Source organism: Chenopodium album, chromosome 6, assembly GCF_948465745.1.
Source record: "Chenopodium album chromosome 6, dcCheAlbu1.1, whole genome shotgun sequence".
In the NCBI taxonomy this organism is placed as follows: domain Eukaryota; kingdom Viridiplantae; phylum Streptophyta; class Magnoliopsida; order Caryophyllales; family Amaranthaceae; genus Chenopodium; species Chenopodium album.
The window spans coordinates 71,225,698-71,369,790 of record NC_137839.1 but is presented as its reverse complement, the minus strand read 5'-3'; the positions used below and the strand labels follow the sequence as shown (position 1 = coordinate 71,369,790).

The following is a 144,093-nucleotide window of genomic DNA, read 5'->3' as shown; positions in this document are numbered from 1 at the left end:
ATAATTTTAAAATGATTTTTAATTAAAGTTACTAATTAAAAATCATCAATCAAAAAACATATAATCTCACCCGTCCATTTTAAAAAATTATGATAGTAAAAAATCATAAGGCTACATTAGAATTTTCACAATTTTGTATTAAAATTATGTGGGGCTCAATTTTCTTTTATATTGTAAGAAAGTGTGTCTTACAAATATTTTTTTTTTTTTTTTTGAAACAATGTGTGTCTTACAAATATTAACGAAGGAAGAAAATACATTTTTGTTGCTAATATATAAAGTATATGCCATATTCATAATATTTTAATTTATTACATTTTTGTTGCTTAAAAAATACTCCGTACGACTAAAGACCTAATCACATTTACTGAAATGAGTTGAAATGAAATGAACTGAACTGATTGGAGCTGAGCTGAACTGATTGGAGCTGAGCTGAACTGATTAGAGCTGAACTGAACTGAATAGAACTTAAATGAATATTTTATTAGGAGCTGAATTGAACTAAATTGAGATGAAATGAACTGAACTGAACTAAAATTAAGCTAAAGAGAACAGGCTCTAAGTAATAAGTAATGAGTATATTTGGGACAATAACATAATGTACATTCTTGTCTCAATTAAATCCTAGTTTTCCACCTCGATTGATCACTAATTACCTTTTTGTATGTTCAAGATAGATAAAACCTCAGCTCATTAAAAGGCCACCACTAGTGCCGTATCACCCAAGAAGAAATCTTAACACAATTACATTTTTCATTTCTATATTGTAAAAGTTATTATTAAATTTTGACTAGAACTAAAAATAAAAATAAAGCTACATCACCCAAGATCTAAATAAAGTGGGTGTAGATCAATAGAATAGTTAGTAACTTACGTTCCTTTTTTGATAGGATGACGAAGGTACCTAACTTATGGCTGCATGCGATATTAGATCGTATAGTTTGATAGGTTATCTTAAACTTAGAAGATAATAAACATAATTATGATGACATGAAAATATGAATATAATTGGATGTTTAATTTGGCCATTAGGATAATAAAATCTATCAAATGAAATGATGTACGTGAAAGTACTTTATCAGTAAAAATGGAGTCTTAGGTGTAAAGCTTTAAAAAATCCGGTCATGATTTATGATTATAAATAATAATTATAAAATCTATTTAACTACTCCCTCCGTTTTTAAATACTTGCTCCATTTCTCTTGGACACGCATGTCAATGCTAATCTTTGATCACTAATATCTTTAATTATCAATAAGTATAAACTCTAACAATTGAAAATTAATAATCTATTCATTGAGATGATTCCAACAAGTACCCACAAGAATATATTTTTTTTATGTATAAATCACAAATATTAATCAAAGTAAGACAAATGAATAGTGCAAAAAATAGAAATGGAGCAAGTATTTAAAACGAATGGAGTATTACTAAAAACAGAAGTTGCTGACATCATCATTGCCCACGCGTCGCTTTAATTTTCCTGGCTAAATGTAATGATGATGTCATTTTTTTTTGGGAAAAGCTATCATATTTAATATTTTTGAAATTTAATTAAATATTGGAAGCTTCTACATTATAACTAAAATCTATCAATTTATCGTAAGAAATTGAAACAATTTTAAATAGCACACTAATAAATGATCTCCTACATTAAACTATGAATTAGACAACGTTGAATAGATACTATATCATAATTTTGATTAAAATTAAAAAAAAAAAATTATACGTAATTCTTATTTATATTCATGTATAATAGCTAAAATGTACAAATTTAATATAGGTTCTATATAAACCGTGCATCGCACGGTTTCTAACCTAGTACGTAAATAAATAAGTAAAAACCAATATAGGCCTTTGTAACGTATATAGTCTCCAGTGACAGCAATATGCAATCCTACTACCCATATCCTACCCGGCTTGTTTTGTATGTGGCTGATTAAACCATGTGGTCGCTTGTAAAATAATACTCGTGAAGTAATCCTTACAACATTGATCGAATAACCCCTACCTGTAATAATATTGATCGATTAACTCCTATGGTACTAACCAAATAACTAACCCTTATAACGTTAACAAAGTAACCCTTGTAATATTGACCAATAACTCTTATGGCACTAAAAAGCAAATTTAATTAGGACTTTTGTGAAGAATTTAACAAAAATAAATTAGATTTTTTAGTCTAAATGTCGCCTAAGGTTTTTTTTTTTTTAAAAAAAATAAATAAAATAAAAACAAAACAAACTGTCTTATCAAGGTTAGCTTTTTTTTTTTTTTTTTTTATCAAAATTGTGGCCAGAGTAATACTACCTCCGTTTTTTATTAGTTGACACGTTTTGAATTTAGCATTATTCACACACCTCCTTTGACCGTATTTTGTGATTTATATGTGAAGAAAAATATAGTCACGTGGAATATTGTTAGATTCACTACAATGTATATTTTCAAAATATTAACAATTTTTGCTTATCGGTAATTAAAGATATTAACGATTGAATTTGTGATTGACAAACGTGATTAAAGAAACGTGTCAACTAAAAAGAAATGGAGGAAGTATATTTTTAACAAATTATAGCTAGGAGACTTTATTTTTTTACCACTCTTATCAATAGACCTATTTTGAGGAAAAAAAACTTGTGTGGATCTATCTAGTCATACATTATTGTGGACCTGAGGTTTATACGCATGCAACTATTGTCATATTGTACATAGTAATGACCCTAATTTTAATGTAGTCACCTTATTTTCATCATATACTAATCTTTATTAAAACTTGTGTGACTTTTAAGTCGTTATGTTGAATATAGTGACCCAAATTTTAACATAGTGACCTTTATTATTAATATAGACTAGTATATAAAAAGTTTTGTTTAAAATAATTAGCCTCTTATAGCCTTTATAATGCCACAATGACTTTTTTTTAGGAAAAGATTAGCAGGCATTAGTATTGCAAATTAAAGTCTGCCAAAGAGAGAATACTCTGAGGGATGCTACAATAACTTTTATTTCAATATAATAGTCTTTAATTATGATATCGTGACTTTTTTTTTTATTAATAAAACAATCATAATGTCTCTAATTAGTGGTTCACAATAAACTAGTGTGAATCAGATCTATTTAAATTTTTTTTACCGTTTGGATATTTTATATTCCTTGCTCACAATCAAACTCTTGTAAAATCTTGTGTAAATACTAGTGATACAATTATTGAACGGTACGGTGCATACTATTTCAATATAGAAATTTAGGAAATTGTAAGTGTTAATTTCTTGTTAGAAGTCTTGAATTCGACTTTTTGGTAGTGGACCTTAGAGTTTATGATTTAGTACCCTATCTTCGCTTAGTTGTAGAGCAACATGTACCCTGCACTTCTAGATAGTGTTATTTATTAGGTTTACGTGATCTTGCACTACTATATAACTATATAAGAAGCATCAAATACATGTAATTTCCTAAACTTGCATATCCTAAACAATTCCCTATTTATACAACATGCATAATTAATCCTCATTACAAATAAATACATCTCATTAATTACATACTAATCTAGCTCGATCAATTGATCCATTCATCCAATCATCCCTACATACATACATATACTAAAAACTAAAATATGAATTCGAAATTAGGTGCTAATGAACTAGGCATAGAAGTTGTAATGGATGATACATCTATGAGTAATAACGACCATAAGATGGTGGTTATAGGTTTTTACGATCACTTCGTGTCTTCTATACTAGCAAATTTCCATGCAGGCTATTTTAGAATAAGTCTTGCTTTATGTGCTCAAGTGTTGTTATGGAAAAACCTAGTCCAAATTACCAAACACAACCATGCTCCTCAATTCCACCCTATGCTCTTGGCCCTCCCATCGACGGCCACTACTCTCTTATGGTCGACGGCCTTAGTCGTTTTGATCTCATTATCCATTCTCTACACATTAAGGTGTTTCCATCACTTTGATAAGGTAAAGGACGAGTTTTTGCACCATGTTGGGGTGAACTATTTGTTTGCTCCTTGGATGTCAAGCCTGTTATTGCTTCAAACTTCACCTATACTTGTCGTTTTTGACGGTAGTATTTGCCAACAACTAACATGGTGGATGTTCGTCGTACCCATCATTATGCTCGATATAAAGTTATACGGGCAATGGTTTATTAAGGGGAAACGAGTTCTAACGAAGGTGGCTAACCCGGCTTGCCAGCTATCCGTCATAGCAAATTTGGTAGCAACAAAGGAAGCTATGTTTATGGGATGGTCGGAGATGGCGTTGTGCTTCTTTGCATTAAGCATGGCTCACTACTTGGTGTTGTTTGTCACCCTTTATCAAAGACATCCAGGGAGCAATGGTGTTTCGCCGTCATTAAGGCCGGTTTTCTTCTTGTTCATTGCGACTCCTAGCATGGCTAGCATAGCATGGTGCTCAATAGCCGGGACTTTTGATGTTGCATCAAAAATGCTCTTCTTTCTCTCCATGTTTCTCTTCATGTCCTTGGTAAGTACCCAAACTAACTATTTTAACTATCTTTTCTATTTTAAAATTTTCCTTTGAGTCACCTTACACCTACTTATTTCACCACTAAGTGGTATTAACAATAGATTTCTTTTTCTCTGACAAAAAACGTGTTTAGCAAGAAACTACTCCCTCCGTTTTTAAATACTTGCTCCATTTCTTCATGCGCGGAGTTTTAGGAGAAATTGGATAAAGTAATAAAATATGGAGGTAGTGGGGTTGGTGGAAGAATAAAAAATTATAAAAGGCAAAAGTAGTGGAGAGAATTGGAAGAGAGAGAATCTATGTTGGGTCCACTAAATGAGAGAAATTAATTAAATATTATAGAAGCTTTCCAAATAAGGAAATGAAGCAAGTATTTAAAAACGGACGAAAAAGGAAAGTGAAGCAAGTATTTAAAAACGGAGGGAGTATAACCCAACAACCTTTTACATATTACAGTAACATTTATTTTATTTAAGAATTCATGACAAATACACACGCATATCAATGTAATAGATGAATATATTTTATTAATACTTTCCTCTTTTAACTTCTTATACATAGCTTTAGGATTGTATATAACATTTTCCTTTTATTTATTCAGTATTAATTACTCTGTAGTTAAAAAAAAATATATGAGTAACTTTCATTTGATCAATTTTATCATAAAACTTTACAATTTCTATGGAATTAATAGATGTTGCATGGAAATTGAGAATCTGACTCCATGTTACACATTGTTCAATCCGTACATAAGATTCTATGTAGATCAGACATGTTCGTAGTTGATTTTTTTACCTGTGTTTGCTAATGTTGCAGGTATGTAGGCCAACACTATTCAAGAAATCACTAAGAAAGTTTAGTATAGCATGGTGGTCTTTTTCACTTCCTTTGACAACACTGGCTTTGGCATCCGTCAAGTACGCTCAAGAGGTGAAAGATGGCGTAGCACAAACACTAGCACTTGCCTTATCAGTTGTTTCTATGATTGTTATCCTTGCTCTAATGGTCATCTCCACTATCAAGATTAACACCTTGTTCCTTGCTACTCATCAAGTACAAAATTCAAACACCAATAATTTAACTAATAAGTAATAATGTAATTAAATTAATAATTAATGTACTAATTAATATTATATATTCACTTTCCTTAATTCCTTTTATTAGGTAAGAAGAAATTATTGTAAGATTGAGAGGGATGTATCAATATTAATGTTATAATGTACATAGTATGTAAGGGGTGTACACAAACTGGCTTGAACATGAAAATCGACCTGAATCAAACCTGTTTAGACTGGACCAAAACCGGACCTGGTCCTTAAAAAACCATGATTCCGGGTTTTAGGTGTAGTCCGAGTAAAGCCATATTTTCAAGTCCAGACCTAAAATCGATAAAGCTACTTTTTTTAAGAACAAATAGTTTTCTATCTTTTCATTTGCAAACCCCACTCTCCTCAGTAAGCCTGACCATCACTCCCCACACGACCATAGCCGACCGTATAGACGCCGACCTGCCAGCAGCTTGGCAGGTCGACAACAACAACTCCATGTCTCCCCCCCCCCCCCCCCTCAGTAGGGGTGTTCAAAAATTGGTCCAGACCCAAAAAATGGATCGGACCAAATTTATCGGTCCAGTCTTTGAATCGAGATTTTTATTTTTTCGATCTTTGGTCCGGTCCAGTCCAAAACCCTATAAAATAAAATAGGTTTTGGACCAGATTAGTTTTTTGCTTAAATTATACCTAAAACCTTTAATAATAGTTAAGATTATCCTTAACAAGCATGAAAAACTTTAGTCGTATAAGCTTGTTTGTACTAAACATACAAAAAAAATAAGACGTTAAATTATTGTTTTCTCTTTATTTTTTTTCGAGTTTTACATTAATTACTTAAAATTTGGATTTTTTTTAATAAAAATTCTAAAATCGGTCCAAACCGGTCCGGTCTGGGTTTTGGACCGATTTTTCAGTACGGTTCAGTTTCGATCCTAACTTAATCATTCCGGTTTTCAGTTCTTGAAATTTAATTTTTTGATCTCATCTTGGACTGATGATGAACAACCCTACCCCTCAGTGTCATACACCTCCTCCTTCCCTCAGCCTCAAGCGATCACTCCCATCACCGTCGCGCCAACCATCCCGCACCCAGCCACCAGCACACGAAAACCTGGCCATCCTGCACCCAGCCACCGGCAATTGACAATCCTATAAACAAGTTTCTTATTTTTTTTTTTTTTTTTAAAAAGTCAATAATTAGGTTTATTCAGGTCCAAACTCGGACCAACCCTAATTTCAGGTTTGTACCAGAACCTTACCTGTTGAATCAGGTTCGGTCTCCGGTCCTTAAAAATCAATGATTCAGGTTTCTATCCATTTAACACACTAGCTATATTTATGTGTGCGATATGCAAATCTCAACTATGAAAATCCAATATTAATAATTGTCTTAAATCAACTCTAATAATTAGTGTTTTGACAATTATACCCTCTTACTGATTATTTACTTATTTGCCCTCATCAATGTTATTTGTTCCTTTTTTTTTAACAAAATCTTAAGAATAATGTACAGACACTAATACCCCCTAAGAGCATGTTTGGTAAGAGTGTTTTTTGTGTTGGAAATGGATTCAATTGAAGCATTAGCGTTACTAAGTGTTTGGTCGAAAGACTTGAATTACAATTACCATTACCTAAAGGTTAAGGGTGAGCATAATAGGGTACCCCGTTGAAATTTCGAGAACCGGAATCGGAACCTGTTAACAGGTTCCTCAAAATAAGAATCGAAATTGGAACCTGTTGAACAAGTTCCTGGAAAGTACAACTGATTCCGCGTACCCTATCTTTCAATATATTTCGTAGGTCATAAATTTACAACTCTTACAACTTGCAAGTACATCAAACCAAATATAGTTATTTACCAAACATAATACATATATTTATGACTATTAATTATTTATTAATTTATAAAATTTTGGACTTTACTTAATATATGATTAGGGTTAAAATAATACTTTTAATAGGTTACAGGGTACCCTATAGGTTCCGATTCCAAAAAAACGAGAACATGAACTAAAACCTGTTGCAACAGGTTCCCCATTTTACTACCCGGAACTAGAACCTCTTATAAAAGTTCATAAACTGATTTAGGGTACCTTGATTTTTTGCTCACCCCTACTAAGGATAATGATTTTACCTATTTGTTACGGAGTATCTCTTTAAAACCTAAGGCAACAATTACCCTTAATCTCATCAAACAAAAATAAAAGGAGATAGTTTTAAATGATTCATTTTCATAACTAAACCAAACAAATAGAAAGGTAATTAAGAGTTAAATAATTCATTATCTCCCTCTTATTTGTTTCCTTTCCACTTTATTAGCATTATTCATATCAAACGCCCCCTAAAATATTTATTTACATATTTTTCTCTCATTAATATTGTCAACCATTGAAAGGGCTCCCTAAACATGGCTAGTTATGGCGTGCATGTTAGCCACTCTACCAAAATCAATATGAATATTCTATAGTAAAAATGACTATAATAACTTTCAAAATTGGATGGGAGTGATTTAATGATTTTTGAATTATATTTTAATGCTGAAATGAATTAAAAATCATTTCTCTTTTTTTAGGGATTCATTTTATATTTTTGAAAATTAATATTCTAATATTTGAATTTTTTTTCAAATTAATTTATGAAAACGGTTTCATTTATCAATAAAATTAAAAATATTAAGTTTCTTTATCAAGAAATAATTAAAATGATTTTTAATTAATATTAACAATTGAAAATAATTCAAAAATCAATAAATAATAACAGTTCACTTTTAAAAATTATGGTTGTCATTTTCAAACGACAACCACACAATCATCCAAAAGAACCAACTTATTCCCAAAAAAATACTCAAAACATTTTTTTTTTGGTGAAGAATAAAATACTCAAACTTAAATCTTAATAACCAGACACATATTTGACCCAACAATCAATGTTTTTACTCTTTTATGATAAAATAAATTAAAATTTTAAAAGAAAGTTGTCATGAAAAACAAGTAATAAGTCAAAAGCCACCACTACCATGAAAATTGAAAACCATCACATTTTTTTTCCAATGAAAATGAAGGAACCATCACTTTTATCTACCTCCCACTTTCACATCATATTTCTGAAAACACTAGAAAAAGGCAAAGTTATGTCCCAATATTAGAATTTAAATACAACCAAAAAGAAGAAAAGAGCACTAACATAAAAGTGGCCTACAAAAAATAATGCAAGTGATAATAAAATTATTAATAAATAAATAAAAATTTGGCAATAGTACAGTACAGAATTGTATCACGCTCCTCATTCAAAAACTGACACCCAATAATATCACATAGCAGTTGAAATATGACAAAATGCCCACCCACTGAAATACAACTAAACATTCTTAGCCAAAAAAACTTCCAATTTAGACAGCATTTCTTGCTTGTTTAATATGCAAGAAACTACAAAACTTTAGTTTCTTCTACCAAAATTTCTTATCTTTGAAAGATGGTGCAAAGAAAGGTGATAAACAATAAGCTTGGAATTCAAGCTAATATCCTCAAAACAGATAGAAAGCAAGCCATCATAAATCCCTCCATCCAAAACCATGATGGCAAGACCAAAGGAGCCGATTTGAAGGCCGTGAAGATGAAGAAATCGCGGTCTGTTAAAAGGTCCAACGTCGATATTAGTCATCACACAACACCGGAAATCCATGAAGTGGCTCGGCAGCTAGGAAAGCCACCTCAATTTGTCACACCGGTGAAGACTCCGAGCCCCAAGAAGCCTTTACCATGTAAGTCTCCTTACATGTCTCCGAATTATATGAAGAGTACAAGCAGTTCTGAGGCAAGAAAAGAGAGAAAAACAGCTAAGGAAAGTAGCAATGCTAGCATTTCTAAGCTTCATAAAGTTGCAAAAACATTAAACAAGTTATCTAGTTTGAAAAAAATGAGGGCCTTAACAAAGTCACCTAGCTTTAAACACACAAGATCAGGATCCTGTAAAAAGGTTGTTTTATGTCAGAATGATGATCTTGATGTGCAAAGAGCTACTTGCTCATCAACCTTAAAAGATTCTAAGTTTCCCCATTACCTTAAACTCAAACCCGGGGCAACTGAAGCCGAAGGAAACTCGGTGTTTAAGGTCTGCCCTTATACCTATTGTTCCCTTAATGGCCATCACCATGTCTCTGCACCTCCCTTGAAGCGCTTCTTGGCTTCAAGGCGGCGGCTGCTGAAGACCCTGAAAGTTAAACCAGAAGTCCTTTCCCCTCGTAAAGCTAAGGCGACTGAGAATAACAAGGCCATAGAAGAAAGGGATCGTAACGAAGATTTCTTTGTCGAAGTCTATGTCCCAGATAAAGAGGTCTCTGAAAGCATGTCTGATGGGCCATGCTCTGAAATTGACTTACAGGATGATCTTGATCAAACTGAAGACACTAATTTATCAGGCATAAATTTCAGTCTTGAAGATGTAGATTTTCCACCAACTCCTCTTCAGACACAAACATCATTTGAGAGCCAGAGCTCTCCTAGTGAGTTCTTTGGCGAGAACTCGGATATGGAGTGGGAAGAGGGGCAAAGTCCTGCCACCCATGACAAATATGAGGATTATGTTCAGACAGAATACAGTAAAGTTCAAGATGAACCAGAGTTTGAGTTAAACAATGGTGCAAGCGAGTATTTGGAGTTCCTAGCTGATGCATACACACCATGTTTTCATGATGAAATTGCGGAGTGCCTGAGTTTCAGTGATACAGACTCTTTGCCAGATAACGAGTCTACCCAGACAGGTACTTTCTTCGCACTAATAAAAACATATGTTCAGTATTTACTTCCTAGATCACAGTTAAGCTACATTTGATCATTATTAATGATACTCTATAAATATGGAACTTAAGGATCATAAATCTAGAATTTTATATAAGATAATTTCTATTATGATTTCACTGGTATATCAAAAGTAAAAACTATGGGTAAAAGTACATTCCCATAGATCATAGATATATTAATTTGGACAATTATGAGACATCGTATTGCAACCGAGCCCTACTTCATACAGTGTTCACTGATTAGATCATAAAATATACACAAATATTACAATATACTACTACTAGATAGAATTATGGTCAAAATCTGTTCCAATGATCATACATATATAAATTTGGACAATTATGTAGACATCGAGTCACATTCAAGCCCCACCTCAGATAGTGTTAAGTACTGATTAGATCAATTTTACAAAATGTTGTTGGATATCATATATAATTGCAACCTGACTGTGACATCTGGTGCAGATGATAAGTACGTAAAAGAGCTAAACATGGTCATAGATGATATGAATTTTGAACCAAAGAATGAAATTACTGAAGAGTCTCACCTAAGTGATGAAGCAACTGTCCATGCTGTGAAGCTAGAAGATGAGTCCATGAACGAACAGGGCACATCTTTGTTTGACCTTATTGAGGAATTTACTGAGGCCCAAAATGAAGAACTTGAATCTTATGAGTTTGAAGTTGAAACAGATGCTGATGAATCAAATGAAGGAAACTACACAGTAGGAGATATCAGAGAAGAAGATGTTGCTGACTTTGTCTTGGAAGATTCTTCTTGTACTAAGGAAGATTCTGAAACTGATCAGAGTGATTCAGGGAATGAAGCTGATGCTAGCCATAGCATTACCAATAACGGAAATGTCTTTCCAGACAAAGATTTTACAGAATGGGAAAGGACTGAAGCTGACAATTGCACCAGTAAAAGAGCAGCAAATTCCGAGGAAGAAGAGAAATATTCAAACAACGTAGAGCTTCGCTCAGATGAGAATACTGATGTTGAAGTCAAAGAATCAGAAACACAAGATCACAAGACAGAAGCAGCAGATGCATCTCTTAACATCAGAAACAATATACAAGAAGCCAGAAAACGCATTTCCAACAAAAGAGAATCTGATTGCAACTTAGAGCTCCTGGATAGCTGCAGCAAATTAAAGAGGTTTTTGAGATGCAGGAAAGCAGATGAGGACATTGAGGAAGAGAAAGAATTTAACCCAAGAGGACCGAACTTTCTTACAATTGAACCTGAACCGGAATCAGAGAAGGTAGATCTCAGGCACCAGGAGATGGATGAGAGAAGAAATGCAGACGAGTGGATGCTCGACTATGCACTTCAGAAGACAGTCAACCAACTTGCTCCTGCTCGAAAAAGGAAGGTGGCATTACTAGTCGAAGCTTTTGAATCAGTTCTGCCAATACCAAAGTTTGAGTCGCATGTGAGGAAAAATACATCAGGCTTCCCAAATGCAAGACCCATTCAAGCTTGCAGATAATATATTTTCTTTATAAAGGTAATCTTAAACAGCCTACTTTAATCAATCTACAGCTTGGTTCTTAAATTATTTCCCCAGTTAGATTATGATACATTTGTTTTTCCATCCAGTAAGAAAATGTGCACCTTAGCAGTTCTTTCACAATGCATAAAAATGGTAAGGAAATGCAGGTTACAAGCAACTATGCAGCTAATAGATGTACTGAAAATGAACTACTGCTCAGATGTGTGCAAATAGAGTAATAGACAATCAGAACTCCAAGTACAAACTTTTGTGTTCCGAACAGTATATCTGAGTAGGACGCGGTAGTAAGTTTAAGTTAGCTATTGATAACTTAAGTTGTAGTGAATTTGTGTGACAGACTGATAGATGTTCTTGCTTCTGTTTTCTAGGCTTGTTCTGTAGAAGTGTGCCGTTTGCTTCAAATCTTATAATTTAGTTGTATGGTACTCTGGTGGTTTAAGTTATGTGCTTCAGTCACACAACTTTTGGTTCATTCTGTTTCATTGTAACTTGTAACCATACTTTAACAGCACTACTAGAAAATCGAAATCCTCAATACCTTCATCAAAGTAACGCTACCCCAATTCAGATCCAACCGAATTTCAGTTGATACATCATCAGTTTGGAGATATGCAGTAGATTTTTATAATGCTTAGTCAATAGAGGTTTAAATACTTTTAAATGTGTCCTAACATGGTACGGAGTAAAAGGTTATCATCCTATTAAGCCATTAAGGTATATATGGATAACTATTATTCATTGTCCGTCCTTAAAGCCACAAACTAGTCTAATGCAAATACAAGTCTACAACCTTAAGCCACTTTGTTTATATTCAATTCCAACTGCACATTGTGACATTGACCAACAAAAGATTCATTCAAGAGTAACTCAAACTTCTCAAAAAAAAGCTTCCAAATCACTATATCCTAAACCACTTGATCATTGAGAGAAGAATCAAACTCAACATTAATTCCTTTTTTTCTTTTTTTTTTTGGCCTAAAAAGATTAAAGGTGCTACTAGGTATACCTGGGTACATTATAGAAGTGTTGCTATTTACAAATTCTTAGTTGTTGTTGGGTGCAACTACTTCTAAGTGTACCACTGTACCCAAGAATGAATTTTCGCTCATATTATCAGTTCGCTCAATAAAAACTTTCCAAATGAGCAAACAGATATATAAGCAATTTAAGACTCCGGAACAAGATAGAGGTGTTGATTTGCTTAGCCAATTCCCCATATCCAAACCATTACAGTATCCACAAAAGTATAAAACCCTGATGGAAAAAAACATCTTATGCAGTACCAATTCGAGGCTGTCTAAATGCCAACCTTTAAATCACATGCTGGTACCATCATATGAGGCCTATCGGTACTTTTGGATCTTATGTTGGTACAATATTTATATTTTAACACGAGGTTTAAAAATACATATGGACAATTATTAATTTATTATTATCATTAACGACTAGAGTAATTGATGGCGACCTTAGCGTGGGCTAATGGGCTTCGTTGCATCAAACATCCTGTCTAAAGAACGTCCAAGAAAATGCAAGTGAGACATAAAGAAGCAAAATTGATCAAAAAATGCTACTCCGTAACAATTTTCTCATACAATACATTATAGAATTCGTCATGTCTCCTTCTCCCTTCTCATTGGCATCCTACCCACGAGTTAAGGTTTATTCCATCGATTAAATTTCGAAACAACATAAAATGGGTCTGGGCAACCCGAACAAGGAAGAGGAGAGTTTGGTCCGCAAACTAGGCGGAGGTAATAGGCCAATAGTACCACCTCTCCTCTTTCTCCAATGTAGGACACTCACAACCGGCTACAATGGGTTTCAACACCATCGTTATATAAGCTACGAGTAATATAATTCTACTCACAAGTGTCTCGCCCGCAAATATTGGGCCATTTAAACAGTGAGGGTTGAGGTCTAGTCTAGTTGTCTTTCAATTTACCAAAAAAAAAATTACGGAGTATGTTCTAACTTTTCTAAGATGCTTTCAAATGACCTTAAACAAGTATGTAAATCTAATCCAGACTGTAATGAATGCAATTCTAACCTTTAAAATTTAGAGTAAAATGTGTAATTAAACAGAAATAGCAAAGAAGATACCATTGGTGCAATGGTGCTGATGGCTAACCGTTGAGGAAGAACGATGGACTGCACAACACTGCAATGAACGTTTGTCGGGACTGAGAATGCGAGGTTTTGCTTTTGTTGCTGGTAACGGAACAAATTCTCTAAATTAATTTTGCTTTCCTTTGAAACTACTTGTGTAGGAATTATAGAATTGTCTGGTTTTTCTTTGTTTTTGTCTAGGCTGGTTAGGAGAAGGGCTCTATCGGGCCGAAACTTCTCACACGTCCTCTCAGTCTGTATTAGCAAGTTAGGCAATTTGAGAGTTGGGTGGAAGGGTAAGGGAATCTCTACCCCAAAGTGTCTCTTGTGGGGTTTGATCCTACAAGTTTATACTCTATTACCTGATAGTTGTGAGATACAAACCATAACACATAACTTGGTATTATAAAATTGTCAATTGAAATGTTGGGTTCAAGTTATGTCATTACTCATTATATCAGCTATAGCTAGAACAATTCTGATTCTGACTAGGTCAATAACGACCTTTTAGGTTGGGATGACTAGGTCAATAACGGCCTTTTAGGTTAGGAATGGTTTAATATTCGTACAGTGTTAGGACCTGTTCTCATTGACTGAACTCAGCTTGAACTGAACTGAACTGAGCTTAACTGAACTGAACTGAACTGAGCTTAACTGAACTGAACTGAATTGAGCTGAACTGAACTGAACTGAACTGAACTAAAATGAATATTTTATAAGAGAAGGAAATTAGGAGCTGAGCTGAACTGAACTGAACCGAACTGAGCTGAACTGAATTTCAACGTAAGAGAACATGCCCTTAGTTTGTATTGTGTTTGGTTATATCAAAGCATACCAATTTTTTGTCTAGTTAATATATGCTTGATTTGGGTTTGTTTCGATCATCTATATTTATTTTATTTTTTGTTAAGTTAGTTTGGTTTAGACCAACTCATTTTGGATTTGTATAAATTCATTTCAAGAAATTGTCATCAAGTTTTTTAGGTTCGAGTTAAATCAACTTTTAATTTAAGTAGGTAATAAATCAACCTACTTATGCAACCCAATTTGTTGCACAATTAGATTGCCAAATATTTGCCTTGGTCTCTTGGATGAATCATTTACTTAGGTGTAGTTTATGAGAAAAATTAATTAATACCCTAATGTATGTTTACTCTTCTAGCAGTCTAGCTACTATAGATTTTACACTTTGCACTTCAATTTGACCATTTTATAGTTTTTTTATCTTTAATAACACTACAAGTCTACAACAGAACTATCATCAGAGGATTCAGAGGGATGGATTTCCACTTATTAATGTTTGGTGTAAAAAAAGTGGACAACTGTATATTAGATAATCTCGTATGGGTTTTGTTATAACTTTAATACGTTGAATTACACACGTAGGCCTTGTTCAATTCACCTTGAAAAAATAACATTCAGCAAAAATTATTCAAGTTCATTAAAAATAATTTCAATTTAATAAAAATAAGTTCAGTTCAATAAAATTAATTTCAGTTCAGTAAAAATAATTTCACTTCAACAAAAATCAGTAACTCTAAAGAAGAAATATAATAGAGAAACAGTAAAAATAATTTATGTTCAGCAAAATTAATTTCATTTTAGTAAAATTAATTTCAGTTTAACAAAAATAAGGTGAAGTGAACGGGACCGTAACACTATATAATCTCCGGGAGTAATGTCAAGGTCCTCAAGGAAATAACTAGTTTGTTTGTAAAAACCAAAATACAAAAATTATCCCCCACAAATGCACAATTATGAAATACATTTTATATATTACGGAGTACTTATATATCCATTACTACTTTTATCTCTTTAAAATTGCGCTTTTTTTTTTTTTTTTTTATTTGTATGTATCTTTGAGTTTGTCCTCATTTTTTTTTATTTGTATGTATCTTTGAGTTTGTCCTCATTCCTTTTTCATTTAACTTGTTCCCCGTAATCTCTGGTTAACAATATTTTCTATCTCACATGTTAAATGATAATAATACCTACAAATACAACACAACTTTTTGAAAGCGATCGATTAGTTTTGAGACAATTAATAAGGACAAAAAGAGTATTAATTAGTTTGTCCCGGACTTTAGGATTTAAAATAAAAGAAGACATATTTAGTAGTAGTATATTGTACGAATATAAGACAATAACATTATCTACATTGCTTAGTAATATTGTGGATTTGTGGTCCTTGTGAAGTTGTGAGCTCCCAAGATCAGTATCCTAGATAAAAACTCACCTTGAAAGTTTGAAATGGTTAAATACATGACTTGCTTCCTTTTCAATGAAATTCAGTTGTCCTTCTATAAGGTGCATGTAAACAATCCAATCACCATTTCCGGTGCTACTAACCATTGGCATAACATACCCTGCATTACCATCCCATGGAAAATGATATGATCCGAACATTGGCTTACCCCAACCAAAATCGACCTTTGATAAAGGAAATTGCTGACCGGATGACATTACAAATGCCGGTCCATCATCCGTCCCACTACTATAGATCTTCGCTAGACATGGTTCAGGACGATGGACTTCTACCCAATCGATCAGGTCTGGAAAATGCATGTTGTTCACCGCCTTCTCTACAATTTTGTGGACTTCTTGAGCCACCCAATCTAATGGTTTAGAATTTAAATCACATATCCTGTTCTCACTAAAGGGAATTGAGAGCACATTTCCAAAATAACTACTAATTAGTCCTTTTTGCTTGTTACAATTTCCCTTATTACCTAGTCTTGTTCTACCATCCACTACAATGCCCATTTTACACATCTTGGAAGCTCCAATACTCGGGTTACCTTCCTTTATGCTAGCATGTTTCGATATTAACTTCCACATAAATGCGCTAAAGGATTCGAGTTTAGTCCCTTTTGCTTGAGATTGAATATAATCGACATCTTTAGCATGGACATGGTATATACGGCTAACAAGTGGTTCATGTATGCTTGATAATAGTTCATTTTTCCTAGGAGTTAAAGACGAAATAGGTACATACATTTCATCCAATGAGGGACCATACGAACAAGGATATCGAGCATTGAGGAATGATCTTGTAAAAGAGGGCACCATTGAGATTGGCTTTGAGTTAGCTATCTCAGCCCAAGATACTAAGAACATGTTAGTTGAGTAAGCATCAGCTACACGATGATCAAATGTGCAACCAACTACTATTCCTCCACATTTCAGCTCCGTAGCCTGCATGGTTAATTTGTGGCAAGCAAGGAAAGTTTGTCAATTGCTATTTTTTGATATTGCATATGTAATCTATAATTAAGTGCAATTTTAAAAATTACTACTCCGTAATATTTAAAAATAATAGGGAAATTCTCTTTGGTGACTCCTCCAAGTTTTTAATTTTCTAAGTGGTAAACATTCTTAAAATTTATTATTAATGGTAAACCTAAATTTTTTATTACCATTGATTAGTGTTATTTTAATAAAAATCCTTAACTATAGTTAGTTTTTTTTTTTTTATTTTTTTTAATAATTAAATTATTATTAAAATATATTTCAAAAAAAAAAAACCCTTCCCCACCCAACTTAGCCACCAGCACAGGCAGCGCCACCCGTCCACTTCCCCCCACCAACGCCGGCGCCACCATCCACTTCCTCCCCCCCCCCCCCCCACCAACGCTGGTGCCGCCAAGATGCACCTTCGCCGGTGCGTTGGCCATGGATCCCCCACCTCCTCTCTTTCTCTCAATCTCGATCCCCTACGGCCCTACCTGTTGTTGCTCCTCTCTTTCTCTTTCACCGCCTCACTACCTACCACGGTCCCACCCCAAACCACCCCGAAAACCAGCGAACCTCCCTGTCAACCCTCTTCCCTAGTTCGCAATCCCTTAAAACCATCCCAAAACACCAAGAAATACCCAAACCCGTTTAGGATTTCGATTCCTGGTGGTTTTTGGTGGGTTTCTGGTGGTTAAAACCCAAATTTGACCCTAGGTTATTGCGGCTTGCGGTGTTGGCAGAAGTGGTGTGTGCGGTTTGGTGGTTGTGCGGGGCGAGTGCAGCAGGTAGGTTGTGGGTGTGAAGGTGTTGTGATTAATTGAGGTTGATGGTGGTCGGAGATGCGAGGTCACGGAGGTGGTCGATGGTGTTAATTGGTGGTGTGTTGTGAGAAGGTGGTGCGGTGGCTTTGGTTGTGGCCGGCGCCGGGGAAAGGGGGATCGAGGCTGCCTGGTGCCGAAGGGTCTGGGCATGTTGGCTGACTGTGGTCGTGGCTGGGGGTGTGTTTTTTGATTTTTTAAAAAATAATTTATTTTTTTCAAATGGTTATTTTAAAAGCTAACCATGGTTAAGGAATCAATTAATTATATCATTAGTGTTATCAATGAATTTTTAAAGATAACTAGGATTTACCATTGAAAATAAATTTTAAGAATGTTTACCACTTAGAAAATTAAAAACTTAGAGTTCACCAAAGAGAATTTCCCAAAATAATAAAATTTAAAAAATAAAAATAAAAAATTACTAGTAAGATTTATTGACTTTTAACATCTTTATAAAATAAAATAAACACGCTGATTTTGGATTTGATTCACTTTTTTTTGTTTTAGTATTTTACCAAATTATCACCTTAAAAAAAATAAAATAAAAACTTTTTAGAATTACTTATGCCACCAAATAATAGGTTTCGTACTTGAATAGTTGAATCTATTAATTGGTGGCAAACTTTTTCTAAAAAAGGTGGTAATTACAAAATTGATATCTTAAATTGATCTTGTAATTACAAATGCACAAAATTGATATGGGGTTACTTGTATTTTTTTTTTCAGGGGTTACTTGTATTTTTTTTCAGGGGTTACTTGTATGGATTATTTATTCAGGGGGGTTACTTGTATTTTTTTTTCAGGGGTTACTTGTTTTTTTTTTTTTTTGTTTTTCCAGATGTTAGTTGTTTTTTTTTTTTCAGGGGTTACTTGTATGGATTACTTATTCAGGGATTACTTGTATTTTTTTTTTCAGGGGTTACTTGTATTTTTACTCAGGGGTTACTTGTATGGATTACTTATTCAGGGGTTACTTGTATTTTTTTTCAAGAGTTACTTGTATTTTTTTTTTCAGGGTTACTTGTATTTTTTTTTTCAAGATTTAGTTGTAGGGGTTACTTGTATTTTTTTTTTTTTTAGGGGTTACTTGTATGGGTTAATTCAAGGGTTACTTGTATGAGTTACTTATTCAGGGGTTACTTGTATGAGTTATTTATTCAAGGGTTACTTGAATGAGTTACTTATTCAGGGGTTACTTATATGAGTTACTTCAAAGGTTACTTGTATGAATTAATTATTCAAGAGTTACTTGTTACTTATTCAAAGGTTACTTGTAAACCCCATACCAAACCAGTAACACCCTACAAGTAACCCTTGAGCAAAACTAGTAACACCCTACCAGTAATTCCTAACCAAACCAGTAACACCCTACAAGTAACTCTTGAGCAAAACTAGTAACACCCTACAAGTAACCCCTAACCAAACCAGTAACACCCTACAAGTAACCCCTGACCAAAACCAGTAACACCCTACAAGTAACCTGACCAAACTAGTAACACCCTCACCAAACCAGTAACACCCTACAAGTAACCCCTGACCAAACCAGTAACACCCTACATGTAAATCCTGACCAAACCAGTAACACCTACAAGTACCCATAACCAAACTAGTAACACCCTACAATTTTTGACGTAGAATGTTCGATCTAAGATTCCACGAAGAAAACAAGCTCACATTTCTTTGGTTCTCATCAATTTCACTACTTCAAATGTTGTTGATGATTTTAAGGATAATTAATCACAATTTTTCATGACAATTTAACACCCAATTTCTACAATTTCGGACTTTAATTGCAGCAATTTGGCAAAGAGGAGAGAAAAAATGGGTGGAGTAGAGATATGGTTGTTGGTGATGTGTGGTTTGGCTTGAAGAAGAAGCTAAGAAAAGAGGAGAGAGAAAATAGGTATAGTAGAGATATGGTTGTTGGTGATGTATGATTTGGAGAAGAAGATAAGAAAAGAAGAGAGAGAAGAGTTGTTTTTTTTAAAAAAAAAATAATAAAAATTGTGGCTGGCCACACGGTGTGGCCAGCCACATACAAAAATTTGTATTAGTTTTTTGTTTTTTAAAACCATATCATATAGTGAATAAAAAAATAGTTAAACCTATTAAAATCATGATAATTTTGAAAACTGACAACAGAAAAAGGGAAATATCTTTTTCTTGTTTCCTGTTTTTGATTTTTTGTTACTGAAAACTGAAAACTAAAAATGATGCCAAAAAAAATTTTAGTACAGTAGTTGAATTTAATGCAAAACTCAGTATTTTAAAGGTTAAAAAAAAAAAATCACACACACAAGAATGTACTACCTCTGTTTTTCTTCTACTCACTTATTTTATTTCATTTTGGACAAATCATTATATAATTTTGCTTCTCTCTTGCTTCAAAATATTACTCCGTCATTGTTTTCACTCTTTTTCTTTATCTACTTTTTTTTTTTTAATTTCATCTACTACGTTTCTTTTATTTCTATATGATTCTACCTTTCTTATTTGTTCATCTTTTTCTTATGCACACTCATTTTTTTCAAAATTTTCTATGATTACATTTCTAGTTTTTTCATGTTCAGAAGAGAATGAGTAAAATTGAAATGCATAGGGAAAATATCTAGAGGATTATTTTCTCAGTATACTAGGGAGTGATGATCAAAGTACAATTACGCATTACTCCCTCCGTTTTCTAAGTGGCACACTAGATTATGTGTAGAATATATAAAGTAGGTTAAATAATAAATATATAAGTGGATTAGAGCTCGTTGGGAAAATAAATATTGTTAGAAAGTCATTTTTTTTTACAAATAGAAAGTCATATTATATGTGTTACATATAATCATTAATTCAAAACCAAAAAATGTGTGGAAAATAATGATTTAAAATATACGAAGTACAAGATAGTACAGACCGAATAGAAGTCAATCCATTATATTTAAATTTACCTGTACAGAGAACACACTACGTTGCTTATTATTCTTGGGCAATAACTTGCCTTCAACACTTTCATCCGGATTATATAGGTTTAGATCATAAAGATCAACATCGGCATAGGCCTCGGTGAACTCAACTCCTTGGTTACTGCCCATTAACTCAATTTCACCCTTAGAATTATGTACAACTTCACTAGAAAACACAGAGAAATGAACCAAAGCTTGAGCCAAGGCTGTTTCGAGGGTGCTAACCAATTGATCAAAAGGCGAAAATCGGCTACCATAACTTGGACATTTATAGCAAAAGAACACACCCACGTCTACAGGAGGCAATAACAAGTCTAAATTTGAGAGTGGTAATCTATGTTCGATTATATGGTGTATTGGTACTACTTTCTTCTTTCTTTTAACCCTCACTTGGAATTCTTCTAGGGTTTTCTCCCCTTCGTACACTAATAAGCTACGACTCATTTTGGAGGACACAATTTTTGTTAGTATACATCCCCTTAAATATCACATAATTAAATCAACATGTTGTACAAAAGTGATATGGTCAACTGGTCAAGGTATGTATCTTGTGGTTAGGAAACGTTGTAGGACAAACACATACACTTTTGATTTAATTGAGAACGTGACATAGTGGTCCATAACTAAAATTACTCCCTCTAAAGTTTTTAAATGCTTAACCGACTTACAGTTTTAGGAAAGTGAGTTGAATGAAATAAAATAGTATACAAGTGAGATTTAATGATAAAAAGTAATGCATTAGCAAAATATGTATAATAAAAACAAGAAGAAGATGAAGAAACATAGGAAGTAATTTATTCTTGCATATAATAGGCTCTCATAACCTTAGAGCAAAGAAAAATGGATTTATTTATATATGTATATGTATGTCTTGCTTAATTGGGATTTATTATAACTTTAGTAAGTTAAAATTTAAAGCAATCGCGCTCAATCTTATACTCTTATTCTAAAAACTTGAGCAGTATACTAAACCTAAACCCATTTTACAATACATTAATTAGGGCTTGTTTGACATCATTTTTTGTTTTTAGTTTCCTGTTTTTTTGAAAACTAAAAACCAAAAACAGGAAACAAGAAAAAGGTGTTTCCACTTTTTTGTTGTCAGTTTTCAAAATTATCATGATTTTAATAAGTCTAAATAATTTTTGATTCATTATGTGACATATATAATATACTTTTAAAAAACAAAAAACTAAAAAACAGAAAAGCACAACAATGCCAAACGAACCCTAAATTTAACGTTTTTTCATAACTACCTAAAAGATCATTAACATGATGGTAAATTTTGCTAGAAATTAAAATAGTGTAAACATAGTTCACATGTCCGATCAGTTAACCTACTTAGCTAGGCTACTATAATCGAAATTGTGATTAGTGGCCAAAAGGTTGTCAACTCGGGCCCAAAATTACCCAACTTGAAAATTGGTTTGACTATTCAAGTTTACAAATTAAATAAATGAATAAGCTTGTAGTGTCCTAAAATAAAGGTAGTGACTAAATAATTTACTTTAGTTGTTAATATGTTGTGCAAGGAATTTCATCATATACTTAGAGGTCGCTTCCCGATTCTAGGAAATCATGGGATCGATTCTCACCCCTGCCCTTGTGGCTCTCTAAACACCAAAAAAAAAAAAAAAAAAAAAAAAAAGAGGTTGCTTAAGCAGTTATTCCTTGTTTGGTGTTTGCGTATTCCTAGCTATTTAACTTTGAGGCTCGTGGCAAAATATGAGTTCCTCGCATTGTCTTATAGTCGCGTCGTATTTAATAATGGTACTTTCCAGGAAGCATTGTTGGCCCCTGCGGCCCTGCCTAGCAACATACGGAGTAGTGACTAATTTTGGAGGGCTGTGAAAGCAACTTAGCAACATGTGATTTTTTGCAGAATTGGTTGTCAAGCAACATGTGAAGTTCTTTCTTCTGTCGTTAAAAATCAACATTGGTCAATGGTAGAGAACTCACTAGTACTATCAATAATTGGGGGTTTTTTTTTTTTTCTTTAGGAAATCAAAAATAGCTTCAAAATAATGTATTTGGTATGGATTAATATGAATATTAATAGCTTTAGAATACTTGTACTTAAGTTTTCTTACTTTTCCACTAACATGTTCTCTTCACCCTACAAAAATATTATAAGTAAGAATAAATTCAGTTTGGTAAAAATAATTGATGTTCAATAAAAACAAGTTTAAATCAATAAAATTTTGTAGTTTTAAAGAAATATAATAATAGAAAATTATATATATATATATATATATATATATATATATATATATATATATATATATATATATATATATATATATATATATATATGTGTTTTAATAAGTTAAAAAAAATCAATTCATTAATTTTAGTTTAGTAAAAATTATTTAAATTTCAGTTCAGTCTAAATAAGATGAAGTGAACAAGACATAAGCCAACAACATTCTTTTGTAAAACAAGCAACCTAAATACCTAATATATTTGAGGACGAATATCCTTTATTGGGAACCAAAAGCTATAAGCTAAAAGTTACTCAATTTTTATTTTACCTTTAAGGCAATTTCTTTTCAACTTAAAAGAATAATATTAAGTAAAATTGATAATTTTAGTTCTATAAATTTAAGTTCAATTTCGTAAAAGTAATTTTTAGTTCAGTAAATATAAGTTTAATTTAGTAAAAATTATTTTACTCCTGTAAAAATCAATAATTTCTAATTTCAGTTTAGTTAAACAATTTAAGTTCGCAAAAAATAATTTAACTTTACAAAAAAATAATTTAAGTTTAGCAAAATAATTTATATTTAGTAAAAATAATTTCAATTTAACAAACATAAGGTGAAAAGAACATAATCTAAGTCAACAATATTTCTTCCGTAAAGCAGGCAATCTAATACATACCTAATTTTAAGACCCAAAATTTTTAGATTTATTAATGTGTGGTGACCCTAGGGGCACCGCCCTAGTGCTGCTCTTAGACATGTATTCTTTACGTACCTTTGCCTCACACACAATGACTCCCTTTATAAAGAGGATCATGCTAACCTCATTGGTACAGCCAGATAAATTAATACGATTAAAATTTTTATGATTTACAAATGTAGACAATAAAATTTTTATTTGTACATGATGGCCTTCAACTTTCGTAAATATCTTAAAATCTCTATATTGACTTAAAGGGTGTGTTCTATTCATCTGATTTTTACTTATCTAAACTTATCTGAACTTATTAACCCTTATTAGAACTTATTTTAGTTATAAATTAAACTTGGGTAGCCCTAATTAACCCTTATCACAACTTATCTGAATTTATCTTATATGAACTTATTAACCCCTATCTGAACTTATCAACCTTGAAATACGTGGAAATAAGGTGAATAGAACAAGGCCTTATTTCGATTATTGTATGAGAGATGGGCCTTTTGGGATTTGTTCCACTAAACCTCTTGAAATATCTAAGACGTGTTGTTTTGATAAGAAACTTAGTCCCAAAAAGTTATTGTAAAATTTGAAAGCAAACTTCTTAACAAGCCCCTTTTGGACTTAGAGAGTGGAGTTGAAGAGCAAAAGCTAATGCATCCCACTAAGTGTTTTAATTTTTTTTTTTTTTAATTAATATTACTTCATTCTTCTTCAGACCTCTTCTTCCTTTCTCAACAATAACGACAAATTCTTCGCCAACACCTCATACAATGCCTCGGCACCACCATTTTTGGTGGAGGAGTTGCTGAATTAAACGGAAAATTTTTAAAAATATGGAGAAATAAGGGCATGGTTAATCCCAAAGGTAGGGTTGTTTAGAGTTGCGGTTTGGTTTTCTAAAGTGACCAAACTGCACTTTTGCGGTTTGGTGAGGTTTCCAAACATTTTAGACCAAATCGCACCGAAAACCACACTTTGATGCGGTTTGCAATTTAGGCCGTCAAACCGCAAACCGTTATACTAATTTTTTACTACTTCTATAAAAAAGTAAAAATAGTTTAATAATTAATAATAAAAAATTAAAATAATAAGTCTTTTTTTAAAAAAAATATGCACCAAACCGCATTTGTGGTGCGGTTTGAAAAAGTAGTGTGGTGTGGTTTGAAAAAGTGCAAACCGCAATTTTGCGGTTTGGGATCTAAACCACACCAAACCGCACCGGTCTTCCTCCTCAATTGAAGCTCTATCATGAAGCTGTTGATTTCTACATTTAAGGTATTTTAAATTCGAACGATGGAGGATAGAGAACTGATGAGGGGGAAAGAATGGAAGGAGACCTACAAATTACAATTTTACCCCCTAACTTATAGCTCAAAAAGACGAATATTACCCTTAGATAAACATCTTGATAAACTCGTATTTTCCCTTTGATCGACCTACCCAACTCAACCCAAGACAAATCTATATACTTTTACAATTTTATTACAAAAAATTTCAAGTTCTCAACTTCAAATTTATTTCGCAAATGACAAAGTCGTAATCAAATGTAATTTTTTTCACCATTCATCGATATAACTGCTCCACTATTTTAGGTTAGATTGGCATCACTGTAGTTTTTTGGTTTTTTATTTTTCAAAATCATATGATATATGTCATATAATGAATAAAAAATTAGTCAAACTTATTAAGATCATGATAATTTTAAAAACCGACAGAAGAAAAGTGGAAAAACCTTTTTCTCGTTTTCCATTTTTGATTTTTTGTTTTCAAAAAAACTGAAAAGTGAAAAAAAAAAAAAAAAAAAGCCAAATAAGGGCCTGTTCTCATAGACTGAACTCAGCTGAACTGAACTGAACTGAACTGAGTTGAGCTGAGCTGAGCTTAACTGAGTTGAGTTGAGCTGAAATGAATACTTCGTATTTTATAAAAGAAGGAAATTAGGAGCTGAACTGAACTAAAAATAAACGTATGAAAAACATGCCCAAGTCCTAAAAGTAGCGATTTTCTGCCTAAATTGTTACTTCTAATGACTAGTGAATCCTACGCGCGCGATACAACTAGTCATCGTAGGGGAGTTATAAATTCGAACCTCAAAGTTTACGTACTTTGAGTTGCTGTTGAATTATATTTGTCTTAGGTCGATCAATAAGAGATTATATCTTAATTTATTTAATTGTGGAAACATGTTTTGTGTTATGATCTGATTATTTATTTTGAAAATGATCATATATATTATAACTCGCCAATGTACGTATTACTGTATAAAAAGGCAATCAAAGCTATTGCATCATTGTATAACTACAATAGAAGTGTTATGGAGAGGACAAAACTCTCATTGAACACCCTGGCGCACACCCTGTCGCAAAGGCTATGTGAATTAATATATTTTCCTGCAATTAGATAGTCTTTGGACCATATAATGGAGGAGATAGCATTTATGAGCTACGAGAATTAATTGATGATGTATGAGTACATCTTAACTCTTTCCTATAATCATAAACTATAAGCTTTTCCTAGGATAAAAATCGAGAAAATGACACAGTAACTAAAGCAAAATACATCTTCAAACAACCTCTTAATCAAAAGCATAAGACTATAGTACCTCATATGTAAGACATAACTGATACATTCCGTAGAAGACTCATCAAATGAGTTGCTTCGTTTGACTCCCCTATAAACACAGCTAAAAGAGATTACATCAAAAGTATTACTCTTATGTGTGTGTGGGTGGGTTTTTTTTTTAATCATTTTAATGGTAACCAAGCAATTACACTTTACACTCCACCACTACGAAGGTACCACTATTGCATTCATTCGTCAACTCCACCAAACTTGAGATTTCCCCAACTCTAACCGGATTCGGGCGTCTCTGAATAGTATGCTTATCCACCTCTTCGTATAACATAAACAAATAGATTGCACAAACTTTACATTTTCTTTAGTATAAAAAAACAACCACCAGGGTCATCATCCTTATAGATTATCGCGGCGGTGGGTGGTGACCGGAGGAATGGAAATTGACATGTTAGCAGTATTTTCCAGCAATCAGAAAAGGAGTTCGTGAGAAAAGAGGAAATTGAGAAATGAGGATTTTTGGCCTTTTCGATGGAATGATAAGAAGGAAGATAAACAAAAGAAATAAAGGACCAAAATATGAAAGGTTAATACTTAAATGCATCAAAATTAATTTTAATTGGTGATAAATATGTCAATTAACTTTTTTAAGGGTATAATAGTCTTGACACTATTCATAAGAGTATTTTCCCACTTTTTAAAGGTAGGGAAGGTAGGAATTTTAAGGATATAATAATCTTGACACTATTAATAAGAGTATTTTCCCACTTTTTATAAGGTAGTTTTATAAGGTAGGGATACGGAGTACAATTTTACCCCTTTTAAAAACAAACTTTCATCTCGATCAAAATGGGGCGGCCTGTTTTGTTACTCCAGCAGTCCAGCATATAACCAAAACTGTAAAACTCAAAAGCGCAACAACAATGGCGAAGTTCTGGAAGCCTGGAACCGAGAAACCTCGACTGGTAGAAGACGAAGATGGCGGCGTTCTCTTCTTCCATTCTTCCTCTTCATCTTCCAGCTTCGGATACGCCAACAACATCCAGCAGCAGCGCCAGCGCCTGCCGGTGCATAAGCGCAGAGACGCCATTCTCTTTCTAGTTGAAAATCATGCTACTACCATCGTTGTCGGCGAAACTGGCAGCGGAAAAACTACTCAAATTCCTCAGGTTCTCTCATTTTCTTCAATTTTATGCTCAATTTATTGTTTCAATTGTTTATCAATTTTGATGAATTTTGCTTGTTTTTGTTGGAATTTCTAGTATTTGAATGAAGGAGGATGGGCTGATTCTGGTCATGTTATTGCTTGCACTCAGCCTCGCCGTCTCGCTGTTCAGGTATTGTGCTCTTAATTTTTCTAATGTTTTGTACTTCTGTTTTGTGCTTCTTTGTATATTACTGTAATAAGTTCTCCAGTTGATGATTTCGTTGGCGAATATCGATAATGTGGTGTTATTGATGATTGCTTGTTGACTAAATGTACTCCTTATGTGTTAAATAGCATATAATTTGGTTTGTTAGGTTGAATTATTAAGAAAATGTATGTATTCAACGAGTGTAATTTAACTAGGTTACATTTTTTTATGTAGGCTATTACGAATTTGGAAGAAGTAATATTAGTTTTTTTTGCCTGCTTAATAAACCTAATTCAGAATTTATTTTAGGTTAATATATCAATTTGAAGGGAGAGAAAAGAGAGCCTGGTTTGTAAGTTGAGAGTCCGGCTGCATTTTTGTGTTTTCCTGTAATTTAGAAGTATAGTTGTCTATGCTTACAGTAGCTATTGATCTTCGTAATTTAATCTTCGATTTGGTCTTTGGACTATGTACTGTGATTTTAATACATGTGCTTCAAAGGTGCCTTTTGCTTTCAATTTGCACTGCAGTGTTTATGATGGTGAGCTCTAGCATATGTAAGGCATTTTTTCATACTTTGGTAGTTTGGTGTCATTTTTTTCTTCTTCTTTTTTGATAACACCATAGTTTGGTGTCTTGATAAGCTATATCTTTTTATTTTTTTCGGAAATAAAATATAGATGTGCATGCTTCAAAGTTGTGTTTGAAAGAGTGTATCACTCTCATTTTTGCGCTACAATAAATTTGGAGTGGGGAACTCTGGCATGAATATATTAGGAATGTTAGCTAGACCAATAGTTTCTTGGTTTTCTGGAATTTCTGCTAATTGTATCATATACACTGAACTCTTTACTGCTCGTCCATTTTGACGAATGAAATTTCAGTCAGTTGCTTCAAGGGTTGCTGAAGAAATGGGTGTTAAACTTGGCGAGGAGGTTGGATATGTAATCAGATTTGAAGATGTAACAACTCCGGTAAAGACCCTTTCACTGGCCAATTACTATTCCTTACTCTCATTATGTGCATAATTTTCAACTTGCATTATATGCAATTTGTGCAGTGTGTTTTACTTATATGTTACCGATGTGGAATGATATTGTGTTGCCAGCACAGGGTGTTACCAGAATTAAGTTTCTTACTGATGGAGTGTTGCTGAGGGAAATGATGGATGATCCTCTTCTGTCCAAGTACAGGTATTTAATTAAACAATTCTGTAACATATCCGAATTTATGCAATAAAAAAAGAAAATGGGAAAAGGAAAGGTGAACAGATTAACAAGCCTATTCATTGGAATTATGTATTAAACTCTTGACTGTTTTGTACATTACAGTCAGCTGTAGATTGTACCTGTAATGACATAGAATTCAGCCTAACTAATTAAGAGATTAAAATCTGACGAAGCATAATTTATAGGAGGAATCATTAAGGAGGTATATTTTTAGCTTTCAAAGTTTGGCATCAATTCCAGAGTAAAGATCAAAGCTTTATTTATATATATATTCTCTTTAAGCCTTCCTAGATTGGCAAGCTTGAACCAATAGAGCAACACTATTGATAACACCCACTTGAATGGACCACTACACCAACCACCTCATAAACCCTACCCCCACATTGTAAGCCACCATTAAGTTTTAATTAATTAATTAAGGAATAATTGGCTATAACAACACCAACTATGACAAAGGTGCGTGTAGCAGCACAACCTTTTAAGGGTGCACTCAACATCACAAACTACTTTTGAGGGTGCACTCAACATCACAAACTATGCACTTGGGTGCACATAACAACATAAAATGACATTGGCAAAATTTAGCTTTCTTCTGAAAGTGAAATCTTAAATATTTTTAATCTTTTTTGTTTAAAAATAGTTTTGATTAATTCCATTGTACTTAATTTTTCATTTTCCATCTCATGTAATTAAGTAAACATTAAATTGAATTATTTCAAAAGGTTTTCGCCATTATTTTCTATCGTTTGTTTCTTCAATTACTTTTTTACATCTCATGTGATGATTGACTTCGTTTCCTCTTCCATTATAATTAAATTTTTCCCTTTAAATTATTCTCTCTTAACCTCCACAATTTAAGTGTTGTACATTAAAAAAAAAAAATAATAAAATAAATAAAAATAAATTTGACATATCCTAAAATCCAATTCTAAAATTATTTGTTGAATTAAGTATTTAAAATCATTTTGTGGGATTTGGTATTAGAAAGTTACCTATGTATGCTAAAGTCTTGTAGAATAAAGGTATTCAAATGATATTTTTTTGGGTTTTTCTATATAGTAACCTTGTTTTTTTTTTTTTTCACTTTTTTACGTTGTGCCCTAACATATATCACTTTCTACACTGTAACCCCAATATATTTTTTGTTTCCATACGGTAACCTTGCTGTTATCCTGCCGTTAAAAAATTCCGTTAGTGGGGCCCACTCTCCATTATTAGTATTTTTTTATCGATTTGCTCGTTGAAAAATACTCCGTCAACGATTTCGGGGGCTATTTTGGTTCTTAAGGAACCAAATTGAGCTCAGATTTGGAAAAAAAATAACGTAAATGCCTCGTTTTGCTTATTAAGAAATGTCTCGATTTACGTGTTTACATTTTAACACACAAAACGAGGTATTTACATTTATTTTTTGCCAAATCTGGGCTCAATTTGTGTCGTAAGGGCCAAAATAGCCCTTTAAACCTTTGACGGAATATTTTTCAACGCGCAAATCGATAAAAAAATATTAATAATGGAGAGTGGGCCCCACTAACGGAATTTTTTAACGGCAAGGTTACCGTATGGAAACAAAAAATGTATTGGGGTTAAAGTGTAGAAAGTGATATATGTTGGGGCACAACGTAGAAAAGTGAAAAAAACAGGGTTATTATATAGAAAAACCCTATTTTTTTTTTTGTTATTTATCAATTTAGTATTTAACTAAGTGGGAAGGGAAAGGAAACTAAATCAATCATGTGAGATCGATATTAGAAAAAGTAATTGGAGAAGCAAACAAAGAAAAATAATAGCACCATTTTTTTTTTTTGGAAGGAATCCGCTTAATATAATGGTGGAGGTTAAGAAATGCTTAAATGAAAAAAATAAATAAAAGGTAAGGCTAATTTAATCACGCCCGATGGAAAATCATATAGCTTAAATAATGTTTATACAATTATATTAAAATAATTAATATTCCACTTTTTTTCATGAAACCTTAGTTCATTAGTGTCATTTATGCTAATATGTGCACCCAATTACATAGTTTGTGCTGTAGACCGCATCTTTTAAAATTTGTGCTGCTATACGCACCTTTATCATAGTTGGTGTTGTTGCGGCCAATTTTTCCATTAATTAATTACTGATGTGTGATAAACCTTCTCAGGTAGGCAAAATCAATTCCTTGGTTGTTGAATTGACTGTGAAAGTTTTTGGTCTGAAATCTATGGGCAATGTTGACCACCACAGACTTGAATTTAACCCAACTTGTTGATGTTTGTGGTAGGCTCATCAGAATTTGAAATTAGATGGTGGTGGAAGGAAGCGTTGGAGTTGGTGGTGGAATGAAATAGGAGAAAGAGGAGAGAGAAAATGGGGAGAGAGAGGTGGAAGTCATGAAGTGTTTGATAAAGGGGATAGTTTTTTTTTTGGGGAAGCCTGGGTAATAGTTACACCATTTTCAGGGGAATATCTTAAATATTTTTATTTCCAATCTAGGCAAACAAAAATATCAGGTTTTTACAACCTTTTTATCCCCCCTGTACTGGCAATCTAGGCATGCCCTTAGGTTTATAAGTTGGAGCTGTTTGTTGTGTGCTTGTAAAACTACATAATATTTTGTATGGCACTTTTTTTATTCTTCATTGATGCTATATTGATCTATCTCATTGGACATTGGCTAAGTTAGGGTCTAAAAATGTGGTCTAAATTGAAAGCAAAGACCTGTATTGAAACAGTTTTTTTTAGAAACTATTTAACATTTGAACTTGCCAGTATAAACTCTTCCATAGTCTTTACTCATTACTCAGTAGAACTGAACTATCTTTATAAAAAATTGGTAGCTTATTGGCAGATGTACAACACTATTTAGTGTTCAGTGTTCGTAGACCTTTAGTTTCTTGTATGGACCTTGTATTTATTATTTTATTTGTTGTTTCTATTAATCAACTAATTTGTTCAAAAGTCAACTTTGATATCTTCTTTGGGTTTAGCTTCCTATATAAACATGAATAGCTTTCATGCCTTTTGTGAACTTTTGTTGAGAATAATTTTTGAATCTCTCCATTTTTTGCTTCTTGGCTTCTCAGTGTTGTCATGGTAGATGAAGCACATGAAAGGTCTATTTCAACTGATGTTGTACTTGGTCTCTTGAAAAAGGTATTTCTTAAATTGCAGTTTATATTGACATTGAAATGTTGCCATGCCGACATCGTTTTCTTGTGCTTAACATGTTGCCCTTGTAACCAAATTTCAGATTCAAAGGCGTAGGCCTGAACTGCGTTTGATTATATCATCTGCTACTATTGAAGCAAAATCCATAGCTTCTTTCTTCAGAGTTAGGTATTATATATCAAATTCTCTCTTTATTACCTTGTTTTTTCTGTTTCAAGGAGTTTAAGAAAGCCTATTGCATTCATTTCATCAATAGTATGCAATTTTGTGCTATTTTGATCGACAAAATAACAGGCGTTTTGTTATGGCATTTTGGCATGATTGTAACCAATGTATGTATAAAAAGGCTCAAGGTGCACTGACCCAATGAGGCTTTGGGGATCTTCAACAACATTTTTTGCTATTGAGTGTGCCATATTGAAATTGCCTTGCCTAGACAAAAAAAGTCCTTGGATGCACCTTTTACACACATCATAACAAACATTACTTCGACTTCATTTCACCTAGAATTTTTGTCTGATACTCATGATGTTGGTATGTCCCTTGGACAAAATTATGTACAAATTTATAAAATGATTTTATTTGTCACCTGGAGTCCTTGACACATAGGTTGTGGTGGTTCATGGCATGACTCATGGTTCTAGCTAGTATTCAAATTTTATTGTGTAGAAGGTTTTTTTTTTTTTTTTTTTTTAAAAGAGACTAGATCCTACTAGTGAACTTATGCTAATAGTTGGGGAAAAGCATATGGGGGATGTGGTTTTTATTTTATTTAATTTATTTTGTTTATTTTTTTAAAAATATATAAACAAAAACATCAACCTCAAATAATTAATCTAGGAGAATGAAATCAAGGAATTGTTCCTACTTAGATTTAGAAACTCATTTGAAGTTGTTGGATTAATCATTTAGAGGAGACAATTTTAGGATGTCTACCAATGGAACTAAAGGAAGATAAATACCACCTCCGTTCTTATTCAGTTGACACCTTTCTCTTTTCACGCTTGCCAACACACTATTTTAACAATTAATATCTCTTATTCTCGACATTGTAAAATTCTATGTTAATCGGACACGGCTAATATTGCGAAGTGTCCGTGTCGACACGACACTTCACGAACACGGACATGGGACACGTGTTTGATGCTTCACTGTGCACTCGGAAGTGGCACTCGGACACTTCCTCGGACACTTCCGTAAAGAGAGAAGAGGAAAAAAGAGTGGAAACATGAAAGAAAAATATATCTTATTCGAAAACCACCATTAATATAGAGAAGATGAAGAGAAGAAGATTGTCATTTATTAGGAGAATTTACCGAGGAAAAAATTACAATAAAAAAATAGGGGTGGACATAATGAAAAATGTAAACCTTTTGTAATATATAATTTGTTTATATAAATTTAAGTGACGTATTGACGTGTCCCTGTATCCATGTCCAAATATCGGACCGAGTCCCCTTGTCCTAAAATTTTGGAACTTGCCAGATTGGACACTTGGACATGTGTCCGTGTCTGACACCCGTTCTTGAGTCCATGTAACATAGGTAAAATTATAAAAAGTGAATATTAATAAAATATACATTGAGTTTGTTTAAACAAAATCCCACTTGACTATGTATTATTGTAGCTACTAATCACAAAATAAGTCAAAGTGTAGTTTGTGAATTGTGTAAAAGTCAAATGTTGTCAACTAAAAAAACGAGGTAGTATAAAAGAACTCCAGTTTGGCCTTTTGCCTCAAAAGAAAAATAAAACAATGAGTTTTGAATTCTAATATTCATGAAAAGACAGAAATATAATAAACTAAGGGTCTATTCGACACGGCTTCTGGAAAACAAGTGAAGTTATGTTGAGTATAGAGTGGAATTCAAATTAGAAGATTTAGTACTGGTTTAGTCTATATGTTTATCTTATTCATTAACCATTGAAAATGGCATATTGTAGTTGAATAGAAGAATTTTACCATTATAATGCTGAGAATAACTAGTCTATTAGTCAAATTAATGCATACTTACCTTTATACCCATTGTTAATCTAGTAAGAAGCAGCGAGGAGGAGCTGGTGACGAACTTGGGCCAAAGACAGAACCTGCCATTATCTCAGTTGAGGTACATTAAGCTGGTTTGGGATCCTGTGCTGGTCAAATATTGCTACTTTATTTACTTAAGATATATTGAAGACATGCACAATAAACTGCAGGGAAGAGGCTTTACTGTTGAAATAAATTATGTTCAGGAGCCGGTTGCAGACTATCTTCGAGCTGCTGTATCAACTGTTATGTTGATACACAAACAGGTAGAAGTGAGCTTTATAGCATGTTAAGAAGCTATTAAATCTTTATGTCAGTGGGTGATATGTGTAGCAGTGTAGGTGCTAGCTGTCCAATAAAATGTCTTGCTTGAAATTTAGCTCAATCACTTGCTGTTGAAAGAAATTTCCTAGTGTTAGTTATCACATTATTACAGTAATTTTACACTAAATATCAACAATTTACAGGAAATATAAGATGTTATACAATTGTCTACTAAAAATAAAGATGGAGAAATATTGTTGTTTGCCATTAAACTACTCTTAACTTAATAATCCTTCTGTCCCCAAACTAAGTTTCCTTTTTTCTTGGGCACAAGTACCTATGAGGTTAGGAGAGAAATTGAATAGGGACCTTGTTGTTTAAAGGTGAATAAAAAAGAAGTTAGTGGGTATAGTTTAATATTTTGTATTATGCGGTGAGTGAAATTGGGGTTTTGTTGATTAAAGCTTCGTTTGCTTACAACTACCTATGAGGCTAGGAGAGAAATTGTATTGGGGCCTTGTTGTTCAAAGGTGAATAAAAAAGAAGTTTGTGGGTATAGTTAAATATTTTGTATTATGCGGTGATTAAAGCTCCGTATGCTTCATTTTATTTTGTCTGAACTTATATTATTTTATGTAGAACCTGTATTATTTTCTGGACTGAACTTTATCTAAACTTATTTGGTCTAAAGTTATTTAACAATTGTTTGATATAATCTGAAATTGTCTGAAATTAACGTGTTTTGTCTACAATTGTTTGAAATAAAATTATAAATTTTCCAAGTAAATTTTATTTGTGCTATTAGCTGACTAACTTTAATAATGAGAACCAGTTTTTACTTCAATAAAATGAACAAGTTGATCATTACTTTAATAGTTGTAACTTGACGTTGCAAGTATATATTTATGTAGTGAAGTAGGTGAAGTGGGATTCTGATAACATGGAACATACTTGTATAATTAATGTTCAAGTATCTAATTTGTGTAATGTATAGGTTTTTGATAACAATTGGAGGAGACTTAGTTGTGTGAATGAAATTTTACTACTTTTGTGAAAATTGATCTGTTCCAACAAAATTTGTTTGTTTCCATTCTAAATTATTGATATGAAACCCCAATAATATTAACATTATTAAAAAGAATTTTTTGACATTTACCATCTTGAAAATTCCTGTTTTTGGGTTTAACCAACTTAAATATTTTTATTTATTATTATTATTTTTTTATTTTATTTTTTATTTTTTTTTTTTTTTTTGTAATTTACATCCTTAACAAACTTTTTATTGTTGACTTTGCCAAGACTTAACTGTCTTCCTCCATGAATTAGTTAAGTGGTGGTATAATCAAAATAGATTATATTTAAGGTGGTAGAATTCAAAAAATATTTAAGGTATTTAAACCCAAAACTTGATTTTTTTTTTTGAAGGTGGTTAAGTAAAAACAATCCTTGTTAAAATGAAAATCATAATAAAAATGAAAGAAACTATAATTTTTTTTTAAAAAAAAAAAAAAAAAACTATAATGTAAAAATTAAAATAAAATTTCAACAAAATCTACTCCTATTCCTTTAAGTTCTTTCCTATTTCCCTTTTACACGTTTACCGATACACATTTTTAATCGTTAATATTCCTAATTAGGTGATTGTATAAATTATAAAAGTTTGATATTCTAAAAGTACTCATTGAGATGAGTCAAACAAAATCCCTCGTCTATGTTTTTTCTTATATATTGGAATAATTTAGAAAGTTCTCTTTAGATGTGCTTTGTTTAGATTCCAAATGAGAAGAATTTTCAGCATTCAAATGAAAATTATAATATTTCCTCCGTTCCACTAAGTTCTTCCCATTTATTGTAGATACACATACACATACACATATCAAGGAAAACAAATAAAGTAATGTAGATTGGGCATTTGACTCTTTTATATTGTGAATGGACTTCCTCTCAACTTGCTTGATTTTCCAGTAACTTTTATGTCTCACTTTCTTTATGCTTTTACTTCTGTTTTATAGCAAACAGTGGGTGATATCCTTGTATTCCTTACGGGTCAAGATGATATTGATGCAGCTGTTCAGCTGCTTAACGAAGAAGCTCAGAGTTCTGATAGAAGCTCAGGAGGTAAGTCATTAGCATACTTCCTAAGTTCTTAGGAAGTTAGTTTTCCATATTTCATATACTAGTTTGTTGGAAAGAGTGTGCTTTCCTTGGCATCATAGATCATACAATTAGTTCTGCTTATTCTTGGAAGATGCTAGATTGCTGGTATTTTCAATTCTCTGATGAATCTTCACTATTTTTCAACCTTGAGCATTACTCCCTCCATTCCAAGTGACTTTTGAGGTTCTGCATATATATTATGAAGTTGGTAATTATTACATAGGTATTTAACACTGAGACTTAGTACTGAATTTTAAGTTCACAAGTAGTATTGCATAATTGCATTGATATGTTAAGGGACATGAAATAAGAAGTATTAGGTAAGTCGACAGAAGATATGGAAAGGAGGGAAGTATTGTTGTTATTGAACATGGTGATTTAAATGTCTGCTGATCTGTGGCAGGCGATCTCGCAGAGAGTGGCTGTTGCTGGTATTTTTTATATTTTCTGGAAAATGCACCAGAATAAAAATAATTAACAATGTTGAAAGTTTGAAGCTAGATGAGTAATGGATGAGCAATTTCACTATATTGCCACTGAGTACATGCTATGTCTCTCCAAGTAGTACCCAGAAAATGTTTGTGAAAATAGTATTTTATAAAACTGAAGTGGATTCTGATGCAAGGACCCTGTTATGTTAGGCACAACAATTCATCAAGTTGCCATAGCTGGAAACTGGAGCACAGGAATTTCTTTTAGACATAGTAGCATCACTCTATATATTTTTGGAGAGGGTGGTGTGATTGTTAGAGTTAATGTAAGTCATTGAGTGGACGAGTGGTATAATGTGGTGAGCCCAAAGCTCTACCTGAATGATGTTGGAATAATCTAAAAGGGACATGATTGCGGTCTTGAATGGGAGACCATGGTTTACAAAAGTTCAAAAACCGCCAATTCTCAAGTTTTGGATCGCAGGCATGATTTGTGAATCAACCTTGGACATTTAGATCTTTAAATTTGGTCCTTTCTTAGTTGAGTCTTATACTCCCTCCATCCCCAATTAAACTTCCCATTTTACCTAAAACTTTTGTTCCTAAATGGAAGTCTCAACTCAAATTTATCTAGTTTTTTATTCACATTTCTATAATCAAACTCCACTAACTTCTTTTTCTATTTGCTCTTAATCAACCAAATCCCACAATCTCATTTTTATATTTACCTTTTATCAACGAAATGTTATCGGTCTGTATTCTGTAGAAGAGTTATCCCACTAGTAAAAATCTGAAAGAATTATGTCCAAAAAAAAAACTTTAATTGAGAAATCAGAGGGCTCTGCTGTGCTTACTCACAGTGTATATGCTTGCTTTAACCTGACCCCTTTGCTCCCTGGCTGGAGCCTCATAGAAGTGCTGGGCTAATGGTATGGTATGAGGTGGGATTATAGGAGTGGGATTTAGGTTGACGTTGTAGCTCAAAGAACAGAGTACCTTTCCTATTGTAGCTTGTAAATTAAGATGTATGCATGTTTTGAGCTAGACATTATGCTAGAATTACTGTGTTATTAAGGGCTTATATAACTTTGTTGGTGTTGGTTTCTGTTTCAAAGTATTTTTACTTCTACTTTGTTTGTGGAAACTGGAAATGTAAAATCACTTATTTGATTTTTATATTGTGCTTTGCCAGAATTGCTCGCTCTGCCGTTATACTCCGGACTTTCACGTGCTGAGCAGGTAAGAACTGTAGGCTCTGGTTTATGACGCCTAATCCTGTCTCAATGCTGTGTTTATTCTGACAAGCATCTGATTTTATGGGCTACTTTGTAGGACTTGATCTTTTCTCCTACTCCTAGAGGGAAAAGGAAGGTTATAATATCGACAAATATTGCAGAGACATCATTGACTTTGGAGGTAATAGTGTGTATCAATGTAATATGAGAAATTGCTGCTGCTTTGTAATGCCTTAACTTAAACATGTATCTTGCAGGGCATAGTCTATGTTGTTGATAGTGGCTTCTCAAAACAGCGTTTTTATGATCCGGTACTTTTCAATATTATCTTCTTCCTAAGTTTCATTCTTTATCATGGAGTGCTTTGTTTGCCAAGTATGAGAATTGAGTGATTTCGTACTTTCTTTGATGAATATTTCTCATGTGATGTTTGGGTATCTGTTATCGGCTATCTTATTAAAGGAAGTTAAAGTTGGTTATTTTTTTTTTTAAGCTTAGTTTTCTTTTGCTATTTTGTCTAAGATGGTTTTATGTGATATAGCTGTCAGATATTGAGAATTTGGTGGTGGCACCCATATCAAAGGCTTCTGCAAGACAAAGGACAGGTAGGGCTGGAAGAGTGAGACCAGGGAAATGTTACAGGTACTTTCTCTTCTTTATTTATACTAATTCCTTTCTCCTGACTTTATCAGCATGTAAAATCTCTATCATACGTGATTTAGTTATTTACCATGACTACTGCTTTCTATCGGGAGATTCAGCTCCCCTGCATAATTGTTTGCTTAAGGACTTCACATTTTGGTTTCCTTGAGTTACTTCATTTCTTTTTCCTTGCTCGCCATGGGGAATGCATTCTGAATAAGAAGCATTTAACCTTTCTAAGTTTTTATTGTTAAAACCACATAGTATGATTTTCTGCGTAGTGCTTATTTCTTGAAAAATTTACAGTCATCTTCAGAAAAAGCTAACTACTTCCAATTTCGAGAATATTGTAATGGAAGTAAGTAAAAGTGATGGACTAATCTTAGGAATTTGGGAAAAATTTAATTGCAATAGATTTGTTTTCAAACCCACTTCTAAATGCTGAATTCTTGTATATCAATCAAGTAACCAGCCGACTTTCCCAGCAAAATCTACCTCTCTCTTAAGGCCAAATCCTTTGCATCAACCACATTGTCCAAAGCCAAAACTGGCTCTTAATTCAATCCACATGTGTTTGATAATTCATATAAATAAAAAGATGCAGTCTTCGAGGAATCAAGAGTTGATTTTTCTGGAGCATGTTTGGGACTAAATTGGTCCAATTCAGTGACTGAATCTTTCTGCAGTATAGGGATAGATAATACTCCCTCTGTTTTCTTTTGATGTATGCGTGTTGTATTTCAAGAAGAGTCGAGTGGATGTAAGAAAAAAGGTGGATATAGTAATAAGGTGGGTTAGTGTAATAAAAAGGAAAATAAGGTAAAAGAAGGTAAGGGTTAGATAGTTAAATTTGTTTGATAGAATAGCATAGAAGTCGCTACGCCAAATAAAATACCTTAAAATGGAAAGTAAGTACATCATAAAAAGGTAGGTGTATGTTAGGAGCTCATTTAACAAAGGGGAATATTTGTTTTCATGGTAGAAAGAAAAAGTAGTGATTTATTATTTGAATGTCATTGCAAATTGTTAAATTGCTCTACAGTTTAGCTACTTACTACTGAAGGCATCAAACACTAGATTTTTTTTTATAACCATTCACTAAGTTATGCTGTTGCTTAACAGAGATCAAGAATCTTACAATAGTATTATCCCTTTTCTCTTCTTCAACTCAGGTTATATACCGAGGAATATTATGTTAATGAAATGCCAGCTGAGGGGATTCCTGAGATGCAGAGATCAAACCTTGTCTCCTGCGTTATACAGGCAAGTCATCGTCTTTAAATGTTTTGCAAAAAGCTTTTTGCTGCTAAGATGCTGGAATTTTTTGAGGTCCTATTTTTGCTTGTCTTGCTAGATAAAATGAATTGAAATTTAGTTCTATCAGGTTTTTACAAATGCTAGAAGCTTAGAACTCTTAAATGATGTACTTTCCTGCCCAAATTAAAAATCATCGCTTGACTGTTGTGGTTCTTAAAAAAAGATGACCATAATTATCTCGAAATTTATTAGTTAGTTATGTAATAAAATTCCCATGACAGTCCCCCTGCATCAGATCATAATCCACAATGTTGGAGTTGGGAGGTCAAATGCTCTCAATCAATCCATTTCAATAATGGATGATAGGCGTGTCGCGTACCTGACAAAAATAACCTAACAAGACCACTACTATGTGGATAGGCTAGTAAGGATCGAATCCTAAGAGACTATGGTTTGACTAGTTAAACAGACTCAAATAAATGCTAAGCAAGTAATCAAAATAATAATGAGAATTAATAACTAAAGAACTCATTAAAACGATTAAATCTAAGTAATATAATTTATCAAATGTTGAAAACATCTTTGATCAAGCATCACCACGAATACAATTAACACAACAGTTGTTCTACCCTTAACATATAATTCAATTGATTAACGAGGAAAATTAATCCCTAAATAGTACCAATGATCTCTCCCTAGTTATCGATGGCTTCCCTAAATACAATCAAGCTTACTTTTCTGGAATCATGTAAATAAAAGACTATGAGCACATTACTCTAACTTCCTAATCATCCATTCAACTACGCCCGTGATGAACTTCTAACCCTTAATTGATTTATTCAAACCCGTCAAAACCCAACTCGCATTACGATTAAAACAATGGATTAATAACAATACTAATTATCCCTAATCTAGTATTGGTATGAGCACAATCAATTAAGCATATCAATTGCAATTATCATTAGAGAATTTAAAGAATTAAATCATGCATTAATCGTATTTGGGTTCCTCAGATCCTGGAATAAGGAAACCACTCACACATAGTAAGGAAATCAAGAATGATATTCAATAAAGATAACATAATTAACAATAATAAAATAAGAGAATTGGGAGAAGAAATCAATACTTGGAATCAATTATGAAATCTTCAAAGCAAAACCCTAGAAAATAATGTAGAAGAACGTAATACCAAACTCTAAAATAATGTATGTAAGTGCTAAATAGAAGACTATCTAAAACCTATTTATATGCTAGGAAAATAGTAGTCGACTTTACTTACGATTAGGACTCCTAAAATCCCAAAAATTGAGCTAATTCGTCACTTAATCAAGAGGCCGCAACTAGGCTGCAGTTAAAAGTCGCGAGCCGCGGGTAGGCCGTAGAGAAGTGGTACATGCCGCAACTAGGTTGTGGAGTAGGCTGCCTTTGAAGGCATTTCTTTCTCTTTGTCACATAATAACATCTCTGATTCATGGCTCAACTCGAGCAACAACTTATTCCTACAAAACAAAGAAAAAGAATCCAAGGAGAGCAATATTGAAATATATAATAAAATGTCACTTAAATAGTTAAATGTAGGAGGAAAGCACGACAAATATCATATAAATATGGCATGTAAAACGAGTATATTATCGTGTTATCAATGGACATGAAAGTAAGTTAGGTCTAGAAGGTGTGGAGAACGGTTCAAGGCATAGCTTCGGATGGATGGCAAAGCTTTGACTTCAAATGATTTTGAGATGATTCAAGTTGGAGGTGATAGCTTGTTTAAAGTGCTTTCCAACGACTCATCATAAGCTCGATTTGGACAAAAAAGTTATGGCGATTTTATGAAGAGCTATCTGCCTGAAAGTTTGCCTTAACATGTGGGATGTTCGCCCGAACTCAAAGGGAAAAGTGACTCTAAGTCACCGGGAAAAGGTTCGCCCGAGCCTGCTTGGTGGTTGGCTCGAACCAAGCAAGGTTCGCCCTAACCAAGCCTGCTTGTTTTCTACGACCTTGCGATTTAAATGGTGTGGCTTATTTATGATCGTAGGAATGTTTATTATGCCTTGCACTATATATACTCATATTTAGTCACTGTATTAGAGTAATAATGAGAATGAAATGAAGTGTAAGATGTAGAGCGAGAGGGCCTCAGATATAAAAGCCCTAACACTTGGGGTTTGAGTGTGGGAAGGGGTGTATTTGGGGTGGGAGCTTTTTTGGTGCTTTGAAAGCTTGTAAACTACATTGTTCTTAATCAAAGATTACTCTATAGTGCAGTGGTTTCACGTTTCCACGGTAAATGCTTTTTTGTCTTCGTTGCTTGTTTTCATTCTTTTATTATTATTGATTGTCATTAATCTCATTCAAGCTAGCACAAACGTTGATTCTTTCAAGTAAAATTGGAAGGAGAGCAGTGTTATGTGACTTATGTCCCTCCTTCGCTGCCTAGTGCCTTCTTATCTTGACCAAGTAGTACGTCTATTCATCTAATGGTGGTTTGAACCTTAAAGTGAGGGATTCCAATTAAATGACCAGTAAATATCCTAATGTGTCCCTTTCTGACGTTTGGCAAGTTTTTCTTTTTTGTTTTCCCTTGATGGTGGATTCCTGGTCCCCATATTCTGTTCTTCTGTATCAATTATTTTTCTGCTGAATGAATTGTGTTTTTTTTTTTTTTTTTTTTTTTTAATACTAATAACATTGCTGTTTTCTTAACTGCTATGCTATATACATTATTATTTTTATCCTTTTTAACGCACAATATATTTACTAGCATTTATGTTTTCACTATATGCGCAGTTGAAGGCTCTAGGAATTGATAATATCTTGAATTTTGGGTGGCCCGCATCACCATCACCAGAAGCTATGATTAGAGCTCTTGAAGTATTGTACTCTCTAGGTGTGCTTGATGATGATGCCAAGCTCACTTCACCTACTGGATTCCAAGTTGCTGAAATTCCACTGGTACTTTCATGCCAAGGCTTTATAATTTTTGTGACAGTTCCTCTCAATAGGATATCAGTTCCTGTCAAAGCATAATAGTTCGCAACTTTTATATGCTTCAAAGTGACTATTGAACTTGATTTCACACTCATAAAATCGGACCTACAAGACAGTTTTCTGGAAATTCAGTGATTGGTAAATGAAGTATTATTAGAGAATTGTGCATTCATTGACGATGTATCATATTCATTGTTGGCCTGATGGAAAATCTTTTTTGTTCTGTATTATGTTGAATATAACGTACAAATGAAAGTGATTATAGAAGTAGTAGATTTGGATAATTGACACAACCCGGACAACCGGATATTGCCCTGTTTGGAAATATAGAGAAGAATAAAAGGATTAATTTGATGAGAAAATATGTGGCTGGTGTTTCCAAGATGATGGTTCTTGCTACTTGTGTACCTGTTAGTTATCACAAGAATAAGGTTGCTTTGCCCAGGGGGGAGCCTTGTTGGACATTGGTTGTTGTAACTCTAGCTAATATTGTTGCGTGTAACTTTGGCTATAGCTTTTTCCCATTATTCGCCTTACATAAAGTGTAGTTTGGTATGTGGATACATGTTGCTAATGGTAGGTGAATGAATGCTGAAGTCTGCAATATTTCTATATTGGTTAGGTTTTCCAAAGCCTTGCAGACCTACTGTAATTAGGACTTTAGTATTTAAAAATGTTGGGGGAGTCAAATTACAGACTAGCTATAAGATCATATTACATATAATAAAGCATACATCATTATACTGTAGTCATGTGCAATGGATGATCCATGAGAAGAAAAAGGCTATCGAAGGCTCATTTTCCTAATGGGTCAGGAGCCTATGTGAATATGGTTCTCAGCGTGCTGAATTTCTGTTAACAATAAGATTCACAATTACATTTAGTTATTTTCGTGTTGTAAGTCTTGTGGACTTGTGGTTGGACTTTGTGATATCGCGTTCTTGTGTTCTTTTCCTCATTCCTCCAAGAACTCTCGGTAAGGGTTGGAATAAAAAGGACATGTTGGATAACATCACCCCTTTTTATTATTTAAATATTTCATTATCATGGCTTAATGATAAAAGTGACTTCTTTTTGTTATTTTACTATTTCACATTTTGGTTTGGCATGTAGATTAACAGTATTTGTTAAATGCAAATAGTAAATTGGTTGTGATAGAGAGAGAATAATTAAGAGAAAGTGCTAATATGGAGACAATATAAAATGTGATGGAGAGAGATAACGGACCAGTACAGTTGGAAACGGCATAAAGTATTTCTATTTAGGACATCTCAGAAAGGAATATTTGAAACCTTGTTAGGTATGAAGAGTGTATGCTTCAACACTAACATTATAGTGTGTTTTTACATTATCTGCAGCTCATGATGACAAGTCATAATTGTTTATGCTTGTCTTTTGATGTTGAATGACCATGAATTAGATAAGCTCTTCTATATTTTATCAGCTTATCTCTTTGTGCATGATTTTCTGAATCCTATATTACAGGATCCCATGCTTTCAAAGGCTTTGCTTGTGTCTAATGAACTAGGGTGTTCAGAGGAAATGCTTACTATTGCATCAGTTCTTTCTGTACAGGTTTAATCCTTCCCCCTTCTTAACCTTAGAATTCTTTTGTTATGCAATTTATATGTTATTTATAATGAAGTAGTTGTATGCTTATTATTTTTTCTCTCTGGATTGGCTGTTGCTGCACATGGAATTATAGCCACAGAATTAATCCTTGAAGGGAACAAATAAGTATGTTTGACTAGGCAGTGTCTGTTTGCCAGTTTAAAGTCTATCTTTTGAAAATATTTTCCTTCTGAGAATGATGGGGATAGGAGTCATAGGACAATGCGTGGGAGGATTAGGGTATAGGGATACATTTGTGTATTATTAATTGGTCTGTAATCTGAAGCCTATGTTACAAGGTTCTTGCAAGTTGCAATGCTTGGATTTGGAAGGTCAGATGTACAGATATTACCTTACACTTGCTACAGAGTGATATTTCCATGCCATCACATGTTTTCTAATGTGCTTTGAAAAAAAAAAATTGACTGAATTTCTGGGAGGTTTAGGGTATAAGGATAGGATAATTCTCCTTTTAGATTACCTTACACTTGCTACAGAGTGATATTTTCCTTTTGAGAATGATGGGGTGGGAAGGTATAAGGATTACATTTATGTAATATAAATTGGTCTGTAATCTGAAGCCTACTTTACAAGGTTCTTGCAAGTTGCAGTACTTGGATTTGGAAGGTCAGAATGTCAGATGTACTATTATAGATTACCTTACACTTGCTAAAGAGTGATCTTTCCATGTCATTACATGTTTTCAAAAGTGCTTTGAAAAGGATATTGACCGAATTTGATTTTTAAAGCAATGGTAAGATTAAGAACACTTTATAGGAATGTGCTTTTGACGGCATTTAGTCTTAAAAGATCACATAACACACTCTTTCTTATGGTTTTATGACAACTTTAAGAACAAGTCAGTGTATGATGTTGAAAGTATAGCATCAATTTTTATTTTATTTTGTGAAAGATTTACTGAAATTTAAGAATATGTGCAGTCAATCTGGATCTCTGTAAGGGGAGCACAGAAGCAGCTAGATGAAGCCAAGCTCCGATTTGCTGCTGCTGAGGTGTGTTATGAATTCCTATGGCTAATTTACTCTGGTCCATAGCTTAGTATATATGAATTACAATTTTCAGAATACTTCACTCTGATCCATAACTTAGGCCTTAGTAAAGTGATAGATACTTTCTTTCCACAATCCCAATCCCAGCCCTTGTCAAGTTGCCATTTAACAAAATAGGTTAGATAAGTTCTGTTATACCTGTATATGCAGACACCCTTCATTCTCCTTGTATCCCCCCTTGTGTAATTGTCATTATTTTATAATGTTTCTTTTTCTTGGCAATGACGTTTGGGGTGAATAATACATCGGTCATACTGATTTGGGATAGAATTGGTCTTCGGTCTCTATTCTTATAAGGTGGATTAAGAAAATAAATTTTACCCACCATTTCAAAGAGTCCTATAAGATCGAGTGCCTAGTATTCAAATTTTCTTGAACAAGTGTCTCACTTTTTGGACGGGTATAGTTTCTTCTGTATAATCATACCCACCATCAAACATCCCATTTGACAACATTCAAGGATTGAGATGTAGAAAATTCCAGTTGCCATGTTAATTTTTAATATGATGCTTATGCAGGGTGACCATGTGACTTTCCTAAATGTGTACAAAGGATTTCTGCAGTCCGGCAAATCATCAAAATGGTGTCACAAGAACTTTATTAACTATCATGCTATGGTTAGTACATTGTATTTATCTTTGTTGCCTTTTACGATCCTTGTCATTTTCATAGCAGAGCTATAGATTATATTATTGATTATGTTAATACTACTTCAGTATGTATGAAAATCATATCCTGGTTCTGGCACTTCTTGGTTTCTGTTGAACATATAGTTCAAAGATAATGATTAATGAACATAGAGTTCATAAAATCCAAAAACTATGCACCTATAGTTCAGCAATTCTGAACAAATGAAAGATATTTGTAATCTTTGAACTTTATGTTCATTCGGGGCAACAAATTGCATCATGATAACTTGGGTCCACAATATAATAAATGTCATGTCATCCTTGTTCTCTCTCGTTTTCCCTTGCCTTTTTATTGTGCATTATTGTTATGTTTGTTTTTTCCTGTTATCATTGGTGAACAATTATTTTAAAAGCTCTCCTTAAGTTTAGATTTTTGTTAAGAAAGTAATTTTATTATTTTAAAAAATTGAGTTGATTGTCTTATTTCTGGGGAATTTTGTCTTTGTCAGAAAAAAGTTCTGGAGACCAGAGAACAACTCAAAAGAACGGCACAGCGGCTGGGTATAGTCTTGAAATCTTGTGACAGAGATATACAGGTAGATATAATATTTTCTTTTCCTGTAAAACAAAACCTCTTGATGGTTTGTAGTTTTCTGGCATCTGGAGTTTTTAGTTTTAGTTAATTCGATTTACTTGTGATGGTAATCATCACACGTTAGTGCTTCACTTCAAACTTGCAAATTCAGATGCAGTAAAGCACTATAATTATTTATCATGGAGCATGGACTTCATCAAGACCTTTTATTGGCTACATAAAATACACTAGATTACTAAAAATAAGCACCGCAACTTATACCCATGAATAATATGCATAAACTGATCATGTTCCTAATATCAAGAATCACTAATTTACTAACTTTGAGCATTATTTTCAACAATGTGTACAATTGTACATCAAGTAGAGCTATTTACCAACTAACATTTCCTTAGCTGGTTTCATATCTACCTCTGTTTCTTTTTTAGTAAACATTAAATTTGGCCTATGCCTATTTACATAATTTCATATAGGAAAGCAGCTCACAAGCCTAGCTTCCCTCATTTGTATTTGCATCTACTTCCTTTATCTTTCTTTTGATTGCCAAGGCATACATCAAGTGGGGTCATTTTAAGCCATACCCAGTTACTCACTATCAAGTAGAGCAGTTATGTAGGGTTCGTTCGGTAAGATTGGAGGAAATGGGCTATAATGAAATTGAATGAGAGAAGGGTAGGGTAATGATATTATCCTTTTTAATGGATCTTTTGGTATTACTGTGAATTGGATTTGAATTAAATGAGAGAATGGGAGGGAGATTGAGGAGGGTAACAGATGGATGAGATCTACTACCCTCAAGTTAGGGGGACTATTAGTATACCCATCAAACTAAATCTATAGCTTAAATACTTTTGTGATTCCATATTTAGCCATGAAAACCGACATACCACTCATGCATTAAGCCTCACTTCTCTTTAACTTGTTCGCATCTGCCACTTTATCACTCCTTTCAACTGCCAAACCCAACATCAAGTTGGGGCATACTATTCCAATAATCCAATGAAGTTTGGTTTCAGTAAATAGATCCTTGGTTGCTTTGTTATGAGCAAACTGCTTTTTGAAGAAAATATGATTGGTTGACACTAACAAAATTTATCCAGCTGAGTAACCGATATAAGATTATGCTGAAACAGCAAGACTTTGTGAAATCTAAGTGTCGGGCAAAAATCCTGAGCTGCTAATATCTTTCTTTACCTTTTTTTTATGGTTTCTGTAATACATTCACGTGCATGTGCAAACTATTTCCATGTGGCTGTCACCTTTTTATCTTTGTTGGATTTCCTGCTTAATTTGATCTTAATGCCATCTGCTCGTCACATGAACATACATCCTTTATGATTATCCTCATTTCCTCATATTTGCAACCTCTGACTTGGAACACCTTTGCTTTTTCTAAGCTATATGTGGCTTTTAGTAATTCACACTATACTGTAGCTTGAAATCTGATCATAACTCTTGATATTACTTGCAGGTTGTAAGAAAGGCAATAACTGCTGGATTTTTTGCTAATGCTTGTCATTTGGAAGTGAGTGTAACTATATTTTTTGAAAAGCCTTTGGAAAAGTTTTTGCTGTTGCTCTGTAATTTCTGATAATTATTTTTAATTTAAGTTTTTCACTAATTCTTATTTTAATATTATTATCAGACATACAGTCATGAAGGAAAATACAAGACTGTCCGTACTTCTCAGGATGTTTATATCCACCCTTCATCTGTTTTGTTCAGGTTGGTGAAAAACTTGTTCTTCCCCCATTAGTGCTTTCATGCTTATCGTTAAGCTATACTACTATGTTGAAGTAATGTGATATTACAACTTCTTTGCTTTAAGACTGTGAAACTTTGTGATGCTGTGAATTTTGACCTTAGCCTGTCTTGGAATTTGTAAAAAGTAAAATCCCCATCCCAAAATATATTCCATGATTAATCTGAAATGAAGATCCTCTTTCACTTTCAAGGCAATAATGTTCTACTATAAATATTTTCATATATTCCCCTTCTATGACTGAATTTTAAAAAAGGTTGGTGATTTATCAAGGGGAAATGTGTATGGATAAGCTCACTACTCTCACATTGCAATCATTGCCACTCCTAATTACCCATGTCAAAGTTGGAGAGAATTTATCCAGTACAGAGGGAGATGAAAACTTGAAGGCACATAGAAATTTTTGGTATCCGCTTACGTGTTAGGCATTTGGTAGCCAAAGCTGATCTCATGTAATCTTTGTGGACTACTGGGTGCTTAACTTATATGACATTACCGGGGCTCTCTATATCCCCCGTCTTATGTTCCAAAATTAAGAAAAGAGAAGGGGAGAGGGGGGGGGGGGGGGGGTTCTCTTTGTCTGTTCATATTCTTGGAAATCCCTATTGCTGTAAATTCCTGATATCAGGACCAAGTTCATTTTCTTTGATCTTTTCTATTTGCCTGGAAACTGTGCTTCCTGACATCTATCCTCTGTCCAACTTATTTTACTATCTCCGTTAACTTTTAGTTGCAACTTTGGGACATTATTTGTAAGATATAAAATATTCCAAAGTTGCAAATAAACGTTACGGAGGTAGTAATTTTCTAATATGCTGCTCAAACTCAAGGCTGATAACTGTCGATTACAAAAGTTCTTGGTGCTATAACTAGTGATTTATCTTAAGTTTGCTATGCATGTTTGTGTGTTTATACAAACTGTTTTTTTAAGTTGCTAAAACTTTTTACTGTCTGCTTGCAGAGTCAACCCAAAGTGGGTTGTATACTATTCTCTCATCTCGACTGATCGTCGATACATGCGCAATGTTGTGACAATAGATCCTATATGGCTTGTAGAGGTTGCCCCGCATTATTATCAGTATCAAGGGCCTGGTTCCAGTGCTACTTTGCCTAGGTAACTGCATACTAGAGAACTTATACCTGATTGAAGGTCATGATTAGCATGCATAGGGACTGTATATTCTTTTTGTACGTATCAAATGCAAAAGTGTTGTTAGATTAGTTTGAAGCCTCTGTAAAATTTCTCCAACAATGATTCAGAGATAACTTACTTATCAGTTGAGGAATGGTAATTCAAGATAAAAGTCAAGTACAATGATGATTTTTGTCTTATTTTGTTTCAGCAGAAAATAGTGATGTTGTCATGAACAAGAAGAGTTTAGATCTGCATTTAATGTCCTCTTCTTTTCCCTCGATTTGTTCTTATTGATTTCCGGTATGATGCTATCTGACAGTCAACTAAGTTTTAGTACATGCTCAGTGGTTGAGACCAGGGTCATCCCAACTATTATGGAGGCCCTGTGCAGTTGAGATAAAATTAGGCCCTTTTAATGAAATGTATAATACTCTTTGTGTTTTTTTAATAAGTGCTCCTCTTGATATATATATACATACTAGGTTAGATCTTGTGCCATGCACGGTGATCTATAGTTATAAACTAAATTAGCCCCGTGCGATGCACGACATGATAAATTTCTTTGAAATAAATATATTTTATATATGTACCTCATATGAGAAAAAAAATATAGAAACATAAACATTAATTACAATGGTGTTTAGATCTAAATAATTTTAAAGATAGTAAAAATTTAACCAAATTATACAATACAGAGTACTCTTAAACCGAGAGTAATTATATTTGGAATCAAGATAGTTTTTTTTTTATAAATCCATAATAATGTAAAAAAAAAAAAAAGAATAACATATTATAATAGTTGTCTTCAAAAAAAATATACTTCGTATATATAATTTAATAAGTTAAGGTAAAAATTAGAAGGTTTCAAAAAATAAGTAAAAATAAAAATATAATATGATGTCAGCAATTAATTTAGGTGGGAAAGTTTTTTACCACAACTTGACATCTGTACAATTTAAATAGGGGATGATATCAGCGGTTGTTACTTTAGTTATATATATGATTTAGGCTGCCTTTCTTTTGCCTTATGTGTGAGGCGATTGGTCACAATGAAAGAGACTACTTGAATATTCCTGAAGAAGAGCAATCTGAGGGGTTGGAATGGAGTCTGCGATTACGTGCTACCCCTTGCAAAGGGAGGCAGATTTTGATTGATGAATTCGAAGAAAAGGTAGTATTTCCATGAAACTTGATATGAGCAAAGTCTATGATAGGGTCAAATGGTATTTTTTTGGAGAAATTATTGTTGAAAATGGGTTTTGCCGAAAGATGGGTGAAAATTGTGATGAGTTGTGTGTCGACTGTTTCCTACTTGTGTATCATTAACAGGAACGTTTGTGGTGTTGTTACCCCCTCCAAGGGTTTGAGGCAGGGGGATCCTGTATCCCCGTATTTGTTTATCATAGTTGCGGATGCTTTTTCAGCTCTGATTAGGAAAGCGTCGGATGATAGACTCATTCATGGGGCCGGAGCTAGTAGAAAAGGGCCAAAAATTACTCATCTTTTCTTCGCAGACGACAGTTTACTTTTTGCAAGAGCCAATCGAGAGGAATGCGTAAAAGTTGTTGATATTCTCAACATATGCGAAGCTGTTTCCGGATAGAAAATTAACTATGACAAATCGGAGGTTTCTTTTAGCAAAGGCGTAAGTTTGTCGAAACAGGAAGAGTTGATTGATTTGTTAAAAATGTGTGTGGTCAGTGAGCATGATAAGTACCTTGGCATTCCTAATGTGCTTGGTAGATTGAAAAGATTGGTGTTTTTGGCTCTAAAGGACAGAATCTGGAAAAAGTTCCAGGGTTGGAAAAAGAAACTTCTCTTGAGAGTGGGGAAGGAAAGGCTTGTTAAATCCGTTATACAAGCAATTCCTACTTATTTGATGGGGGTGCTCAAGTTGCCAAATAGTGTGTTGGATGAAATTCACTCCTTGGCTGCAAAATTATGGTGGGGTAATGTTGATGCTAGGAGGAAAGTACATTGGTTGAGCTGGGATCATATGTGCAAACCTAAGTGTTTAGGAGGCTTAGGCTTCCGTGATTTAGGTGTTTTTAACGAAGCTCTTCTCGGCAAACAAGCTTGGAGATTAATCACTTTTCCGAATTCTCTATTTGGGCAGGTGATGAAAACCAAATATTTTCCTCATACGGATTTCCTAGAGGCCTCGCTGGGGCTTAATTGCAGCTACTCATGGAAAAGCATATGGGGATCGAAATCCTTAGTGAAAGAAGGCACGATATGGCGTATAGGATATGGCTCAACCATCCGAATCTTTGATGATCCATGGCTATCTGATGAAGGGGGAAGATTTGTGCACACGGCAAGAATTGATGGTCTTGACCGGGTTTGCGATTTAATTAACGAACACACGAAAAACTGGAACTATGAGTTACTGGCAGCAAACTTTGATGCGCGTGATGTAAGGTGCATCCTTGCTATACCGTTGTGTTCTCGAGCTTCGAAAGATGTTCTTACCTGGGCCTTCTCTAAGGATGGTCATTACATGGTGAAACGGCCTACATGCTTGGTAAGTCGTGTGATTTGGATGCCTATCATCAAGTTGGGTTGATGTATGGAACATTGGGACAATAACGAAAGTGAAGCTTTTTCTATGGAGAGCTTGCACTAATACTCTTGCTACCCAAGCCATGTTGTTTTACAGACATATGGTGGATACGAATGCGTGCCCCTGGTGCCCCAATACCCCCGTATCTTCAACCATGCTATGTTCGATTGTTCTGCAGTTAGTGACCTTTGGCGTGAATATGGTTGCTCTGATTTGCGAGAGGTTGATCCTATGGATGACTTTAAAGATGTTCTGGTTGCTTGGAGGAAAAAGGATGTAAAAAAATGCCTTGTTGGGGTGGCTCTAATGTGGTATATTTAGAGCAGGAGGAATGACAAGGTGTTTAATGATAGAGAGGTGCCTCACCTTGTGGTGCGAGAGAGTGAAGAGATTGGTGGAGGATTGTGATAAGTATGCTACTCTCATTTATGGTACTGCCAGCAAACCCCAAAGAAAAGAGCCTGAAGCATTGGCGTCCTCCCCCACCTGATTTTGTGAAATTAAATTGTGATGCCTTGTTGAAGGATGAGGGTTGGATTGGTTTGGGCGCGGTGGTAAGAAATGCTGATGGTGAGGTACTGAGGTCTTGTTTGCGGGAGTGCGTCGCACTAGAGGTTACTGGGCACCGGAAATTGCTGAGTGTAAGGCCATTCACTTTGGGACCAAGCTCGCACGCTACTATGGTTACAGAAGATTGTGGTGGAATCAGATAACGACGTGGTCATCTCTAGTCTCTCAAAAGCGACTACTTTTCTCACTGATCTTGATTCCATTCTAGATGATGTCTTTTCATTTAGTGTTGATTTTGATTTTATTTCTTGGTCTCATGTGAAAAGGGATGAGAATAGCGTAGCTCATCACCTTGCTAGTTTAGTACCTTTCAGAACGAAACAAGTGTGGGAATTTTGTCCTTCTATTATTGCTCCGTATGTATCTATGGACACATTGTCCATTAATATTTAATAATAAAGGTACTAACTGGGTTTCAAAAAAAAAGGAATTAAATCGAAATCAAAATAATGAATGAAATTAAGAGAGAGAAAATAAAGAAGAGAGAACTTGGAAAGGTAAACTTTTGGCTAGAACGGACTCACGGTGAGTCCACCGTCTTCATTCTTTAGTTCTCCTTCTTTCCCTTTCTCTCTCCTCAATTATCCACTCCTTTGCTCTCCTCCCCTTTCTCTGGCGACCTCTCACTCGATATTCACACTCTTCCCAATTCCCATCACCTCCATCATCGACCCTATTACGAAAGCCCCGAAATTTTCGAAATCGACCCCATTAAAGGTGCTCTTCTCATTGTTACTCTCTTCGATCAATCGAAGTTTCTGTTTTTTTTTTTCAAACTTTGCCTAACTCTTCAGCTCTTCAATGGCTGACTCCTCCTTAGATGTTTAAGAACTTGTTGCCTTCTATTGTTACGTTCGTTGTGTTCCTATTGCTGATGAAAATAATGAAATCATTGCTTGTTCTTATTGTTATGAATTTCTTGTTTGCTACAGTAATAAGAAGGAGAATTCTCTTCTTAAAACATAAAGCTATTGATATTAAAATTTAAATGTCAGATATTAACCTTTTAATGTTTGATTTAAAACTTATAATGTCAAATATAAAACTTTTGATTTTAGACATTAAACTTTTAATGTTTTCACGATAGTAAACTTGTAAGGTTTGATATTAGAATAATATTATCAGATATTAGAATATTAGTGTCATGTTTTAGAATATTATTGTCAGATTTTAAAATATTAGTGTCATGTATAAGAATATTATTGTAAGGTATAAGTATATTAGTGTCATGTATTAGAAATTATTGTCAGATATTAAAATATTAGTGTCATGTATAAGAATATGATTGTCAAGTATAAGTATATTAGTGTCATGTATTAGAATATTATTGTCAGATATTAAAATATTAGTGTCATGTATAAGAATATTATTGTCAGGTATAAGAATATTAGTGTCATGTATTAGAATATTATTGTCATATTAAAATATTAGTGTCATGTATAAGAATATTATTGTCAGGTATAAGAATATTAGTGTCATGTATTAGAATATTATTGTCATATTAAAATATTAGTGTCATGTATAGGAATATTATTGTCAGGTATTAGAATATTACTGTCATGTATTAGAATATTATTGTCAGATATTAAAATATTACTGTCATGTATTATAAGGGGCCGTTTGGTTGGGGTTAATCATCAAAGGGAATGAGAATCAACTACCCCCATTCCCTTTGTTGTTGTTTGTTAGACCATTTTCTTCATTCCCTTTACCCCCTTCATTCCCCCAAATCCCTCTAACTCCATTCCCCACCCCCCCATAGACTTTCCCATTCCCATTCCCTAGCCACCATCTCACCACACTCACCACCGGAAAGTCAGCCGCCACACCGCCGCTCTACCTCCGATGGGTCGCCGCTCGACCTCTGACGGGTCGCCGCATCTCCTCCGGCGGGTCGCTGCACCTTCACCACCCTTTCCCTCCCCCGTGAAACTTCCCCAACCCCTCGCAAAACCCTTAAAAATCCCCTTCCCTCCCCGGAAAAGCGTCAGACAACCCTCCCACCACCCTCGAAACCCTAGCGCCTAGGGTTTTGAGGGTGGCGGGAGGGTTGTCTGACGCTTTTCCGGGGAGGGAAGGGGATTTTAAGGGCTTTGCGAGGGGCTCGGCGGGAAGTCGGGAACAACTTTGCGGGGGAAGAGGAGGGTCAGCGAAGGGCGAGGAGGTTGCGGCAAACGGCGACGAGTGGTGGGGGAGTGCGGCGAACGGCGTGGTGGCTGAAATAGGTGGGATTTGAAAAAAATGGGTGGTTGTGTGGTGGGGATGTGGTGGTTCGGTGGTTGTGTGGATTGGTGGCTTATTTCCATTATTTTCAAAGCAAACAACATGGCAAATGTAAGGGTTTTTCATTCCATTCTCCTTCTTTCCCTTTGTTCATTCCATTCCGATTACCCTCTACGAACCAAACAGCCCCTAATATTATTGTCAGGTATTAGAATATTATTGTCATGTATTTGGTGTTGCGGGCCTCACGATCGGGTTTAGTTAGCCCGCGCCTTTTTGTTGGACTTTTGTTATTGAACCCAGTCTCACACAAAACCTTTTGAATCAGAAATTAGGAAAGTGTGAGAGGAGGGAGAATATGTGGGACTTTGTAATCTAAATCTAATTGGTTGGAGCACACAGTTTTACCTGCTGCATGTAAAAATTTGCCACAACCCGAAATAAGACAACACGAGGGTACCCGTTAGACACTTACCAAATTAACGAGATCACCCGAGTCATGTGACTCTTTACCCACCTTTTACATCCTAGAGTTCATATCACGTTTTAGGTTCTAGACTAGATCTCGTTCCTAATCGTCACCAATCTCTCCGACGTCTAAACTCGCCTAATTTCGCACCCTTTTTTTTCCATCTCCTCCTTCAACAATTCCCCATTTCTCCGGCAACGTAATTCTGGATCTGCTCTCTCTCAATCTCACTCTCTAGATCTCAATTTCCGCCAATTCTCTCTCCTCCAATTTTCCAACTTGTAAGTTCTCTTTCAATTTTTTCTAATCTTTGATCAGTATTTCTTCAATTTGTTCCGAATTTTTCTTCATAATGTGTTCGCATTGCGAAAATTATGCCTGTAATTAATTGGAAATGTAGTGTTTGTTGACATTTTGAAATGTATGTTTGTATTTTAGCTGATTTGTTTGTTGAAATTTTGAATTACCTAATTTTGTTTACGCTAAATCAATTAATTGAAGCTCAAACCTAAGCAATTACTCCATGTAGTGAAGAAACTTATTTGATTGATTAATTATTATGTTTATAGTGTAATTTGAACTAGTAATGTGACAACGAAATCATGGCGAATGTAGTATATGTTGTTAACTTGTTATTGTAAAGTTTACTTTGATTAGCGCTGAGTTACACACATTTACTCAAGTAGTTGCTTGTTGTCAGTAGCCTTGATTTAGGAGGATTGTGACTTGTGAGAGACCGATAATCCCGAGTTCTTGAAGAACGTGTGATCGCGATAGATAGAGTGCTTTAGCCAAATTATCCTCAATTTCCGCTCTTCAATCACGAAAGCAAAGATGATGTCCGGCAATTACACTACCATTGACAATCAAAACGTTTCCGGAGGAGGATCTGTCTCCGGATCTGTTCCAGTTAAATTTCCTTTCCCTTTCCAATGATCAATTTCCTTACTTTTGACATAATATTACGAATTCCTTCAATGTCACATTTTCTTCTTAGATTGTTGTTGATTTTGTATCATCTTTGTTATTTTCAGGCAGTTGGAGATTCTGGTCATGTGTCGGTTAAATTTGCTGGTAAAGCTCTTCACCTGCATTCCGTTTTGCAAATTTTAATCTGATGTCCGAATTATTACCAAATTGTTAACTGTCTTTTATTTTTCTTATGGTTGACGTCAGATTCAAATCTTCAGACATTTCCTCCATCAGAAGCGACAGGAAAGATCGCCAGTGGTTCTCGTCCTCCTCGAGATGCTGATGGTGTGTTGAACTCTTTTTATGTATATTTCTATGATCTTTAGGTTAATTTTTCAGCCGCATCATTTGGAATTCAAGTTTTGAAATTTATGTGAATTTCTTTTGAATATTTTTTCCCCTAAGGAAGAATTATACATCTTTAAATTGCACAAATAAAAGTCCCAACAAATTGAGTAACCCAAGGACGAAACCTTCTGCCTCTTGGCTCCAATTACAGTACTAACCTTGTAACCTTATTCATTAATATGAGATTGGGTACAATGTTATCAGGATCAAGATTCTACTTTGGATCGGAAGATGGGAGTAGGATCGAGTCGTAAAATCGGATCATAGGATTGACCGATCCTACAAAAATTGTAAAAACTAAAAATTTTACCAAACTTTAACAATTATTTATTCATATTTAAACTAAATTTAGTATATAATAAAAATATATCAATTTTTTAAAAAAGTTGTTTTCTTAAATACATTAGATGACGATAGTGTATACATACGCAATCTAAATTTCTAATACTACTTGTTACTTTTATATTCTAATTCTAATAAAAAAGTTAACCTCTATATAAAAATCCAAATAAATTAGCTTCCACTCATTAAATAATAATAGTTTTATATACAATTTACATGCTTGCTCTGAAATTAGATAATTAAGTTCATTGTAACATAATCAGCTACATCGATCAAGTGAAATTCGAGTGAAATCAAGCAGGGTTGGAACCACAATATCTACCAAACCAAGAACAATAGTAGGCCCGCTAATTTAACTTATTTTAAACAAAAATAATTAAATAAATAAAAATTAAAGGGAAAAAATAAAGAAAAATAAATAAATTGGAAAGAAACTACTCCTTTCGTCCCTTTTTGATAGTCCCTTATGGGCATTTTTCACGGGAATTAATAAACACAAATGAGAATAGTAAAAGTACATTGAAAAAGTAAATTGACATTTTTTTTTCACAAAGAAAAAGTAAATTGACATTGGATATGCAAAAAAGTAGAGAAAGAAAGTAATAAAAGTACATGAGAAAACCAAATTTACATGGGAAATATAAATTTGCACAAGTATTGTTGCAAATTGGAGGGAATTTTAGTAAAAAATTAATATTAATGGTTGTTGGAAAAAGCAAATGGGGTGAACATTTTGGGACTAAAATTTGTCCATAAGGGACTATCAAAAGGGGACGGAGGGAGTAGATGAGCAAGCCCATACTTAAGTCCACTAAGATAAAAATGTTCCTTTTAAGCTTATTTTGTAGAATCGGTAGAATCGGCCATAGGATCGTAGAATCGTTGTCGATCCTACCGATTCTATACGATTCTACCGATCCTATGGCCGATCCTACCGCAGACCGACTCTATGGACGATCCTACCGCAGACCGATTCTATGGACGATCCAGATCGACTGGGTGTATTAGGATCGTAGAATCGCACGATTCTACGATCCGGATCGCGATTTTGATAACTATGATTGGGTATGTGCTCACAATTTGCTACCTAGTTTGCTATTAGGCTAAAAAAAATTCCACTTTCATGTTATTCACTCACCTTTTTTGATTTGCAATCCTTAGGGGGAATTTCATTGAGATTAATAAATACTTTTGAGCTACCAATATTCTATCTTTTTGTTGACTGCATTGTGTTGTAATTACATTTTCCTTTGGTTGAGTGCATAGTGAGGTTTTGTATTTGTGCTTCTATAGTTTTATGGGAGATTTCAACTACTGTCAACTCAGATTTTACGACTCTTAAAGCATTTCCAAGGATATAAGATTTGAATTTCATGGTAATTTACAAGGTTAAAACTTTTGAAGGTTTATACTGTATCATCTCATGAATCCTTCTCTTTAATATTTAAATCCCTATGCACTGCTTTAAACCCTCATAGAGCTTTGACTTCACGGGGCAAAGGTTTATAAACTTTATATTACTCAACGATTCTATCTATAATATGTATCAAAGCAGATTTTATTTCATGTTACATTCATGAAACAGCTTGTTCATGATGCTTGTACTCCATTTTCAGCCATCGATATAATACTTTTCTTCGCTTTTCACTTGGTCTTTCTTTTATGTTTTATTAATTTTAATTGAAAGGTTTTCAATAAACTACTCCCTTTGTTCTCTTTTGTTCTACTCACTCTATTCTAGTCTGTTTGTTTTTGCTGTCACTGGAATATGTGCCTAGGGTAGAACACATTTTTCACAAAGTATGAGAAGCAACTTGGCGCTTAGGGTCCTTGGTGGGAAAGGATGTGTACAAGATGGATGATTTTTCAGAAGGGCTTATAAAATATTTGCCTATTTATTTCATTAGTACTTACTAAAAACAATTAAAAGAATACCCTGAATATAAAAGTTATAAGACCAACTTCTTGATTGCCATATCATTAGTAAACTTTTGTATAATTGTATGTAATGACTGTTAAATCATGGGCTATAGCTAAGAGTACAAATATCTAAATAATTAAGAGCACTAAACATTATGGGTTTTGGCAAAATTCCTAACTTATTTCGCGTTTACAAGTATATTTGGTGCTCATATCCTTGAATAACTAAATCTCATGATAATAATCTTATTCAAGTTCTTAAAAGTTGAATGTAGGAATAGTATTTTAGCATTGTAAATTCAGGCAAAAACTAATATTGTCCTAAGTACACCTATACTACATTACTGGATTTACTATACAGACCAGAAATAAGTGCCAAGTAGCGCTGTAAATTTAGGCAAAATTTGTTAATTTCCAAAGTAAACTTATACTACATTACTAGATTTTCATCCGGACCAGAAATAAGTGTCAAGTTCTAACTCACCATGACCTTTAATTTTTTGGATATAGGAACTCTCTTATATTTGGGCACAAAGTATTATAAATATATGGAATATACTTTACTATGAATTTTCAAATGGTATAAGTTTTTGTCATATACATTCATAGAGAGTGAAGTTTAAAATGGTGGGAAATGAAGGGAGAGAAAGAATATCTGAAACAGGTTAATAAACAAATAAGGAAACTGAAAGAAAAACAATGGTCACTTGCCACTTTGACGAGTTGATCTCTAAGTTTTCAGCATGCTATCTTGTCCCATCCATCTTCCTGGTTATCAGGCCTATCCATGGAAACAAGGCAAGCAAGAGCCTTAACTTTTTGCTCCTATTTTTCAACCTCAAATTTGCTGAATTAGCCTTTGATTTTTATTCATAGGTCTGAATTTTTTTTCCACATCAAACTTCTGCATTGCCTTTTCTTTCCTTGTGGAAATTGTATACCTTTTGAGCATTAGGTTTTATGCAGCCTTTTTTTTTTTTTTTTTTTTTTTTAATTTTACATAATTTACAAGATGTTAATAACTTTTTTGTGATAGATCCATGCTCTTACTAATTCTGTATCTTTCTTAACAGACACATTCTCCAAACCAGGTGGTGGATCTGATGCGCCTCAATCAAGTGGTTGGTTTGGGATATTCAGTATTGCTGCTTATCAACCATATTTTGATGTTGATACTTCTGATGTCTTGGAGAGGATTAAAGAATCACTATTTCCATGGAAAGGGAATTTCACAGAACTGATCTCCAACAGCCCAGATTTGTAAGTTTGATTATTGTTGTTATATGATAATGTCAATGACTCTGGGAAGTTGAATAATATTTATCTTTGTATTTGTGGCGGTTTTCAGTAGGTTTTCAGTATCACTTGAATGAGTTGATAAAATGTTTTTCTTTCTTGGAAACTTGGAGCTTTGTAATACCCTTTAAAAAATTCCGGCCTCCAGTCAAATTCAAGAAAAATAATCTAGTGGTGTGAATGTGCTGTATCAGTGGCGATTCCAGTATGGGTTCAGTGGGTTCAGCTGAACCCATACTGGAATTCTGAAATTTCTGCAAAATCTGAAAAATTGAAAGAATATAATAGCAATTTATGTGCCATAATTATCTGTAATTGAAGACATGGATCAGCGGTGAAAGCCCGTGTGCATTATAAAGCATCTCCTTACCACCGACGCGGGTTCTATCCTTTACTCTGACGTTTGTTTGGCTCTTTAGCTTTATCTTTTGTTTTTGGTTGTTTTATACTTTTCATTTATTGACTTTGAAAATTATAATGTTATTGTTATTCTCTTATTTTACTTGGTCGTTGGATTTGTTTAGTAACTATAGTGCGTTCCAAATTTATGTAATTGGTAACTTATCTTTGTTTTTTGTTATTTGACATGTTACATTATCTTGTTTGCCAATACATAAATCTAATCATGAATATATTTTATAGTAATTTCTAATAATTAAGTAAAAATTATACTCAATGGATACTGTGATGAGATTTATTGAGGTGATCTAAACAAAAACCCACATGGCTATGTTTTTTTTTTTTTGAATAGACATGGCTATCTTTTAACTTAAGTATAAATCACAAAAGGCGATCAAAGATGAGTGTAAATAGTGTAAAAGTCAAATTAAATCAAATAATAAACAATGAAGGAAATTTATTACTTTACGTTTGAAAACTCCGAACCCATAACAAAAAATTCCTGGAATCGCCACTGTGCTGTATAATTGGTAGGACTTGGGAGCATAAAATTTTGTCTTGGAAGACTTGCGTGGAAGGGAAAATAATGGATAATTTTCATGCCTGGCACTATTTTACTTGCACTTTCTGTGCTGTGGCAAAAAATAGAAGCTCCTTGCATGGTGATTGACTGATTGGGTGTGATAGTTTCATAGTTCTCATTAAGATGCCTGAGTATGAAATATGAAGTGAGCTGAGGAATAGCTTTTGGAAGTATTTGCATGTTGTTACTACTATGTCCAGGATTCAGTTGTCACATTGGTATATTCAGGCTTTAATTTTCCTATGCATGCGTTAAATCAAGTTGAAGTTTATAGTGTGAATTATGGGCCTATATTTTCTAGCTTCATCTCCAATTCTCCATGCTGAATCTTGTTAGTATTTTATTTTTGAGAATATGGCACATGAATTATTTCAGTCCCTCTCATGCAGCTGGTGACAGTTTCTATTTGCTGTATGTTGGGCAGGTATGGTCCATTTTGGATATGCACTACTCTAATATTCATCGCCGCATCCATCGGTACATTTGTTACTTATGTGTCAAACAAGCTACACAGCAAAGACTGGAATTATGACATAAGCCTTGTGACATGGTCTGCCGGTTTGTTCTATGGTTATGTGATGGTCGTGCCTCTGTGCCTTTATTTGGTGCTGAAGTATTTCTCTGCTCCATCTGGCTTCGTCCAATTGCTCTGCTTGTATGGTTATTCCTTGTTTGTGTTCGTCCCTGCATTGGTAAGCTCTCTTCTGATTTATTCTGAGAGAGAACTCGTACTATTAATTTGATACTGAACTTCATTATGAACAAATTGTCTTGATAAATACCGGCTTTGTCATGATAACGGAAGTGTGGAACATCTAGTTAGCAACTTTCTTCTCAATAATCAGTGGCTATATTGTTTATATATTTACTGCAAATCACAATTTAATTGAATTGACGGATCCATTTTGTATTTGTCTTGTGCTATGGGGTCAAAAGAATCTACTCCGTATTATACAATAGTGGTCCCTTTGTCCAGAAATTTTCTTAGTTTATGAACTCATTTGTTTAATTAATCTTATTACTGATGGTATCCTTTGGATGCAGTGTCTGTCTGTTGTGCCCCTGGATATATTCAGATGGGTGATTGCAGGTGTGGCCGGGTTTATGTCTGCAAGCTTTGTTGCCCTTAATCTCAAGGCACACATCGAGTCAGCTGGTGAAAGGTGGTTCCTCATCGTTGTTGCAATATTTTTGTTGCAAGTAGCTTTGGCAATTGCTCTTAAGATTTACCTATTCACAGTATCAGTTTAACTATGGAGAAACAGCTACTAGATAGATGTTTCAATGAATATGATGTAGCTATATAGTAACACATAAGGTAAATTTAAGCCTGAAATTTGGCTGTCAATTTAACAAAGGAAGATATTGTCCAAACTTATTGTATTCATTCAATTTTGGTGATATATGTTTGAATAATGTTGAGTTTGGTCGCTTTCTTTCAATTTAGCTCATCCAGTTGGCTGTATATTTAAATTACGAATATATGCCTGCAGCTTGGATTTTAAGCGTTTGCTTACAGATGTTTTATCAAAAGGTTAATGGCATTCAAATTTCAACTTTGCTAAGCTAAGTGGTTTTACTGTTTTTCGAGTAATATAAAACATGGAATTGCTTCTGCACCTTTCAGTTCATCTCTTCCCTTCCTTTCCCTTCCATCGCTCCCCAGGCAGAAAATCTTCGTTTTTGTTAATTTTCCATCAATGTACCAAGGAAAAGATTAAAATTACTAGTTACATAACTTACATTTTCCATCAAAGTACCAAAGAAAGGATTAAAATTCCTAGTTACATAACTTATATTTTCCTCTTTGATGATTGGAAAGTCAATTTTTCGCCCAACCAAATAAAGCCTAAGAGAGAGTTCCGCAGAGATGGAGAATTGGTATCATAATTGTAATAAAGAGCAAGAAGTAATCATCCAATAGAAATAAGTATATACCGATAATTGTACTCCCATTATGAAGGAAACATGGTACCTAATACCTATACAGAAGATTCATTATTTCATTCATGATATGCTATGACTATTGACAATTTAAGCATTAAGCTATACCAAGTTACCAACCATTGATATGGTTGATTGCCAAGCCTTTTTTAAATGGTTAGGAATTGGTAGAGGAGCTTATTTGGTCCCAAAAGCCATAACTCATTCTGTTTTAAAGGTTACAGAAGTAGTGAATAAAATCTAGGAATCTCCGCCCCAAAGAATCCATTATAGGTAGGAGTCGAGGTGAAACATCTACGTACCAACTACACCAAATAATACGAACTTTTTTTTTTTTTTTTTTTTTAACATAGCGAACTCTTATCTTTTGAATTTTTATAATTAATGCTAACAAGTAACAAGCATGTTTTCTATTTGCTTCTTCAGTTCTTCCATATCTACGTTATCATCCTTCTCCTTTTTTTCTAACTTTTCCCGAATCTCATATATATATATATATATATATATATATATATATATATATATATATATATATATATATATATATATATATATATATATATAATGTTTAGAATCCTTTTGTGAGACAAATTTGATCAAAGTAAGAACGTCATTGTGGAACGGAAGAAGTATTATTGTTGTTTATAGCAATTATTAAGGGCATGTTCTCATTGAATGACCTGAATTGAACTGAGCTGAACTGAAATGAATATTTTATAAGAGAAGAAAATTAGGAACTGAACTGAATATTTTATAAGAGAAGGAAATTAGGAGCGAAGCTGAGTTGAACTGAACTGAACTGAACTGAGCTGAGCTGAACTGAACTGAACTGAACTGAATTTCAACGTAAGAGAACAGACCCTAATAATATGTTTTAGTCTACCTATAGACATTATCAATTCACAATTATAACCATGATATATTTTTTGGGTCAACCTAACCGATTTTGTGGGCTAAACACTTTAAATTAGAGGGAGAGTTAAGACAAAGCCCTATCCTTGAGTGCCTCTAATGGAAATCGAAGACTCAAGACCGAGTTTTGCTAATTTTAACGTTGATATCACATACTTGTGGATTAGATATATTCTGCCAACCAACTAATGATATACCTACAATCAAGTTTAAGAAAAAGAGTTTATGGTATTGGAATAATTATTTATTTGATTATTAATAAAAATCATCGAGTTTCAAAAATGTTGACATGGAGTAATATCGATTTTTTTTTTTTTTTTTAACTCATCTACAAGTCTATTTCATAAAGTACATCTTAAAACATGGAGTATTAAGGAGCAATTTTGTTTCAATATTATGGTGCTTGCTTTCAAGATTTTAGAACATTTTTAAATTGAACCTGATAGTCTTTATTCAAAATATTGGGTACATTTGGAGCTTTACAGAAAAGTTTTTTAAGTTCAAATGTGGCGTAGTTACTCTAGTATGACTATATGATAAATTGATAATATATTGCGATTTTATTATGTATTAAAATATAAATAAACCAAAATAATTTAATATAAATAAATAAAAAGAGAATATTTATTAACACTGGTCCCGTAGCTCAGTTGGTTAGAGCGTTGGTCTTATGAGCCGAAGGTCGCGGGTTCGAGCCCCGCCGGGACCAAAATTTAAAAGTTATTTATTTTTTTTGAAAAAATAGACGGTCCAAATTTCAAGTAATTCCCAAGCTTTTTCATCGGACCCGGAATCAACGGCCAACAAAGTCCAAGAAAATACAAATATAACCAAAAACAGTCAGAATTTCACCATATTTTTTTGTCTCACACCTCAGATATATTCCAGCATATGAGATATGATGACTGTATCAAACATTTCAAAAAAAAAAAAAAATTGTTACTTTGTTAGTTAAGATTATTAAACATGTTTTTTTTTTTTTTTTACAAAGATTATTAAACATGTTGATAATTAATAATTATCAAATTTATAAAAACAAAGAATAATAATTAAATGGAATGGCATCTTTATCTAAAACCCCTGTCATTTGGTTGGTCTGATGTCAATTTGATAATGGTCTGTCAAAATTAATCAAATGAAGTTGATTAATAGCGTAGTTGGTGGAGGGTTTTCGCTTCTTAAGATTGGTCCATCTATTTTGGTTTGTGGGTGATTAATTGATTATATTTTTATCACTTATTTATTTTCCTAACAAATCATGTAATTAGGTTTGGATTTTTTTTAAGAGATCCATCTAAAATAATAGATCAATTAATTTCCTAACAATTCATGCAAAATCACGATCATTGTATATTACTATGCATTGGAATTTGGAAACTTATTCAATGGAAAAGTTTATTAAGTGGCCTTATAAACTGATAGTTACTCCCTCGTTTTTAAATACTTGCTCCATTTCTATTTTTTACACTATTCATTTGTCTTACTTTGACTAATGTTTGTGATTTATACATAAGAAAAAATATAGGCCATGTTTGGTAATTGGCTTTTTAATGGCTTTTTGGTTAGCTTTTGGCTTTTGCCTTTTTAAGGTGGTCAAACAGCCAAAAAATGTGTTTGGTAATTGACTTTTTAGTCAGCGAAAAAGCTGGCTTTTAAGCCAAAATGAAAAAGCTGGCTTTTAAGCCAAAATGAAAAAGCTGCTTTGAGTAGCTTTTTTTGTTGGTTTTTGGCTTGTTGGCCCACAAATTATCTAATAAACAACTACCAATTAATTTACCAAACACTTTTATAAACAACCAACTTAAACAGCCAATTTCAAAAGCCATTATAAACAGCCAAACATTCCAGCTGGTCAAACAAGCCAAGTGAACCAGTCAACCGCCAATAGTCATTTGCCAAACAAGGCCTTTGTGGGTACTTGTTGGAATCATCTCAATGAATAGATTATTAATTTTCAATTGTTAGACTTTATACTTATTGATAATTAAAGATATTAGTGATCAAATATTAGCATCGGCATGCGTGTCCAAGAAAAATGGAACAAGTATTTAAAAACGGAGAGAGTACGACAACCTTTTAACTGGATACCTAGCAATCCTGACCCATACCCAATGACCCGACCCAAATGATCCGAAATTGATCCAAAAACATCGACCCAAAACTAACATAAAACACGAAATTAACCCGACCCGACTAATACCCGACCCGAAAATGGATTTGACCCAATCCTGCCCCAGCCCAAAGTTGACCCGAGGTGAAATTGACCCAAAGTGTCTAACCCGATACTCGAAATTGACCTGAATAGACCCGATATCTAAAATATCCCGAACTAAAATTACTTATAATTGAACTAAAAATGTCTCGTGTATAAAATAACTCAAATTGTTCATTTTCAACTGTAGCCAAGCTCATAACCGAATTGATAATTCTAATTATAACAATAAAAAAAATAATATGAAATCATTGATTGAGCTTGATCCACAAATGGAACAACCCGAACATGACTTGACCTGATTTTGACCCGACTCGAATATGACCCGAACATAGAGCTTGTTCTCATTGACTGAACTAAACTGAACTTATTAGAGCTGAACTGAACTGATTAGAGCTAAACTGAACTGAATATTTTATAAAAGAAGGGAATTAGGAGCTGAACTGAACTGAACTTATTAGAGTTGAACTGAACTGAACTGAAAATAATCGTATCAGAACAGGGTCATACTTGTCCCCAAAAATGGTTTGACCCGACCTAAAATCGACTTGGCACCTGACCCGTATCATACCCGAAATGACCCGACCCGAATGTTTACTGACGTGACCCGTACCTGATTCTAACGATCCATTTACCAAGTCTAGATAGACATATTATTTATTATCAATATGTAACAAATTAAATCATAATTGACTATCAAAAATCATCACTCCCATTTATATTGGTATATACAAGAAGTTAGAGGACCCTTTCTCTCTCTAAACCCCCATCCTTATCTCCACCGCTTCCACCGCCCCCTTATTCTCACTCCCTGCTCGCAGGCAACTGGCGCGCTTCGCCTAACCGTCGCCGGCGAGCCCAACCTTCCTGTTTTTCCCCTTCCCTGTTTGTTTAATTTTCGTTTTCTGGGTTTGTGGTGAAGAATTGAGGGTTTCTCTTCGGTGGTTCCGCTTGTTTGGGTTCATCGTCAAGTGTTTTGCGGCTTGCCTCAACAAATCAAGAACCAAAGGCTAGTCTTAACGCCGCCGTCGAAAGGAATTTCGTTAAGGTTAGGGTTTCCTCGCGTATCCACGGTTAGGGTCAGTGAGGGGCTCTTCGCGTAGCCGTTGATGATTGTTCTCGGTGTTGGGTTGGATTTCTGCCGGTGAGGTTTTCAGGTTTCGTTGCCTTTCCTCTGTTCTCACGCTAGTTTGTATGCTGGTTTTCTTTAGTTGTTATTTTTTAGTTTTGGTTTAATTAGTTGATTTGTGTTGTTCTTGTTTAAGTTGTTTATTTTGTTGCTTATGTTTCCGTTTTTAAATAAGTCTCTTTCTCTACTTGGACTTGAGTTAGTTCATGAGATAGAGATGTATAGAGTAGTTCTAGTTATGGAGGGTTATGAAGTGTTGTTGTTCTTGGAGCCTTGTTGGTTGGTTTTAGGGGTTGTAAGGATAAACAATCCCTTGCTAGTTTGGTTGGTGGCCCTTTTAGTTGCTTGTTGGGGGTGGGATCGTGTTATGGGGGGTTGTCATGTTGCATGTATGGCTTCCCTCTTTGATAGTTTGGGTATTGTCTTCTGTGTTTGTGCTCTTTTCCAGAGGCTAGCGGTATTTATGCAAGCAAAAAGTATCCCCTGCATTTGGAATTTGCAAGGAGAAGGTAAGTTTGAGGGGAGAGGTTTGTTCGCTTGTCCTGTTGCTTCTTGGTTGCAGGATGATTTGGGTCTTCATTCATTGACTATCATCCCAGTGTTGGTGTTGGTGTTGGTGATGACAAAGACAGTCATCATTATAAATTACAATCTTGAAGGAGGCTCCCCATCTTTAATGTTTGGGGTAAGCAAAGTCCTCCATTTTCTTGCATTCTATATAGGTAGAATTGCAGGAAAGAAACCTACATTTTGGTGTAAGGTTTCACTTGGTAGAGTCATGGAAAAATTCGGCTCTCGAGGTTTGGCTCCCGGACTCTTAGGAGGTGGCTATGCTCTTCCATCCCTAGGAGTGGAGTCGTGTGATGGGTCTTTTTTTCGGCAATAGGGTGCTTTCGACTTTCAGGTGTATTGTCTCTACACTACTTCCACCGGGATTTTGCATAGGTCTTATAGCAGGTTTCGGTTCCCTTCTTTAGATTTCGCTTGCATTATCTGTCCTTCTCCAAGGTGTTGGTTCGTTTGGCAACTTGTGGCCTGGTCCATGGAAAGGTTTTGGTCAAAACATTTTGGTTATCCGAGCTCCGAGGTATTTGGAATGATGTACAAGGGTGTAATCATTCACTTCGTTTTCCCTCTAATGGTTTAGCTAAATGGGTTTGGTTGTTTTTAGTTGTTTATTTTAGATCTCCTAGGTTGTAATTTGTCCTTTATTTATGAAGTACTCATTGTCAAAAAAAAAAAAAAAAAAAAAAAAAAAAAAAAAAAAAAAACTATCAAAAATCACTTAGCATCAGCTAATACTTTTTGAATTTGATAATGTAAAAATCTGATTTTTCCAAGTTTTTTTTTTATTTATTATTATTATTTTTTTTTTTAATGAAAAACATGATTTTTCCAAGTTTATATTTAAAAATGCTCGTGAATATAAGCAACTCGAATCGGTAACGAAATAAAACAAAACCACTTTGATATAAACCTTAAATCCTTCAATTGGATCCTTACATACTTCGTATTAAGCAACTACAATTTTTAAGGGGGTGTTTGGTATGAAAATTTGTAATGTAGAAAACGTAAATAAATAAGTGTTTCCATTTCTATTAGTTTGGTATGAGCTACGAGCAACAAATATCATTTTCAAAGGGTAACAATTTCAAAGGGTAACAAAATCCCCTAAATTGTTACCCTTATCCAACTAGTGGAAATAAAATGTGTTTCCCTCCTCAATCATAACTCTTTAATTTGTTTCTATTCCATAAAAATACCAAACATATATAAAAAAAAATAATGTGTATTATTTCCCTTTCCGATTCCTTACTTATATAAATCTTTTCCATTCTTGCTAATTATAAAGAGAAATATAAAGACAAAAATTAATTGGAAAATTGGAAGGTTTATCTATTCTAACATATCATAAGAGCATGTTCTCATACGTTAATTTTCAGTTCAGTTCAGTTCAGTTCAGCTCAGCTCAGCTCCTAATTTCCTTCTCTTATAAAATATCATTTTAGTTTAGTTTAGTTTAGTTTAGTTTGATTCAGTTCAGTTTGATTCAGTTCAGTTCAGCTCAGTTCAGTCCCGTCTAGTCTATGAGAACAGGCCCTAACATTTTGCTCAATGGATCCAAATTAAAACATGCACATTTGGCTTGTAAAAAAAAAAAAAAAAAAAAAAAAAAAAAAAAAAAAAAACATGCACATTTGTAACTATAATTAGCACCTAACGGCCTCTATAATTTATTTATTTTTATTTATTTATTATTATTATTTTAAAAAAAAAAAAAAAAATTCTCACAAGCATTCAAAACGTAACATAGTACGGAGTAACACTCAAATCTTGTGATTCTCCGAATTCTGAAAGAAAACTAACAAAATCATTATCTATATAATATGAAAAGTCTTCCAAGTTGTAACAACATATACACTCCTAAAGTCCTAAATCCTAATTAAGTAAATTAATGGTGAATATACGTTGCTTTGTCCTCAAATCGATTGACGATTATGAGAGCGAGGAATAGCTCAAGTGGTTAGAGCTTCCCTCCCGATTCCAGGAGATCATGGGATCGATTCTCACCCCCGCCCTTGTGGCTCTCTAAACACCAAAAAAAAAAAAAAACGATTGATGATTATAATTGCTTATTAGAACACTTTTTATTTTATTTTTTTGAAACAAGAGCACCTTTTAATTAAGATACATGTATATAGCTGTGAAATCGAGCAATGAATCCTCACCCACCATTGATTTGCTTATATGAAAATAAACTAATACTTAATATAATAGTATTCTAATCATTGTTAACTCATCACTATAACGAATAATGATCACTCACCGCTGGTGCATTGTTGCTTACATTACCATCATACTTTTAAATAAAATAAAGTCATCAATGGAGGATAAACCATGAGTGGATAAAATAGTTTATTTACATAAAAAAAAAAAAAAAATAATAATAATAAAAAAAAAGTATGTAAAATTATGGTATCAATCAATTACATACCACTGAAAGCGAATTTTAAGACACACTTGTCAATGTATTATTAAAAAGTTTCCCGCCAAAAGTACCTTCTAAAAAAATTATTGTTACTTTAGGGAAAAAAAAGTTATATTTAAACTATGACATAATTTGTTTTATATAAAATTTAAATCGTTTCCTAAAAGATTAAACTATCCATTATAAGTTTATAACTATTACATCTTTTTTAAATATTTTCTCTTGCATGCTTTTATTTTTAATATACTCTATATTTTTTAATACTCAAGTCATTATATTAAAAATTTTATAATAAAATTGTAAAAATATTTAACAATCGTACATTGCACGGGATTTAACCTAGTAACTATCTATTAGTCTACTATTATAAATCATACTTTGTATAATGTACACAAAGATGTCAGAGTATATTGAGATAGGAACATAAATTGTGATATGATATTATGAGAATAATATCATATGAGATATTATTGTGAAAAGATATACGTGATATATTGTGAATATATTTAGGAAGTTAAGATATTTGATAATATTAGGATTAGATATTCCTATTATCTATATATATATTGTAATGTGACCGAATATTATGAATGTAAAAATACAATGAAAACATACAGAGAATTATTTTTCTCATATTTACATGGTATCAGAGCCTAGGGAGATCCTGGGATGAAAACACGAGAGTTCGTGTGGGAGAATGAGAGAACCTTAAACACGAGAGTTCGTGTGAGAGGAGAGAATAAGAAAAACCTTAAACACGGGAGATCGTGTGAGAGGAGAAGAAAAAAAATATGACGGGTTCGAAAAGAAAGACGTTTTCGTTGTATTGATTGATGAGTTCAAAAAGAATGACGTTTTCATCAAGTGAGAATAAAATAATCTTAAACATAACAGATTACATACATTGCTATTTGTAATTAAGTTGCAATAACACTTCAAGAGTAAGATTAGCGCAATCTTGTCTTAAAGACTATAATTCATTGTCACTTTAGTTATTAGGTCATTTTTTTAATTTATAATTATGTTAAGACTCGATCAGATTTACATCTTTATCCCTAAACTTGCTTAAGACTTCTCTTACCATAAATTATTATATTTTTTTATTTTTATTTTTTACTCTTAATAATAATAAAAATAATATAAAGTAGGATCCACACTCAAGTTTTGAGTCAAGTCTTGAATTTTCAAGATTCAATTTGAGACTTAGTTAAGATTTCTCAAGACAAATGGGATCAAACAAAGAATTTTGTCAAAAGATTTAAGATGATGATGTCATGTAGAGTTTTAAAATTAAGAGTTAATTTTTCTTGTGGATAAGTTTAAATCCTAAAGAAAAGGGTAGAGAAAGTTAGGGATAATTTTATTACAATAACTTGTACATACTTGGTACAAAATGATAAGTGTATGTTATATCGTGGATTTTACATTATTTTGATAAAGTTATTGTTTGTTTTGCCTTCTTTATTTTCTATATTTCATATAAAATTATGTGTCAAGAAATTGTTCCTAAATTTGTAAGACAATTTGATGTTTATTATGATTAGAGCAGACAATTTCACACGAACCCGCGAATAACCGATTCACCCGACCCGAAAATATGGATAAAAACTTGACCAAAGGCGGATTATAAATGGATGACGGGTGGATCGGGTGATGGATCGGGTCGGATTCTGGTGGACCTTCATCCAACCCGTCACCCGATCCACCCATCCATCCACATATATATATTATTAGCCATTTAATAAATATAAACGGATATTAAATTAAAATAAATAAATAAATATATATATATAGTATTTACTACATCTAGAAGCCACCGATAGAATAGAAAATCAAATACAGTCTACCATTTAATTCATGGGTGTTGATATAAGTGGACTAATTTTCCAAATCCGATATTTTAAAAGAAAAAAAAATTAGAATGCAAATAGAACTTGAATTTCACCCATTTATCACCCGGTCCACCCGATTCATCCATGGATGATGGATGGATCAGATATGGATGAAGCTAAGTTTGGATCGGGTGACGGATGGTTCGGGTGATGGATGTGCATAGGCGGATGGATGCGGATGGAGCATAATCCGACCCGTATCCGATCCATTGCCACCCCTAATTATGATCTCATGGGGAAGCTAACTCACCACAAATCATTCTATTTTTGTTCATAATTTTTCATTTTCATCCATTTATTAATTATTATCATTTTGTAGGTAGTATTGGAGGCTCATAGACATTTTGATAGACATTTTATGAAGAAAAGTGTCTGATGACTTGATGATGAGTATACACAGACATTAGAAATGTAAATTACTTACCAAATCATAGTTAAATTTCATTCTCAGTACTACTATTATACTCGTAACTATCTAGCAAATGGACTAAAATGTACAATTAAAAAATACTCCCTTTGTCCCTATTTTTTTTGCCCCATTTGATTGTGCACGGTTTTCAAAACGCATTTTAAAACGTCTATATCTTTATTTCTGTACGCATAAAAATTATAAAAAAGTAATATCAATAAAATATACAATAAGAAGAATCTATCAATACTACTCATGACTATATTACTCCCTCCGTCCCCGAAAGAACGACTCATTTGGGTTGATTACGCGGGTATTAAGAAAGTTAAATAAAAAGAAGAAAAAGTATATTAAAAATATTAATTTACATGGGGTTTGTAAAAAAAATAGAGAGAGAAAGTAATAAAATTACATGGAAAATCAATTTTTTATATGAGGAAGCTAATTTTGCACAAATATTGTTGCAAATTGGTGGATGTTTTAATGCAAATGGGTCATTCTTTTTGGGACTAAAATTAAGCCAAATGGGTCATTCTTTCGGGGACGGAGGGAGTATACTTTATGGATTAGCGGCAATTTAAGGTCAAAGTTTTCAATGTTTGACCCAAGAAATGGCAATGGAGAACAAATAAATGAACAAAGGGAGTAATGTTTTAAAGTTTGTTTTAGAAGTGAGGTCAAATAACCAAATAAATTTAAAAGAAAAAAAATAGCCTTAACATTATCCTAAAAAAAAAAAAAAAAGGCAAAACAGAGCAAATTTCATTAGAGCAAAGCATGGCTTCCACACACTGCTGAGTAGGATTAAGCAGATCAGATTTTAACAGAACTGAGAACAGGCCCTATTGACTGAACTCAGTTGAACTGAACTGAGCTGAGATGAACTGAATATTTATAAGAGAAGGAAATTAAGAGAAAAAAATTAAGAGCTGAACTGAGCTGAACTGAATTGAACTGAATTTCAACGTAAGAGAACATACCCTTAGTACTTCATATTTGTCATTTGTCAACCACCTTAATTTAGAAATTAATTACTAGAAGAGATAACGCTCGTACACCATGCATTTAATAATTTTTGATAAACAAAAAAGACTTTTTTTTATCGTTTGTATCCATGGAAAATGTGGAATAATTTTGTCCCTCATAGAAAATAAGAAAAAAAAAAAAAAAAGAAAATAAATAATAAAAATTTCGAAAAAAAAAATACCAACTTCCCCTTTTGTCTTCTCCTAGTGTATAATAAGGTTTGAGTATGGTTTGCTTCTCTTTTACTTAAAACTCAAAACTCAACAAAGCCTCAAGAAGAAGATCATTTGTCATCTCCATTTCTTTGATTTCCTACCAAATTTGGGACACTTTTCCTGTTTTCTCTGGTATGTTTTACTATTCCTTTCCCATTTTAGATCTTCATCTTCATTTTATTATTTCATTTTGTTTTGTTCTTCATTTTTTGGGTCAATTGATGCTCTGTATTCTTCTGGGTATGTACCCAATTCTTGTTTTTCATCTTATTGAGTGAGTATTTTTAATTATGGAAAACCTTGCCATCTTTTGGGTTCATTTAGCTGCTCAAATTAATGGCAGAAAGTTTGATTTTTTTTTTTTTTTTTCTTTTTTTCCCATGAATTATGTTCCATTTTTTTTTTTTTTTTTTTTTTTTATAGAATTATTTGAAATTTTTGTAATTATTTTTTGTGTCCTTAATTTTTGATGTGATGAACCATTTAACTTTGATGCTCAAGAAATTAGAGCTGATGGGTTTAAAGTTGTTTAACCCCTTGTAGAAGACTAGCAGTAATTAATTATATATTTAATGTAATTAATTATGTATAGTTTAAAATTATTTTTTACTCCGTACTATATTTGACTGGTCTCATCACATTAGATTTGTGGGTGCAATATGCCTTAAAAATTTGGTTTGATTAATTTTATTTTTTTCATTACATATGAGATTTATGTTAACTAATTGATTATCATTAGAGATTAATGTAAGTTTTACTGTAAACTGATGATACATCATCCTGAAGGCAAATCATATTTAAAATGTATTATCCTTTTTTAAGTTTCTACAAATCTAAAATTTATTTCCCAATTGTGGTACCTTTCATGACAATATGGTCTCATTAGATTTAACATAGGAAATATTTATGTGGTAATATAGCTCCTTTAGTCTAAATTAATGAGCTAAATTCTGTTGCTGAGATGTAATGGAACAGTTCTTGTTGGGAAATAATTTTATTATGTCCCCCTTCCATGGGAAGAGTGGTTGTTAACTGATATTGACTAATAACTTTGTTTACTTGTTGAGAGTTGGAAGGAGTAAGTTAGGATTAGAACCAACTGATTAGCCATTCCGATTTGATAGATCTTGTGCTGGATTTTTCTGAATAAAAGAATTATTCATGTATTGAGGCTCGAATCATGTAGTTTATCCACCTATCATGAAGCTATTTATATGTAATGGTGTTTGATTATGGTTTAGGATGTAGTATGTTTATAATATGCTATATTTGTGCATCATAATTAAGGGAAAAAAAGCATAGGTAAAAGCGAATATGTTAAGCTAGTATCTCCTTGGAGACCATAGAAGATTGTTCTGCACTTTCAAGTGGCTTGTTAGATAGTCTATGGCTCCATGCTCCTTCCCCTTTCCCATTTATATATGTGATTGCTATACAATTCGTCGCAATCAAGCTTGCTTATGGCATCTTTGAGACTCTTCTCCCATGCATCATTACATCTTCTATTTGTGTGTCCTTTGATCTTCAAGTATAGGCGAGCTAGATATTAAGTACTGATATATCGAGACATGAAGGATCCTTATTGTTGGTGTCAAGTTATATAATCTAGCTTGTGGTGCTCTGTAGTATGAGCTATTATTGTGACTCTTTGAGCATTTGATGCTACATTGCTACTCATGCTAGTATGAATCTTTTAAGTGCATGCGTATTAGAAACTTGGTAAATTCAGTGATGTATTCTTATGATGATCCGAATCTTCATTCCATCTAAAGTATGTGTTTGATGTTTGACACATTGATGTGGGTAGGGAGTTTATGAATATTCTAATTTAATTGGACTAAAAAAATATTGATTAAAATTTGAGCAATACAGCCTACTATTTAATTTCTTACAATAGTTTTATGATTACAGTAATGGACAATATTGCTATATGCTGTTTTTCAGGCCTAAGATAGATTGAAGTAGGTTTGTTGATCTCATAATGGGTTCTGGAGATTGGTTCAAGACAAAGATTTTTAGAAAGAAGGTGAAGCTTGACAAAGCAAAACAATCAAAGGTAAGCATGTCATTCTTGTCTTACATCTTTTAAACATGGAAAGATACCTATTTGCATGAGTTATATATGATTACTTGACTAGATGGCATTGTCAAAACAATTTTCCTAAAGTAGTATTAGTGTAACACCTTCCTTTTCTACACATGCAATAAACATTTGTGGATAATATCTCTAAGCTAGCCTCTTGTTGCTCATTCGCTTTAATGTACAAATGAGATAATAAGCGCTTTAATGTACAAATGAGATAACAAACATATGTGTGAATTGTGAAGTTCATTTCTTTGTTTGTTTCTCTTTTACTGTTGTTTTCATTCATCAGCTGTGAGGGTTTAGCCTCCTTATGCAGTTGATATAACATAGATTCAACAAATTTTTTTACTTAATATTTCAGAGAAAGTATGCTGTTGTAAAAAATTTATTGACTAGTAGCCTGAAATTTCCTACCAAGAAATTAGAAACATGTCAAAACATGTCAAAATGTTGGGTTTGGTTGATATGTTAAACTAACATATTATATGGTTATACCTGTCTTGTTATTAGATCTCATCATTCTTTACATGAATAATCGTCTTGCTGTCTGACAGGGATCTTCAGCTTCCGACAAGCCAAAAAACAGTGCTAATGGTGGTCGGGTCAGCAATAAAACTAATGGCACTCTTGTGAAACTCAGTGAAAATGATGCAGCAACGAAGATACAGACTGCTTTCAGGGCCTATATGGTATGTTTTCTAACTGAGTTAGAAAACATCTATCTTACACAAGGAATAACAAATAAGGGTTGTATCATAACATAATTCTGAATGCTTTACTGTATTTTACTGTAGGCAAGGAAGGCATTACGGCGTATGAAAGGGGTAATGCGATTTCAGAAATTGACACAGTTCCAGTCTGTTAAGAAGCAATCGACAAATACATTGAATAATCTTCATTTATGGAGTATGGTACAAACTCAAATTAGAGATCGTCGCCAGTGTATGGTAATTGAAGGCCGTATCAAACAAAAAAAGCTAGAGAACCAAATGAAGCTTGAGGCAAAGTTACATGACTTAGAGGTGTGCTTTCAGTTCTTTATTACTTAGTATAACGTCATGTGTAATGCTTGTCTTCCTAGTTCTGTTCAAATAGCTTCTTGTACATTACTGCGTATTATGTAATGTAAAGGTGTCAAATGTGGATAGCATGCAAAGACAATGTGGGATTGTGATATAAAACTGGAACAGAAGCAAATAATGTGACATGAGTAAATATTTCAATTTAGACACAACTTTAAGCTCACCAAATGTTGAATGAAATTGTCTCTTTACTAGGTGGAATGGAACGGTGGTGCTGAGACCATGGAGGAGATTCTAGCTAGGATTCATTATAGAGAAGAAGCAGCTGTGAAACGGGAGCGAACCTTGGCCTATGCATTCTCTCATCAAGTATGTATACTAACTCAATGTAGCATCATGACAACATCTTTACATATACCTTTATCCTCGGATTTTCCTTTTCTTTTAGGGAAGAAGGGCTTATTATTTCTTTTTGTGTATATTACAGTGGAGGGCAAACTCTAGTCAAAATCAAGGTCCTGATGCTTCTGAACTAGGTAAAGCTGATTGGGGTTGGAGCTGGAAGGAGCGGTGGATTGCTGCTCGACCATGGGAAAGTAGATTGCCATCTCAGTCCATCAGCCCTAAGAAGGGGCAAAATAAGCTTACAAGCAAGGCTCGGAAAAGCAGTAACTCTACTACAACTACAACTACAACTACAAAAAAATCACTTCCTGCTAAATCTGCAGTACCTAATGGTAAGGCAGCAACTGGAAATGGTCGAAGGGTGTCCTTCCCAGGAGCGGAAAAAACAACCAAGAAAGAATCAAACCCCAAAGTGCAAGAAAAAAAGCGTGAATCATTGTCTTAGATGTAAAAATATACAGGTCATCAAGCGTTTGTGTAAAATTTTCTATGGTTTTCATTCGAAAACGCTCTATTTTTACTCTTTCCAATCTATATTTAATGTTGCATATACAGGGGTGGTGTGAAAAATATGTTTTGCCTACGGAGGCTGAATATGTCGTCTGTATTCTTTTTTCTTTCCTTACAGCGTCCTTTCTATTTGTAAATGTTGAAGAGAATCATACTATTTATAATGTAAATAGACGATATTTTTTTGGAGAGATTACTCGGGATGTAATGGAAGGACGTTTTTGAGATTGCTTGCTTCAGTCTTGTACACCGGGTACTGCCCGTTGTTTTCCTAGCAATGTTACTAATGTTACTAGTTCATGTTCATACCCTCGTGAACTACGATCCAAAAGGTGAGTGTATTTCAGACTAGTTTAACAAAATTAGGTAGCGAACTGCTGTTTACAGCGGGGTTAACATGTCCAATTTTACCAAAGTTATAGCATCAAAGATTGATGTTAGATTCTATCAAATAAATTTATCTTTCAAGCCATTAAACTCCCTTGATATTAATCATACGAAGTATTATTGTATTGTAACAAGCGTGTCGTTACAACTAGCAAGTGCTTAATGATGAGGTTTAATGTTTCATTGCCAATTATTATTGGCATGAAAGCACGTTTGATGATTATTTTGAATAGTGGTGTAATTGATTTATTTCATTGTCTTTTCGTATACAAAAAAATAATATTTATTGAGCGTAAATATTTGATTTGAAAGTACAATGGGACCCTTGATACACCAAATCTGTGGAATCCTATTTTGATTAAATGTCTCAGACAAGTATGTTTCGGAAACACCTTCAATATCATAGTCTTTGTACTACGATTTTCACGGTGTTATACAATTTCTGATGAGGTTTTACTACATACGAGCAGTATCCAGTTCTAAAGATATTCTTACATAGGTAATAGGTAATGAGGAGAGAGTTTAAAGACATATGTGTCAAAAAAAAAAAAAAAAAAAAAAAAAAGTTTAAAGACATAACAGTTATACACAAACAAATATATATTAATGGCAATTTTTTAAATAATAATAAATTAAAAGTAATACCGAGAGGTTAAAAAGTACTACTAAACATTTTCGATACTACTGGACACCTGTCAGTAATACTATTGAACCAGTAACAATAGTAACATTGTGAGGTGAAAATTTTGTTATGTAAAATTAGTTGTGCATAATTGTTATACATTACAACTTGCTCGGTAACGAGAATAGATTCAAAGATTCCTTGAAACTGGGAGAGAGGTTCTAACTATCTAAGTTATCCTTCACTCTTGCAACACAACCACAACCCATATTATAAATTACTTTGTATCAAAGTTAATTTCATTATACATAAGTTTCTAATTTCAATTATGTTCAAGTTAAGTACAAGTCATTGGTGTTAACTGTTGAGTCATCTAATAAAGGAGATTCATTTTCATGTAGTTAAAGATTACGTAGTACTCTTAAGTAGTTTGCAAGCAATTGGTTTTACAATTTGATGCGTATACATATGTTCATGTTAATTAGGTGTGTGATGCCAATTAGAGGTGTCAAAAGAACACCTGACTGGACCTCATCCGAAACCAATCCTAAATATATTCGATTCAGATTTTGACTCGTCGAGTGGACATAATAATTTAGTATGACTCAACTATAAAAATTGACCTAATCCGACCCAACTTCATCAAATCCATTTGATCATCCGAATTGACACCTCTATATTGTCAATAATCTCAATGATATGGATCTCCTGCCATTATATGAATACCTTAATAATACTTATCATATAGAGGTTATCAATGGGCAAGGCGGGTCGGGCCAAGGTAAAAAAAAATATGCCCATTTATCGGATCGAGCCAAACTTTAGGCCTGAAAATGTGTGCCCAAACTAGGCGGGCCATGCAGGCTTTTCGAGTCAGGTAAAAAAATTCAACTAAAATTGCATAAAATTTATTTCCCAAGCCCACCCAAATTTTCTTTTTAAAATTGGGCCTGCCGAGCCCGACCCAATTTTGGGTTGAAAAAAGTTGTCCAAAGCCCTGCCCAAAATCGGGCCGGGGCGGGCTCAACTTGATCACCTCTATTATGATAGCAACAAATGTATAGTGGTGCAAGAGAAAGACAATTTGGGGATCAGGGTATGTCTAGTTTTGTCGGTACAAAAAATCCACAACTATAACATTGATATCAATTTGTAAAGAAGAAATTCCCCAATGCATCAATCAAAATTGTGTTCCAACCCAATTGTCGATCTAGAAGCGTTAAAATCACATAAAATTCGTCCAGCTTTTGCATTGTTGTTTAATACTGCCTTTGATTTTGTTTCATACATGATTTTGGTTTGGTTTCACACTTGCTATCTCTTCGTGTGCACAACTTTGTTCAAGCCTTAATAAAGTAAAGTTGAATATGCAATGATATTTGAAGAGCAAAAGCAATACATTTGAATGATGATTTTGATTTGGCCTAACATAAATACATAATGCAATGAAAATTATATTATTTGTTCGGTGTTTCTCATAAACTTTGCATGATCATTTGCACCCCAGAAAAAGTTATGAAGTAAGATAAATTTCGATCCCAAATTGAATGTGGCCTAAACGTTATTTAGGATGGGATGAAGTTCTAGCATTTTCAGGTTTATTCCAGAAATTAGGCTTCATCTCTACAAAGGCAGGCGATTGCTGGTACACCATTGATGCAGTCTCTATCAAGATGCCAGCAGTCAAAGCAAAGATAACGTACTTTCTGCCCTCGGCTTCATAATCAAAGTAATGGAGGAGATACTTTGAACCCATCCATTCCCTCTCCACTTCTCTTCGGTTTTCATCCTGTTTATAGCAGAGGACATAGTTCACCACACTCCATAAGAAATATCGAAAATTTATCAAGAGAGCAGCATTGAAGAATGGGATTGAAATTGAACCTTGAGAAACATTTCTAAGGGAGCATCAAATATTGCTTCAACTTCAGCAACATTAGGGGCGGGATGAAATGCAGTTTTGTCGAAAAGCAGGCCAATTACTGGCACTACTACCATGCCATTCTGTTCATAATAACAAGGTTATCTGGTGTTAATCAGGTGGCAAGTGAGTGTCACACAACACACACCAAAGCAGCCGAACACATGGACTGCGCGCATGCCACACGTTCCCATGTGTATCAGCTTGTTTTTTACAGCATTATACCCTCATTATAAACGATAGACCACTTCCACAAACAAATTGATGTCCATGTAATAAACTATAGCACAACTAGGATCATGTTAAAATGGAGGATACCTTCATAGAGAAAGGTTCAAGAACAGAAACGACTTCAACAAGTGAAGGGTCCAAACCAATCTCCTCATTTGCCTCCCTCAACGCGGTTGCAACTTCATCTCTGTCACTTTCTTCCATCTTTCCACCAGGAAGTGCCACTTCACCTGTACTCAAAAAAATATGTATGATCAAAACATACGCCTGCCATTTTGACTGATTGATCGATTGATAAAAAACATACACCTGCCATTTTTGGTGCAACACCGAATATATAGGCACATAAAAGTTATAGAAGTTGCTTCACTCAATTGGGATTGTTTTCTACAGAACTGGTAAAAAGTTATAATTCTTTCAAAAACAAAAGAATAACTTTATAAAGAAATAAATGGTGTTTGAAAACTTATAGTTTGATCTGTTGTGGGAAGTTTGAAAGACTAGAGGAGCGACTAATTAACCGGACTTACCTGAATGAGACGAGAGAGTGGAGGAACGCTGAGTGAGAATGACTCGCAGATCACCATTGTCTCCTTCAAATATGCAGATCAGAACTGCAGCTCTTCTATCAGTCTGCAGTCTTGGTGGCCTGTCATAACTAACAATGTTGGCAGCATCAATACCATTTTCAGACGAATAAGGCTGATGCAGGCGGAGCCGTTGAGCCAAGTCTGATAACATCTTCGATCCACCGGCTTTAATTTTAGCATCCATTATCAGATCGCTTGTAAAGCTAGCAGGGCAGATTTGGCAACTCACCAACTTTAGGCTCCCACTAACCAATTTTCTTTATTATGTACGGTTGGTGATGAATACACAGCATGAGAATCTTGGCCACATTAAAATCTGTTGCACTTCATTAAAAATTACAATGCTGTCCAATAAAAATACAAATATATTTTCTTAGCAATTTACAGTCCCATTATTCTTCCATCTTCTCAAGATTTTCTTTTCTAATTTTCTTCATGAAATAGAAAATAATCTATGCCAACTATTTCATAGAAAAATTAGAAAAGAAAATCTTGAGAAAAATTGTTAATTTCTTTCAGCAAATTCAGGAACAGTCAATTTGAGCCCGTGGAAAAATGAATTTTCGGTATATAAATAGAATTCTTAACATCACACCTGGTAAACAATCTTTTGTATATAACAGGATTTCTGACTCTTAGGGTAATCAATATTCTTTCAGTTATCATTCTGAATTACGGATTACAAAGTAAAGAGAGTAGAAGCATAAACAACGGAGTTTCAAGGAAATTGATATGAAAAATAATTTCCCAGGAAATCATTTTTACTTCCACTTCAACAGTTTTTTAAATCAGCTGATATTTCTGTTACAAAGCAGGGATAACAGGGTTCAGGATCTCTTCTAACTATGCAGATTATTACTCCATCAGCTTGAAGGATAACTGCTCCTTTAATAATCGCGCAAAATTGATGTTGCTCTTAGAATGCTTGTGCAAAGGAAGCAATCAAATCTATTCAACAAATCAATGCCTATAACAATCCATAAGCTAAAACTAATAATGTCTGGAAATCACAGCTCAGTAGCCATTTGCAGGCATGGGGATCTCCACGATGTAGTGTACGAGATCAACTTTACTTGTACACCATGTTGAGTCCCCAAGTAGCCTGCCACCTTTTTCTACAACGAGCCACAATTCGTCTACATATACTATTAGGATCAAAATACCTAATAGTATCAATTGTTTCACAGCTAATTTACATCTCACTTTCACATCCTTTATTCTGGAACTAGAAACAATTATACCAATCAGCAACATTACATAAAAAACACCACAAACTATGTGAAATGTAGATTTAGCAAAAATCATGAACTCGGCAGGGGAAAATAGCTCTGTTTGGTAAAAGATCAATGCTTTCAGAGATGAAAGTGAGGGAAGTAAGTTCCAGTGGAGGCACAACTTACTGTAAATTATTCAATGACATCTAAAGGTAACAAGGAAAATAATCAACTTGAAAAAACCATCCATTTCCCTTACAACACCAAAATACTCTGTACAAACTAACTTCTACTACCTCCGATTTTTATTATTTGCAACTTTGGGGTATTATTTGTGAGGTATAAAATGTTCCAAAGTTGCAAATAATAAAAATCGCAGGTAGTATTTCAATTTTCGTAATCCTTGATATGTCAGTCATGTTAGACTATTACTCACGTTAGAAGTGAATTAGAAACAAGACACTGCTAAATTAGTTCAAGATACTGAAGTCTGATAGATTCAGAGATTGAATTCATACTGACCTGAAAAATTTTCTTGAATGCACGTGTCACAGACGTGCTGACCCCTAAAATCTCGAAAATCCTTTGACAGAATAGTCAGCCAGGTTGGGCATCATTTTCTAGAAGTATATTTTACCAATTGCATTACTAAGAGAAAAAAATGACACATCCAAAACAGACCTACTAGGATTATATTATTGCATTCAGCTATTATAAATTCATCTACATACATATTGCACACTCCCGTGTTCTACTATGGATAGAACTAAGAGATGTAGATGTAGCTGAAATTTATTTTCAATCAATTCAACGCATAACAGTGTCTTTATCAGCAGAGCTAGGAACCTTAAATTTGGGATTCTGCTCCAGAAATGGCGGTGGTCTTTGATAAACAACTGATGCAGCTCGAATCAAAATTGCAGCAGTTAGGCCCCATATCACATACTTATTGTTGTCTGTTTTATGATCAAAAAAATGAATCAAATATTTGTATCCCATCCATTCTCTTTCCTCTGCTCTGCGATTATCATCCTGAATCAAGATTCCAACAAGTTTATGTCAAAAGAAAGAAAGCACGCAGAAGTATTGTTTGTTGAAGGAAAACCTGAAACTAAAGAGCAGAACCTTGATGAACATTTCCAAGGGAGCATCAAATACTGTTTCTACCTCAGCAGCATTTGGATCTGCCTTGAATGCATCTTTATTGGACAGTATCCCTATAACTGGTACCACCTTCAAGAGATGCTGCAGACATAAACATGAAGGTGATGTCACAAAGGTCAGATTGCTTCAAATCTTAAGCTGGTTCAGAAATTACACCGTCTTCCTCAGCTCTATGTCAACACTTTAAGCTTCTTTTATAGTTGATGATTTCTTAGTATCTAATTCTTTCCAACTAATTATTAGTATCTTCTGGGATTCTTTCCAACCTAAAAAGCTAAGGCATATAATGCATGAGAACTACAAAGCAAAACAATGAAAAACTGGATACTGTCAGGGTACTAGTATTGGGTAAGAAATAAATTTCTGTAACTGTGATTAATTGCAAGAAACTGTCTAGGACATGTAGCATACAAGACACATCAGAAGGTAAAATCGGCTACAAAACTCAAAACGCCAACTCCCCAAATGATCCAACTGAAAAGTCCATCACCCAGCAATGATGTGATTTTCTAATGCTGAACAGAATAGGCCAATGCCACTGGATTATGCCAAAGGGAAGCAGCAACCACGTGTTTTTTTTTTTAAAAAAAAAAAAAAAAAAAAAAAAAAAAAAAAAAAAAAAAAAAAAAAAAAAAAAAAATCACTTTACAAATTTATAACATACAAAAAACTTAGTATAAAATGTTGATATGAATTTCAATTTACCAATAAGTTTTGGTTGAAGTTCAAACAGGAGAGAAAATTGAAAAATCAACATCATTTTAAACCAAAAAGCCTGACCAATGCAGATAAGTATTACTCCAGGACTCTCCAAAAAGGTAAAATAGAGGGTCTTGAGGCATGCTTGTCAATTAGATAAGATTTTTGGGTGCCGCACATACTCTAATAGAAATGCTTAACTGCTGTCCAAGTGGTTTAATGATGTTTAAGTAGATTTGATAAAATCTGTAATCCTCTGGTAGTTAAGAGTTTAGACAGATACATCCTTGGACACCTCCTAGAAGGCTAGAAGAGCATGGTTTTTTAGTAGGTATTAATCTTGCAATAAGTCTTCATACGTCAATACAATTAGAATAGAAGTAAAATAAAATGGTGATCATTCATGACTTGATTGACTTCTACAATTGGCATGGATTTGGGCTTTAATGGTTCAATGCTTTAGACTGTAATACTGGCCGTACATAAGTTATACTGTTTAAGTTTCTTAATAGGATCCATTTGATAACATCCCAAATCCAACCATGAAGGAACTGAGTTTCATATCAAGATGGTAGTTATCAGCTTCTCGTTGACAATACCCCTCCATGCTATTTGGAAAAGTTCACTCAAAGCAGTTGGATATAGGGCATATTTCTCCCATATACTTTGTTTTTAGTTGACAAGTAGAAAATTGCTTTTACAATGGAATTCTTTATAAGTTGCTATATTTTTTTGTTTATAGGGTAATAAGTTCCAATAAGATCTAATAAGGCCCAATATAATAAGATTATATAAGGATTAAAAAGTTCAAGACTAATAAGATAAGACATGAAATTCAGATGAAGAGAACACCTAAAGCTTCTTTTTAGTACTTTGTTCATTCCACCATTGAAAATCTATCATCTAGTAGGTTGATTAATAGGTTAAGGTTCCATGCAGGATTATAGGGAACAAACTGAGTGCAATTTTTAAAACAACCCTAAAAAGGTATTTCCCCTCTGTCCGAACATGGTAGTGTATTTTGAACCAGCAATATGGCAACTGATTCCGGATAGATAGTAGGACATGTATAAAGCCTAACTACACTCCATAATTCCATATTATAATCTGCATACCTTTATCTGCTGGAACTGATGATAAAGTTCTCGCTAATTTGCTACTAAGTTATAAATCAGCAAATGAAATTGTAAATATACCTTAGACAAAAATGGCTCGAGAGTGGTCACAACATTCACCAGCGATGGATCTAAACCAATTTCCTCCTTTGCCTCCCTCGTTGCGGTATCCCTATCATCCTTGTCACCCTCCTCAGCTTTTCCTCCAGGCAATGCCACTTCCCCTGAGATCAAACACCATAAACCCACTTAAAATCTCAACCCCTCATAACCAAAAATAACAATTTTACACATTCAAAAATCTAATTTTAATCACACTCCTTTTTTTCATCAATACATGATTCAAGTCTGAAACCACCACAATAAACAGATACTTAATTTACAAAGTTCAACATACACATACTCAAATTCAACACCCAAAGCTTTAAACTTTTCCCTGAAACAGAAACAACAAACTTGCTACATTGTGCTACATTCAACAGTCCATATTTAAGAACCACTCAATTAAACATCATTATGAACATTAATCAACCTAAAAAATTATTTACCTAGTAATCAAATAAACAAATTTGACACAAATAACAAACATAATTCCAAAACTTCTACCTCTAATACAACCATGGAACATACAAGTAAAAAAATAGGCCATTATTAACCTCCTAGTCTCCTACAATAACATAAGATATTTAGGACCCATTTAGCATTACAACCAAATTATAGTTTCCAGAATTTAAACATAATAATTAACATGATAAACGAGGTTAAAAACTTAAAACTAGTCCTACCAACATTGATAATTTTGAAAACCGATATAAAAAAAAAAAAAAAAAAACCGAAACTACTAAAATAAATCAACATAATAAAAGTGATCACAAACCAGAGTGAGTAGAAAGGCGAGAAGATCGTTTAGTAAGAATAACACGAAGATCCCCATCAACCCCTTCAAAAAGACAAACAAGAACAGCAGCTCTTTTAGGCTTAAATGGTTGTTGATCATCTTCCTTAAATTCTCTGACCTTCTCCAAATCCTGACCAATTGGGTTGGTTGATTGAGCAAATCCAACTTGGGCAACAACCTTGCCACTCACTTCTTCGATGTCCACTGCATCATCGTCATCGATTGGTGACGGGGGTTTGTAGAGGCGGAGCTGCTGCGCTAAGGCGGAGAGTCTAAGAGAAGATGAAATGGGGGAGTGAGAATCCATTAAGAGAGAGAAAGTTGATGATGGATTTTGTTTAATGGGTATTGGTATAAATGGTATTGGTATGTGTAGGTTGAATTGTGAGGGTAGTTTTCGAAGAATTGATGATAGCATGAGTTGGGTTAAGGGATGAACATGGAGAAATTGATTATGGTTTAATTTTAAGGGTGGTTGATTGATTTGTTTATCTACTCTTTTTTAGCAAGAAAGCTTGGAACTTTAAATTCAAGGGGTTGAATTTTGACATTTGTCACCTGTTAAATTTTCTTGATTTTGTTTAGTCTACTAAGTACAATATTTGTTGATGCTAGTCATGGTACTAGGTGATTTGGGTATTTTATACCCGGCCAAGTGGCCCAATCAGAAAGTGCCACGTGTCCTCCATATAGGTGCCATTTGGACCTACGGAATGATGACACGTGGAGGGAGGACTCTTCTCCGTCCTACGTGGACAGAAAGTCCAGCAGGGACCATTCAGTCGGCGACACGTGTCACCCAAAAGGTGCTTCAGAATCCTTTTGGGCACAGTGACACGTGTCACTCAGGTATTGGCCCTGGGATGGCGGCCTTCTAAGGCCCAAATCCCGAGGCGCCGCAAACCGGCGTGACCTAACTCCTAGGTCACGAGATCCTAGGAGGGCACACTCTTCTCTATAAATAGGGACATTACGTCATTTATGACGACACACGAAAAAAGAGAGAGAATTTTTGACACACAATACGAGACAATACGTCACTTACCACAGAGCTGTCGTTTTCAAGGAACACACAGCACTTTACCTGAGCTTGGAATTCAAGCAGATTACTTTACTTCCGCACGTTTTATCTCCGAATATTTACTGACTTAGTCTTCGGAGGCGGACTACCGACCATCCGGCGGTCCGTTTGCTTTGCAGGTACAGGCATCCTCAGTTGGATCCAGTTTCAGTGTTGTAACTCTCCCGAGGGACAAAAACCCCCGAAACATTTGGCGCCGTCTGTGGGGACCAAAAGACGGCTCGAGAGTGTTATCTCTCGGACGTCAAGCCTGCGGCCGCAGCATCCGGCCGGGGCAAGCAAATGATTGACCTCGACGATGTCGAGGAAGAACAGTCGGCCCCACCAGCCGGAAAGAAAAGAAAGACTGATCAACTGGTGGTGGTCAAAAAAGAAAAGCAATAGCAATCACTGACCGGGGAAAGGTCGGATGATCTTCGTCCCCAGCCTACTAGAGAGCACATTGATATCCCTCTGGATGATGGCCGTCCAGAGCGGACTGTTAAGGTGGGGACGATTGCCTTTGCAAAATTGGGTGAAAACCTTCACCAGCTGCTCAAGGAATTCAAAGACATCTTTGCCTTTGAAGTGGAAGAGATGCCAGGCATCAGCCCGGATCTCGCCGTCCACAAACTCGCCGTGGATCCTAATAAGAAGCCCATCCGGCAAAAGAAAAGAAACCACGGCGAAGAAAGAAGTCAGGCGGCAGCTGCCGAAGTAAAAAAGCTGTTAGATGCCAAGTTCATTCGGCCGTGCAACTTCCCTGAGTGGGTGGCTAACGTTGTGTTAGTAAAAAAGCCGAATGGAACTTGGCGGATGTGTGTTGATTACACAGACCTCAACAAGGCATGTCCAAAGGATAGTTATCCACTGCCTAAGATCAACAGTCTGGTCGACTCAACAGCCGGACATGCCCTGATGAGTTTCATGGACGCCTATTCAGGTTTCCATCAGATCCCCCTGTGGAAAAAAGATCAAGAAAAGACGGCATTCGTCACTGATCAGGGGTTGTTCTGTTATACTGTGATGCCGTTTGGTTTGAAGAATGCGCCTGCTACCTTCCAACGAATGATTAATACGGTCTTCATTAATCAAATCGGAAGGAATGTAGAGGCGTACATTGATGATATGATAGTCAAATCCAAACAGCAGGCGGATCACCTTGCTGATCTCCGAGAAACATTCGCCACACTCAGGCGGCACAAGGTCATGCTTAACCCAAAAAAGTGTGTCTTTGGTGTTGAGTCTGGGAAGTTTCTCGGATTTTTGATTGACCAAAGAGGAATAGAGGCCAACCCTGAGAAAATACAGGCGGTAATCGACATGCAGTCGCCCCGTACTGTGAAGGAAGTGCAAAAACTAACAGGTTGTCTGGCAGCCCTGGGGAGATTCCTTAGCCGTTCAGGCGACAAGTGTCTCTACTTTTTCCAGGCAATCAAAAAGAAGACAAACTTTGAATGGGGGGATGATGCAGAGGCGGCCTTTCAAAGGCTAAAAACTCATCTTCACTCTTTGCCGAGGCTTGTCAGCCCTTTGCCTAAAGAGAAGCTCTTCATGTACTTAGCCGTCTCTGATCATGCCCTCAGTGCTGTCCTCTTAGCTGAAAGAGACGGCATCCAGCTCCCGGTGTATTTCATAAGCCATGTTTTGAGAAATGCGGAGCTTCGGTACCCCATGGTTGAGAAATTCGGCCTTGCCCTTTACATGGCCATCAAGAAGCTTAAACCTTACTTCTTGGCGCATGCGGTAGAGGTCTATACTGACCAACCGATCAAACGGCCACTCACAACCTTGGAGTCTTCTGGACGAATGCTCAAATGGGAAATCGAAATACAAGGATTAGAAATCACTTATGAATCAAGGAAGGCAATAAAGGGACAAGCATTCGCTGACTTTATTGTCGAAATGACAAGGCCGGTTGTTCCGGACAATACGGACCAGGTCTGGAAAGTATATGTGGATGGGAGCTCCACTGTGAACGGCTGTGGTGCGGGGATTATCTGTCAATCTCCTGAAGGAGATAAGTACGAATACGCACTACGGTTCAAGTTTCAGGTCTCTAATAATGAGGCCGAGTATGAGGCCCTGCTGGCCGGCATCCGGTATTGCAAGGCGGCAGGGGCGAAGAAGGTATCCGCCTGCTCTGATTCTCAACTGGTCGTACTCCAGGTTAATGGAACGTACGAGGCCACTCATCCGGCCATGATAAAGTATTTGCAGGCGGTCAAGAGTGAAGTTGGGTCACTTGAAGAATTTCATCTAACTCAGGTGCCCAGGTCTTCAAACAATCAGGCGGATGCTCTGTCCAAGTTGGCATCATCCGCCTCCTGTGAAACGCCTCGGTCAGTCTTCTGGGAGGTCATGGAAAAAAGAAGTATATCAGAGGAAGACCCCATTGGAATTCTTGACCGAAGCTCAACCTGGATGGACAGCATCCGGACCTATCTTACTGACGGCACGCTCCCTGACTCACCACGGGAGGCGGCTGTTCTAAAAAAACGAGCAGCTAACTTCGAGTTACGGCAAGGAGAGCTCTTCAGGGCTGGCTTTTTGAAACCCCTGTTGAAGTGTGTTACCCCTGAAAAGGGGAAGGAAGTTCTCGAAGAGTTGCATTCAGGATTCTGCGCCTCCCATATAGGCGGCAGATCCCTCGCGGCCAAGGCCAGGCGGCTTTACTTTTGGCCGACTCTGGAGTCGGATGCCATGGAAATAGTGAAAAAATGTGACAAGTGCCAAAAGTTTGGCAAGCTCATCCATCGTCCGGCTACAGACCTGACGGCCATCCACAGCCCAATACCCTTTGCCAAATGGGGCATGGACATTCTGGGGCCATATACAACTGCACCAGGCGGCAAGCGCTATATATTTGTGGCTGTGGATTACTTTACTAAGTGGGTAGAGGCTGAGGCAGTAAAAAACATCAAGACTAAAGACGTCATTTCCTTTATCTGGAGGAACATAATCACTCGTTTCGGGGTGCCCATGTCTATGGTTTTTGACAATGGTCCTCAATTTGAGACGCCTCAACTCAAGACTTGGCTGGGAGACCAGGGGGTCTCAAGCTTCTTCGCATCAGTCGGCCGGCCACAAGCAAACGGCCAGGTCGAAGCCTTCAACAAGTTAATCTCAGACGGAATTAAAAAGAAGATTGAGCGGGCTGGTGGCCTTTGGGCGGATGAATTACCACACGTCCTTTGGTCCATCAGAACGACTGCTAAAGGGGCAACGGGAGAAACCCCGTTCCTAATGGCGTATGGTGCAGAAGCTGTTCTGCCCATCGAGCACTATGAGCCTACCCTTCGAATCATGTTGTATGATGAAGAGGCAAATTGGGAGGCCATGCGCCTAGCATTGGACTCACTTCCAGAACGCAGGGGCAATGCTGCCTTGCGTCATGAGATATACCGTCTGAGAATGACTCGGGCTTATAACAAAAGAGTACACAAGCGTCCTCTCAAAGTGGGGGACTTTGTGCTACGGAAAATGGAGGCAGTCGGTAGGGCGAATGAACAGGGAAAGCTAACCCCAAATTGGGAAGGCCCCTACCGAATTTATGAGGAGATAAGAGACGGCACCTACCGCCTGGAAGAACCAGACGGCAGGCAGCTGCCCAGAACTTGGAATGTAGACAACTTGAAAAAGTACTACTTCTAAGTACGAATGTAAAGACCTCAATTTTGTAAATCTCACGTATAGTTAATGAGAATATGCCTTCATTTCCCAACTTATCTTTTTATTTAAGTTTTTTAAGTGCCGCCTGTACCAAATAAAGACGGCCAATATGTCTGAAAAACGTCTGTCCCAACAGCAGACGCCCCAATCCCTCTGAAGGAGCCGATTGTTTTAGAACAGTCGTCCCTACGAAATTCATCAAGTTTACACCAACACTTGATGAATATTTACTTGATCATTTAAGAGGCCTAAGGCCAGATAAAAACATGATGAGGCCTATGGCCGGATGTTAATAAACAAAAAGAGACCGAATGGTCACAGTCTGCTCCAACATGAGCATGACCGTCTGCTCCAACATGAGTCAGATAACCGGCGACGTCCATTTGGGCGAATTCGTCGAGGAGAAGCATCTCCCATTTGGGTGGCACATTGCTCTACGAATATATCAAGCGGCCCTACCGAATGCTTAGGCAGCATTCGCAGTCGTTTGTTTTAATCGAAAGTGAAATCTAAAAGACCTGAATTTTCTATTTAACGCAGTCGTCACTGTTTCATGAGTAGAGGCTAATTGAGGCATAAAGCCGGATGCGCCTGTTATTGCTCAGGGGCAAAACAGGCGGAATATTTTATACAAGTTAAGTTAACTACTTAGCAATTATTGAGGCTATTGGCCGGATGACGTCTGATCCTTGCCTATGGGGCAAGGCAGGCGGACAATTATTTTTAAAAGAAAATTGGTTAAGTTACAAACTTAGCATTTTATCTCAAAGAGGCTTATGGCCGGAGGCGCTTGTTTTTTGCTTATGGGGCAGAACAAGCGGAGGTTTACCCTTAGCAAATTAGCTAAGTTGGAAATTTGAGTTAGTTCGAGCCAATGGCCGAATGAACACTTATGTTTGCCAATTCTGGATGGACGTCTGCCGCGTGGTTTGGGGCAATCACCATAGTGATTGATTGACTTAGAAACCATGCATACTCTTCTAAGTATCAAAAATTTCTAAGTCAATCAATCCAATAAACCGAAACCACCCGACATCCGTCCAGGGGCAAGAACATTCGCATGGTATACAGGTTATAATACTTAGCCAAAAACATGCAATGAAAAATTCAAAAATGCAAAGGACAACAACAATATGGATAACTTCAGCCAAATAGCCGAAGGATTTAAATTAAAGACCAATCGTCACCAGACGATTGGTTAAGATTGTTATCTGGCAAAGCCAGAAAGATTGTCAAATTACCCGACCCCTCGGTCGGTAAAGATACAAATACTCGGCACACAGGCCGGAAAAACAAAGTACTTGGCCATTCGGCCACAGAAACAGAAAAAATAAAAAGCTTAAGTGATCAGGGGAGAGCCTCTTCAGTGGCAGCCGGCTTGTCGTCCTTCGGCTGCTCTTCCTCCTTTTTCTCTGGCTCCTCCGCCTGATCCTCCTCCTCACCACCAGAGGACGACTCCCCAGAAGAGTCGGACCCAGAACTTTCCTCGGCCTCAGCATTCTCAGCCTCTTCAATAAGGCGAGCGTCGAATGCTTTGCTGGCTTCGTCAAATTTGGATTTCCAAATCTGATAGTCCGAGTCCGGCTGTACAGCCGCCCAAGTGTCCCGCATGATGGCTTCATAATCGCTCATCATTTGCTTAACAAGAGCCTCTCTCTCTTGATCAGCCACGGACTCAAACTTGGACTTCAGCTGATGCTCCTGGTTGCTGAGGCGCTGCTCCAGGCGGCCCACCTTCTGCTTGGCTCTCTCGGCCTCTTCTTTGGCATCTTGAAGAGGCTCGAGCTTCTCCTTAAGAGTTGTAATCTCTTTCTTAAGGGAAGTGATGCGCAGGCGGGCCGAGTCCAGGTCCTTCTTCACCTGCATATTGGCTTCCGCCTGCGAATACATCATATCAAGCGTCAGATACTCATTCTGAGCAATATCAAATTGAGCTCGATCCAGGGCGGACTCGGCCTGAGCTTTAGCGACTGTTACCTCTTTGGATTTCTCCTTGAGGGGTTGCCTGAGCCCTTGGACGCGCAGCATGGCCTGCAAAAGAGCCGAATGGTTAAAACCAGGTGGAAAAAGGAATAATGCTTAAAAAAAAAAAAAAAAGAGAAAGTTGCTTGAGCTAACTCATACCTCGCAGAGGTTCCCCAAGATGCCATCCAAGTCAAGGGTGCCGACTCCTCTGACAGACGCCTTGTCGTCAGGATCGACCGCCCTCAGCATGGACTTGGCCATCTGGACTACAGTCGGCCTCTGCACCGGAACTGAGAAGGAGAGAAAGTTAGAGAAAATAACTAAAGTACATCTATATGGGAGAACAAGGGGGGCGAATGAATTTTACCGTCGTCCTTCTGTTCCTCCTCTCTCCCCAGGCTTCTCTTCTCTCCTGCTGAGCCGACAGCAGTGGTGGGTTGCTTAAAGCCACCCTTCGATGCCCTCTGGGCATCCGGTTTGCTGATCTCCTTTTCAGCTTCGAGAGGAGAGGCGTCTGGGCCCTTCTTGGGCTTATGAGCAACGTGCTTCCGGCCGCCCTTGCCGGATGCGCTCACATCACCCGCCCTAGTCTTTTGGATTTTAGGGTCGGATGGTTTTGAAGGAGATTTGGAAGGCGCACCCTACATCAACACAAGATAAACGCAAGTTAGAAATCATTCGGGCAAATTTAATATTGATCAGAAATAAAAGAGCAATTTTCTACCTTGGAGGTGCCGCCAGTTTTCTGTTCATCCACTTTGGTGTGGGTGGTTACTTCTGCCCTGTTTAAAACGTTCGACCTATATCGAGCAGCAGATACAACCGGCTTCCTTGTGGCCGAGAGCTTTTCCATTGCTTTATCTGCAAAAATGAACAAGTGATTAGCATCATTAAACAAGTACTGAAAAGCGGAAGTAATTTGCATATAAAACAGACGACCGACTACCTCTCGGCATCTCAGAACTTAGCCCACAGGCGGCTAAGAATGTCCCTTCTTCAAACCACTTGTACAAAGGGAGATAGCATTGAGGGGTGACCTCTTTGTCCCCCTCATCATTCGTCCACACGGACACGGTAAACAACCCCGCGTCCATGATCTCCTCCTTTGCCCGCCTGGGAATAGGCGGCAATGCGCTCCTGCCTGCTAGGAGAGGTGGATCCTTATTCCACCTGTTATACTTTTGGTTCAGGCGGCTGTCGGCAGACTTGACTATATAAAACTTAGTCCTCCAGTCTTTCCACTTGTTCTCTTTGCCAACAGTCATCATGTACCCCTTGCAAGTGGTCAAGGTGTACCAGCCTTCACCGCCCCTAGCAGGCGCCCTGCTCAGATAGTGCATATGGGCGAATGCTTCAAAGCTCGCCTCCACCTGCAGCATCTCACAGGCGGCAACGTACCCCAGAATATTGATCCAGGAGTTGGGTACAAGTTGTCAGATACCTAGTTGGTATCCGTCCAAGATCCTCTCCACGGCCGGATGGAGAGGGAAGCGGAGGCCAGCCTGGAAGGCCGCTTCATAGCAGCCGAATGCTTTGTCTTGATAGCTGGCCAGGCTCGGCCAGGTTATGGTGTCGCCCTCGTTAGGGACCGACAAAGTGTAGCCATAGCCTAGGACGACCTTGCGCCTAAAATTGGCAAGGCCGGATGCCATGGCACTCCGCCTGCCTGGCGGAACATGCTGATAGTAGGGGGCTCTCTCCAAGCGCCTGGAAGCACTCGGCTCGGCCCAGCTTTCCCCTCTATCCACTGCCAGGGACTCTCTGGCAGAATCTATGTTTGACCTAGCCTCCTCTGATTTTACGGAGGCATTTTCTGAAGAAGATGACGAGGCCGACTCGTCATCAGAGCTCTCATTAGAGCTAGGGGACCGCCGACTGGTGCCAGCGGGGTCCTCCCCTAGACTCTCTTCCGGCGCCTGTCCAGAAGGCCCGGGTTGATATTCTTCATCCGCCTCCCCCAGGATTCCATCACTGGGAGTTCCACTAGATGTGGGCGAATGGTAATAAGTGGGGGTAGGAGGAAGATAGGAAGGGCTGTCAGGGTGTTCCGACAGCTCACTTCGAGGCACCCTTATTGAGCCGTCTGAAAAAACAGTCGACCCATCCGAATGGTAGAAAACTCCATCGGAGCTACACTGTCTTGCTGTTCTTTTGATTCTGGCCATAGTGTCCTGCACAGACACGGAAACGGTCGGATTCGGAGAAGTTCGCAAAGCAGGGTCTTTGGCCAAGCATTCGGCACTGCTAGTTCTAGACTCAGCCGTCCCCGGTGACCGGCTGATCACTATCCTACGCCGTGCCGCATGCAATTGGGGAACCATTTTTTCGAAAACAAAGAAAAAATGAAGAGTAAAAAGAAAATACAGGTGTTACCTTTAGAAGAAGGGAGAAAGACGCCTGGTTGACTAAAGAACAGTCGAACTGGTAGCCGAGTGTCGGATGCTTGAAAAACGCTTAGGGAATTTTGAGATTCTTTAAGTCAAAAAGTCCAAGATTCTCCAGAGATTCGCCAAGGTGTGAATCCACGAGGGGGGTCAAACCTTACTATTTATAGGGGGGTAAAAACCCTAATTTTTCCCTCCAGTAATTTTTGAATCTGACCACTCAGATACTGACACCTGTCACAGGAGTCGCGTGCAATGCACGTGTCCCCTGTGAGGGGCAAATGATTTGGGTATTTTATACCCGGCCAAGTGGCCCAATTAGAAAGTGCCACGTGTCCTCCATATAGGTGCCATTTGGACCTACGGAATGATGACACGTGGAGGGAGGACTCTTCTCCGTCCTACGTGGACAGAAAGTCCAGCAGGGACCATTCAGTCGGCGACACGTGTCACCCAAAAGGTGCTTCAGAATCCTTTTGGGCACAGTGACACGTGTCACTCAGGTATTGGCCCTGGGATGGCGGCCTTCTAAGGCCCAAATCCCGAGGCGCCGCAAACCGGCGTGACCTAACTCCTAGGTCACGAGATCCTAGGAGGGCACACTCTTCTCTATAAATAGGGACATTACGTCATTTATGACGACACACGAAAAAAGAGAGAGAATTTTTGACACACAATACGAGACAATACGTCACTTACCACAGAGCTGTCGTTTTCAAGGAACACACAGCACTTTACCTGAGCTTGGAATTCAAGCAGATTACTTTACTTCCGCACGTTTTATCTCTGAATATTTACTGACTTAGTCTTCGGAGGCGGACTACCGACCATCCGGCGGTCCGTTTGCTTTGCAGGTACAGGCATCCTCAGTTGGATCCAGTTTCAGTGTTGTAACTCTCCCGAGGGACAAAAACCCCCGAAACACTAGGAGTCTAGGAGAACCTTATGTTAACAATGTATATTATTCACCTGAGTTTTTTTTTTTTTTTTTTTTTTTTTTTTTTTTTTTTTTTTTGAATTTAAATGAACTTATAAAAATTTACTAATCTTAGGTTTTGTTTGATTGAAAGTTAATTTCCTTGAAAATAGAATTTTTTTACCTGTAGAGTTGTAAGGATTATTAAAATGAAGTTGTTTTTGGTTGGAGGGAAATAAGGAAAGCATGATTGAAGGAATATGATATGTGACCTTTCATTAGCTTAGCGTACTATATATATACAAAGTACCTAGGAAACGACTATACAATGATATTAAATACATCATCACAGATACATAGGCTAATACAACCCCGCAGTCGTAGCGGGAGGTAATCGAACGCTAAGGCTGGAACGAAAGTCTTCAAACAGTATTTGTGGCAGCCCCTTTGTGAATATGTCAGCAATTTGATAGCGTGAGGGGACGTGGAGAACACGAACTTGACCTCGGCTGACCTTTTCCTTCACGAAATGTATATCCGTCCATTTCGATATGTTTTGTTCGTTGATGCTGAATGGAATTGCCCGAGAGGTATACCACACTTACATTGTCACAATAGACGACCGTAGCTTTGTGAATTGGGTGCCGCAACTCAAGAAGTAAATTGCGCAACCAACATGATTAAGCCACCATATTGGCAACACCGCGATATTCGGCTTTAGCACTTGAACGAGACTAGGTGGGCTGACGTTTGGCAGACCAAGAGATGAGGTTGTTAGTTTGTCACCTAAGAAGACGCAATATCTAGAGGTTGAACGTCGAGTGTCAGGGCAGCTCCACCTCCCCCCCCCCCCAGCGAGCGTCGGTGTAGCAGATGAGTGCCGAGAGAAAGGAGGGGTATCGTAGAGATGCAATTCAAGCTTTACGGTGCCCTGCAGATATCAAAGAATGCGACAAAGAGCCTGCATATGTTCTTGGCGAGGGTCGTACATAAATAAACAAATTTGTTGGACTGCATATGATATGTCGGGGCGAGTGAAGGTAAGATATTGGAGGGCACCGGCGAGGCTGCGGTACAGAGTAGGGTCGTTAACAGGGGTCCGAGGTGGAACTTAGTTTTGCCTTGGAGTCAACTGGCGTAGATGAGGGCTTGCAGGATGACATGTTTGCCCGAGCTATTATTTCCTCGGCATAGGATTTCTGTGAGAGGAACAAACCATTGGGATGGTGAGTGACTGAGATGCCGAGGAAGGAGTTGAGGATGTCGAGGTCTTTCATTGCAAACTCGGATTTGAGTTTTGCCACGATGGAGAGCCGAAGCTTGTGAGAAGAGGCGATGAGGATGATATGATAAATAGTCATTCCAAAGGACATATAAATTCCCACAAACCATGGGAAATTACTCACCAACTCTTTCCTTGGCGAGTTGAATTTTTCAGGAAATGCAATATAAACAATTTAGCTTAATTTTTAGGAAAATGATCTAATAAGGAAAAAAAAATTCCCATAAAATGTAAATTCCTATGGGAAGTTACTTCCCCATGTGAACCAAAAAAGGCCTTAGTTTAAATGTAGATTGAATTTGAGTTGCCGTTATCAATTTTTAATTGAACTATCTTCTGTAATCTTACTAACCCTGGCCTTATCTAAACAAATAAGTGAAAATAATGTGAACAAGGCTCTGTTCTCTACACCTTAAAACAATTATGCTTAGTATTCAGTAAAATTAAGTTTAAAATGGTAAAAATTAAAAAAATTTAATGGCTAACAAATACGTAGTCAATAACCCCTATGGCTCTCAAAGCACTAAAAAAAATAATGATAATATAATTAAAAATAATAATTTTAATTTAGCAAAAATAACATAAAAAAGGGTCTAACTAATTAAATTTTCTGAACTTATTAGAAATAAGCTTTGGCAAATAAACTAAAATGAGAGTAACAAGTTAAATTATGCAAAAATAAAGTATGGCAAAGAAAATTAGGGCATGTTCTCTTCCGTTGAAATTCAGTTCAGTTCAGTTCAGTTCAACTCTTAATTTACGTCTAATGATATTGCTAATGATATAAAACCAAATTTCATTCTTTTAAGCTCTTATTACAACGACAACGACGACGACAACAACAACAACAACAACAACAACAACAACAACAACAACAACAACAACAACAACAACAACAACAACAACAATAATAATAATAATATTAACAACAACAACAATAATAATAATAATAATAATAATAATAATAATAATAATATTAATAATAATTATAATAATAATAATAATAATAATAATCAATAAGTAATAAATAATAATAATAATAATAATAATAATAATAATCAATAAATAATAATAATAATAATAATAATAATAATAATAATAATAACAATAATAATTGAAATAATAATACTAATAATAATAATCAATAAATAATAATAATAATCATCAATAAATAATAATAATAATAACAATAATAATAATAATAATAATAATAATACTAATAATAATAACCAATAAATAATAATAATAATCATCAATAATTAATAATAATAATAATAATAATAATAATAATAATAATATTAATAATAATATGTACATTTGTATATACACATATGTATAGTAATAAATAATCAAAGATCACTAATCCGTAGTTAAAAATCACTAATTAATAAGTTCAGTTCAGTTCAGTTCAGTTCAGTTTAGTTCAGTCAATCGGAACAGGCCCTTAGTCTAGTAGTTCACCAAAAGTTCAATAAAAACGAATAAGTTTAGTACAAGTGTTTTTTTTTTATTTTGGCATAAACATACAAAGTTTACCAAATACTCCCTCTGTCCTTTTTTTAGAGTCCTATTTCTAACATTTATTACTCACATAAGAAAGAGAAATGAGACTCTAATAAAAATCCCTCCTAAAATGTGTTCGGTGAGATTCGACCCCTGACCTCAGGCTTGAAAATCGGAGAAATAGCCAACTACTCTAACCTCTTATCTCTACCAAATATTATGCTGAGGAGAACATTGCCAAAGGAAAAAAAAAAAAAAAAAAAAAACATAGTAGTATAAGAGTGCATACCTAAATTTAGAAAAAGCAACCCAAAATCCGTCTAAATTCAGATCGGGCTAACTTTGATCAGCTCTACCTTTAACTTTTACCTACTTTGGACTTGATGGATAAAAAAATACTTGTCCCATTATATAATACTATACTAGTCACTTTGTTTATTTTTCTGTGGCATGGAACATCAATTACTAGGCCAAATTAAATATGAGTAGATGCAAGTAGCCAAAATAGGTAACATGTAATATAAAACAATTTGTATATCAAAAGTTACTAATAAAGTATTGGATTAAATGGTAAGGAAGTTGTTTTACCTTAATTAGAAATTTAGGATATTGGGTTTAAAATTTGATAACACACTAATTATAGAGTGTGATTTTCCTGAATCTGTATTACTTAGAGTCTGCTATGCTCCGAATTATTTAGTTGAATTTTTCAGGAAATGCAATTTCCTATAGTGTCAACCAAACAATTTAGCTTAATTTCTAGAAAAATAATCTAATAAGAGCAAAAAATTTCCCATTAAATGTAAATTCCTATGGGAAGTTACTTCCCCAATATCCTCATGTGAACCAAAAAAAGGCCTTAGTTTAAATGTAGATTGAATTTGAGTTGCCGTTATCAATTTTTAATTGAACATATTTTCTGTAATCTTATTAACCCTTGTCTAAACAAATAAGTGAAAATAATGTGAACAAAGGCTCTATTCTCTCCACCTTAAAACAATTATGCTGAGATTCAGTAAAAATAAGTTTTAAATGGTAAAAATTAAAAAAATTAATAGCTAACTAATAAATAGTCAATAACCCTTGTGGCTCTCAAAGCACTAAAAAAAATAATGATAATAAAATTAAGAGAAGGTTTTGTGTGAGTCCAGTTTCACATGAGTCCGATTATACTATCATCTCCTACCCACTGTCACTGCTCAGTCTCTGCCGGCGACCTTCTCTCTCCCAACCAACCCCGATGCTGGCGACCCTCCCCCACCTTTTCTGGCTTTTCAAACTTATCGTCACTCTGAATTCTGAAACAGAATATTTGAAGTTATTGCCCCAGAAAAAGCTTCGATTATCTCAAACCCCATTACTCTCTAAATTCAACAAGATTTTAAGAACCCAAATTCTTCGTGTTCTTCATTCATCAATTTCTCATAATTGAAGAAACCCAATTCACAGACCCCCCCCCCCCCAACTTTCTCTCTCTTGTTAAAACTTACATGGTGGGTTTTTCTTAATTACTTTACTAATTTCTTTTTTGTTCTTCTTTAATTTGCTCTTGTTCTTCTTACTATAGTGGATACCATATTACCTTCTACTTTGTTCTCTGCTTCATCTCCTCTTCTATCTCCTCAATGTCTTCCCATCGTTATCAGCGTGCAGTACTACACTGGATGAATTAACGGTGGAGAAATGGAGGGTCTGGGTTTTGGCAAAACTAACCTATTATATATCTGATATATATATATATATATATATATAAAACCTAATTTTGGACAATTATAATGTAATTTCTGACAATTATAATCTAATATCTGACCATTATAATTTAAACTCTGACAATTAAAACCTAATATTTGACAATTATAATCTAATACCTGATAAGTATAATCTAATATCTGACCATTATGATCTAACTTCTGACTAGGGATGTCAGTGGGGCGAGTCAAGTAGGAGACCTGCCCCATCCCCGATTGGAGCGGGGATGGGTCTCGGTTTGGCGGGTGGTGGGGCGGGGATGGGGATAAAAACTATACCCACCATGGGTGATGGGGCGGGGGTGGATTTTAAGTTGTACCCGCCCCATCCCCACCTCATACCCACATCTATATATATTTTAAAGCAAAATTACATACTTTTATTCTATTTATAAAATAATTATAGGAAATACAATATTAATTATAATACTTTGTACGACACTTATATTATAACACAAAAATGTGTATAGAATGTTTTATTTTATAATTCGTATTAATTATGTAAGATTGTTTATTTGAGATACGGATATTAGGTGGATCTTGGGTGGGGATTAGGCGGGTCTTTGGTGGGGATTAGGCGGGAATGGATATCCAAGTGGGGAGTGGGGCGGGGATGGTTTTGGAGTTGTACCCGGTGGGGCGGGGATGGGGATGACAATTGGACCCGCCGCGGGGATGGGGATGGGGATGGGGATGGGAAGGCCAACATCCGCCCCGCCCCACCCCATTGACATCCCTACTTCTGACACTTATAACCTAATATCTGACTATTATTATCTAATTTCTAACAATTAAGATTATTTTTCCTCAATTTTTTTTTTCTCTTTGTATGACCGGACTCACGCGAGTCCGTTCTACACAAAACTTTTACTAAAAGGAAGAGAAAATAATAGTTTTAATTTAGCAAAAATAACATAAAAAAGGGTCTAACTAATTAAATTTCCTGAACTTATTAGAAACAAGCTTTGGCAAATTAAGTAAAATGAGAGTAACAAGTTAAATTATGCATAATTAAATTTCCTGAACTTATTAGAAACAAGCTTTGGCAAATTAAGTAAAATGAGAGTAACAAGTTAAATTATGCAAAAATAAAGTATTGCAAAGAAAATTAGTCTAGTTAACCAAAAGTTCAATTTTTTTTTTTGGTTGGGGGGGCATAAGCATACAAATTTTACCAAATACTCCCTCCGTCCTTTTAATAGGGTCCTATTTCTAACATTTATTACTCATATAATAAAGAAAACTGAGACTCTAATAAAAGGACAGAAGGAGTATTATGTATTTTTTTAAGGTAAAGAGAAGGACCATTCTAGAAGGGGGGTGTAAGAAAAATCCCTCATAGAATGTTCTTGGTGAGATTCGACCCCTGACCTCAAGCTTGAAAATTGGTGAGATTCGACCCCTAGAATGTTCTTGGAGAAATAGCCAACTACTCTAGCCTCTTATCTCTACCAAATATTATGCTGAGGAGAACATTGCCAATGGAAAAAAGAAAAGTAAAAAAAAAAAAAACTTAGTAGTATATATAAGAGTGCATAAATTTAGAAAAAGCAACCCAAAATCCGTCTAAATTTTTAGATCGGGCTAATTTTGATCAGCTCTACCTTTAACCTTTACCTCCTTTAGAATTAATGGATAATAAAATACTTGTCACATTATATACTACTAATTTTTTGGTGTTCTTTGTCAAAAAAAAAAAAAAAATAAATAAAAATAAAATGGTGTTTATTATATACTACTATACTAGTCACTTTGTTTACTTTTCTGTGGCATGCAACATCAATTACTGGGCCAAATTAATATGAGTAGATGCAAGTAGTCAAAATAAGTAACATGTAATATAAAACAAGTTGTATATCAAAAGTTACTAACAAAGTATTGGATTAGCTAGTAAGAAAGTTATTTCACCTTAATTAGAAATTTAGAATATTGGGTTTAAAATTTGATAACACACTAACTATAAAGTATGATCGGCCTGAATCTGTATTAGTTAGAGTATGGTATGCTCTGAATTATTAAATATGCTTTTAATTTTGTCACATGGAATTCCCAACAAAATTTCCATATATTGTGTGGAAAGTGTGCATAGCAATGAAGTTTCTGATGGACCTTTAATCACTTTAAAATTACAAGTAAAAAAAGAGGGTATTGACTGATGATGAAGCTTGGAAATTGGTCATCATTATGCATTACAAAGCAAACAAAACTAGAGCAAACAGCAACATTAGGAATTGGACATTGGACGAAGGTAACACGCGGGAGGATCATAACCCCACATAAACGTACAACGTAATCATTCAAGCTAAAATTGTAACTTTGGTCCTCCCTACAATACCACAATTATTGATAACCATGTACGAGACTTTGCTGACCGATGGCTCGAGTGAAGCTCGTTAGCTTGATCGATGCTTCTGGACTCAACCGCGGTCAAGCATAAGCATTGCTGCTACAGCAGCTAATCCAGCTATGCTGCTATCAGTGTATTGTATGCGCATGACATTAATTAGTAAACCTTGTGAGTTTTGTGATATATATTGTGCACACATTTGAAATTGAAACAGGCCTGATAATCTACTACAGTAAATTAAAGTGAGCAACGAAAAATTGTCTGAATAAAAAGAAGGACATGCACTCATACACAGCAACACCGGCAACACTATTAATTCCCTTCAGTATTGGAAGTACAGCAATATGGTTTTCCAGCTGTAGAAAGTGCATCTTTCTCCTCTATTCATTCCCTGCAACCGACAAGCGTGCTGTACCAAACGCCCTTCGTCCTAAGCCAAGCAACAAAGGACATTCACATGGTGCTATTGTGGATGTCACTCTCATATGTACCTAGGAATCTCCCTTTAATGAACATCAAATTTGCTCCACTGCTTATAACTGAAAGTTAAAGCATAGCAGTGAACTTTTCCCCTTTTTTTTCTTCTTGTTGGTAGTGTGTTGGTGATGGACCCGACAAAATTGACTCACATTCGATTATCTTATATGAAATATCCTATCTGTACCCGAAATTAACCTGAATAACATTGATTAATTTACCATATTAAAAAAAAATTGAAAACTGAAAAATATGACCCGACTCAAACAGACCCCACCTGGCCTAAAACCGAGCTGAATAACTCAACACTCAAATATGATAAGTACTGAATTGGCCCAAACCGAGTCCTATTCTGACTACCCATATGCCCATCCCTAGTTGTTGAGGGAATACAAGAGGGAAAAAATTACTAACAGTAAAAATAACAGAATGCAGTAATCACTAATCAGAATCAGAACTGTCATTTCAGTCAGACCCAAAAAAGAATTCTGCCAATCAACCTCCACAACATAAAGTTTATATCATCAATAAATTAAAATCTTCAATATGCCAAGCCCATGTCACATGAATCATGCTTCAAATTGAAGATTGCTTAAAAATTGACTACTCCTAGAAGAAGGGTACAAGGTACTAGTTACTGAACTTTGCCTTTTAATACTGTCGACTTAAACTGTTTTCTGTCAGATATATTAGATGAAACTGTCTTGTCAACTAACCACAAGTTCCCCTTAGTTCAAACATTATGTGCTAAGAGATTTTTTTTTTTTCAACTCTCTTCGTTTTCGGTTGTTTTCGTTGTTTTATTTTTCTCCGAGAAACATTTTACTTATCCCTACTGATTATATCTTGTCACAGCCTACAAAAGCCAAGATATCTAAAGAATTGTGTTCAAGTTCTTTCCTAGATTTTGTTTTGGTTAAGTTTAATAGGAATGCTGAGTATTTTGTTAAAGCATTCACACGTTGACTCGAGTACTAATTCAGCATGGTAGAAGAGTCTAAGTATTATCTATATTTAAAAGCTTTAAGGGTAGAAGCTAGATTGAGAAAACAGTAAGAGTTATGTGAAGTACCAGTAACATTTATGTTAGAGAATCGGGAACATATAAATGTATATATATTGAGATTGAAGCTGATGAGTGATTAGTCATCTTTTCTATGAATAGAAGAGTGCTAAACTGCTAATTATCTACATTGCATTAATGATTCAGCAGGAAAAATTATTGAAATGCAAGATAAACGTACAATGAGAACAACATCAGCAAGAAAGGGTCGCAGCAACAAAATCTACACAGCCAGAGGTCCGAGAGATAGGAGGATTCGGTTGTCAGCAGACATTGCTATTCAATTTTATGATGTTCAAGATCGACTTGGCTATGATCGTGCTACTGAAGCAGTCGATTGGCTCATCAGTAAGGCCAAAGGTTCAATTGATAAGCTATTTGACAACTCTTTCCAACAACAATCTAAGCACCTCACTCACTTAGGTGCTCAAAACAGTTTTTACCAGAGTGAATATTATCTTACAGAAAGTATGTCAGGTAGAGAAGATTCCGGTGTCCAGGTTGATTCTCTACCAGAAAGTATGTCAAGCCGAGAAGACTATGGAGCGCCTAATCTCCACAACTCGTACGACAACATATCAATGTACAATTGTACAATGGACAGCTCCATGATCTTGCCTTGCATTCAAATGGAAAACAGCTCAGAAAATTTTGCTCATCCAACTATCTCAACCCCTCTAGGCCTACAGCATAGCAGTCTGCCTTCTTTTCAGCAGATGGAGAAAAAGGGCCAGAATCCAAGAATGGTCATGTTCAACTCCAAATTTACTTCAAAATATGGTGAGCATCCATTTATATCAAACTCTGAGCCATTATTTTTTCAAGCTCCAAACAACGAATCATCTTCGTCGTTTCACACACCTATAAGTGATCCGGAACTCAATCTTTGTCTTCCTGGCTACTGCACATCAACCTTCAGTGATTCTGAACAGTGGTCTATTTTCTAAATTCTAATGAAGCTTAACAGTTGTAATACTTAACTAAAACCCATGGATATTACAGCCTGAATTGTGCATTTAGCCAAAAGCCAATCAAATTAATGAATACTGCTCTTTTTTCTGCTCTCATAAACTTTTTGTTTAGGTTTTGGGTGAGTTTAAATGCTTTAATAACAGATTTATATTACTAAACATTGCAACACATTCTTTTCGTGCAAAAAAATAATACAAAGAAAGGTTACAAACACAAATAGTCAAAATCATCAATAACAAAGGGATGATACATGAATTAATGAATCATATTCCGGAACTTAAATCAACTTGACAATAGTTACAACTACAAAGACTCTTGAGTCTTTGATAGCAAAGGGATCAGTAACAGAACTAGAGTACACGTTTTTCAGCAACAATTTTTACAGTGCATAGATGATTTTCGAATGGTTCAACATTTTTCACATTTCAATATCATCCAGATCAGGGAGAGGGAAGCGAAGAATTGCTGCAATACCAGTCAGCTGTGCCAATTGCTCCCCTGAGACATGCATTGACGAGAATATATGAACACTTCCTCCAGAGTCTTTAATTGAATCGACCAAGTTAATGTACTTTTTTCGTGTTGCAATGTCAGCATTCTTGAACTGCTCGTCTGTAATAAGAAGTGTTTGAATTGCCATCCGATCATTAGCAACTTCTACATGCTTAGGACCATAGCAAGCACGATCAGGATCATTTGATAGCATATTAAAAAAGTCCTCTAGGGCACGGACCTCTTGGGCGGCTTTTGTATCCTTAATCATATTCATTATGTTTGGTGCATCCAAAACCTCCTTTAGGCTATGCTTGTATCCTGAAGTCGTGTGCACTAGAACTATGCGTGACTTGTTCTCTATTATAGATCTCATCTGTTTTCTTTCCGCTTCCAGCAACAAATGACGGTAAAACTGGTCTTTAGTGAATCCAGGGCTTGCAATAACAGCACACCGGACAATCTTAAAATCAACATGTTTCAAGAAAGCCTGTAAAACATTTTCAAAAAACATATTCAAGGCAGATTCATATCCTGCAATACCAGGTCCATGTTTACGAGGAATCGAGGCCTCTACTCGAGCACACGTAAGGGTCACACTTTTACCAACCAAGAGCACATGTGCCAGTCCCTCCTGCAGTAACACCACAGCCAGATCAGCTTTCGCAGCAGGATCAACTGCTTGGTTAAGCATATCCAACACCAAGGAGTCCCAGTCATTCTTCCTCAGGACAAAAGGCCGTTGCAGCTCGAGTTCCATCGTATGGAACGCACCTATCTTTACATACCCGTTTTCCAAAGTGTTTTTGCCTCGAATTCGTAAAGCAGAACCTTCTTTATCATATTCCACAGCCTCAACTTTGATTTCTAACTTGAGTTTCACTCGCTCCGCATCCATCCCTCTAGAAGCCGTCTCTCGCATTACTTTTCTAACAGTAACGCCTACAACATGATCACCTTCAGCAATCAAATTGTATGCAACCCACAGATCTTCTGCTTCTTCCGGAATCATCTTTATGCTGCCAGGGCCGCCACGAACCACATCCTTATGGACGATCTTCATCGTGATATTTTGAAGGAAAAATAAATTCTTACACTTGTTGACGAATCAGGGTTCTTTTGAACATAAGTATTTGTAGGCTACAATATCTTGGACCGCAAGGAAAGTAGATAACCCTTACAAATTTTACTTTCCAAATTTATTTTCCAAAAAAAAAAACCTTCCTAATTATAGTTGATATCTAACATAAATTATCCTAAATATACATAGAAATTCTAATTATTACGCTCTTAAATTATGCTTATCTTTTGCCTTCGTAAACAAAAAAAAAAATAAAAAATAAAAAATAAAAATGCTTATCTTTTCAAAATTTGACTTCTTCTATGATTTGCAACATTGTTCCAACAAATACACCACTTTAAATAAGGAAGGTAGTTACTACTTCGTATTATTTTTTGGAAGCATTGGGATTATATCAATTGTTGACTTTTGTTTTGTTTTTTTTTTTTAATCTACTCTAATTTTAAAAACAATGAAAAAAAAAATAACCCGAAAAAAGTTTGATTAATTTAAGACTAACATATTAAAAAACAATCATATTGAGAAAAACAAGTGTTGATAAAAAACACATCAGGAAAAAATTCTAATTCATTCATACCGTAAATATATTTGCAACTCACCCAATCAGTCGTTTGAGATGTTTATCAGTTGTCCAAATGTTTCCCCAATTCTGAAAACTACTGCATTAACTAGGTAGACAACAACCACACTTCTAAGGGTATGTTCTCATTGACTGAACTCAGCTGAGCTGAGCTGAGCTGAATTGAGCTGAGCTGAACTGAAATGAATATTTTATAAGAGAAGGAAATTAGGAGCTGAACTGAACTGAGCTGAGCTGAATTGAATTGAATTTCAACGTAAGAGAACAGGCCCTAAGATTGATCATGGGCTTCATGGCTGATCGAGCTTCATCTTTCAATTTTGGAATCTGATCAGCTTTAATAACAGGAAATCAGAAGTGTAAGATAAAGGGAGGGTTGGATTATGCGAGGATCCGGGGACATTGGGATTGATCTTTGCTACTGCGGTTGGGTCATATACATACTCCTAACTAATTTGGCCAAAATCTGAATTTTCTTAGCAACATATTTCCAAATTAAATGATTGGCTCATGGAATTATAGAACAGATTAACAAGAGTAAAATCCTTATTATCAAAACCGAAAAACACTGGTTTATACAGGATATACATCGAAAGAGAAGAACAAGGAAATGTTTTAGAGAAGAAAGAAAGATCATTGCTAGAAAGAAATGGTGAACAGCACCTAAAACTAAGGCATGAGTTCTCTGAATTCCTTGACATGAGTATGTTTCAATGCACTACGATAGTTTGCACTTAAGGAACAATTCAAGAAGCAAAGATTAAGATATGAGGTATCTTCAAGCAGTATGACAGTATTCATTTACAAGGCAGAACAATAGATTGATCCCTTAGAATCTCATACGAAGTATATTCATAAAGTAACTTTGAATCCTAGATTTCCGAATGTGTTTCAATCAACAATATTACAGTATTGGATTTTTCACTCAGGTCAGAAATCGCGTGCACTTAGAAAGAAGCATAGTTTACTAGCCGTAGACAAAATTTAAGGACATAGGGTAATGGCAGAAAGAGGATATGCATTGTTCAGCTAAATACTTCATAGAACTTCTCAATAACAAGTAAACCAGAATCAATAGACTCCAAAGGATCCTTCCTTAGCCGATGTCTTAGGCAATTGGGAATAACAGTAGCGATATCCTCAGGAGTCACCTTATCTCTACCCTTAAGAGAAGCCAAAGCCTTTGCTGCTCTATTTGTCACAATGTCACCTCTCAAACCATCAACATTCAATTCAGCACAGACTTTAGAGATTTTTACACGGAGATCATGATCAATTTGAACAGCAGAAAGGTTGCTCCTAGCAGATGTAATCTGGTCTGTTAGCTTATCTTGGTCTTCCTTGTAAGACTCTCGGAACTCTTTAGGATTCTTATCGAAGCGGGCCCTCTCCTCAACAATCTTTACCCTAAGCTCAGCATCTCTTACAGTTCCAACTTGAGCATGCATACCAAAACGGTCAAGTAACTGAGGTCTAAGCTCTCCTTCCTCGGGATTTCCTGAACCAATCAAGATAAACCGAGCAGGATGTGAAATGGAAATTCCCTCTCTTTCCACAGTGTTCCACCCTGAAGCAGCAGAATCCAACAGAACATCCACCAAGTGGTCATCCAAAAGATTAACCTCGTCAACATACAGTATTCCTCTATTAGCCTTAGCAAGAAGTCCGGGCTCAAACGCTTTAATTCCCTCAGTTAAAGCCTTCTCAATGTCGATGGTCCCACAAACCCTGTCCTCGGTAGCACCTAGAGGCAAATCAACCATATTAATTTTAGTCAACATAACAGCAAGTTCTTCTCCTTTTATGGCCTTTTCTCTTACTTCTACACCCATCAACTCGGGATCTTCTGGGTCAGAATTAAACGGATCTCCAGAAACAACCTTAATTTCTGGGAGTAAATCCACCAACGACCTAACAGTAGTGGATTTACCTGTACCCCTGTCACCCATGATCATCACCCCACCAATCTTAGGGTCTATAACATTTAACAAAAGACAGAGTTTCATCTCATCTTGCCCGACTATAGCCGCAAACGGATAAACTGGCCTTTGGCTTTCAGTTGCAACCCTTGGAGCCTAAATAATAACAATTTTAGAAATTTGACTGAAACTTTTCTTATCACAACAAACAAGAAATGTCAATTTCTAGCTTAAAATTAATCAAACTACCTATCCCAAATATATTAAACACCACCAATAATCTCTAATTTTATATCAATTAATTCAACAAATACCCATTCAATTCAACATTAAAGGAATATTATGGTCTATGAACATGATCCAAGCATTCAATCACACTTCCAATAGAAATGTGCAACACTAGCATATATTATCACCAAATGACCCGTGATTATTTCATAAATTCCCAACTTAATACGAAGTACATTAAATACATAACTCATATAGCTTATGAAAAACAATACCCTAATATATTTAGTATAAAATCAATCAATCAAATTCAAATTCAAATTTAAATTTAGGGGAGGTAATGGGGTCGGATCTCTTAGTCTCAACTACAATTTTGGTTTCCCATAAACCACAAAAATCAAAATTTCAAGCTAATTCACACCCAAAATGATGATTAATTCCTTCAAATTTTCCATAGCACTAAATTAAAGTCACATTCAATAACACCAATAATGAAAATTGAAATCATATGTAATGGCACAACAAAAGAATCAAACCTGCACAGTAGAATTAATTTCAGTGGCAACATTTGACACTGAAAATTGAAGCTGAGACCTATTCTTTTTCACAGGAATCCCAATTCCACCATAGAATTTTCTCCAATTAAATTTCCCAGAAACAACTGCAAAAACAAAAATTCCAGCATTAACAAAGAAACCCCATTTAAATTCTTACCAAATCAAGAAAATAAAGACACAAAACTTCATATTAGGAGGAGAGAGAAAATACCAGGGGTAGAAGAAATGGTGGAAGAAGAGAGTTTAGGGGAGGAAGACGAAAGAGGGCGAGAAGCAAAGAGTGCAGTTGAGGAAGATCCAAGCAATCCAGCCATGGCAGTGGGAAGGAAGACTGGAGTGGAGGAGTAGAGTGTGTTGGTGTTGAAGGCTAAACCATGAAAATCATGAAATGAAAATTGAGAAGTGACTGGTTATTGGCTGGGTTTAGCATAGGATAAGGCCAGATAAGGGGATAGCTTTTGGATGATTTTTGCTTTTGGCCTCTTTCTTATTTTCATCATGTGAGGGTTAAAAACTAATCATAGGTTATGGGCCGATTTTCATAGGGAGTAATTGATTTACTCAATCAGTCAAGAGTTACTCGATTGGTTGAGAGTCGATTGGTTGAGAGTTACCTGATCATTATATTAGTGTGTATAAGTTTGTTACAATTTTATTACTACCTCCGTTACAAGTTATGTACAACGATTAGACATTTTTCCCTCTCTGTTTTATGTCAAATCGTTGCACATAACCTGTAACGGAGGTAGTATTTAAACTTTAATTTGTCTCGTCAAAAAATAAAAACTTTAATTCATTTACAACTAATATCATTTCTTACTTCCTCCGTTTTTTCAATAGTTGCAACATTTTGACTTTTACACTATTCATGTATTTCGTTTTGGCTAGTTTTGACGGTTTATAATTAAGTAAAAATATAGTCATGTGAGATCTTGTTAGATTTGTCTCGACTTATACAATTTTAATATCAAATGTTTATAATTTTTATATATCGGGAATTAACATATTAACGATTGAAAACATGTATCGGCAAGCGTGAAAAGAGAAGTGTTGTAACTAAAAAAAAGAGGAAGTATAAGTTAAATTTAAATCTGATAAGTGAAAATTTAGGGTTTGCTCTTATAGACTAAACTCAGCTAAACTGAACTGAGCTGAACCTGAACTGAACTGAAATGAATATTTTATAAGAGAAGGAAATTAGAAGCTGAACTGAATTGAGCTGAGCTTAACTGAACTGAACTGAACTGAAAATAAACGTATGTGAACATGCCCTTAGATGATAGGACACATCCATATTTAGAGGTAAGTGGCACATGGTAGCTAATCAAACTTTTCGAATTTGGAATTAAAACTTATTGCAGTATGAGGAAATGAGACCATCGTGTAAAGGTTCTAGTTCAAGATACCTTATTTTTTTAGGGTTATCCATTATTCAGATTAAATTCAAAATCCAACTAATTCAAATCAAATTATTAAATCAGTCAGATCATATTGAATTTTTGAAAATTCAGAGTTTTTTTTTTAATGGTTATGGCCAATTTATATATATAATTTTTTTTTAAAAAAAAAGTTCTATATAGGGCTTTGATTGTTTTATAATTTGAGCTTACATTGTCACATGTGTTATATTTTATTTTTCTTTTGACAAGTAGACTTTTATGAAATAACATTTTTATTAAGTATATATTCGACATTAGAATTATTGGGGTAATTTCAAGTTTTCCTTATTAATTTACATGTCAAGTAATTCAAAGGGTATGCCGCATGTCATTTTGACTATGCAACTGGGGTTAATATTGTAAATTTATATGTTAGTTGGGCTAATTCATATATTCGACTTCTTTTTCCATTCTCTTTCTTCCATCGGTGCGTCTTATTCATCCATTCTCTATCCCCCCTGCACTCAAATTCAAATATCTTTAATAGATAAATCAACAACTTCATAGAAATAATTCTACCCTTTGGGGTTAACCATACCCTTATTTCTCCATTTTTCGGCGACAAAGTTGTTGATATGGTGGTGTTTGGGAGTTTTATAAAATATTGGCGAAGAATCCGTTGTTATTATTGAGAAAGAAGGAAGGAGTGGACAAAGGAGGAGGACAAAAGCATTGGATATTACAAAGTCGAACAATAAAACATAATCACCTGGACAACTACGAGTACAATATTTATAAAAGTGTCATTTGAGAAACATTTTGGATTTATGCAGTATTAATACTAGAAAACAGAGATGATTCTTAGAATTGGTGTGGTCATGTGGAATTGTGGATACTCAATTTCACCGTTGACGGTCGCACTTATGTTTTGCGACCGTTTTCACTATTTTTTGTGACTGTTTGCGACGGTCGCAATTTGGCTCATTTTTAGTAGTGTTTGTTCTTGTAATCTGGTTACAAGAATTTGAGAACATGAACCAAAAGAGTGCACCTCCATTGATCCTCTAGATCAACAAATTCATTTTATCTTTTATGGTGAATTTTAGCAAAAATATTAATTTTCTTTTATTTGTACTTCAAAATTTAAATGTTGTTCATTTTTAAGTTGCTCCTTTCATTGGACCTCCGACATCCCTCGATCCCTCACCAACAGCACCATTTCCTCCACATATATTTCCGACAACTACACCGTCATCGTCATCTTTAGTGGCGGACCATCCAGGGGGGCCATTAGGGGCCTGGCCCCTGGTTCAAGCCCATAAAAATATTAGGGTGTTTATTATTGACATAACCGAGCAATTGGTATTACATGCACCATGGTGCACCTATTTCTAGGTGCACCAGGCCCAATCTGCTACCCAGCCCAAAGGTATCTGCGCCCAATAGAAAAGAAGCCTAGTCATTTTTATTTTTTTTTTCACCATTGAATTTTGATATTTTCTTTATTATTTGAAAATCTAAATTAAAACTATAAACAACCATTTTCAATTTTAATCTCTCTCTTTTTTTTTTTTTTTTTTTGGATATTATTTTTTGTTTTCCTCATTAACATTTTTTTTTTTTTTTTTTTTTTTTTTTTTTTTTTTTTTTTTTTTACCGGAAGCTCTAAAATTTGCAACAAAAAATGGGAAAAACTCTACTTTCTCTATCCATTTCAATATAAAGTATCCTGTATTTTGTTAAAAAATGAAAATTTGTTTTTTTTTTTTTTTTTGAGCTTTTTAACCAATTTTGGTGGATTGTGCAATAAAATTAGCAAATCTAATGTTAATCGTTCCATATCCCTCATATTGTTGTTCATATATTTCCTGTTTGATGTTCATATAAGTTGTCTTTTATGTCCATATATATATGCTGTATGAAGCAATAATTTGTGTATAAATTTTATCAAGTATTTGGTATGAATAATAATTTATTTGGATGTTGTGTATTTCCTCTTTTGTTGTTTAATATTTATTTATAGACGAACTACTGAACACCTTAAAGAAACTTTTGAATATCCCCCAAAAGCCCCAATAAATTTATGATAAGCCCCCAGAATTTTCTGATAAGCGATTAGAAAACACTGAACCAACCTAAAAAACCTCTGAACCCCCTAGAAAATTTTCTGAACCCCAATTACAAACCACAGAACACCCTTCAAAAACATTTTAACCACCTTCAAAAACCTTTGAACTCTAACCACAAACCACTGAACACCTTACCAAAACCTATGAACCCCCTACAAAAACTTCTGAACCCCAACAACAAACAACTGAACAACCTACAAAAACTTTTGAACTCCAACCACAAACCATTAAACACCCTACAAAAACCTCTAAACCCCCTACAAAAATTTTTGAGCCCCAACGACAAACCACTGAATACCCTACAAAAACTTCTGAACCCTAACCACAAACCACTGAACACCCTACAAAAAATTCTGAACTCCAACCACAAACCACTGAACACCCTATAAAAACTTTTGAACCCCAACCACAAACCACTAAACACCCTACAAAAACCTCTAAACCCCCTACAAAAACTTCTGAATCCCAATCACAAACCACTGAACACCCTACAAAAACCTCTGAACCCCCTATAAAAACTTCTGAACCCCAACCACAAGCCACTGAATACCCTACAAAAATCCATGAACCCCCTACAAAAATTTCTGAACCCCAACCACAAACTACTGAACATCCTTCAAAAACTTCTGCATGTGAAAATACTGCTCAGAATGTTGCTCGACCTTTAGACTTTCCTTACAAACAACTTCATATGTTATAACTGCAATAAAAAAAACACAATTCATTATAACTATTACTAGAGTTCAAAAATAAAACAACAAAGTTCAAATACTGGAAAAAATGTTCATAATTACGTTTACAATTATTTTCTAAAAAGCATATATACATACTCAGAGATTTATGTAAAACAGAAAGTTCATTAAAGTAACCTAAATGTTCATAAAATGATACTGCTAATAACAATTTTGATAATATATACAATGAAAAGTGCGTTACTCAAATTATATGAACAAAATGTTCAAAAACATGATATAAACAAATTATATTCGATCATAAAATACAAATTAAAACATCAATTCACCAATTAAATAATAAATGAAACTGAAAATCATCAAAAAAAAAAAAAAAACCCAATTACAATCAAGAATCAAATTCAACACACACTTTCAGTAGCTTAATTAACATTAAATATCAAATTAATCAATTGAATAATATATATGAATATCTTTGAAATTGATCACATAAATTCTGCACTAAGTAATCATATGAACCAAATGTTTAGAATCATATTAAACGAATTCTGCAGTAAGTAATCAAAATCTCATCACTAATTTCAGCAACTTAATTAAAATAAATCAAACATTTGATCAATTAATCAATTAACCAATTGAATAATATGAAATTAAAACTAATTAAACCTAAAAATTATACTATCAGTTCAAATCATCACTCAAAAATCAATAACAAAATGAAAAATCAATAACTAGCATCAACAACAAAAAAACCTAATTAGTGATAATTATCAAACAAAATAAGAAATCTAACTTACGTGTGGAGGTTGGCAATGAACAGCAGTGATATACAAATTCAAAAAGGAAACAAAGGAGTCAACAATGGACAAAAATTGAGGAGAGAGAAAATCAAGGAGAGAGAAAATCGAGGAGAGAGAAATTATGGATGATGATTAAAAGAAGAAGAAGAAGAGAATTGAAAAATAGGAAATAATTGAAAGAGGGAAGATCAGTGAAATTAAATAGCAGAAGAAGGATCCCCTCAAAAAAAAAAAATAGCAGAAGAAGAAAATTGAGAATTTAAAAGAAAACTACAACCAGCAAACACGTGGCGTTAATCTAATGGTGGACCACATAGAGTAAGGTGAACCATGGTCCACCTTATAATTTGCGATAACTTAGTAAGTAGTAACAATATATGTATAGGATTAGGCCCAACTTTTTGTATATGGTTTCTAATATTTCTACAACTACACAACTAAAGCCCAATTTCCGAATGTTGACTTTCAACCTGCTTTATTTCGGTATTTCCCCAGTAGTTCACTAGTGTTAAACTGTTAATTATTTCTAAACCTTAGGATACATGACAACAATTAGACTTATATTCATTTTTTTTTTAAAAAAAATAAGATTTATATTCAAGGAAAAATTGCTCCCATTAATCTGAACTTTGCCTCGTCCGCCGAAAATAATCCCAACTTTCGTTTGTTATCTATTGCACCGAACTTTGGGGGGTATTAATTTTCGTTGCACCCAAATGACCTGCAACCGGTAAATCAGGTAAACATTTCTGATATTTTTTTTTTGCACACGTGTCAACATGTAATTGGTTGAAAAAAATAGGAAAAAAAAATTAAAAACATAATTAAAAAAAAACCCCAACAACCACCCTTAGCTTCTCCACCAGCCACCAGCACCACCAGCACCACCATCACCAACCTTCCTCTCTCCCTATCCCACGGTGCCGGCCGCACCCACATCCCCTCCCCCGATGCCGGCGCCAATCCCCTCTCCCGCGTATCGTCCCCTCCCTCGCTCTTCCTGATACTTGCTTGAACCAACCTAAAAACCTCCCGCAAAAACCACCTAAAACCCATCCCCCACCCTCGATAACCCTAATCGAACCTCCCTAGCCATCGCTAGGGGTTCAGTCAGGGTTTTTCGAGGATGGGGAATAGATTTTCGGTGGTTTTGCGGTGGAAGGAGATTTTCTGGGGGTGGGTGAAGGGAAGGGGTTTTCGTGGGTGGGGGAGGGGATTTCGGGGGTGGGGGAAGGGAAGGGGTGGGTTTCGAGGGAGGGGGAAAGCTGGGCGGTGGTTTCCGGCAGCAGGGGAGGGGGTTTTCGTGGGTGGAGGAGGGGATTTCAGGGGTGGGGGAGGGGTTTTCGGGGGTGGGGGAAGGGAAGGGGTGGGTTTCGAGGGAGGGGGAAAGCTGGGCGGTGGTTTCCGGCAGCAGGGGAGGGGTTTTTCGAGGTGGGGTTGATTTCCCGGCGGGGTGGGGGTTGGGGTGTGGTGGCAGCCGCTGGGTATGGGTGGTTTGTGGGGTTTTTGTTTTTTTATTTTTTTTTGTTTTTTGTTTTTTTTTTTTAAAATTAAGCCAATCATACGCTGACACGTGGCTAAGTAACCTGCTACATCAGGTTAGATGACCTGTTGGGTGCAACGAAAATTAATACCCCCCAAAGTTCGGTGCAATAGATAATAAACGAAAGTTGGGATTATTTTCGGCGGACGAGGCAAAGTTCAAATTAATGGGAGCAATTTTTCCTATATTCAATATACATACTATGATGTCTTTTATTTTATTTTTATTTTTTTTTTGAGAAAAGGCAAATTTTATTAATCACAAAAAGGCACAAACAATTACACTGAGGCTACTAAGCCCCTAAGCAAATCTGCTTTATCCATCCTAGCTCACTAGCTCTAATTTTACAAGTAGCTATACTACTAATCCTATTATACACATCAAGACAAAATCTATTAATAACTATATCAGGTCTGTAGATTCTTCCCTTCCAGACTGCTTCATTTCTCTGCTGCCAGATGTTATAAACCAAAGCTGTGCACAAGCTCTGATAAACTGTCTTCCTAAATCTGTTCTTTGCTTTCCAACACCAAGCATTGCACTCCTCCAGATTATGGAACTGCATTTGAGTATTAATTCTGTCCTGCAGAAACTGCTTCAGCTGTCTACTATACAGGCAATCAAAAAAAAGGTGACTAAGAGTTTCCTCCTTTTCATTGCAAAGAGGACACAGTCCATCACTGACTGTACCATATTTCAGCAGCTTGTCCTTAGTACGAAGCCTTCCCCACATGGCCATCCACATAATAAATCTGTGTTTAGGACTGTTGTATCTATTCCAAACCAGATTGCACCAGTTAACTTCAGGATTCACATTTTTTAACCATTGATAAGCACTAGAAACAATATACCCTTTCTTATCATGCTTCCAATTATTTCTGACAAAACCATCTTTGATTTGTTCCTTCACCTTCCAAATTTGCTTCCACTGCCAGCTAGCTTGAGAAGGGAAACCAAGTCTCTTCCAGTTCCTATCTTTAATATAATGATGATTAACCCACTTTAGCCAAAGGCTATCATTCTTATGAGAAATATCCCATATGTACTTTCCCATAGCAGCAATGTTGCTAATATAACAGTCATGAATGCCCAAACCACCCTGCTTCTTCGGTCTACAAATAATGTCCCAAGAGATGGGAGGGGATCTAGAGAAAATAGTTTTGCCATCCCAGATGAAATTTCTGCAAATAGCCATCACACCATCTAGAACTTTCTTTGGCAAGATGAACAAATTAGCCCAGTATGTATGCAGGGAGAGCAGAACAGAATTAGCTAAAACTACTCTAGCTGTATAAGAAAGAGTCTTTCCTCCCCAAATTCTGATTCTAGCAACCACCTTATCAATAAGAACTTGACAATCATTAGAAGAAAGCTTTTTAGCATTCACCTTTATGCCCAAGTATCTGAAGGGAAGGCTACCTTCCTTGAACCCAGAATTTCTGATGATACTTTCCCTAATATTTTCAGAGGTGTTGCAAAAATACACATTTGATTTGCCTTCATTTGCAACAAGACCAGTAGTAGCAGCAAAAGTAGCTAATCCTCTCATAAGAAGACTAGCAGAATCTATATCACCTTTGGACATGATGATAAGATCATCTGCAAACACCAGATGATTAAGCTTAACACCTTTGCATCTAGGATGGAACTGAAAAGAGGATGATCACCAATCTTGAAAAGAATTCTAGAAAGATAATCCATACAAAGGACAAAAAGCAAAGGAGAGAGAGGATCTCCTTGCCTCAACCCTCTTTTGCCAGGAAAAAAACCCCTATTCTCACCATTAATAAGCAAGGAAAAGCTAGGAGTAGTAACACACTCCATGATAAGCTTGACTAAATGAGCAGGAAAGTTAAGAGCAATCAACATATTTTCCAGAAAAGACCAACTGACAGAGTCATAAGCCTTTCTAATATCAACCTTGAACATGCAACCTGGAGGGGAGCTCTTTCTGTTATGTCTACCAATCAAGTCTTGCACTATACAAATATTGTGACAGATTCTTCTTCCAGTAATGAAACCAGATTGATTCTGAGCAACTATATCAGGTAGAACTTTCTTAAGCCTAGAACAAATAAGCTTTGTAATAACCTTATAAACAACATTGCAACATGCTATAGGTCTGAAATCAGTGACTGAAATAGGTTGCTCACTTTTAGGAATCAGAGTCAAATTAGTGCAGTTAATCTCTTTCAACATCTTCCCTGTATCAAAGAATTGAAGAACAGCATTGCAGATGTCATCCCCTACAATATCCCAACACATCTTAAAAAAAGAGTTGTTGAACCCATCAGGCCCAGGAGCCTTTATTCCAGGAATACCAAAAACAGCTTTCTTAATCTCATCCTTAGTAACAGGAGTCTGGAGCAGAACATGATGATCATTATTAACCAAAGGACCCATAGCAATAATATTCTGATCAATTTTCACATTACTTTCCTGCTGAGAACCCAGAAGCCATTTATAATAACCAACAAAAGCTTCAGAGACAGAATTACTATCCCTGCACCAATTCCCATTCATGTCCTCAACAGAAATAATTCTTTTTTTATAAGTTCTCATCTTAATGCTCTGATGAAAAAACTTAGTATCGTCATCCCCTGCTGTCAACCAAGTCAGCTTGCTTTTCTGCTGTAAGAAAGAATAATAGTCTTTCCTAAGCTTACCAAAAATGGCTAAAGCCTCTCTTTCCTTATTTTGAAGGTGAACATCATTATAATCAGCTTGAATCTTCTTTTGAATACTAAACACTTCCTCTTTGGCAGCAAGAAATCTAGCACCAATTTCTGAATATTCCATTCTATTCAACTTTTTAAAAACTTTCTTAACTTCTCTTAACTTCTTTGCAACCTGAAACATAAATTTCCCATCCACATTGATATTCCAGGCTTGCTTAATAATATCCCCAAAAGTAGGATAGCTGCCCCACATATCAAAGAACTTAAAAGGTCTAGGGCCACTCTTAACCTCATTCTCAAAAGAAATAATGGCTGGACAATGATCAAACCCTATTTCAGGAAGGTAATGCACAAAGGATCCAGGGAAAGCAATAGCCCAGGCAGAATTAGCAAGAGTCCTATCAATCTTACTATAAACCCTAGCCTCACCCAGTTGTTTATTTGTCCAAGTATACTTAGCCCCTATCTGAGTCATATCCATAAGATCACAATAAGCAACACAATCTCTAAAAGGAGCTATTTCCGAGTTACTAACTCTTCTTCCAATCCTGTCCTCAATGTGTAAAGGGCAATTAAAGTCCCCAGAAACAATCCAAGGACCCTTACAATTATCTGCAAACATCTGAAGCTGACCCCAAAGAGCCAATCTATCAACAACATCATTAAAACCATAAACAAAAGAGCACTCAAAGGACTTTTGTATAGTCTTATTGAAGATCCTAGTGTGAATAACCTGAGGAAAGGTACAGATTATATCAACACTAAAAAAATCCTGCAACCAGGCAATTAAAATTCTACCTCCTTTGATAGAAGCAAAGTTAGTAGTAATGCACCAGCCACTAAACATTCTTTGATATACTGCAGCAAAGTTCTCATTAGCAATCTTATTCTTAACTAAGCAGCAAAGACCAATTTGGTTCTGATTCAAGAATTTCTTAATTTCAGGCTGCTTCTCATGCCTATTAAGGCCTCTAACATTCCATATCAAGACTTTATCCATATTCAAGGCCTATGTCCTGATCACTTCCAAGTGTATTAACCTTCAAAGGAACACTTCCCACCATTACAGGAACCTCTCCCAGAACACCAAAAGAATTCTGCACTGGAACAACATCATTTTTAGAGGATCTGATGATAGGACTCATTCTTCTCACATTCTCAGGGGGGAGATACACAGGATCATTCTCAGTCAAGGCATTAATCGCCTTGTCCTTCTGAATCTTATCCACATTATCCACCTTATCAGTTACAGGAAAACTTCCTTGAATAGCTTTCTTCCTCCAGACTTTCTTAACCTTCTTAGTAGGACAAGAAGCACTTTCATGCCCCACCCCACCACACTCTTTACAGCACACAGGTTTCCACTCCCAGAAAACTTCTTGCTGGAAAATAACACCCTTCTCATCATAGAATTCAATATACTCTGGCAGAATTTGCTTAAGCTCAACTTCTACCAAGTATCTCACATACGCAACCCTTTCCCTTGTCTGAGTAGCATTATCTGGCCTAATAGGATTCCCAATTAACCCAACAATCTTCTCAAGACAGCTTTTCCCCCAATACTTCAAAGGCAAGCCAGGAAGTTGCACCCAAACAGGGAACTTAGTGATATCATTCACACTCAATTCCATACCATCCTCCCATTGCTTCAAACACACAGGTTTCTTATCCATTAAAAGGTTCAAATTATTTAAGGCCTTATCTCTAGATTCAATATTCAAGAATCTAATCAAGAAAACCCCCTTTTTTTTTAATGGAATTACTTTATCAATGTTTGGTTTACCCCAAATTCTCCAGCAAAACCTTCAAAAGTTTTGATATGAGGATTAGTAGCCAAAGTAAAAGCAACTACCCCCAATTTCCAATAATCCAGTTCATCCACAATATCATCCATCGACAATTTTAACATAGGTTCAGCATGCAATGGGTGATTCACATTCTCATTAATCACACAATCAGGCAATTTGAAAGCAGGAGCAAAAAAAGAGGGAAGAACTGAGCTAGTAGATACCTGAAACCCAGATGCTCTGTTTTCCAATCGACGAGACCCAGGTTCAATTTCCTTCAAATTCGACATCCATTCCGATAATTTCGATTTCTCACGAGATTTGACGATCAATTCCTCCATTGATTGCTCGGGCGACAGAATACACCTATCCAATTCATCCTCTATGTCAAAATTGAACGGAATTTGTCCAACATCTCCTCGCGATTTCGTCTTCTGATTCCCAGAACCAACTCCATAATCTGCTGCAGATTTCGAATTCAATTCAGCAATGCCTTCCTCTTTCTTCGAACTCTGCTTACCCTTTTTCTTCTTCGCCATGGCAGAGGAAGTCGAGAGAGAGAGAGAGTTTTTTAGAGAGAGAAAGTTCTTTCTAAAGGTCCTTTTATTTTTATTTATTTACTATTTTTGTTCAATAAAAGCTATTGGTGTTCTAAACTTCTAATGTGATAAAATTTGAATAATTTAATTATACATTTAGTGATATTTTGAGTAGTATTACATTATGATTCTTATAATTAAAGTAAGAATGTATTTAATTTAATTTCATTATTATTAATAAATTTTTGCAATATTAATCTCATTTGTTTTTGTTACATAAACTGCATAATAGTATTTATATGTATCACATATATTTAGGCCCTGCCTGGATTGGCAGTAAAGAGGGAGGAAAGAGTAAAGGAGTAAAATATTATGGTACTTTTACTTGCCTGGATAGAAAGTAAAATTGCAAGGGAGTAATATATTCCCCTAAAAAAGGGGGTAAAAGTTACCCAGGGCCCCCAGTGAAATGATTTCCCCCTCAACATCACCGCCTGATTTCCATTTCTCTCATTCTCCTCTTTACCAACCTGCCTTCAACCTTCCAACTCCCACCATCTTTATTCCACCAAAGCCAAGTCCAACAAAAAATTATTTATACTCCAATTTTTATGAGCTTACCAAGGTCCGTTCAAGTTAGTGCAAGCAATGGAGGAAACCCTTACTCTAAAATTAATGCCAAACTTTAGGAAAATGAAGTTTTACCCTATAACTGATCCTCTGCTAATTTTTTTCCCATTAGATTTTAATCCCCTAATTATTTCAAGGAATCCAGGCAGGGCCTTAGTTGTGATAGGCCCCCTAAAGAATTTTTTTCAAGATCCGCCACTGGTCATCTTCATCGTCTTCGTCTTCACCGACATGTGTTAGCACCATTTTGGTTTCGCCGCCTAGTTAAACTAAAACCTTAAAAAAGGAGAGAAATAAAGGGCGTGGTTAATCTTAAAGGTAAAGGTGTCAGTCCTCCAGTCCTCCTCCATTGAAGCTGTTCTTGATCTTCAATTTCACGGATGAAGTTTCTAAAATTTTCACTGAAGCTCTTCAAATTAGGGTCTGTTCTCATTGACTGAACTGAGCTGAACTGAACTAAACTGAACTGAACTGAAATAATGAATATTTTATAAGAGAAGGAAATTAGGAGTTGAAATGAACTGAATTGAAATGAATATTTTATAAGAGAAGGAAATTAGGAGCTAAACTGAACTGAAAATAAACGTGTGAGAACATGCCCTTATTAGTCATCTCCCGTGAACAAGTGAAACTTCTATTAACTTTTCTTATTGTTGAAATTAAAAAGTTACCCCATATTTAAATACGTAGTATGTAAATTAACGATTATACCAAAAGATAAACAAATTCATGAAACAAAACAACAAGGTTTCAAAAAAAAAAAAAAAAAAAAAGGCAAAATTTGTTTCAAAAGTTTCCCAATTTTACAATTTGTTAGGTTTCAATTCTGACATCTGAGACTGTGAATTGATCTTTTGGCTTACAATTTGCCGTAATTATGAAAATGCCACTTTAATTTTTTTAAAATATTGAGATTAATTATAAATTTCCCGCCTAGAATGATATCATCATTTTTCTCTCTCTAGAGCTTCACTTTTACGCTGCACCTCTGCCTTCCTCTCTTCCCTCCATTAAAGCTTACTCTGAGTTCTCCATTGAAGCAGCTTCCGAGCTCTCTCTCCACATTGAAGCAGCTTCTGAAGTAAGATTTTAATTTTTCTCTGATAATCGAAGATCAATTTCACAATCTAGGGTTTAATTTCATCCTAATGCTAATTTAACTGTCATTATTGTCTATTTAGGGTTCTTCTAAGGTGAATTTTTCAGCAATTAGTTGTAATTACTGAAATTACGAAAGCTTATAACGAGAAATTGTTGCTTGAATTTTGCTATGTGTAATTTATGTCAATATTGTTAAGCAAGAAGAATTTTCTGAGATTTTTCATGTCATAGTTGAAGATTCGTGATGATCAAAGATATTATACTATGCAATTTTACGTCTATGATTATCGAATTGAATGCATTAAATCCGCGCATTGAGGAATTTTGTAGGTAGATAGGCATTGTAGAAGATTGTTACGAGCTCAGATTGTTACTGGTAATCACCAATTCACCATGATAGATGACATCTGGTGAAAGACATTTTGTGCATTTCATATCCTTTACTTTCCTTTATGTTATCGGTGCTCGAAGATTGATGACATTCTCTTGATGCTATTCTGTCATAGCTGTGGCCTTGATAGGAAGATAGTTGTAGAACACGAGTACATAAACAAGAAAATACTTTAGGATCCACTCCGATAATCATAAAATTTTAAACATCATACCTTGCTTGTTTCATGCTTGAATAACTTAATTGAGCTTCAGGATTTGCTTTTGTACTTATGGTGGAAGAGGAGATGAGGACGTGTCTGTACGACAGTATGTGCAAGTAGATAAAAGCTGCACATACACTTCATTGACAATCTTCATGATAAATGTTTTGAAACACTTCAAATGCTCTTTTGTTATAGTAGATGAGTTTGAAGAAACTTGTGCTTGAATGTTGGTAATAATGATGTTTATATTTATTTTTGTTTTTGCTTTGATAGGTAATCGAGTCTGAATGTTTTTCTTTTACCTCCTCTAGTCCTTATAATATGTGCTAAGAATCATTGCACTACTTTGTTCAAAAAAAAAAAAAAAAAAAAAAAAAAAGAAGTAACAATGCACTGCTCCAGTATTTGTCACTTCTGTATCAATCCACGGTTGCACCCAATTGTTATCCGTGTAGTATTATTTATTTATTTCTTAGTTTTAGATATCAATGGAATAGCTTTTTTTTTTTCTTTTTTTTTTTTATAAATAAAATAAAATTCTGTATACAATCTTAAAAGACACTTATAGAAGACCACAGAGAGAACCATACTGTACAAAGTACTCAGATTTTGGATAACAATTGGATACAAACTTAGATTGAAGGACAGGGGTTTCTGTGGCTGTTTTTTTTTTTGCCTAGGTTGAAGTCTTTTAACTGCAATGATTTTCAGGTTTTCCATTAATTGTGAATTATGACAGGGATACATGGTACTTTGAGTTAAGTTTTAGGTATCTAAGTAATATTATCGTCAAGACAGAATCCTGTTTCGATGCTAGTTCCTTTGTTTTAATGTAATGAAATTAAGATGAAACAGTGAATAGCTGACTGTAATCAATCTTCTGAACTACTGATACCTGGCTTTGTCTGTTTAGTATTACCTTAGAATCTTAAATCTGTTTACGCAGGGGAAATCTCAACCAGTGCTTTAACAAAGATGGCAGAATCAGAGAAGAAAGATTCTTCAACTGGGAATGCAAAAGAGAAAATGTCACTGCTAGGTAATTTTAAATGCGTGCACTTTATTAGCATTTGGTACGTATTGCTGCAATGACTGCATATAGGCTTAGTACCTATTGCATAAGAAAATGCAGTGTAAAATTGTACCATAATAATTATTTACTTTTTTATTAATGAATAGTATGATACTATGATGAGTTCTTTAGTAGTTGAAAATGGCTACTTCAAAAGGAATGGGGAAATGATTTCTGTCATGTGAAAGAATAACTTTTTGGTAGGGCTTCTCCATATAACCTCAATAGAAACCCCATGCAAAATGATTAAAGTATGTGTAACTCTTTTTTAAACCAACAATGAATATTTTTTTTAATGAAATTTTCTCTTCCAGTCAACTGGAGTTAAAGTTTTTTTTTTTGATGTGCAATAGTTACAGCCAATTCCATAAACTATACTGCATTTATTAGTTGCTACATCATTCTCTCCTTATCCCATTCAGCCTAAATTTTGATGATTATGTGTCTGTGGTAGTTCTAGAAAAAGTTAAATTGTCAAAATGATTTCTGTTTATCACTTAGAAGAATCTGTGTAGTTGTTGAGGATACTGCTGCAATTCATGATGAGTTAGATATATTAGTTGAATGAGTGCAAATGGAGTAAGATAGGTGCTGAAACACTTGTTCTTTTTGCACTGGGGCAGTGGAGCAGGGAGAATCTAAGGAAGTATTCAGAGACAATCTCCGCAAAAAAATTCTTGTTTTTGTTTTCATTTGTCATTTTCACTGTTGCAAATATCTCTGCTCTTAGTACTTTTGTTGCACTGGCAAAAATAATCTGGTTATCTGGTATTCTTTCATGCTAACAAACTGTTGGTTTGATCAAACTCAATACAGATGAGGACTTCTCTAAAGATTTTCTTAGTTCATGGAAGTCAGGCACTGATGATATGGACTTCAGCTTTGAGCCAGTCAGCAAAGGCAAGAAAAAGGCATTCGACTTTGGCATGTAAGTTTTGTCGAAATAGTATTGTGTTTAACTGTTTATTATTCATTCTGTCTTGATGACGACAAATGTCAAGGTATATCGTTATGAATCTTATGATGTATCTTCTTGTTACTTGTTATGTTTTTCTTTTGTGTTGCCTCTTGCCAGCCTTAAAATCATTTTGTTAGAAAGATCAATAGGGGATGGTTTTACAGGTCATTTGTATTCTTCATACAGGTTACTGGCCACAATGAACTTCTGAGGCAGATTGAATTTAAATGAATAAATAATAATTTTCTTCTTGAAGTATCAAAGTAATATGTTGGAATAATACTTTTCTGGCTTGTTATTGCATATCTGAATGCCCGTTGGGAATTTTACTTTTAGAATTGGTATGGAGGTACTATAAATTTGTTGTCACTTTTACTTTTTTTAATAGTCAGTACTCAGGACCTCTAGTTCACAAGTATTACAACTACAAATAAAATCACAAGCGTTCAATTTGCTTGTGATGATACTTTGCTTCAGACAACAATTGTGAATTATTCTTTATTTTTATTCAGCATTGATACGTCTTTGCTTATAATATATATCTTTCCAGGGATATGGATTTTTCTCTTGATGACGCATTTGGCAAGATGCCATCTTTCAAGATGGATTTGCCAGATATTGATTTTTCTAATTCCCCAAATAAATCCAAAAAGTCAAAGGAAAAATCAGAAGAGGATTCTGCCAAAGGAAAACGTTCAGACAAACATGACAAGTTCAGTTTTTCTTTCGATTTTGACGGGCAAGTATCTTTATAATCTCTTCATAGTCTATACTTCAGTTTGGTGTCAGGAAAGAAATCATTATCAATTGCTTTGGACATTTATTGAAGAACTCAAAGGTCCACTAAAATGCCTGATTGACAGAGTAAACATTAGTGATGGGGAGAAAGAGCCTGGTGATGGTGGTTGTTTTGGTAGTGCTAAATTCCCTTCAGACACTATAAACACTTCTGCAGCTAGTGTACAAAAAACAAATGATGGTGCTAGGACAGAACTTTCTGTTTCTGAGGATATCCGAGAGGAATCAACACATACAAGTGTTGTAAGGTAATTCATAATTTTGTAGTGAACTCTACTCTTCTGGCTACTTTGGTTTCTTTATAATGTTGCTAAGTCTCTGTTGTAGCAGTCATGGAAGCAGCAAAAATAACGGGAATAAACTAGATGACCATCCTAGTTCATGTACCAAAGAACTGATTCAATCAGATTCAGTTATGGAGAATAGTGAAAAAAATGCTGCCTCTCATACTCTTCCAAGGTGATGCCACTATACTCCGAAATCTAACCTTTGTTTCAAAGCATGACAACTATAGTTTATTATGAAGTTGCTTTTGCTTAAATTGTATGCATGAAATTTGAGCAGGGACCATGATGACTCTGTCAATGGAAAAAACAGGAAAGAAGTGAGTGTTAACACAGTGAAGCATAATGGCAAAGCAAATGGTGGACTCCCTTCACTGGAATGTGAGAAGATGACCAACAATGTCAAAATTTCTGGGTAAGGCTTATCAACATTCTGTATGCATCACTTGCAATATTGATAGTCAGGGACTCAGGGTAGATTCAGGTCCTCTAGTATACTGTTTTTCTAAGTTATAACTCTTATAAAGTTATAGGCATATATATTTTGTGGAAGTGTGATGTTACTTTGCTTCAGACATAATCTCTAGTTCTTTAGTGCATTAGTCAATCTGTCTGTGCTTATGATATATATCTTACAGGGATATGGATTTTTCTCTTGATGACGCATTTGGAAAGATGTCATCTTTCAAGATGGATATGCCAGATGTTGATTTTCCTAAATCCCCAAATAAATCCACAAAGGTGGTGGAAAATTCAGAAGAGGTTTCTGCCAAGGGTAAACATCAAGACAAGCATGACAAGTTCACCTATACTTCTGATTCTGATGGGCAAGTATCTATGAACTCACTTCATAGTATATACTTCTGTTTTGTGTTGGGAAAGGAGTCATTATTATTTTCTTAGGATATTATTAAAAAAACTGATACTAAACTCTTCACTACAATACATGATTGACAGAATGAATACTAGTGATGGAAAGAATGAGCATGGTCATGGTGGTAGTTTTGGTAGTGCTAAGCTTTCTTCAGATGCTGTTAACACTTCTGACAGTAGTGACACAAAGGCAATGTTCTCCATTGCTAGATCCAGTGCCGAAATGCAAAAGCCAGTTTCAAAGGCTTCATCAACAACATATGACAGGTTTAGCCACCTTTTTTTTTGGGGGTTCGTTAAATTTATGCTGATCAATGCTTTGACTTTCATGCTGTTAAGATTAAACCCAATATGCTTAGTGAGGATCGAATGCTTTGAGTGTGATTTCTTGCAATTTGTGCTACTTTCCATGGAGCTGGAGATTTGTGCTCATTGGACTCTTGTTGGATGGAAGGCATGATGCACATCTTATAAATTGGCAGCAAGTTGTAAGCTTTGTGGAAATTATATGACATTGGGTGTTTCTTTTTCCTATTATCCTAATATAACTTGGATAATTAATTAGGAAAATTTGCTTGGGTACTTTAATCTGTAGATTTATTTTTTAATTACCATAGTTCTGTTAAGTTGTACTCCCTCCGTTCTTTTGTTTTATGTTTAACTCAGTTAATTATTTAATTTAAGAAAAATTAGAAAAAGTGAGTGGGAGTAAAAGAAAGTAGGATAAAGTAAGAGGGATAGAGAGAGTATAGAAAGGTTTGTGGGTGTATGAAAAAGGTGAATAAAGTACAAGAGAGTGTGTGGAATGGTGTAATTACTGTGGTATAAAAAGGTTGTTTTTGGGGGGGGGGGGGGATGGTGTTAGGCCTAGCAAATATAACTTACCATGCTATATCTGAGCATGGACCATGGTTTCTAAAGAAACGTATTTTGGAACGTACAATGTTTATCATTCTCTATCTGGGTGTCAAAAGAGAGGGGAGCAGGTGGGGGGGGGGGATCCAGGGTGGTGTTAGACTAGCAAATATGATTTGCCAATGTAACCTCTGAGCGTGGTTTCTAAATAAACAAATTTTGGTATGTGCAATGTTTATCCTTCTCTATCTGGCTATGATATGCTGAATTATATGATGCTTGTGGGACACACCTTGCATCGATGTCATAAGTGGTAATTACCTTGTCCAGTGGACCAACCTCTGCAAAAACAGTGCTACTGAAGAATAAAGTTCCAGGAGCTATTAACTCAAAGTTTCCGGCTGTACAAGCAACAAATGAGGGTGGCAGGACAGAATTTTCAGCTTCTGAGGGTAACCGAGAAGGCTCAACACATCCTGATGCTGTAAGCAGAAGGTAAACTTTTGTAATGTCAGAACTCAACTTTTGTAGCTACTTCGAAGTCCTAATAATATTGTAGTGTCTCTGTTAGTTGTAGTTATGGAAGCAGCAAACAAAATGTAAAGGATTTAACTGACCGTCCAAGTTCATGTACCAAAGAATTGATTCAATCGGATTCAGTTACTAAAAAAAGTGAGAAGGATGCTGCTGCTCATACTCCTAGGTGATGTTACTATACTACAAACTATGACGTTTGACTCTGATCATGTCTCCTTAAGTTTATCATGAAGTTTCTTTCGTTATACTTATATGATTTGAATTTGATCAGGGACCATGACGACACTGTAAATGGAGAAGAAAAGAATGAGGCGAGTGTTGAATCTGTTGATACAGAGACACAAAGTGGAAAAGCAGCAAATGGTGGACTCCCTTCGCTGGAATGTGAGAAAATGACCAACTCTATCAATTCTTCTGGGTAAGACTTATCATTGTTACATTCCAAAATCACTGCATCACTAGCAATATTACAAATACCTCAGTAAATACTTGCTTACTCTACTAATTTTCAGTCTCAACTTTTTCCAGTGATCTCCTGAAATTTGTGTCACATTAAGGAGGGATTATTAACCTTCATAATTTTTTGACAACAACTTCAATGTTTCCTCCATATTTTTTTTAATTGGTCCTAACAATTAAGTATTTATTTTAAAAAACTTACGGGGTCTGGCATCAATTTTTTTTCTATCCTTCCTCTCTTTGATTGTATATTGTTATTTAATCACAATAAATTCCTCCAAAATCTGATAATGAGATATCTAGGCCTGTTGCTTATTCTCTTATGTTGAAGGCTGTCAGATTTGTCATCTTTTAACTTAGCATCTTGGATGTAACTATTTCTGTGTGACAAACAGATATTAGCAACAGTTTGGCTTCTTTAAAAATGATAAGGAAACTTATGGATTGCTTTTATGTTCTGCTTATGTTGGGGTATCTTGTTGAATGTCCTGCAGCTTTAGAATTCCTTCATCAACTCCACCAGAACAGGGAACTAAATTTGGCAACCAGAGGCAAGGTAATCTTAAAGACAAGATTTCAAGCATTGCATTGACTCAGAAATTAAACATTAGTCAAGGAAATAAACTTTCGTCCCAGAGAATTGACAAGAAAACGTTTGCTCTTCCTAGTTTGAAAATTACAAGGTATGCTGTTAATAGCTGATTTTGCCTGTATCTTCTTTTATGCCTCTGCTTCTGCAGACTTATTATCTGGAAAATTCTTTTTACAGGCGTACCACTACAGACAAACATCCAGCTGCTCCCATTATGCTAAGTAATGTTAAATCTCTGGGAATTGTTGAGAAAAGCACAGGGCCACAACAAGCAATGATTAAGATGGTGTCCCCTACTATTTCAGTGAAACAAACTCCAACTCCCTCTTTGAAGCGCAAATCATCTGAGGTTCTTTCCATAATCATGTTATCTCAAGCTCTCTGACACCCCTACTAAAGCATTCTTAGTAACTCATAGAACAATTGGCAGGCTGCTGATATGGGTCCACCAAAGCTTCATACACCAAAACGCTTCTCACCTAATGAAAGCAGGTGCAGCACACTCCTAAAACTATCTTGGTATCATATCAGATTGTTTCCTGTTAGCTAATTGCAATTTGTTTGAATGTACAGAATGTCTCAAGCGTCAGTCAGAGAACCTGAAGATGGGGTAATCTCTTACACATTCTGTTTAAAATGTTTTACTAGTATTTGCTTCTAAAGGGAAAAGCAATTAGTGAAAGTAGATCTATGTGATTAGATATGCTTACAAACATTACCTGGCTGTGTGTATAGGTTAAAACTCAAGTTAACTCTGTGGTAGGAAGCACGAAGAATGTTTCGCAAGAGAACAAGACCCCTAAGTTTCAGTTTGATCAAGAGACAAACATGGCTGCCCTCCAATTCAGTTTGATGGTGGAGAACGATGCAAATGTTGAAAAAGCTGAGGCATGTGCAAAAGAGCTAGATAATGTAAGTAGTTTTGTTTTCAGTTTATTGGCAGTGAATTTGACCTATAAGAGCAATTCAATAATCTAAGTAAACCTGGCCTCTAAAGGAGAGAAGGAAAAAGCAGAGATCTGAAAATTGGATAAAGATGATTGCCTATGGTCTCTATCATATCTTTAGCCAAAGCAAGAAGTATATCATTTCTGAGTATATTGTCCTCCAAATCATGAAAGCCTACTTATTGACGATTGGTTGATCATAGAGGAAGGTGGGAGGTGAGTAAAAGAGTGGGGAGGGGACGGGGAATGGGAACAGAAGTATCGAGTTATCCTGTATAAATTTTTAAATATTGGAAGAATTTGGTTTGTCAATCAGTGAAGAATTATGGATCCCTTTGGTTTCCTTCCCGTCCATATTCAAACATACTATCATAGTATCACAGATTAGATCTTACTGAATCTAGATGATGGATGTTTCTTCTTTTTGGCCCTTTGCCCTTAGATTATGAAGTTTGACAGGGAAATTAAACTGGAGATTAAACTCATGCATATTTCAGTAAGTTCTCTTAAGGTTTTGTAGTTAATTGAAGTACCTGTACTGCTTTCTGAGTATCCTGACACGTAAACTTTAAATTGAGTGTAGTGTTATATTATATTCTTTCTACCTGTTTGTACTTATGGTCGAGGCACTACTGTTGAACCAATTCCACATATATTCTTTGTACACCCAGGCTCATAATTTTTTCGATTTAGAATGGCACATCTCTAAGGGAACTCTTTTTCCTGATACTGACATTCCTTGTGCACTGTCTTCTTTTCGATGGTTAGACCAATGTATATAATTTGCCAGGGTTGCTTACCACTAAGAACAAGTGAATGAAAATTTATTTTCAGCAACTGTTTTTCATGACTTGTTGATTATCAGTATTTAAATATTTTAGCATGCGGTTAGAGGGCAATTAAAGTTAACTATCTGCATGACATTCATCATATAGTACGGAGTATTTAGAAGTCTTGACTAATCGAAGATACTAGCTTACACCATTCAAGACCTTAATTGATCACAATCGCCTTTCCTAATCTCTCTTGTATGAGATACGAAGCATTAACCTGCATCCAAACTCCTTTTTTCCATGTATAATATTTCTATGTGTCTAATGCTATGCATTGAGAAATGAAAATCAAGGTTGTTGGGTTTGCTTTACAGATCTGCAACATGTTGAAAAAGAAGCATGAGGAAGCAAAGGAGTTACTGGTCCGAGCTCTTGTGAACAACAACAATCTTCTGATGCTGAACCATCCCATCTATGAAGAAAAGATATCCTTGCATTTATAGTCGCTGTTATTACAGCACATATAGTTTCTTTTCATACTTAGATATTCAATGGGATGTACATTTCCGGATCCTGGATGATCAGTTGTAACCCTTGACAGTCAAAACATCAGTGCAGTTCAGAGGCTTGCTTCTAAATTGATGTCAAAAGAGCTGGAAGTCAAGGCTTAGAAGAACTATTCACACTGATAACAGGAAGGTTTTTCTCACTCTATATTTTGTGATCATGCGTGCTCATACAAGGTTTTGTATTACAGTATCTCATTTGATTCAATCGATTTTCTGATACTTTTGAATTTCAGGATGATCTAAATGCTAAATCCTGCAGAGGGGGGATAGCATCATTATGGTGTAAATGCTCTCGTTTGCTCCTCTTGATTTGTGTATAGTGTTCGATCATGTATGAGTATGCTTATTTTTGCTAAAAGGTAGTGCTTAATTTCATTATACAAATCATGTATGGGTTTTTGGAGTTCTTGGTTGGCAATGTGGCACATTGCTGTTTTGTAAAGCCAAATTTTATGGTCTGTAAAGCTAGTAAGAGAAACAGTATTCTCTGCGTGTTCTATCTTTCAATTTGGGTCTAAATTGTGTAATCAAGCACTAGTTTGATTCACCAATTACCAAGTCATTTTCATCTTGAAGTTTGCAGCCTGAAATTCTGAATGGCCTATTGTTGAGTATATTTCATATTGAAATTAAAGTTATTACCTCTTTAAAAGGCTCATATATAATCTAAATACAAATAAAGGTATTTAATTAAAATTGTGCATTTGACAAGAGGCTTGTAAATATATTACCTACTTACAAGTTATCATTTCAACACTACATCAAATTCCCTTTAATTTGTGTGCTTAGAAAAAATGGAGGTGATATAAAAATTATTGGAGATATTATAAAAGCAATGACTTTCACAAAACACGTGTTATACAAAGGGGGAGGTAGTGGTGTACTGGTGTTGAATCTATCTATAATACTATTAAAACTCATGGGGACAATATGCTAATGACATAAGTCATCCATATGCCATTTGTGCACTACATGCCTACATGTCACCCTATGTGTCACTCCTCTTCTCTCACCATATTGAATTCTATTGATGTTTAGTCTATTTTACAAAAACTTTTCATTGGCCTAACTTTAATGCTATATAATAGTATTTAATTTTATTGAAAACTCTTTATATATATAATCTCTTATTATATTTTCATTTAATTATTGTAATATTGTTCAACATTAACTCTTCTAAATTAATTTGATCAAACCTATGAATTTATAATGATCCGGGGCATCGTCTGGGTCAATAACTAGTTGTTCATCTAAAATACATTAAAGGTAATTTATTTTTACCGATGTATATCAGGTGAAAGCATACATAGACGTCTAGACGACATTACATACACTTAGGGCCTATTCATTTCTCCTTAATTCAGTTTAGTTCAGTTTAGCTCCAATCAGTTCAGTTCAATTCAGTTTAGCTCATAATTTCTTTCTCTCATAAAATAGTAATATCAGTTGAGTGTAGCTCTAATTAGTTTAGTTCAATTCAGCTCTAATCCGTTCAGTTCAGCTCATTTTAGTAAATGTGAACAAACCCTTATTGATTTAAATTTAGTACTAATACTAAATAAAATACTACTTTTTGTGTTCGTAAATTTTTGCTCTATTGCAAAAATTTGGGTCAAACTTCATAATCTTTGACCGTAAAATATTAATTTATAAGAAATAATATAATCATATGGGATCTTGTTGGATTCCTCTCATTATATATTTTATTAATATCTAGTTTTTATACTCCAAGTTTTTACACGTATAAAAATGAAAATAAAAACGTAATAAGATGCGTTTTAGAAACCGTAAAAAGTCAAATGGGGTAAAAATTTAGGGATGGAGGGAGTATGTAGTAAGTTAATTGTTTAGTAGATGTACTAGTCAAATAGGTCTGACTAATTTGGGACATATGGAATACAAGTGTACAAAGTTCTACAAATCTTGAAATAGAGTTTCAATTCTTCTATGCTGTTGTTGGAAAAAAAAAATGTATATAGGTCTCTTGGGAGAAAAGTCCGGTTAATATGGCATATTAACCAGTCTCGTTTATATGAGGGCGCATCGGTAATTTTCACCTTTTTAGTAAGGGCAAAATTTTAAACATGTGAGGACCGTTAACTTCCCAAATGCCGGCGTTTAAATAGGGGTTGTAATAGTACAATGACAGTGTATTCTACATCGTCCTTCGTCGTCTAGTTTCAATGGAATTTGAAGCTCACAAATATGTTCAGTGGAGAAATCCTACCATTTGGGGTTAACCATACCCTTTCTTTCTCCATATTTGTTCGGGTTTTCCGCTTAATACGACGGCGGCGGTGAACGATGACGAAAAAGATGGTGGGGTGTGAGCAGAATACGACGAAGAAGATGGTGGGGTGCGAGAGGAAGAAGATGGTGGGGTGCGAGAGGAAGAAGATGGTGTTTCTACAACGGGGTTCAATTGAGTTTGTGAATACGGAATAACAGGTAGATCAAAGAATTAAAAAGAATCGTTAACTTTTGTTGATAACGTGAAGTTATCTGCCAACTCAGCAGCAAAATAAATTAGCAATAAAATAATAGTAGCAAACTCTCAAAATTGCATATTGCCACCATATTAACATATTTCGTTAATATGCAATATTAACTGGGCATTGCTCGTCTTGTGGCTAGTGGACTAAAGCCTCTAGAGGTGTCAATTCAAGTGTCTGGATTGAATTAGGTGAAATTGGGTCGGATTTATTTCAAACTTAAATCATGTTAAACCATTATGTTTATGTGAGTCAAGATCTAATTTGAACCGATCAAGTCGAATTTTAACACTTCAAAAGTTCAAATGATATATTGGGTCAAAAATTAAAATTATTAGTGGCATACAATTTAAGAACATGACTTACATGAGTACTAGAGTACTAGAGTTAGTCCAAAATTTTAAGAACATGACTTATATAAGCCCAAGAGTACTAGAGTAGTCCAAAATTTAAAATTCCGAAATGTGTTGTCCTCCCGCCCATGGTTTCCATCAGACATCCTTTCCTACCAAATTCGGATCATATGCCGCGCCTTTCTTTACCTTTCGTTGTTTCAATTTTGAAATAACAAAAAAAATATGCTCCTCTCTAAAATTTTACCCCCCTTATTTCATATTCAAAACTCGAAATCTGACGAATGTGGTAGATATATACCATTATTCCTCTTCACATTCATCCAACCTCCCAAATATCTGCTCAATCATTCCCTCTTACCCAAAAAATATTCGGAAAATGAACGCCGATAATGTCTCTTTTAGCTCTATGAAACAAATTGCTGTAATCCCGGCGAATCCGTCAAACTCAAACTACAATAACATATCAAGTAGGGAGCCTCTTGAGGATATCACTAATCTCTTCTACCCACTTTCCATTTCAATTGAAGCACGAGCGCCGCGAAGCGTTTCTCAATCCTATTTTGACAGCACGAACAAGTCTCAGAACAGAAGATTAATCCATAATGTCAGTGATTCTGAATTTAGTAGCTCACATATGGTATCAAGAGTATCAACAGTGTGCTGTTTTAGGTAGCTTTTGTAAAATTTTATATCAATTATTTCTTTTGTTTCATTAATGTGTTTTGGAGGGTTAAGTCTTTGCTAGTCTGAGTTTTGCTGAGATATTTGATTACAGAAAAGTATGCCTATCAGAAACAATTGATTAGCAGTGACTAATTGATGTATGTTTTTAAATCGACAATGTCACTATACTTGTGCAAAAACAGGCAGATATTATGGTCCGGTTAAAATCAGATTGTCGGTTTTCATACAATGCTTAACTTAATGCCTGATTAAAACCATTCATTTTCCCCGCCCTAAGAAACATCCACTACTTTTAGTATAAGCCAACAAGTATAAGCCCAGAAACATTAGGCTGGCTGGTTTTCGGATTATGGAAGAACTGTGCAGCAAGCTCTATTCTCATGTATATAGGAACAGTTGCGGATCCAGGATTTTGGGGGAGGGGTAGCACAACCGACAACGTACATTATGACACTAAGTTCAAAATGCGCTAAGGCAAATTAGTTAATATAAAAGGGAATTAAAAAAGTACATAATAATGTATGCAATTACATTACAATACTAATACTTGAAAAAAAAAAATTACAAATGTTCACGACGAGTTTGCATATTTTGAAAACGATGTACAATCGCATGAAGACAGCCCCGTATCTGGGGCAGGGCAGCCGGGGCGGCCGCCCGGGGCCCCGAAATAGGAAGCCCAAATTGGTTAAAACAGAGTGGTTTAATAAAAAAAAAAAAAAAATCAAAGCCCAATCAATGTTAATATTCCTTCATGTATTCACTCAGCATCTTTCCCAAAACAACTACTCTCCCTAATTAATACCTATATTTCCCAAGACAGTTACAATCCCTATTTAATACCAACTTTAATTAATCCCTTAATTTGGCTAGGTTCAATTCTCAGAAGAAGAACAAAAAAAATATAAAGAGTGTAAATAAAGAGAAGACGGTGGTTCTCTATAGGAGTATAAACATTGGTGGCTATCTAAGGCTTAAAGATATGAAGAACGTTGACCAGAATGATGAAAAGGGATTGCGTAGATTGTTAGCAAATGATGATTTCCAGTTAATTTATTCATGATGATCTCTTAAAGGTTCAATTTTTTGTGATTTTGTATGTTTTTTTTTTTTTTTTTTTTTTTTTTTTTTTTTTTTTTTTTGTATTTAATTTTTTCATACTATAATTTTTATGAGCTAGGTTTTGCCAAGAATTTTGGAGGGTTTTGCTACTATTAAGTTTAGTTGATTAAGTTTAGCAAAGTTATCTTGATTAATTTTTTTTTTAAAAAATTATATTACTCCGTATCTTGATTTAAGTTATGTCTTTTGATGTATATACTATGTAAGTACGTATGGTGGATGATGTTTGAGTTGGAAAAAAAAATTATATATAAAAATTCAGAAAAAAATTATATTATCTTGATTTAAGTTATGTCTTCTGCTTATTTCAAAAAAAAAAAAAAATTATGTCTTCTGCTGTAAGTCTTGTAAATATATACATTGTTTTTTTTTGGGTTTTTGCATACCCTTTAAATTTAAAATTTTAACATCACTTTTTAGTTAGGGCCCCAAATTATTAGTTTGCCCATAGGCCACCAAAATCTCAGAAACGGGGCTGCATGAAGACTAACATTTAAGAATAAATCTTTCTCCATAAAAGTAACTAAAGTGTCATTTAACAGTCCATCTCCCATGCTATTTAACAATCCACTTTCTCTTTGTGTTCTTTTTGGAAAAAAAGCTTGCAATACTTCTTTCTTGTGTTCTTTTCATGATTCTGAAAATATTGCATATACTTTATCAGAGATTTAAAGCAAGTTTTATTGAAAAAAGTTTACAAGTTTATAAATTACAACAAACAAGTTATAATTCATAAACTAATATAACTTTAATCTAATTAGTCAATGTTAAATTGTCAACAAATTAACAACAATTGCACAACTCAATAGATAAAATAACTTAAATAAGTATAATTGAATCATTGCCCACTTAAAGTAAACAATAAGCAACAAACTTATAGGCTAACAAGTAACAATTAATACCCATCTAAAGTCTAAACAATTAGCAATAAACAATCACTACCCATCTAAACTCTAAAACAGTAACAAACTAACAAAGTAACAAATAAAGAAATAAGAATGGTAAAAATGTAGAATTCGTCAAACATTCATTGATTCATACATTATACATAACAATAATTTAATAAACAATTAGCAAATAGCAATGAGTAATTAATAAAGATTAATAACAAATTAACAATTACTTAGGATGTTAGGAATATATACTTACCTGTTGAAATTCAGATCTAACAGAGCAGCAGCCAGCAGGGCCGCAGGGGAAGACGGGAACTCGGGAGCCAACACCTGGACTCGTCGAGTAGTCGTCGGCTTTGTCGCAGAGGAGTCAGAGGACTACCGACGTGACGGCGTCCGGCGGCAGCGGTGAACTGGGCAGCAGTGAGTTTCAGAGTTTGAGTGCGGCTGGGCGGAAGTAGGAAGTTAGGAAGTTAGGGTTTGAACTTTGAAAAGAAAAGAGAAAAGAGAAGAGGAAGCCTTTCCTTTTTCCGTGTTTTTTTCTCAAAAAAAAAAATTAATTTTTTTTGGGGGGTAGCACGTCCCCCCCCGGGCCCCTACGTGGGTCCGCCACTGTATAGGAAGGATCCCTAGGTTGATGCTCAGGGCTGGCTAAGGGCCTGTGCAAACAGACCCTTAGCACAGGACCCCGTAATATTGAGGGCCCAACATATTTAGAGGCCAATTGTTAAAAAAAATAAAATCCATTTCTTCTGAATTCTTGTATTCATGCGAATCAGAGCTAAATAAAAACAATTATACCAAATTGCTAGAACTTTTTTTTTTTGAACGGACCAGATTCCTAGAAATTAATTACCCCATTTAGTTGTCAAAACTTCAATATTTCATTTGTTGCTAATTTTCCGTTGAGGTTGCTCGTGAACTGTTCGAGCTCCGCTTGGTCAATGTTAGGCTCGAGTTCGGACTCGGCTCAAGACTAAAAGAGACGATACACGAGCCAGGCTAGGCTCGGTTCGAATTCAAAAAGATCGCAAGAAGCTCGAAGATTTATTATTAAATAAATATATGTTTTTTTACGTTTAAATAAATTTAACAAGTTAATAAGCATCTTGTCAAAAAAAAAAAAAAATTGGTTATAAGAACAATAACAAGAGGTCAACAGCCCACTATTAAACTTTGTGACTTGGGTTGTTTGGGTAATAAGTTATGTGACGTAAATTATGCATTTCAAGATCGAGCTTATAACGACTCAGGCCAATAATGAGCCACGAGCCGAGCTCCACTTTTTGGAGCACTCGAGCTTGGCCGAGCTCAATTTTCAAGGCTTCAGTTCATTAACAGCACTAGTTGGACTATTATTGTTATTATTATTATTGTTATTATTTTGGGTGTTTTTGTCCCTTGGGAGAGTTACGTCACGAAGTCTGATCCGGCTGAGTTGTACCTGCAAAATAACGGAGACTCCTGGTGGTTGGAGCTCCGCCTCCGACGATCAAGTTAGTAACTTGAAAGGGAATAAAGAGTACGGAAATTTAGGTGGGGATCTGCTTGGATTCCAAGCTCAGGTCTTTCTCTGATGTGAGAGAATGTAGGTGTAATAAGTGATTGAATCTGTCCCCAAAGTGGGGAAATATCTCCCTATTTATAGGGTCCTTGGAGAACGTGCCCCTATCTAGGTCATTTGACCTAAATTTCAGTGGGCTGTGCTGTAAAACGGCGCTTCTAGGGATTTGGGCCCTTGAAGGCCGCCATTTCAGAGACATATCTGAGGGCGCCAAGTGTCAAGAGGATTTTGAGCCACATGGGCCATCCTGAGCTCGACACGTGGCTTCCTCTCATTGGTCCACGTGTCTAGGGTATTTTTACCCTAAACAATTATTATTATTATATCTCAAAAACAAAAAGTCATACAACCTATAATAAATTAGTGGGAAGCCGAGATACAATCTGGGCCCCCACTCCTCTAGCTATAGCAAAGACTACCCTAGTAAAAATATGAGCTGCAGCACGTGCTCCAATGTCTTGCGTCGTTGAGAACCTCTGAATTCGCTTGTAGACGCTTGCCCATCATCATCTAGGAGCCGGCGCACTATGGAAGTGCCAGCCGATGAGGTGTTCCCAGACGGGGAACAGAGGGATTGGGAGGAGAGCAGGTCTGACGAAGAGGCTCCCTCTACTTCCGGGAGCTCCGGGGTATGAGAGGTAGGCGGCGAGGGAATCGCTTCCTCTAATGAAGCCGGCGATGCTGAGGTCGGCGAAGGGTCAAGGGCCGAATCTTCCGGCTCTGACCAAGACAATTTTGCGGCTGACTATCAGCAGCCGCCTAAGGTCGCTGACAACCCCAACCCTAAAAAGACCCGGATGCTGCCGGGTAACATCGCCCTCCTCAGGAGCGGATTTAGGGCTTTTGATGAATCACATTTATATAGGATTTATAGGCACGTTTATGCTAAGTTTATAGTTGCTTTTTAGGTCTTTTAGTCGCTTTTTAGGTCGTAAATACATAAGTTGTTTGTTTTGTACACTATTATGCTTCGTTTGTGTTTTTCTTAATGTTTCAGGTGATTTGATAAACATTTGGACGCTTTCGTAGTGTTTGGAGTTGATTCAGATGATATTTGGATGGAAGCCGATGAATTGAGTTTATTAATTGGAGATCCCATGTTTGTGGATGTTGATTTTGATTAATATGTGCATGAGACATGAATATAGCATTCACAAGGGTCGTTATGTACTTTACGGAAATGAATTTGAGTTAGAAACAAAGAAAAACGAAGGTTTGCAAAGTGTCAAAACTGACCTTTGTCCACTCTTTTAATCATAATTTGAGTTCTACTGATCGGATTGAAGTGATTCAAGTTGCGTTGGAAACTAGACTTAAAGAGCTCTCCAATGATAGGTCACACGCCCTGAGACTTCTTCTATAACAGGAGTTATAGCTCTTGAAAGACGACCCTGCGAACCAGTGGACCACCAGCGCCCGAAGCTCGGCACTCCCAAGCCACGAGCAGCTACTGGTCTGGCCGATGGATACCCAGCGGCCGCTGGTTTCCGCGCCCAGCAGCAGCAGGTCATCTCCGACTCTCCGAGCCTTGTTTTCCATCATCGCAACAATTCTTGATCGACTACGACTCCTTTAATTGTACATTTGTTATTTTAATTTTTATCTTTTATTTATTTATTTATCTTTAGATTAGTTTTAGGATAATATAAATACTCCAAGGGATATTATTTTTCCTTTATGCTTTTTTATGCCTTTTTATACTTTTTATTTTACGTTCGTTGTAGTTTCTCTCTAGCCCTAGTTTTTCATGGACAACTCCATGGATTCCTCCATGGATTTGTCCTTGAATTTGTTACTTTAATTTATAGGGGTAATTTTATTTCATTACTTTTTATTATGCTTTCTTTATTATTTCTAGTTTTTATTATTTATTTCATGCTAGAGTAGTTTATTTCTAGGGTTTGGGAATCTATGTTTATACAATGAATCTTGATTGGTGTTTTTAATATTTTGATTATTAATTTCTCTAATTGATAGTGTTTTATTGTTAATCTTGCAACCTGATCAATTGTTTGATTAATTTTTGTTAATAAGAGTTTGAATCGAAAGATGTTACTTTTAGAGGCTTACCTACAATTAGCAATTCTGATTATGTTAGCGGCCGAACTACATATGTTGAATTGAGAGCGTTAAGACCTGACCGTAGGCTTAGCAATTGCTCTAGATAATGGATTGATTGAATTGTTATTGATATTTGATAGATTTAGAACTATAAGCATGGTGAACCACAACCCTAGGTCTTTTTATCAATTGTTTTATTCCTATTTTAATTTAGACTACTTCCCTATCCCAATTTCGTGACATAGTTTAGTTTCTCCAATTTCTTAGAGGTTAGATTGAATACCATCTCCCTGTGGATTTGACCCTACTTATCCTACTACATTGTTAGTTGGTTTTGTTAGGAATTTATTTTTGACAGGTGTACGACAACCTATCAGCTTTCAAGGAAAAGCACCCCTTTGGAAGGGGCTGGGAGATCATCGTTCCTCCGGCTAACGCTGTAATGGCCTGGGGCGATGATATTGACCATGCAGAGGACTACTTCGTCTGCTACGAGGCGGTTATCGAAGCCGGCCTCCGGTTCCCCCTCCACCCCGGGATTAGGAAAATCCTTAAGGGGTACGATCTAGGGGTTTGGCAGCTCACCCCCAATTCATGGGTGAACATTCTAAGTTACGTCGCCGCCTGCGAGTTTCAAAATTTAAACCCCAGCTTTTCCGCCTTCGCTCATATGCACTACTTGAGCAAGGCCCCAGGCGGCCATGGGGAATGGTATACTCTGACTACCTTGCCCCAATACTTGATGACTTTGGACAAAGTGTCCAAATGGTCCGGGTGGAAGGACAAATTTTACTTGATTTCTTCCCCCACTTT

General features: G+C 35.3%; 9 protein-coding genes, 1 non-coding gene and 3 pseudogenes across 13 annotated transcripts; 8 read left to right on the top strand and 5 right to left on the bottom strand.

Annotated features, from left to right (window-relative positions):
* Positions 1–3,613: 3,613 nt before the first annotated feature.
* Positions 3,614–5,590, top strand: LOC145637177 (S-type anion channel SLAH1 pseudogene; annotated as a pseudogene).
* Positions 5,591–8,796: 3,206 nt separating this feature from the next.
* Positions 8,797–12,340, top strand: LOC145635156 (uncharacterized). Of its 2 annotated transcripts, XM_081686442.1 has the most exons (3): positions 8,797–10,312; positions 10,817–11,862; positions 11,955–12,340. In XM_081686442.1, exons 1-2 carry the CDS (start codon positions 9,025–9,027, stop codon positions 11,842–11,844), a joined length of 2,316 nt encoding a protein of 771 aa, XP_081542568.1. In that variant the 5' UTR covers positions 8,797–9,024; the 3' UTR covers positions 11,845–11,862; positions 11,955–12,340. The 2 variants fall into 2 exon arrangements, with proteins under 2 accessions (XP_081542568.1, XP_081542567.1); XM_081686441.1 differs by having other exon boundaries at positions 10,817–12,340.
* Positions 12,341–16,148: 3,808 nt separating this feature from the next.
* LOC145637176 (coniferyl alcohol acyltransferase pseudogene) lies at positions 16,149–21,424 on the bottom strand (annotated as a pseudogene). Its single transcript, XR_014114156.1, has 2 exons — positions 20,966–21,424; positions 16,149–17,169 (listed from the first exon to the last, which is right to left on the bottom strand). The product of XR_014114156.1 is annotated as a coniferyl alcohol acyltransferase pseudogene (transcript).
* A 5,895-nt stretch (positions 21,425–27,319) lies between these two features.
* LOC145635155 (putative pre-mRNA-splicing factor ATP-dependent RNA helicase DEAH9) lies at positions 27,320–50,190 on the top strand. Its single transcript, XM_081686440.1, has 22 exons — positions 27,320–27,624; positions 27,718–27,792; positions 28,695–28,784; positions 28,924–29,003; positions 32,105–32,174; positions 32,272–32,357; positions 34,228–34,297; positions 34,389–34,484; positions 36,495–36,600; positions 38,263–38,309; positions 38,403–38,486; positions 38,563–38,616; positions 38,847–38,947; positions 40,120–40,210; positions 42,992–43,156; positions 44,678–44,767; positions 45,745–45,816; positions 46,392–46,490; positions 47,012–47,098; positions 48,569–48,622; positions 48,743–48,822; positions 49,821–50,190. The coding sequence occupies exons 1-22, from the start codon at positions 27,379–27,381 to the stop codon at positions 49,975–49,977; spliced, it is 2,100 nt and encodes a 699-aa protein (XP_081542566.1). The 5' UTR covers positions 27,320–27,378; the 3' UTR covers positions 49,978–50,190.
* Positions 50,191–55,883: 5,693 nt separating this feature from the next.
* LOC145635154 (uncharacterized) lies at positions 55,884–63,082 on the top strand. 2 transcript variants are annotated; one of them, XM_081686438.1, is made up of 7 exons: positions 55,884–56,100; positions 56,523–56,728; positions 56,854–56,893; positions 56,996–57,076; positions 60,475–60,661; positions 62,104–62,371; positions 62,724–63,082. In XM_081686438.1, the coding sequence occupies exons 2-7, from the start codon at positions 56,654–56,656 to the stop codon at positions 62,928–62,930; spliced, it is 858 nt and encodes a 285-aa protein (XP_081542564.1). In that variant the 5' UTR covers positions 55,884–56,100; positions 56,523–56,653; the 3' UTR covers positions 62,931–63,082. The 2 variants fall into 2 exon arrangements, with proteins under 2 accessions (XP_081542564.1, XP_081542565.1); XM_081686439.1 differs by having other exon boundaries at positions 56,520–56,728.
* A 2,088-nt stretch (positions 63,083–65,170) lies between these two features.
* TRNAI-UAU (transfer RNA isoleucine (anticodon UAU)) lies at positions 65,171–65,244 on the top strand. Its single transcript has one exon. It is a non-coding gene; the product is annotated as a tRNA-Ile (tRNA).
* Positions 65,245–74,381: 9,137 nt separating this feature from the next.
* LOC145635153 (protein IQ-DOMAIN 9-like) lies at positions 74,382–78,669 on the top strand. Its single transcript, XM_081686437.1, has 6 exons — positions 74,382–74,539; positions 76,352–76,463; positions 77,048–77,182; positions 77,288–77,515; positions 77,771–77,884; positions 78,003–78,669. The coding sequence occupies exons 2-6, from the start codon at positions 76,389–76,391 to the stop codon at positions 78,363–78,365; spliced, it is 915 nt and encodes a 304-aa protein (XP_081542563.1). The 5' UTR covers positions 74,382–74,539; positions 76,352–76,388; the 3' UTR covers positions 78,366–78,669.
* Positions 78,670–80,863: 2,194 nt separating this feature from the next.
* Positions 80,864–82,494, bottom strand: LOC145635152 (nudix hydrolase 11-like). Its single transcript, XM_081686436.1, has 4 exons — positions 82,122–82,494; positions 81,679–81,821; positions 81,324–81,443; positions 80,864–81,228 (listed from the first exon to the last, which is right to left on the bottom strand). Exons 1-4 carry the CDS (start codon positions 82,363–82,365, stop codon positions 81,001–81,003), a joined length of 735 nt encoding a protein of 244 aa, XP_081542562.1. The 5' UTR covers positions 82,366–82,494; the 3' UTR covers positions 80,864–81,000.
* Positions 82,495–83,785: 1,291 nt separating this feature from the next.
* On the bottom strand, positions 83,786–87,816 carry LOC145635151 (nudix hydrolase 15, mitochondrial-like). The gene is made up of 4 exons (XM_081686434.1): positions 87,251–87,816; positions 86,455–86,597; positions 84,521–84,640; positions 83,786–84,427 (listed from the first exon to the last, which is right to left on the bottom strand). Exons 1-4 carry the CDS (start codon positions 87,687–87,689, stop codon positions 84,203–84,205), a joined length of 927 nt encoding a protein of 308 aa, XP_081542560.1. The 5' UTR covers positions 87,690–87,816; the 3' UTR covers positions 83,786–84,202.
* An 18,054-nt stretch (positions 87,817–105,870) lies between these two features.
* On the top strand, positions 105,871–106,635 carry LOC145637175 (transcription factor TCP17-like). The gene has a single exon (XM_081688662.1). The coding sequence runs from the start codon at positions 105,871–105,873 to the stop codon at positions 106,633–106,635; it is 765 nt and encodes a 254-aa protein (XP_081544788.1).
* Positions 106,636–106,960: 325 nt separating this feature from the next.
* Positions 106,961–108,864, bottom strand: LOC145635150 (protein PELOTA 1 pseudogene; annotated as a pseudogene).
* A 770-nt stretch (positions 108,865–109,634) lies between these two features.
* Positions 109,635–111,954, bottom strand: LOC145636230 (magnesium-chelatase subunit ChlI, chloroplastic-like). Its single transcript, XM_081687730.1, has 3 exons — positions 111,729–111,954; positions 111,497–111,621; positions 109,635–110,888 (listed from the first exon to the last, which is right to left on the bottom strand). Exons 1-3 carry the CDS (start codon positions 111,829–111,831, stop codon positions 109,839–109,841), a joined length of 1,278 nt encoding a protein of 425 aa, XP_081543856.1. The 5' UTR covers positions 111,832–111,954; the 3' UTR covers positions 109,635–109,838.
* A 14,389-nt stretch (positions 111,955–126,343) lies between these two features.
* Positions 126,344–134,671, top strand: LOC145637173 (uncharacterized). The gene is made up of 18 exons (XM_081688661.1): positions 126,344–126,430; positions 127,280–127,391; positions 127,972–128,164; positions 128,211–128,467; positions 128,550–128,678; positions 128,784–128,918; positions 129,142–129,330; positions 129,461–129,643; positions 130,562–130,726; positions 130,803–130,934; positions 131,040–131,186; positions 131,722–131,910; positions 131,997–132,168; positions 132,250–132,311; positions 132,393–132,429; positions 132,555–132,731; positions 133,914–134,026; positions 134,150–134,671. The coding sequence occupies exons 1-18, from the start codon at positions 126,367–126,369 to the stop codon at positions 134,208–134,210; spliced, it is 2,517 nt and encodes an 838-aa protein (XP_081544787.1). The 5' UTR covers positions 126,344–126,366; the 3' UTR covers positions 134,211–134,671.
* Positions 134,672–144,093: the final 9,422 nt, after the last annotated feature.

Excerpts from the sequence above, each read along its gene's own strand:
- LOC145635156 (XM_081686442.1), top strand. The coding sequence starts at position 9,025 with ATGGTGCAAAGAAAGGTGATAAACAATAAGCTTGGAATTCAAGCTAAT. Across the intron at positions 10,313-10,816 it reads TAACGAGTCTACCCAGACAG|ATGATAAGTACGTAAAAGAG; the intron begins GTACTTTCTTCG and ends CATCTGGTGCAG.
- LOC145635155 (XM_081686440.1), top strand. The coding sequence starts at position 27,379 with ATGGCGAAGTTCTGGAAGCCTGGAACCGAGAAACCTCGACTGGTAGAA. Across the intron at positions 45,817-46,391 it reads TCCGATTTGCTGCTGCTGAG|GGTGACCATGTGACTTTCCT; the intron begins GTGTGTTATGAA and ends ATGCTTATGCAG. Across the intron at positions 48,623-48,742 it reads CTAATGCTTGTCATTTGGAA|ACATACAGTCATGAAGGAAA; the intron begins GTGAGTGTAACT and ends TATTATTATCAG.
- LOC145635154 (XM_081686438.1), top strand. The coding sequence starts at position 56,654 with ATGATGTCCGGCAATTACACTACCATTGACAATCAAAACGTTTCCGGA. Across the intron at positions 56,729-56,853 it reads CTGTCTCCGGATCTGTTCCA|GCAGTTGGAGATTCTGGTCA; the intron begins GTTAAATTTCCT and ends TGTTATTTTCAG. Across the intron at positions 57,077-60,474 it reads TCCTCCTCGAGATGCTGATG|ACACATTCTCCAAACCAGGT; the intron begins GTGTGTTGAACT and ends CTTTCTTAACAG.
- LOC145635153 (XM_081686437.1), top strand. The coding sequence starts at position 76,389 with ATGGGTTCTGGAGATTGGTTCAAGACAAAGATTTTTAGAAAGAAGGTG. Across the intron at positions 77,516-77,770 it reads CAAAGTTACATGACTTAGAG|GTGGAATGGAACGGTGGTGC; the intron begins GTGTGCTTTCAG and ends TCTCTTTACTAG. Across the intron at positions 77,885-78,002 it reads CCTATGCATTCTCTCATCAA|TGGAGGGCAAACTCTAGTCA; the intron begins GTATGTATACTA and ends TGTATATTACAG.
- LOC145635152 (XM_081686436.1), bottom strand. The coding sequence starts at position 82,365 with ATGGATGCTAAAATTAAAGCCGGTGGATCGAAGATGTTATCAGACTTG. Across the intron at positions 81,822-82,121 it reads CACTCTCTCGTCTCATTCAG|GTGAAGTGGCACTTCCTGGT; the intron begins GTAAGTCCGGTT and ends TTTTGAGTACAG. Across the intron at positions 81,229-81,323 it reads CCTTAGAAATGTTTCTCAAG|GATGAAAACCGAAGAGAAGT; the intron begins GTTCAATTTCAA and ends TGCTATAAACAG.
- LOC145635151 (XM_081686434.1), bottom strand. The coding sequence starts at position 87,689 with ATGCTATCATCAATTCTTCGAAAACTACCCTCACAATTCAACCTACAC. Across the intron at positions 86,598-87,250 it reads TCGCCTTTCTACTCACTCTG|GGGAAGTGGCATTGCCTGGA; the intron begins GTTTGTGATCAC and ends GTTTGATCTCAG. Across the intron at positions 84,428-84,520 it reads CCTTGGAAATGTTCATCAAG|GATGATAATCGCAGAGCAGA; the intron begins GTTCTGCTCTTT and ends ATCTTGATTCAG.
- LOC145637175 (XM_081688662.1), top strand. The coding sequence starts at position 105,871 with ATGAGAACAACATCAGCAAGAAAGGGTCGCAGCAACAAAATCTACACA.
- LOC145636230 (XM_081687730.1), bottom strand. The coding sequence starts at position 111,831 with ATGGCTGGATTGCTTGGATCTTCCTCAACTGCACTCTTTGCTTCTCGC. Across the intron at positions 111,622-111,728 it reads CACCATTTCTTCTACCCCTG|TTGTTTCTGGGAAATTTAAT; the intron begins GTATTTTCTCTC and ends TTGTTTTTGCAG. Across the intron at positions 110,889-111,496 it reads AAATTAATTCTACTGTGCAG|GCTCCAAGGGTTGCAACTGA; the intron begins GTTTGATTCTTT and ends GTTATTATTTAG.
- LOC145637173 (XM_081688661.1), top strand. The coding sequence starts at position 126,367 with ATGGCAGAATCAGAGAAGAAAGATTCTTCAACTGGGAATGCAAAAGAG. Across the intron at positions 128,919-129,141 it reads AACAATGTCAAAATTTCTGG|GGATATGGATTTTTCTCTTG; the intron begins GTAAGGCTTATC and ends TATATCTTACAG. Across the intron at positions 134,027-134,149 it reads CCCATCTATGAAGAAAAGAT|CAGTGCAGTTCAGAGGCTTG; the intron begins ATCCTTGCATTT and ends CAGTCAAAACAT.